The sequence below is a fragment of the Eschscholzia californica genome, unplaced genomic scaffold, assembly GCF_041429995.1.
Source record: "Eschscholzia californica isolate CP2 unplaced genomic scaffold, dmEscCali1.0.p SCAF_4, whole genome shotgun sequence".
NCBI classification, from domain to species: Eukaryota; Viridiplantae; Streptophyta; class Magnoliopsida; order Ranunculales; family Papaveraceae; genus Eschscholzia; species Eschscholzia californica.
In genome coordinates, this window is record NW_028238461.1 from 15,709,301 (window position 1) to 15,839,338 (window position 130,038).

Consider the following 130,038-nt stretch of genomic DNA (forward strand, 5'->3'; position numbering starts at 1 on the left):
ACACATATATTTTTACAAATAAACTGTCCAAGACTACTTATCAAGGATGTCGATTCACTATAATCATGAGGGAGAAAATGCCAATTCAAATTAAAAGTTGAAATTGATCAAAGAAATTATTTTATTCCTTGATGGTTTACGAAAGAAATATAAAACTTTATTTATAGAGTTACAATACTACTAGTTTCTATATTTGCTAGCTTCTAATATCTATTATATTAAAACAGGTCAGTCGGTTATCCAGGGGATAAGTCTGACCGTCCATTTTATTTTAGAGATTTGGTTGGAACACATCCGACGGATGATATAATTTTTTTTTATGTAAATAGACTACAAAAAGAAGGGTATCTATGTAAATCAACTAAAATTAGTTAGAGTAACTACTACCCATATATTTCTCTCTTTTTTTTCTATTGAGTAGAAAAACGTGGGAGGATGAGAAATTAGTGGGGAGAAAATCTCTCTTCCACATTCTTGATCGGTTTTTTTTATGAAAAACTTCCCAAAATAACTGCTTCGAAAAATATATAAATATGACTCTTGCCAGACTGATATCTTTTCACTGTAAGAAAAAAACAATCTCTCACATCTATTTTATAGTTTAGGCTTCAATGAAATACTATTTTTCTTTTTTAAATGTAATTCTATTTTTTTTAAATGTACAATGAAATATTATTTTTCTTTTTTAAATGTAATTCTCTTTTTTTAAATGTAAATAGCTTAGTATTTGATTGCTCATCTTGGTTGTTTAATGTATAATTATTATTTTCTCTAAATGTAAAATGACTATTCAACTGTTACAATATTCTTAACACGACGGCGCAGCCAAAAGGGATCTACCGCGTCCGTAGGACGCGGTGGGAACCTAGTATTTACTAGTTCCTAATATCTTCCTAATATTTATTTCTTTGCGTAACTAATTTCTTACTTTTTCTTTTAAATTTGATATATATATATATATACACACACACACACTAGGTGTCCACCGCGTCCGTAGGACAATGAAACCAAATCCAAGTCTTCACTATAATCGAACTGACCGAGTCTTCATCCATAATTGAACATAGAAAATAATAATGAAAACATATCTAAATAGAAACTTCGAGTGTCCTGAATTTCTCTGCATTCATGATACAGTACCCATCAAAATCTTTAAAATATCTCTCTGTTTCCAGAAACTGAGATTAATAAAGAATCTTTTTAACACACAGGAAGTACTTTTCCCATACAAATCTTGAGTCGTTTTCTTGAACAAATTTGGAGTTTTTTCATTGATTTGTATTATTACCGTCTTGTAAAATTCTCTATGTTTTTTGTGTGCTTTCTATTTGATATGAAAATATTAGGTGTGATTTTAGTTGCCTACCATTTTTGAGTGATTTTTTTTTGATGAAATTTGAGTCATTTCTTTGTTAAAATTAATTTGATTTTTTAACACAAAATAGGACACATTTTCATTTCTTGTAATTGTTTTAGAGATATTTTAGTTTGGGTTAGTATTGTGCTGATGATGATGGTATGAATCTTATTCTTTTCCTCTAGTCTAATATAATCTTTAGTTGCTTGTAATTTTTTTTGTAAACTCTGACTATGTATCTTTCTTTTATGGTTGGTTGGGGATGATGAATAAAAAAATTGTATTATAGGAAATTGGGCCGGAGGCCCAATTTCTAGTATTTTTTTGTTAAAAAGACAACGCATCTTTTTAACTAGCTAGCCCCCAAGTAAGTTATCAAAATAGGCTTGAAGGACATTTTTAAAGGCACCAACTTTTTAAGAGTAAAAAATACCCTTCATTCAATTAGAAATACCTAGTAATAATCTAACTAATAAATCAGGAATTTGAGTTTTCTCATGAACGAACCGAGTTGGATTGTCGACGCCGATTAGAATTTCTGGGGTTTGAATCGATGTTGGCTATAAGATAGGTTGATGTTTTTAGGTTTTGGTGATTTAATCTATTTGCTTGTTGTTTGAAGAGGCTTTTAAGGGGTTTGATCTAGTTTTTGGTTCTAAATTCTAGAGAGAGAAAGTTTTATATACTTTCAATGAAAGGAGAATTTGATAGTGTTTCAAGGTATAATCCAACTTTTTCATTGCTTTATTTTCATTGAGTTATGAATGATGGGTGATAATTTATTGGTTTTGATGTTTATGTTTAAACTTATTTGTTGGATTTATATGGAAGTTGTGAAAGTATAGTTGATGCAAGCAATGTGTTTGATAAAATGCTTGAAAGAGATGTTGTTGCTTGGAATGCAACTTTAGTTGGTTATACAAGACTTAGGTTGGTTGAAATAGCTATAAAGTTGTTAGATGAAATGCCTATGAGAAATATTTTTTCTTGGACAATCATGATTGGTATTTATGTTCAAATTGAGAATTACATGAAAGCTTTGGAAGTTTTTCGAAGAAATGTAAAATGATGGTGCTAGAGCTTATAAAATGACTATTATGAATTTGTAGGGGTTTTAGCTAGTTTTTCGATACAACATTCTATTAGACAAAATATAATAATTTGTAACAAATTTTATGTTAAATCAATTCAAAAACTAATTTGAAAACCATTTGCATGGCATTGCAAGGTGTTTGCAAGGCTCTGCAAGGTGTTTGCAAGGCTCTGCAAGGTATTTGCAAAGCTTTGCAAGGCTCTGCAAGGTGTTCGCAAGGTTGTGCATGGTATTTGCAAAAGTCATGCAAAGTTTTTGCAAGGCTCTGCAAGGTGTTCGCAAGGCTTTGCAATTTGTTTGCAAGGCTCTGCAAGGTGTTTGCAAAAACCATGCAAGGTGTTTGCAAGGCTTTGCAAGGCAGTGCAAGGTGTTTGCAAGGCAGTGCAAAGTGTTTGCAAGGTATTTTCTTAGACTAGGGTTAGGTTGGTCTTTTTACTGAAATTGAAAATTACATAATTGCCATCAGGGAGGTGAAGCCTAAAAAACTTTGATGAATCCTTTTTAACCAAAGTCATAATTTCTTAGGGAGTTTTGGCCAAATTCCCCATCTTGGATAACTTAAATTGAAGCGTGCTAAAATCGCTTAGAATCGATGGAATTGCTTGAAGATTGACGAAATCGATTGAATATCGACGAAATTGCTTGAAGATTTCGATGAAATCGCTTGAAAATTTACGAAATTGCTTGAAGATTGATGAAACCAGGAAGCAAATTGAAATCTCTCTCTCTGTATTTGCCTAATCTGTTAAAACCTTTATCTCAATCTGTTAGAATTGGAAGAATCCCTAATTCACATGACCCTAAAATAGAAACAATACAAAGAGAGAACAAGAGAGGGAACTTGGAATGAGATGAAATTGGCAATGAGTCGATTATGAAAACATTTCAAAATATGAACTCTCTGATGTCAATTGCATTTGTAATCGTTTAAGTATTAATATAATTAATGAATATAAATATTTTGTTAATTACTCTGTTTGCAGAAAAAAAAAATTATTTAAGTATATAGATCCGCACCCCTATGTGAAAATCCTGGATCCGTCCCTGATCATCATCATCAATTTTTTTTTGCTCGAGTGTTGCATTGAAGATGCTACTTGTTAAGAAATATATAAGGACATAGATACCTTCATGTTCTTTTTGGAAACACAATATTTTTAATTAGAAAGTTATTTTTGTTCAATATCTCCAAAATGCAATTTCTTCAATAAACAATACCGAGTACATTTATTATTTAGATATTGGATATGTTGATTTCTAATTAAAAAATTGAACTAAAATAAGAAAATGAAATAAACAAATACATCTATTATTAGATAATTTGAACGAAAATACAATTAACTCACTCAAGTGTTGGTACAATCCATTGGTTTAAAAGAAATTACATAATTGTCAATATCATACCCAACATTGACATTTATCTGTTGTTGATTGCCTAAAATACTAACCAACTTGTTGGCCTTCATAGCTAAACACCATAACTGCGAAAAATATCCCGGACTCAATTCAACCCAAGCATTCTCATAAGTTATATCTAAATCCACCCCAGTGAAATGAAATGTTATATTAGGTACAGACTTCTTCAAATTATCAAACGAAGCCCAATAACATAGACTAAAAAGTCGATTATTATCGACTAAGGACAAGCCCCTAGTCTTATTTTTTATAGATTCCACTAATATATTATAAGCTACTTCTTCAAGAGATGTGATTGATGCACCTGAATCTATAAGGAAGCCTCCTCTACCTTGATCCGTTACGTTAAACGTACCGGGCGGAATAGGAAGCCTTTCATTACCGACACTAATACCTTCTAAGTTTACGAAATAACTCGGGAACTTAGGGTTATATATTATTGGAGTCTTACCCCCAATGATCTTCGCCTTTGATCCAAAATGCATTTTACTTGTTTCACTCTCTTTTGTCTTACCGACCGATAATAAGCAGTAAGAGAATTGAAACATTGTTAATTGAGATATAAACGACAATGGGCTTGGATCAAGCCCAAAAATTCCTGGTGGTTTAGTTCCAGGACCACTACCACTACCACCGAAGACATTATTGTGTCCACAACCAAAGGTAATATCAACTATTTTAGATGATCCTGGTGATCCATCATTATCAAAATAAAATGTCTCCGTACAAAGTTCGCCATCTGATCTCGATCCATCTAGGTAATGAATATTATACAAACAAGTATTATTGGTCGGGTTGCAACGTCCAATGTATGGGTACACGTCCGATGAACATCTTTGTATATTAGCGTCATCACATTTTAGTCTGGCAAAAGATTTTGAGTTTGCTGGATTAAATATGGGTGGTTGTTGAGAATAACACTTGTGACAAGGAATACATTGAAGCCAAGGTAGAGAACTACCTGTATCAATGACAGCAAAGGTCTCAATTGAAGGCGTACCGATCCTGAAAGTCGTGATATGCACGGCTGTATCATGCAATGGACTTATTGGAGCTTCAATATAATTGAAAACCGACGAAGAAGAGTTTGATTTCATCATGTAGTGGTGATATCTTGAACGGGTTTGGTTGATTGATAATTGGATTCGATCATTACGACTGAGGTTAGGGTTATAGATGGTGATCTTGGTGAATTTATTCTATCAATGAGAGGTATTGTGAAACCTTTATCTTTAGTTTGAGGAGTAATGGATTGGGAAAGATAGTTGGAGGATGAGAGAGAAAGGGAAGTAAAGAGAGACAGCAACAAAGTTGTGATGAACATAACTAGTTTTTGGATTGAGGTAATGGGTGTTGAGAAGATGAGAAGAGTTGGAGGAAGACATGCTTAGGACTTGAGAGGATTATGTAAAATTCTTGGTTACATATGAATTATAGAGAAACATTTCATTCATGATAGAATCTTTTAAATGTGGAAGAAAATACGTGACATGCAGAAATCAAATGCCATAGTTTAGAACAAAAAGAGGCAAGAACTTGTACCTTAATAGAACAGGATTTATTATGTACACTGCCTTTTTCATTCAAATTCCTTTTGTAGTGCAGAAATTTTATGTTGTATAGTACATTTTTTTAATGCACTGTGCATTATTCCTATTGTATAGTGCATTTCCGAATGTTCTGTACGTACACTACTTTTTACATTTTTCGGATGTTTTTTGTGCACCTTTATTATGTTTAGTGGTACTTATTAGAATATTTTGTACATATACTAATTTATTTGTTTTCTTAAATTTCATTTTGTAGTGTGCATTTTATATACTATAGGGTACATTTTGGAACGTACTTTGCATGGTAGGGTAGACAACAAAATTTTACAAGTTTAGTTGGTAGATATGTGTGTTGCATTTTTCAGTAACCCAAACTATCATCATCAAAATACTAACCCAAACTAAAATATCTTTAAGACAATTTTGCTTTTGTGTTAAAAAAATCAAATTTTTAACTAAAGATCTCAAAAATGGTACTCAACTAAAATCAAACCAGATATTCTCATATCAAACAGAAATCACACAAAAAAGTAAAGAAATTTACAAGATCTTAATATTACAAATCTATGAAAAAAAACTCCAAATTTGTTCAAGAAAACGACTCTAGATTTGTATGGGAAAAGTACTTCCCGTAAATTTGGATGTTGCATGGATCCTCCAACTATCTTAAAAAAAAAATTTATTTATCTCTGTTTCTGGAAACTGAGAGAAATTTAAAAGATCTTGATGGGTAATGTATCATGATAGCCCGAGAAATTAAGATATTCGAAGTTTGTACTTCGATATGTTTTCATTATTATTTTTTCTGTTTGATTATAGATGAAGACTCGGTCAGTTCGATTACAGTGAAGTTTGGATTTGTTTTCATTGTCCATTAACACGTGGTCATTAAGAAGAAGCTTCGTTGAAGAAGAATAAGCTTCTTCATATTTTAACAAGAAGCTTTCAATTATTTTTCGTTCCAGATTTGTGAACTGAGTTTGAGATTTTCATATTGAGTTCTTATTCTCCAAACAGTTTTTGCGAGATTTAAGTCTGATTTTCGTAATCAGCAAACCAAGTTTACATCTTGTGAACCGAGTTTGTAAGATGTGTAAATTGTGTTTGCATTCTGGGAACCAAGTTATCAACATTTACAAACTCAATTTGCATTTGCAAACCGTGTTTGTAAGACTTGCAGGCCGAAAACCGAATTTACAAGATTTGCAGCCTACATTGTATTGGCAAACCGAATTTGCAGGATTCGCACTCACTTTGTATTTGTAAACCAAATTTACGAGATTTGCAAACTCAATTTGCTTGCATCTGCAAATCGAGTTTGAAAGTTGTGCAAACCCAGTTTGCGAAAATATAAAAGGAAAAAAATGTCATTTTTCTAGTTTTTTTTTTAGAAAAATGTATTGAAAGTGGATTTTTGCTGAAAAGATAACGAAGAAACCTTTCTAAGTATACAAATTTTATCGAAATCCAACCTCTAAAGGAAAAAAGATATATATATATATATATATATTAATCTGAATATATTCGCACATATATATATATATATATATATATATATATATATATATATATATATATATATATATATATATATATATATATTAATCTGAATATATTCGCACATACATATATATATATGTGTGTGTGCGAATATAAAATTTAAAAGAAAAAGTAAGAAATTAGTTACACAAAATAAATCTAGTCTTTATAAGTATCTTAATCTGAATAATATTATAAAATGTTTATTATTTTGTTACTTGATTTGAATATATTTTTTATTCAAATAGCTAAAACTCATAACTACAAAGCTACCTTTTAATTACAAAAGTTCTTCAAGGACAATGAATTCTAGTGTTTGATCATTTCCATCTTCGTTTCGTGCTTGTTACATTATAAATCATAATGAAAGGTGGGTATTAGAATAGTTATATAGTCTCACACAGTACAATTGTTAAAACTTCTCTCTTGTAAAACTCTGTATAAAGATCTTATGTAATTGGTAGGAATATATGTGAAGAGGTTTTATCCTCTTGATAATGGTGAACCGAGAGAGAGAGAGAGTGAGAGAGTATAGAGATCGACAGAGAGTAGAAAACGAGAGAGAGAGAGTCAGTAAATTAGTTAGAATAACTAGGGTAGATAATTTCTCTCTTGTGTTTTATTGATTGAATGAGTTACATATATATATATATATATATATATATATATATATATATATATATATATAGATAAAAGATACATAAAAGATACATAAAATCAAGGTTGAGTCTATCTAATTACGCAACATTCGGTCGGGCCACTCATGTGGTCGAGTGGGCTCGGATTGGATCCGGGTGGATCTTAACACTCCCCCTCAAGTTGGAGCGGGAAGTGAACTGACGCCCAACTTGCCAAGTAGTTGGTGAAATGAATCAGCACCAAGAGGTTTAGTAAATATGTCAGCAAGTTGTTCTTCTGAAGGTGTGAAACGGGGCGCAATGGTGTTGTCTTTGATCTTCTCTCGTACTAGGTGGCAGTCAATTTCTATATGCTTCGTACGTTCATGGAAGACCGGGTTATCAGCAATGTGGAGAACAACTTTATTGTCACAGTGGACCGTCATTGGAGAAGAGTGATCGATTCCAAAATCGAGTAAAAGAAACTTAAGCCATTGAAGCTTGCATGTAAGAGTTGCCAAAGCACGATATTCGGCTTCAGCCGAGGAACGAGCAACAGTTGGTTGCTTTTTTGATTTCCATGAGAGGGACATGGTGAAATATCCAGTAGTCGAACGTCGAGTGGACGAACAACCAACCCAGTCAGAATCACAGTATCTTGTGAGATGAAGGGTACTATTAGCAGAGAGAAAGATTCCTTTACCTAGGGATCCTTTCAAATAATGTAAAACTCGGTGAGCCGCCTCTAGGAGAAGGTTAGAGGGGGTTTGAAGAAACTGACTCAAGTTATTTACAGCAAAAGTGATGTCAGGACGAGTGACGGTCAAGTACAACAGGCGACCGATGAGATGTCGACAGATCGTGGGATCAGAAAGTGGTTTGCCGTCCGTTTGTTTTCGGCGAAGTTTTTGTTCCATAGGAAAGGAAGATGGACGAGAGGCAGTGAGGCCTGAATCCTGGATAATATCCAAGGCATATTTTTGTTGGCATAGGAAAATGCCATGAGAAGAACGGGAAACCTCAATTCCAAGAAAGTATTGGAGGCGCCCGATATCTTTGAGAGAGAATGTACGATCCAAAAAGGATTTAAGATCGAAGATGGCAGAGGGATTGTTACCTGTGATGATGATATCATCAACGTATACTAGAACATAAATTGAGGTGTGAGAAGTGGTAAATGTAAACAGATAACAATCTAATTTGGATTGTATAATCCACGACAGAGGAGGACTGAAGAAAATTTCGAGAACCATTGGCGAGAGGCCTGTTTAAGGCCATAGAGAGATTTATTGAGTTTACAAACTTTAGGCTCCCCCTTATATGAAAAACCGGGTGGCAATTTCATGAACACTTCTTCATGGAGGTCGCCTTGGAGAAAGGCATTGTAAACGTCAAGTTGATGGAGAGACCATCCTTCGATAGCCGCAATTGAAAGTAACACACGGACTGTTACAAGTTTGGCAACAGGGGCAAAGGTGTCAGTATAATCGAGACCTTCGATTTGAGTGTTGTTCGATTCGAGGGCCTTAATTTCCTTGGCCATTGCATCGCGCCAATGAGCAAATTTCATTGCTTGAGTAAATGAAGTTGGTTCGGAGGTTGAAAGAACCGAAGATAGGAATTGTTGGTGAGAAGTGGAAAAGGAATTGATTGAGAAATAACGTTCAAGGGGGTATTTGACTGTTGGAGCAGTGGAACACACAAAATCGTCCAAGTAGGAGGGACGGTGACGTGAACGTACTGGTCTGGAAACGGTTGGAGTGCCTGTAAAGGGAGGTTCAGACTGGACAGTAGAGGGTGTAGCTGGACCGTGTGGAGTAGGTGTTTCTGTGCACGGTAACAGTGGATTGTCTGGAGGAACCACTAAGGACTCGGAAGAAGGGGGTGCCTCCAGGGAAGTCGTGATAGGAAGGGAGGTAGTTTCTAGAGCCACCATTGTTGGATCAGCGGGAGCTGAAGTGAAAATAGTAGGGTGCGTTGCTGGACCAGGTTTTGCCGGATATATGAAAGTGCCGTTATCGGAGATAGAAATTGAAGGAACCACCGGTGGATCCCGTGGGTCAGTAGGGGCGTTCATCGGGAAGCTTGACTCATGAAATGTGACATCCCGAGAGGTGAATATGCGTTGAGTTTTAATATCATAAACTTGGTAGCCTTTTTGTCACAAAGGATACCCGAGAAATAGACCGGGAGAGGCGCGTTGTTCCATTTTGTTTGAAACTAGTGGAACACGTGCAAAACAAAGACACCCGAATACTCGTAAGTGAGATAGGTCGGGTGGAGAACCTAGTAAAATCTCGTGAGGAGATAAACCCCGAAAAATAGGAGTCGAAAGGGGTAAGTTTGTGTTAGAAGTAACCCAAATATGGACTTGTATCGAACCCGGTTTAACCTACCGAAGCTTGGACCCATTAGCGGAGCTGATTACTGAGACAGAACTGGTATGCGAAGCAGGGTTGTGAGGCAGAGTTGGACTCCGAGACAGAGCTGGAATGCGGAAGATAGGCTTATGTCGGTGATTAGTGATGCACCCGAAAAGGTTGCACACCCAAGCGGAGGTATCAAGTAGTAACCGGTAAAACCGGAGTCGATCTAAGGATAGGAAGGCGGTTCGGATAACGAAGGGTCTTATCTGTAGGTCTAGATATTAAATGCTAACTTAGACTAAAAAGGAAGGGAAATAACAAAGATAAATGGGGGTTTTGATCGAATAAGAAACGAAGAAAGATAACAAGTTAAGCTACTAAATAATATAAGTAAACGGGCGAGAGAGATTCGAGAGAAGAGTTCGGAGGAACAAGAGTCGGAGAACAAGAGTCGGAAGATAAATAAGTGAGAGAGTTGTCAGAGTCTGGGAATGCATAATGATAAACCTACGACTACGTATGATCCAATCTAATGTGTCGAAGTATAATCAATGTTCGACTCCTAAAGTAGATGTTTCTAAGCACTACGTATATCCGGAGATCATACTTAGTCAAACAAACGCCTAATTCGGTTAATCCCGAGTTATCGAAAGTGTCGTCTAGTCGCCTAACTATGTTAAGTGCATAACAAGACACATGAAATTTGACTTGACTACGATCGATATCGAATACTTCGTTTCGTTTATTAACTATGCGAAGTGCTTGACAAGACACATGAAAATACGATCAAAACGATAATCGAAATTAATGAACATTAATTTATAATCAAAACATCAAATCATATTAAACATAATCACGAATTCATCACATTTCATCTCATATAATCGACACATTAAAGTTAGCTAAATATGGCGATTGAATAAGAAATGGAAAGAAAATGATGAGAGAATCCCCCTTTTTCGATGTGGTTCGAGGCTAAGATCGCCGGAAAATATGAGCCTTTAAGGTGCAGCCGATCTCCCCTTAGCAAATTCTGGGTTCCCCATAGCGACCACCATCATCTTCTCCATTTATCACAAGCCTCCATTAAAGCTAAACCCTAACTTTCTCTCTCTAGCAATTTCTAGCTCAAAACCAAATCAAACCACATGGGTAGCTAGCCAAAGACATGGGGAATAAAAGCCCTAAGGTTTCGGATCAAGAAGGTTGCCGGAACACCCTTAAAAATCCGGCCAAAGTTGGAAAAAATCCGGCCAAAAGCAAATCCGGCCAAGAAAGCTCCTTCCCGGACCTTGTGCATCCGGCCGGTGCTGTCCCGTGCATGTGCACTGCTCATGAATGCGTCCCGAGTGCCGTCCCGAGCTGCAGCCGTGCATCCCGTGCCAGCCTGTTGAAGACCCGAGTTGCTGCCCTTGCAGCCGTGCCGGAGCAGCTGTGCGTCCATGAAAACTGCAGTAGTAGCTCCCATGCATCCTTCCCGCGCCGGCCAGCTGCTGTTGCAGCTCTCCCGAGCATCCTTCCCGAGCAGCCCGAGCTGCTGCTCGGTCGGCCAAAGCTAGGCTGGCCTAGTGTGCTGGCCGGCCTATGCTTTGGCCGGATCCTCCTTCTTCTCTCTTGTCTTTCTCTTCAAACCCTCTCTTTCAAACTCTTAAATCCTCAAACTCAAGAACCCTCTTGCCTCTTTTCTCTCTCTTCCTTCTTGCCTCCTTTCCAAGATAGAAGATGATGAATAGTAAACTCTAACTTGTGTTTACTACTCAAACCCTAGGGTCCCTTGATTTAGTCAACTTCTTTAGACTTTGTTGACTTGGATCCATAAAGAGAGGGTGCCCAGATAATTCTTCCTTGTCATTCTTCATTGGGCTCTTGGGCTTTGATTTAGAAACCAAGAGGTGCCTCCATCCTTGTCTCTACATCTTCAAATTGTCACAAAGGACTAAAATACCCTCGGACTCCTTTCTTTCATAACTTCCCCGTCTGAACTCGGAATTGACTTCCGTTTTCACCGTCGGACTTGTCATTGCCTCCACTTGTAATTTGATTTGCTTGAAGTCGTTTTCTCTCGTTTTTGGCACATGAAATGATAGTGATAATTCGTTCCTTTTATTCCAAATATCATGTTTAACTCCAAAATAGGTACCTAACATTGTTCATGCTTTATAGTGAGATATTTCATGCTTTTGTTAAGTTATTAGATGGGGTATGCTTATTAGATGATGAATGATTGTTAAGGAATATAGCCTTTATATGATGATCAATTAAAATTACTTGATTTTGAAATGTGTTATTAAAGAATATCTTCCGAAATCTAAATAGTTTATTATGTTAGATTTTGAGTTATATATGAAAAATAGAATTGTTGGTTGAATGCATGTTTTAGATAGTCCGTTTATGTGGTAGAATCAAGAACCCTAGATTTCTTTCCCACATTGATTTCATTCTTCTTTAGTCTATTAGTATTGTTTTCTTTTTAAAATAGTTTTCAAACACCAACCAAAATTAATGAATGGAGTGTCAATTTAAGATTTAATGTGAAGTTACCTATCCCGTGGAACGATATTCGGATTTACAACTTACTGTAACTTGATCCCTACGCTTGGGGAAAAGATCTATTTTAGGCCTATCATTCATTCATAATGACAGAGCTCTATTTATAAATGATAAGACTTCTACTATCACTGTCAGGAATGCTGAAGAAAGCGAAATTATATCTATTCTCTTGGAAATCAGGTGGGTCGCTAACCTAAAGATCAAATTCCTTCATGTGAAAAGTGATAATATTGCGATCATCAATCATCTCAATTACACAAGCAAATCAATTAACTGGCAGTCTAAGGTCCATGCTACATCGATCAAGAATTTTCTCCAGCAATTTCAAGGCATCATTTTCTCTCATATCCCTCGCAAAAGAAATGAGTTAGCAGATATTCTCGCTAAATGGGCAAGGATTCATATTAGTAATTCTAGTTGGACTGTTATTCCATGTGTAATTAGTCATAAATACTGTAATAACTCTTTTATGTACTATTAATTTACGACACTTGAACAAAAAAAAAGTTGATTTCCTAATTGAAAAATAAATTGAATTTTTCTTCCCGAAAATTAGCACTTGGTCTAAAAGGTAACCCCTTTAATAAGAAAAAATCTACATCAGAACGTAAAATCAATCCATAATGTCAGGTTTGGGACAGAAATGTCAGGTTCAGAATGGTTAAAATTGAGTTTGGATGTGATGATGTCACAGGATGAAAATGTGAACTAAATTGATTTGTCAAGGGTTCACATGGGTGATGTCAGGCAGTTATGTTTTCCCGATTCGTTATGTACTATAAAATACAATTTTTTCTGCGCAAATGTTTCCGGTCCACAATTTTAGTATTAGTCCAAACCTGACATTTTAGACCTCATTTTTTTTAATTTAGACCTATCTTTTTGGACCATCTGTCCAATCACTTCTTTTTGCTCGAGTGTTGCATTGAAGATGCTACTTTTTTTTTTTTTTGTTGAAGTATTGAAGATGCTACTTGTTAAGAAATATACAAGGACATAGATACCTTCGTGCTCTTTTTGGAAACGGAATATTTTTAATTAAAAAGTTATTTTTGATCAATATCTCCAAAATGCAATTTGTTCAATAAACAATACCGAGTACATTTATTATTTAGATAGTGGATATGTTGATTTCTTAATTAAAAAATTGAACTAAAATAAAAGAAAAACGAAATAAACAAATACATCTATTATTAGATAATTTAAACTAAAATACAACTAACTCGCTCAAGTGTTGGTACAATCCATTGGTTGAAAAGAAATTACATAATTGTCAATATCATACCCAACATTGACATTTCTCTGTTGATGATTGCCAAAAATACTAATAAACTTAATGGGCATCATAGCTAAACACCATAACTGTGAAAACAATCCAGAATCAACTTTAACCCAAGCATTCTCATAACTTATATCTAAATCAACCCCAGTGAAATGAAATGTTATATTAGGTACATCCTTCTTCAAATTATCAAACGAAGCCCAATAACATAGACTAAACGGTGGATTATCATCGACTAAGGATAAGCCTCTAGTCTTATTTTTTATCGAATCTACTAATATATTATAAGCTACTTCTTCAAGCGATGTGACTGATGTACCTGAATCTATAAGGAAGCCTCCCCTACCTCGATCTGTTCGGTTGAACGTGCCGGGTGGAATAGGAAGCCTCTCATTACCAACACTAATACCTTCTAAGTTTACGAAATAACCCGGGAACTTAGGGTTGTATATTATTGGAGTCTTACCCCCAACAATCTTCGCTTTTGATCCAAAATGCATATTACTTGTTTCACTCTCTTTTGTGTTACCGATCGGTAATAAGCAGTAAGAGAATTGAAACATAGTTAATTGAGATATAAACGACAATGGGCTTGGATCAAGCCCAATAATTCCTGGTGGTTTATTTCCAGTACCACGACCACCTAAGTCATTATTGTGTCCACAACCAAACGTAATATCAACTACTTTAGATGATCCTGGTGATCCATCATTATCAAAATAAAATGTTTCTGTAGAGAGTTCACCCTCTGATTTCGATCCACATAGGTAATTAATATTATACAAACAAGTATTATTCGTCGGGTTGCAACGTCCATTGTACGGGTACACGTCGGATGAACATCTTTGTATATTAGCGTCATCACATTTTAGTCTAGCAAAAGATTTTGAGTTTGCTGGATTAAATATGGGTGGTTGTTGAGAATAACACTTGTGACAAGGAATACATTGAAGCCAAGGTATAGAACTACCTGTATCAATGACAGCAAAGGTCTCAATTGAAGGCGTACCGATCTTGAAAGTCGCAAGATACAGGGCTATATCATGTGATGGACTTATTGGAGCTGCAATATAATTGAAAACCGACGAAGAAGAGTTTGATTTCATCATGTAGTGGTGATATCTTGAATGTGTTTGGTTGATTGATAATTGGATTCGGTCGTTACGAGTGAGGTTAGGGTTATAGAATGGTGATCTTGGTGAATTTATTCTATCAATGAGAGGTATTGTGAAACCATTATCTTTACTTTGAGGAGTAATGGTTTGGTAAGGATAGTTGGAGGATGAGAGAGTAAGAGAAGTAAAGAGAGAAAGCAACAGAGTTGTGATGAACATAACTAGTTTTTGGATTGAGGGAAGGAGGTAATGGGGTTTGAGAAGATGAGAAGAGTTGGAGGAAGACATGCTTAGGACTTGAGAGGAGTATGTGAAATTCTTGGTTACATATATATCTATTATAGAGGAAAATTTCATTCATGATAAAATCTTTTAGATGTGGAAGAAAATAATTGACATGCAGAAGAGGAAGGGTGCCAATATCATAAATAGAAATAGAAATCAAATGCCATAGTTTAGAACAAAAAGAGGCAAGAACTTATACCTTAATAGAACAAGATTTTGTGAAAAGGAGGAATGGTTTTTGTATAATATGAAAACAAAACTGTGTTTACTTTCCTTGATATTGCAGAAATGATATTACTAAAATCATACCCAAATCACATACCCACATTCTTTTTTTTTTTTGTGGGTGAAACGTATTCTCTCTCTATATATATATTATATATACACATAATAGGGTATAACCCGTGTCCTAGGGCACGGACAATTGAGAGATTGATTTTAATTAGTTATTATTTATTTGTTTATTTTCTCTTAAAGTAGTTATTATTTTATTGAGAGGGAGAAATTTTAATTTCTTTTTTTAACCCTTGAAATTTATTTTGTTTCTTTTTTTCTTAAATTAGAATTTTTATTTCTAGGAAGGAAAGGATTATTATTTTTTAAATAGCTTTTAAATATATAGTCTAATTGTTACCAGAAATTTCATAGCGTTTAATTAGACTCACCAGAAGGTCCAGAAATTTCATAGTGTTTCAAAATTCAATTAGACTCACCAGAACTATAAATAAATAATGAACATCTAAAATAGCATAAGGTTCTTTTCAAATTCAATTTGGCTCACCACAAATCTTTGTAAATAACAAATATAAATTTCATAGTGTTTAATTAACGACCGAGATGATAATTTAACCAACTTAACAATGGAGATTTACAAAGATTTGGTGAGTAGGAAATGTATTGATAAAAATATTTCTCTAGTTAAATCAAACAACATATGCAACCACAACAAAATAAACAGAAAATTAATCAAACAAACAACTAAAAAAAACTAAAGTTTATGATAATTCAAACTACATATGTGCCTACAACAAACAACTTAACAATGGATTTACAACAATGATAGTAAAAAAACTTTATGTTAATTTACCAAAATCTTATTGGAGAACAATGATAGTTAATTAACAACAATGATAGTAAATTTATGTGTCTGCATATGTGTTGCATGTGGGCCTACCAGAACTTTCTCTAGTTTTCTTAAACTCAATCTGCATATGTGTTGTTCCGTAATAGTTGTTTCATTATTAACCAACCTAACTATGAAAATTTTATAGGCTCTCTAGCAATCTTTGTAATTTACAATGAAGACGATAATTTAAGATAAATATGCATAAGAAGAATAATAATTAGAAGACATGGTTGAGTACTCACCAGAAATCATAATAGAATTGAAGTTCAATGAAGAGAAAGTGAAGATTAAAACCCTAAAGTCTAAAGTGAAGTTCAATTAAAATTTGAGTAACCTCCTCTTATTTTCACCATAAATACTTGAGGATTGAGTAGAAACTTTCCCCAAATCTGAGTAGAGACGTTCCCAAATATATGTAGAACTCCTCTTATGGAAATCTGAGTAGAAACTTTCTTACCCTAAATTAATTATTTTATTTCTAATAAGGACGCGGTTATTTTTTTAAATAGATTATTTTATATCCCGTGCCCTAGGGCACGAATATTTGTATCAATCAAATGTTACGAAATTTATTGTTATATTTTATTGAGAGAGAGAGATTTTTATTAGTTATTATTTTTTTGTATTACTTTTTTGTTCATTTTCTCTTAAATTAATTATTATTTTATTAAGAGAGAGTTTAATTTCTATTTTTAACCCTTGAAATTTATTTTGTTTCTTTTTTTCTAAAATTAGTTATTTTATTTCTAAGGAGGAAACGATTAGTTATTTCTAGGGTATATCCCATGTCCTAGGGCACAGACACTTATATCAATCAAATGTTACGAAATTTATTTTATATTTTACTGAGAGAGAGAGAGAGAGATTTTTGTTAGTTATTATTTTTTGGTATTATTTTTTTGTTTCTTTTCTCTTAAATTAGTTATTATTTTATGGAGAGAGAGAGAATTTAATTTCTTTCTTTAACTCTTAAAATTTATTTTGTTTCTTTTTTTTTTCTTAAATTAGTTATTTTATTTCTAAGAAGAAAAGGATTATTGTTTTTTAAATAGGTAACTTTATTTCTACGAAGGACTATATTTTAAATTTTGAGAAGGGCTTCCAGACAATATCCTTTATTAAAGAAGGATGTTTGTCCCAGTCATCGTTTTCCCTTCTGTTTTATATAAGAGATATATATATAATATATATCCACATTATCTATTTTTGTTCTTATAAATTTTCTCTACTTTCTCTCTTCCTCTCCGTATCTTCTTTCTCTCAGCAATCTCAATTACTCAAGATTGTTTCTATAAAAAAGTTCTCCCTAGAATTTCCTTTTAGATTTTTTTTTCTTTACAATTGTTAGTTCTGACTTCTGAGTGCATTATATGTACACTATGTTTATGTTGTGCACAATGTTTATGTTGTATAGTACATTTTTTTAATGTACTGTACACAATTACTTTTAATTTTATTTATTTTTCTTTCGCAGTGCGAAAGTATTTCTATTGTACGGTGCATTTGCAAATGTTGTGTGCTTACATTACTTTTTACATTTCTCAAATGTTTTCATCTGCGCTTTATTATGTTAAGTCGTACTTATTAGAATGTTTTGTACATACACTAAATTTTGTTTTTATATTAAATTTCATTTTGTAATGTGCATTTTTTTATATTATATGGTACATTATCGAACATATTGTGCATAGTATGATTATATTATATGGTGCAACCGGACCTCCTGGGTCCACCCGAAAAAATCAATTCTAACTACCCTGAGGTTGTGGACAAGTGAACCTGAGGTTGTGGGTTTGATTCTCACTTCATACATTTTTAAGTGTTTTAATTTTATTTTTTGAAATTATTTAACTATCTTAAATTCATATAAAATCAATTCTAACTACCCTAAAATCTATGAAATTCAATTCATCTGCCTTAAACCCCTACAAACTTCAATTCAGCTGCCATAAACTCCTACAAACTTTCTTTTTCATTTAGTCGGACAAATGATTAATGTTATTGGAGGATCGTGCAAGCGGCAAAGTATGCTTAACATTATACAAAAAATAAAAAAACAAAAAACAGAACCAAATGAATTTTGAGAGCTTATAACTGGACAAGGTTTAAATCAAGAAACAAGTCTTAGGCAATCTGGAGCTAGTCATTGGGGTTCACACTATAACAGTTTGACATCTGTTATCCAAGATGCAAATTTTTTATCCAAGATGCAAATTTTTGAGTTCGCATTTTGTTTACATTTGATGAAGCTATTGGTGGAAATAACAAATGAATTGTCACAAGTACTACAAAGAAAATATTACTGAGTTGCTCCATTGTATGTCATGTTTGAGTCCATCTAGAGATTTTTCCCTTTTCGACAAAAGTAAGTTGACGCCTCTTGTTAAATTTTATCCGTCAGATTTCAATAGTCTTGACACTATGCTACTTAGTTCTCAACTTCATAATTACATTTATAATATGAGGCAGAATGATGATTTCTCAAATTTAGATGAGACTGAAGCTCTTGATACAACATTGGTGGAAACTAAGAGAGATAAAATATATCATTTAGTTTATTTGCTCATAACTTTAGCGCTAACTTTGCCGGTTGCAACTGCCTCCGTTGAAAAAGCTTTTTCAGCTAGTTAAAACATGTTTAAGAAACAAGATGAGTGGTCTGTGGCTTAGTGATAGTTTAGTAGTCTTTATTGAAAAAAAAAATTTAGTGAAATTGACAATAAATCGATTATGTGAACAATTCAAAATATGAACTCTCGTAGAGGTCAATTGCATTTGTAATGGTTGATGTATTAATATAATTAATGAATATAAGTATTTTGTTAATTTCAAAATATGAACTCTCGTAGAGGTCAATTGCGTTTGTAATCATTGATGTATTAATATAATTAATGAATATAAGTATTTTGTTAATTACTGCGTTTGGAAAAAAAAATAGGTATATATAAATCTACACCCGCTAAGTGAAATCCTGGATTCTTCCTTGCTTACAAGTGTAGTTGGTAGATATTGTGTGTTGCATGTTTTCACTAGAATATGGCTCCCGTTGAAATCTGGATCGGCCTTTAAATTGCATCATATCATATACGAGAAGTTTACAAATGCATTATGCATAATACAATGGGGAATTTGGCCAAAACTCCCTAAGAAATTATGACTTTGGTTAAAAAGGATTCATCACAGTTTTTTAGGCTTCACCTCCCTGATGGCAATTATGTAATTTTCAATTTCAGTAAAAAGACCAACCTAACCCTAGTCTAAGAAAATACCTTGCAAACACTTTGCACTGCCTTGCAAACACCTTGCACTGCCTTGCAAAGCCTTACAAACACCTTTCAGAGCCTTGCAAACACCTTGCATGGTTTTTGCAAACACCTTGCAGAGCCTTGCAAAAACTTTGCATGACTTTTGCAAATACCATGCACAACCTTGCGAACACCTTGCAGAGCCTTGCAAAGCTTTGCAAATACCTTGCAGAGCCTTGCAAACACCTTGCAGAGCCTTGCAAACACCTTGCAATGCCATGCAAATGATTTTCAAATTAGTTTTTGAATTGATTTAACATAAAATTTGTTACAAATTATTATATTTTGTCTAATAGAATGTTGTATCGAAAAACTAGCTAAAACCCCTACAAATTCATAATAGTCATTTTATAAACTCTAGCACCATCATTTTACATTTCTTCGAAAAACTTCCAAAGCTTTCATGTAATTCTCAATTTGAACATAAATACCAATCATGATTGTCCAAGAAAAAATATTTCTCATAGGCATTTCATCTAACAACTTTATAGCTATTTCAACCAACCTAAGTCTTGTATAACCAACTAAAGTTGCATTCCAAGCAACAACATTTCTTTCAAGCATTTTATCAAACACATTGCTTGCATTAACTATACTTTCACAACTTCCATATAAATCCAACAAATAAGTTTGAACATAAACATCAAAACCAATAAATTATCATCCATCATTCATAAGTCAATGAAAATAAAGCAATGAAGAAGTTGGATTATACCTTGAAACACTATCAAATTCTCCTTTCATTGAAAGTATATAAAACTCTCTCTCTCTAGAATTTAGAACCAAAAACTAGATCAAACCCCTTAAAAGCCTCTTCAAACAACAAGCAAATAGATTAAATCACCAAAACCTAAAAACATCAACCTATATTATAGCCAACATCGATTCAAACCCCAGAAATTCTAATCGGCGTCGACAATCCAACTCGGTTCGTTCATGAGAAAACTCAAATTCCTGATTTATTAGTTAGATTATTACTAGGTATTTCTAATTGAATGAAGGGTATTTTTTACTCTTAAAAAGTTGGTGCCTTTAAAAATGTCCTTCAAGCCTATTTTGATAACTTACTTGGGGGCTAGCTAGTTAAAAAGATGCGTTGTCTTTTTAACAAAAAAATACTAGAATTTCCTGATCCAAGATTTATGTTTTCAGTTTACCATCTAAAAGGTGGCAAAAGAATTGGACTATTTCACACCTTTTATTCTCGTACGAACTCGATTTTGAGACTCGAACCCAATACCTAACGCTCCCGCTCACTGCAAATTTAAAGCCTTCACCATTGAACCAATTACTACTTGATGACATCTATAAACACAATTGGGTATATATAGTTTAGACACATAAATGTGAAAAAAAAACACTTTAAATGCTTGCTAAAGGATTTATACCCACGTCCTCACAATCCCTCTATCAACTTAACCACACTTTAACCACTAAGCCAAGGATTTCTTTGTATCACCTTATTGCTATCAGAAATTACAAATATACTTACATATATATTAAAAAGAAGTCTACTACTACTAAATTTCTTTTTCGGGAGGATCCACGGGGTGCGGCCGCACCCCCTCGCACCCCCATGGATCCACCCCTGATGATGATGGAATGAATCTCATTCTTTTCCCTCAGTCTAATATAATCTTTAGTTGCATGTAATTTTTTTTTTTTTTTTGTAAACTTTGACTATGTATTTTTCTTTTATGGTTGGTTGGGGATGATAATGATGATGACAAGAAAAGTGTGTTTTGTTGCAACGATGATGAATAAAAAAAATTGTGGAGGGGCCTCTCAAATTGACTGTAGGGGCCTCCCTAGAGGGTTTGATCACGGTCAAATCCCGACAACTGTAGGTGCCCCCTGTTAGGAGTTAGGACTGACCAGTCCGAGACCAAAAGTGATGCAGCGCGTAGTAGGCAAGAGAGTAAAAGTATAGAGATCGCTCCTTTGTGATTTATTAAATCAAACGAAATCTTATTCAATAAACTAAGCTCCCTTAACAATTAACATAAAAGGCCTATTTATAAGCTTCAAACCCTAAAATAATAGAAGTCTAAAATTACTAAACTCTAAAATATCTAGAATCTAGAAACTACTAAAAACTAGGAAAACAACCAAAATTGGGAAACGGCTACAAACTAAGAAAATAATCAAAACTGGAAAACTGCTAAAAACTAGGTAATCTTCTCTAAAGCAACTAATATTCTGGAACTACTAAAACTAAGAAAATATAGAATTAGGAAACTACTAAAGATAGAAAATCTTCCTCTAAGTCATCCAATCCCTGACTTGTTACGACCCCACTTAACATAAAATTCTAATGCTATTTTGTCAGCTGCATCATCCTCCCCGGGTTGGACAGAATTCGACCTCGAATTTGAATTGTCCTCGTTCGAATCCTCTCCAGAATATGGTAATAAGTCTTTGACATGAAAACATCTGAGGAGTGCACATGCCTTAGCAATTCCAGACGATAAGCATTCAAATTAATTTTTTGAAGTATCTCTAGCGGTCCGATTTTCCTTTTTGATAACTTGTTATTTTCGCCCACTAGGAATTTTCTTTGATTAAAACGACCGAAACATACTCACCCTCCTCATAATTTACGTGTTCCACTGGGTTCATCCTATAATGAACTATATTCGGTAAAGTCGCACTAGGAAATTGATCTATTTGATGTTGAACATTTTTTAGCGGTGGTAAACCGTCAAATAGATCTGTAGGGAAAACATTCACGATTTTTTCTAATGTTGGGGAAACAGAATATGAAATCACGTCATCCATAATACGACTTTCCTTACCAATCATCATATATTCAACATCAGTTTGTTCAACCTCCTCAATGAACAACCCATGAGATAACAAATCCGAAGTGTCACTTTTGTTAGTTGTAGGAACATAAATTTGTTCAACCTCCTCAATGAACAACTCACGAGATAACAAATTTGGAGTGTCACCTTTGTTAGTTGTAGGAGGAATCTCTCTACTAGGTAGCAACACAATTTTCTTCTTGTCGAATTGAAAACTATAAGTGTTTCTTCTTTGCTTCACTTGTTATGATTTTTGATACATTAACTTGGTGTAGTTATGTGGAAGAAAAGTTGCACGCGTATATTTCTTCATCTTCTCCCACGAAGTTACCTTTGATTTCCCTGTTCTGGACCGCACCTAAGTTGCTGCACCATGCAGCAACCCTATCATGAAGTTTAGTAGCCATAAGAGGAACCTGTCTATCCTGAGGTATCCCCTTAAACTCTAGAATATCGTTAACCGCAGTTAGCCAGTCGAGGAATTCTTCAAGTTGACCACGCCCTCTGAATTTCGGGATATCAATCCTCAATCCCGCTTCCCATCTCCGAGAATTGTGATTGGTTTGGTTCCTTCTTCCCCAAATATCTCTAGCAAAAGGATTTTCAAAATCATCTTGAGTAGATTCATCATCCCTTACCGAGTGACGATTTGGTGAAGTCAGTTCCTTTTGATGAACAATGTAGGCATCTAACCGATGCGTAAGTTCTTTCATCATTCGAGTCATCTGTTGCCGTCATTCGTTAACACCGTCTAATCGTTGATTTATAGCTTAAGCTCTTTCATCAACCATATCCATGGGATCCTCCCTACCTCTAGAAGGTTGTCTTCTCGGTGACATTGTTAAAGATCGACGCAAGCTCTGATACCAACTGATGCAGCGCATAGTAGGCAAGAGATTAAAAGTATAGAGATCGCTCCTCTGTGATTGATAAAATCAAACGAAATTTTATTTAATAAACTAAGCTCCCTTAACAACGAACATAAAAGGCCTATTTATAGGCTTCAAACCCTAAAATCATAGAAGTCTAAAATTACTAAACTCTAAAATATCTAGAATCTAGAAACTACTAAAAACTAGGAAAACAACCAAAATTGGGAAACTGCTAAAAACTAAGAAAATAACCAAAACTGGAAAACTCACAAATCTAGGGTTGTTTTTCATCCAAAATTGGGCTTCAGATTGATTAGTCCGATGGCGTCGGACATGGTCGATTTTCCCAAAATCTCACAAAACTCTAGAGTTTCTTCTTTGTTGGTTCCTTCATCTAGAACTTCTTCATCTCCAAATCTAGGGTTGTTTTTTCATCCATCTAAGGTATCTTTATTCTCTCAACAAAACAAAACCTAGAGACCTTTAAATTTGAAGATTAAAGGGTTTTTGATGTCCTAAGCTTGAATACCTTAAAGTAAATCTAGGTTTTTGATTTCCTTCATGATGTTTAATGATAATATGTGTTGATATATTAATGGTTTTGTTGATTTAACGTTTGATTAATTTTGAGATCGGAAAATTGAAAGGGAAAGTAGAGAGAGAAAGAACAGTAACGAACAAGAGAAGAAGAAGACGGGGGGTGGGTTCTCGGAGGCGCCTACAGTAATTTTGAGGAGGCCTCTAAAGAGAAGATGCACCTAAGCAAGTTCGGGGAGGCGCCTATAGACGCACTCAAAAATTGTATTATGCATAATGCAGTTGTAAACGTCTCGTACAGGCCCGTGTAAGGCCCAGTGCGGGCAGGGCGCCCGCACTGGGCCCCTCAACGGATGGGGCCTACAAAAAAAATTGTTTACTTTAATGTAAACGGAACGGTCCCCTTTGCGTTTCTATTAAAAGCAACATGCATGGTAATAAATGAGAGAGAGAAAGCGGGATAATCAATGGAGAAGTTTGTGTAATCAATGGGGCCCACAATAGTACACATTCCCTTCAATTGAATTTGAAATTGGTCAAAGTTTTTGTTTCTTACATTTAAAACCTACCATTAATAGTAAAGAAATTTATGCTTTTCAATGTTAAATTCTCTCTCCTCCTTTCTGATTGCTAAATTTCCCTTCAATTTTCCATTAACCACCATACCAATCCTTTTCTCTCTCTACTTTGGTAACTTTCTTTATATTTATTTTCATCCTAATCTCTCCAACATATATTGTTTCCAAAATCTAAATCTCTTTTATTAAATTCTTAATTTAGTTCTTTTAGATTAGAAAAAGGACTGATATACTCTATAAATATGGGTTTTTACGACTTTGAGATTCAATAGTCTTTTTCTCCATTCTTCAATTTTACTTGTAGTTATATACATGGCACCAAAAAAATATAAATCTGGAAATTTGAAAAGGCAGGAGAAAAAAGAAAAAGAAAAATTGATTCAATCACAAAGAGGAGCTCTTGATAAATTCATTATTAGAGAACAACCGATTCCGTCTGAAGTGTTAGTAGTTGAAGAAAATAATGAAGCATCAACTGAAGTCCGTGTAGAGAACGAAAGTAACAATGATCATGATATGATTCATGGGGACAATTATGAAAATATCGTTGTTGATGAAGAGAGTGATGGCGATATTCCAACTGAAGAATTAGTAGTTGAGGAAAATAATGAAGAATCAACTAAAGTTCGCGGAGAAAACGAAAGTAATGATGATGATATTCCTAATCATGATTTCAATGACTTCGTTGATAAACCAACTGATGAAATTCCGGATAATATCTATGATCCAAGAATTTGGGATAGTCTTGATGGGAAATTGAGAGATCTGCTAGCTGAAAAAAGTCCTGTTAGAGACCTATCAATCAAGAAAGGTCCTTAAGATAAGGCAAATAGACGTTTTTCATCAAAATTTTACACAAGGCAATTATCAAACGGAGAGAAAAACGATAGAGTTTGGCTTGTGTACTCAAAAGATATTGATAGAGTGTTCTGCTTTTGTTGCAAATTGTTTAAGAAAAAATTGTCAAAAAACCAGTTAGCAAATGATGGTTATGGAGACTGGAGACATCTTACTGAGAGGCTTAAAGAACATGAACTTAGTAGTGACCACATAGCTAACATGGCCACCTGGATTGGATTGCAGCTTAGATTTCAAAAAAATCGTACTATTGATCAAGTTGTACAAGACTCAATTCAGAAAGAAAAAGAACATTGGAGATTATTGTTACAAAGGTTGATTTCAATAGTAAAGTACCTTTCAAAATATAATCTTGCATTTCGTGGAACCAACCACAAAATTGGTCAAGAGTCTAACGGAAATTTTGTGGGTCTTGTTGAGATGTTGGCAGAACATGATCCATTGATGAAAGAACATCTTCGTCGAATTCAAAATAGTGAAATTCGAAATCATTATCTTAGTAATGTTATTCAAAATGAGTTAATAGAACTACTATCTTCTAAAGTTAGAGGTGCAATCCTTAAAAAGATTAGAGAAGCTAAGTATTTTTCTGTTATACTCGATTGTACACCTGATATCAATCACCAAGAACAAATGACTTTGATTTTGAGGTGTGTCGATATGTCTGCTAGCCCAGTAAAAGTAGAAGAATATTTTGTACAATTTTTAGTTGTTAATGATACATCTGGATATGGACTCTTCGAAGAATTACTATCAACGTTAAAGAGTTTTGATCTTGAGATTGATGATGTAAGAGGTCAAGGATATGACAATGGATCAAATATGAAAGGGTGCAAACAAGGTGTACAAAAAAGACTTTTAAATATAAATCCGCGAGCATTCTACACTGTGTGTGGTTGTCATAGTTTGAACTTAACTCTGTGCGATATAGCAAGTTGTCACGGTAAAGCTAAAGATCTATTTGGAGTAGTGCAACGAATTTATTCTTTGTTCGCGAATTCCACAAAGCGTTGGCAAATTTTAAAAGATAATTTGAAAGGAGTTACTCTAAAACCGTTGTTGACTACACGGTGGGAGAGTCGTGTTGATAGTATTAAGGCAATCGTAACGCAACCTCTACAAATCAGAGAAGCTTTACTTCAATTAGGAGAAAGTGAGAATGACCCAAAAACAAGTAGTGAACCAAAATCAATTGCAAGATTTGAACTTGGTAATTTCGAATTCTTACTAAGTCTTACTATTTGGTACAAGTTATTAGTAGCAGTTAATAAGGTTAGCAAGCGCTTGCAGGCAAAGGACATACATATTGACGTTGCTATAGAATTAATAAAAGGATTGATTGTGTATCTGAAGATGTATAGAGAAACTGGATTTGTAGAGGCCATGGTTGATGCTGAGAAAATGGCTATTGAAGTGCAAATTGACCCAGTTTTTTCTGAGAGGCGTGAAATTCGTCGAAAAAGACATTTTGATGATACTGGCGACGGATCATCGCAATTGGTTCCGCAATCAGGTAAAGAAAATTTTAGAATTCATTATTTCACTTTATTAGTAGATCAAGCTATTGGCTCATTGGAGAAGAGATTCGAGCAATATCAAGACTATGAGAAAAATTTTGGCTTTTTGTTGAGACCTGAAAAGCTACGCGAGTATCATGTAGATGACTTAAAAGCTTGTTGTCATAATCTTTCAAATAGTTTGAAGAACGGAGAACATTCTGATGTTGAAGCAGATGACTTATTTGTGGAGCTGAAACTCTTACAAGCAATTTTGCAGAAGAAATTACCAAAGCTAATGAATTATTAAATTTTTTGAAGAAGATGAATTGTTTTCCAGCTAGTAGCATCGCTTACAGAATTTTATTAACTATACCCGTTACAGTTGCATCGGCAGAAAGGAGTTTCTCAAAGTTAAAGCTTTTAAAGTCATACTTGAGATCAAGCATGTTGCAAGACAGACTTAATGGATTAGCTTTGCTTAGCATTGAAAGTGGCTTCCTAGACACAATTGATTACGAAGGTTTAATCGATGATTTCGGTTCAAAAAATGCAAGGAGAAAAATTTTCAAGTGAAAATTGTTCTTTTAAATGCTTTGAAAAATACATTGAAATTCGATTAATAAACAATTCATTATCTTATTATGGTCAAATTATTTTGAATTTATTTGTTATATGTTTTTTATAAAAAAAGAAAAAATACGTTTCGTTATACAAGGGGCCCCAACAAAAATTTGGCACTGGGCCCCGAAATTCTCAGCCACGGCCCTGGTCTCGTATATGATATGATGCAATTTAAGGGTCGGCCAAATTTCAACGGTGGCCTCTTCTACTGAAAACATGCAACACACAATATCTACCAACTACACTTGTAAGAAGTTCAACAAAAAAAAACTACACTTGTAAGACTTTGTTGTCTATCTATGTAGCGTTCACAATTAGTTAGATGCAGTCACCCCAAATTTAAAAGAAAATATCGAAAAAATAAACCCTTTGTGGTGGTGGTGGTGGTGGGGGGAGCACTCTTATCATACGATCGTCACACAACATACAATTCAAAAATATATCATACAATAATAAACAATCGTACTTATTACATCTTCATGATGCATTAATGCCTTGTAACGACTAACGTATATCATAGTCGAGTTCTCAAAAAAAAAAATCGTACTATGCACAATACGTTCGAAAATGTACCATATAATATACAAAATGCACACTACAAAATGAAATTTAATAAAATAAAAACAAAGTTTAGTGAATGTACAAAACATTCTAATAAGTACAACAACATAATAAAGGCGCAGAAGAAAATATTTGAGAAATGTAAAAAGTAATGTATGTACAAAACATTTGCAAATGCACCGTACAATAGAAACAATGCGCACTACAAAAGAAAAAAAAATTAAGTAATGTGTGTACAATACATTATAAAAATGTACTATACAACATAAACATTGTGCACTACAAAAGAATTTTTTTTTGTTGAAATACTACAAAAGGATTTTTTTTTTTTTTTTTGTTGAAGAGCTACAAAAGGAATTTGAATAAAAAAAAAAGTTGTACATACATTGCACTCGGAATTAAAAATTGTAAAGAAAAAAATCTAAAAGGAAATTTGAGGGATAATAAAATTTATAGAAAAAATCTCAATTGAGATTGCTGAGAGAAAGAAGATAGGGATAGTAAACACAGTTTTGTTTTCATATTATACAATAACCATTCCCCCTTTTCACAAAATCTTTGTTCTATTAAGGTATAAGTTCTTGCTCTTTTTGTTCTAAACTATGGCATTTGATTTCTATTTATATTTATGATATTGGCACCCTTCCTCTTATGCACCTCACTTATTTTCTTCCACATTTCAAAGATTCTATCATAAATGAAATGTTTCTCTATATTTAACATGTAACCAAGAATTTCAGATACTCCTCTCAAGTCCTGAGCATATCTTCCTCCAACTCTTCTCATCTTCTTAAAACCCATTACCTCCTTCCCTGAATCCAAAAACTAGTTATGTTCATCACAACTGTGTTCCTTTCTCTCTTTACTTCTCTTACTCTCTCATCCTCCAACTATCCTTACCAAACCATTACTCCTCAAAGTAAAGATAATGGTTTCACAATACCTCTCATTGATAGAATAAATTCACCAAGATCACCATTCTATAACCCTAACCTCACTCGTAGTGACCGAATCCAATTATCAATCAAACAAACACATTCAAGATATCACCACTACATGATGAAATCAAACTCTTCTTCCTCGGTTTTCAATTATGTTGCTGCTCCGATAAGTCCATTACATGATGTACCCCAGTATATTACGACTTTCAAGATCGGTACGCCTTCAATTGAGACCTTTGCTGTCATTGATACAGGTAGTAGTCTACCTTGGCTTCAATGTATTCCTTGTCACAAGTGTTATTCTCAACAACCACCCATATTTAATCCAGCAAACTCAAAATCTTTTGCTAGACTAAAATGTGACGACGCTAATATACAAAGATGTTCATCGGACGTGTACCCATACATTGGACGTTGCAACCCGACCAATAATACTTGTTTGTATAATATTCATTACCTAGATGGGTCGAAATCAGATGGCGAACTCTCTACGGAAACATTTTATTTTGATAATGATGGATCACCAGGATCATCTAAAATAGTTGATATTACCTTTGGTTGTGCACACAATAGTGTCTTGGGTGGTAGTAATGCTGAAACTAAACCACCAGGAGTTTTTGGGCTCGATCCAACCCCATTGTCGTTTATATCTCAATTAACTATGTTTCAATTCTCTTACTGCTTATTACCGATCGGTAACACAAAAGAGAGTGAAACAAGTAAAATGCATTTTGGATCAAAAGCGAAGATTGTTGGGGGTAAGACTCCAATAATATACAACCCTAAGTTCCCGGGTTATTTCGTAAACTTAGAAGGTATTAGTGTTGGTAATGAAAGGCTTCCTATTCCACCCGGTACGTTTAACCTAACAGAGCAAGGTAGAGGAGGCTTCATTATAGATTCAGGTACATCATTCACATCGCTTGAAGAAGTAGCTTATAATATATTAGTGGAATCGATAAAAAATAAGACTAGGGGTTTATCTCTAGTCGATAATAATCGACTTTTTAGTCTATGTTATTGGGCTTCGTTTGATAATTTGAAGAAGTCTGTACCTGATATAACATTTCATTTCACTGGGGTGGATTTAGATATAAGTTATGAGAATGCTTGGATTAAAGTTGAGCCTGGATATTTTTCGCAGTTATGGTGTTTAGCTATGGACCCCATTAAGTTTATTAGTATTTTTGGCAATCAACAACAGAGAAATGTCAATGTTGGGTATGATACTGACAATTATGTAATTTCTTTTAAACCAATGGATTGTACCAACACTTGAAGTGAATAAGTTGTTATTTAGTTCAAATTATGTACTAATAAATGTATTTGTTTATTTCGTTTTTCTTTTATTTTATTTCAATTTTTCATTTAAGAAATCAACAGATCCACTACTACAGCAAGAAAACAAATAAATCTTTGTATAGAGGTTCAACTACAAATTTTGTTTCAAGAAAATCTTATTGAACAAATTGCATTTAGGAGATATCAAACAAAAATAAACTTCTAATTAAAAATATTCCGTTTCCAAAAAGAACATGAAGGTATGTGTGTCCATATATTTCTTTAACAAATAGTATCTCCAACTAAAACTCAAGTAAAAAAAGTGATTGGACAAGAGGTCGAAAAAGTTATCGTTAATAGAGAATAAGTCTAAATTAGAAAAAAATAAAATGATAAAATGCAGGTCCAAATTGTCAGATTTTGGACTGACAAAAAAAATTGTGAACGTTAGCGAACTTTTGCCCAAAAAAAGTTGTGGACGTTAGGGAACTTTTGCCCAAAAAAAAATTTGTATTTTATAGTACCTAACAAAGAGGGAAAACATAATTGCTCTCATATAACCTGTGACCCATGTGAACCATAGACAAATCCATATATAGTACATTTAGGGGGTAGTGGATTAGGACCTTGGGTACACTCAGACACAAAATGTTCCGTAGACATTTTAAGACATTTTGAGACATTTGTCCGTAGATAAAATGTCTTTATGGACATTTCAAGACATTTGATTCATAGACAAAATGTCTTGGAGGCATTTCAAGACATTTGGTTCATGCACAAAATGTTTTGAGAGACATTTCAACATATTGAATCCATGAACAAAATGTGTAGTGGATATTATTATTTTTATTATTATTATTATTATTATTATTATTATTATTATTATTATTATTATTATTATTGAAAGACAATTGGTAAACATTTATTATTTTAATATTATCATTATTGTCTAACTATATGAAGTAATATATTTGTACTCATATTTCAAGAATATATTTTTCGACTTTCATAGACATCTCTAAATATCTGTGGACATTGATAGATATTTAGTTGATATTTATTATTTAAATATTATTACTGTCTTGCCATATGAAATAAAAAATTAATTAATCTTTTAAATATATATTTTTCAATTTTCGTAGACATCCCGAAATATCTGTGCGCATTGCTAGACAATTGGTAAATATTTATTATTTAATATAGTATAATAATATATTAATATAATAATAATATAATATAATAATAATACAATAATATAATAATATAATAATAATATAATAATAATATAATAATATAATAATATAATAATATAATAATATAATAATATAATATAGTAATAATATCATTATTACTATAATAGAGTATTATAATAAATAATATTTTTATATGTTATTTATTATATATTATTAATCTAATTTGATAATAATAATTATTTTTTATTATCTTCCTTATTGAAATGTCCCCAAGCGTCCTCAAATGTCTTTCATATTTTGAGAAACATTTTATCTCCAAAAGCTCTCCAAATTTACACTAAAATGTCTCCATATGTCCCTAAAACCAATTTGTCTTGAAATGTCCATATTTCCGTGTCCCAAACGAATAACACAGACATTTTAGGACATCCCCCCCCCCCCCCCCCCCCTTGTTCACATTTTTATCCCTGTAGATGTGATACCCAACTTAATTTTAGCCCATCCGAACTTTACATTTCCGCCCTAAACCTGACATGGGTGCTTCTAAAGACACCAGACTAACCTGTTAATATCCATCTCTATTAGCAACATGCCCAACCACTCATTTCTCTATTAGCACCAACCAACTATGTATGCACTAGATTATCCAAGATCATATGCATGAACTAAAGATGAACTAGAAGGAAAGAAGAATACCTTATTCGTTTTTCCACGAACTAAATCTCGACCAGTATTCAGAAGATAAGAGCTTCAAGTGTAGCTCCTCTACTTGAGACACTGAATGGTTAACTTGAACTCTTTTCTTTTAGTCAGCTAGGACCTTCTTGAAGGTTGAGATGAAGAACTCCTTCTTCTAGACTAGATAGATAGAATGGGAACCTTTTCTCTAAAATCCTTCTATCTCTCTAAGATGTCTGAGACAGATGATTTCCCTGAGAAAATTGCACACCTTTTCTGTTCTCTAACTTGGTCCTTATAAAGGCAATCCGTAATTAGAGTTTCACTCAAACTAGGATTCCTTAAGTCCCACAGAAAACATAACCTTGTCAGAACTTCTTTCTGACTAGGAATCCCTGTTAGGAACAAATTTCTATTATGGTTTCCCTAAGTGTGTGGTCAGCCAGACTAGCCCCTTAATGGGCTTAGTATGTCCGGCCCACTACCCTCTTATGGCCGGCTGTGGTCAACCCTTTAAAGGGCTTGACCTAGTTGGCCCAAAAACGGGTTTTACACTTTTTCGGGCTTCCCTTTCGAGCCTAATTCTCTTCTAGTTTTTTAACACTATGAGAGTGGATCGTATCCAAGTAAGGCAAGTTCCCACTAGTCTATTCTCTTAGTTCAAGTCACTACTCTTATGTGTAACCCGTTGTAGGATGCGGTCTATGTTAGCCGCGGATAACCGAAGTGATTCGACAGTCGTAAGCGGCTTCTAGCTAAGCATTACGACTCCTAATTGGACCAGACTGGATGATCTTCCGAATAAGGTCATTTTGATCCTATGAGTCCAATCGTACGCATTGATTTCGTCTCGCTTAAAGGTTGATCTCCGCTTAATTGTCTCTTCCCCCATCTTCTTCGACTTACTGTTATCCCAATTTCGACTTAATTACCAAGATTAGTACTCCAAACCAGATTAGAAATCAATGTATAGAAGGATCCTCAGATCATAATCAGATCACACGATGTGCTCACAATCATAGAAAATCAGATCACACGATGTGCTCATCAAGAAACGAATCAATCAACTCATTTCCTTCAGTATAATGACCATGTTCATCACAGATCATTTTCCAGAACTTAGCTCCGATCTGGTTTCCACATTGTCCTCCTTGAACATGTAGAAAGAGATAAAGAGATTTTTTGCAGAGAGAGGGAGAGAGAGAGAGAGAGAGAGAGATAGGGGGGAGAGAAAGAGATAAATTTTCAAAAGAGATAGAGATTTTACAAAGAGAGAGAAAGAGAGATTTTTGAGAGAAAGGGAAAGTTTGTTTGGGGAGAGAGAAACAATACGTTTTTTTTATAGAGAGAAAGAGAGTGAGAGATTTTTAGGGAGAGTTTATGTATACATAGTTAAAAAGGAGGGTATTTTAAGAAAATCAAAAGAAAAGTTAACAGTCAAATGGACGGTAACCGTCAAAGGAGATCATCTGGGTATTTTCGGAAGAAGTGTTAACTAATAATGAGCCCCTAGTGAGGTGAGGTATGACTTTTTTTTTTGAGACTAGGTGATGTTGTTGCAATAGAGATAAAGAATATGTTAATGTTATTCGGCAAAGGTAATTTGAAATTATTTTGCATCTTTCTTTGGTGAGTTCGGTAAGAATGGTCACTCATTGATTCAATTTTTGAGGACCTGGAAAATTTACAAGTCGAAAACTACGGAGGGATTTCACATTATCGCTCTACCTTTTGCGATTTGGTAAACTATTTGGAGAGAGCGTAATTATCGAGCTTGAAGCGGTATTGAGGCGCCTCTTATTTAGATTATCGAATGAGTGAACGTTTTTCTTTAGAGTTAGGGAGCTTCTTCTCCTTTTAGGGAGGCCCTTAGTGAAAATAGGAACAAAAGAGTTGATTAGTTGGGAAACTCAAGTGTGAGACAAATATACGAACGGAAAGATACTAATAAATAGTTTTTTAGACTGCTAGTGATAATGTTAATTTTTCCATTATATGCGTCTGGCGATTATAAAGCGTGTCACTACAAATCCCTTAAAAGGGGGCACTACAACTTTACCTACAACCAATTTTACTAATTGTAAATAATGATTAATTACTAGAAAAAACATAGTATTGCACATTGAAACATTAAAAATTTATTAACATTGAAGAACAAAGAAGATAAAACCCTATTTGATTAACTTGCATATAGTAGGTTCCAAAGATAATACTTTTTCATCAGTCATACTATAACCAACATTGACATTCCTTTGTTGAAAGTTACCAAAAACTGAGCGTTGGTAACTAGCAGGAAGTATAGCCAAGCACCACATTGGCAAATAAAACGACCCACTACTTACCACATTTTCCCATATATTTTCTTTTCTAATCTCTAAATCCACCCCATCAAAATGGAACTTTAAGGTGGGTGTACTATCCATCAAATCAGATTCCTTAGCAAAATAACATAGATGATATTTTCCCAAAACAGGATAACTACCTGTGTCAGTAATATCTGTTTTCTTCTTTATGTCATTCACCATTATATAATAAGCTTCCGATTTGAGAAACGTATGTGGCGAACCAACATCCACGATCATACCGCCATGCCCATTTTCCTTCAAGTGGAAAGTCCCTGGTGGAATCGGTAGCTTTTCATTTCCAACACTAATACCTTCTAAGTTTATATAATATAAGTCTGGGCGATACTTATTCTTTATTAACGGAGTCCTTCCCCCTTTTATTTTCGCCGCACTCCCTAATGACATTTTGTTAATTTCTCGGATGGGGTCCTCATTTTCGGGCATTAAGCAATAAGAAAACGAATAAAATCCGGCTCGATAAGGAAAAGCTAATACACTTCTACTAAAATCCAAAATTCCTCCTGGAATATTGGGCCGATTTTCATCTCCAATTCTATTATCATGACCACAACCAATAGGAATATTCTTAAATATAACCCTTTCAGAAGTTTTACTGGAACGAAAAGTTAATGTTTCAGTGACATAATCGCCTTTTGTATACGATACCTGATCGACATATCTGACGGCATATAGACATGTATTACTTTCAGACTCACATCCGGAGGCCCCTTTTGGTATAGCCTGACAGAAAGCGTCGTTACAACCGAGGCGAGCATAAGAGGATGATTTCGTCGGGTCGAAAATAACTCCATTTTGGGGGTAACAATCTTGGCAGGGAGTACATTGAAGCCAAGTTAGACTACTAGCAGTGTCAACAAAAGCAAACGTGCGAACAGTTGGTGTACCTATTTGGTAGGAAGTAATATACATACCATATTTATTTGGACGGATTAGAGGCTCAGGTTCATTAGAATTAGTGATATTATTGTCCATATTATAGAGTTGATATCGGAAATCAGAAAGACTTAGTTGCTCTTTTATTCGATCTAAACGGGTATGGTTGGGGTTGTAGAATAGTGAATCTGGTGAATTGATTACTCATTACGTCAATGAGAGGTAATGTAAAACCAATGCTATTAGTATCATTTGAAGTAGTAATACTACTAGCATGGTAGGAATGGTGGAATGACGATGATGATGAGGAGGAGGAGGAGGAGGAAAAGGAGGAAAAGGAGGTGGTGGAGGAGGATGAGGGAGGAGCTTGAGCAAGAATAAAGATTGAAATGAAAATCATAAGTTGCAAGAGAAGATGGATAGAGAGAGGAGCCCTCAAGGAAGCCATGGTTATGAAAAATTAGCTATTGAGATTTTAATTTATAATTGAGTTGGGTCATTGGTGAGGTTGTAAATGTCATATAAATATGGATTTTCCTGACATATGTCATGTACCTTCTTTCTATTTTAAATAAGAAATGTCAACTATTCAAAAATGGTCATTCTTGAGAAATTTTAGTATAATATGTGATCATTAAGGACTGTCATTTAATTCTTTCAATTTAGTATATTCTTGATTTCATATTTAATTCTCAAATCAAGTCAACAATTACTTTATGAGCGGTTGAAATAAATGTCTTTTTAAAATCTGCAAGGTATTAAATTCTTCCCAGGTTTAACAAGTCGAAATTCAACTCTCTTCAATAATTATACTCCCTCTGTTCCATTTTGTTTGGTTGTTATTCCTTTTATGGATGCCCCAAAATGTTTGGTCACTTTCCTTTTATAACATTCATTTAATTTTTAAAATATTGAAACTTTCTAGACTACCCTTTAGTTTGAATACCATTCAAAGGCTCTAATTGGTTCTACTCTTCTACCAATGTTGTATTTAAAGAAATACTCTATATTAAATGAGGGTAGTTTAGGAAAAGAATTTATATATGTCAACAATAAATAATATTCCTTAATAAGTTGGATTCCCCAAAACTACAAACAAAATGAGACGGAGGGAGTATCTAATATTCATATTCCCTTTTTTTAATAATATTTTGAGTTAATTCCTATATGGCCCCCTACTTTGTGACCAGCTTCCTTTATGGGCCCCAAATTTCTGTAAATTCAAATATGGCCCCCTATTTTCATGGAAATGTCATAACTACCCTTCCCATTAATATATTTTCAAAATAAAATAAAAAACAAAAACCTAAATTCCACCTCACTTCCTTCTCCACCACTCATCTCTCTCCACGTCACCTCTCTCTCCAACTCACCTCTCTCTCTCTCTCCAAGTCAGCACTCTCTTCTCCGATGAAGGTTGTCGACCGGAAAATTTTCCGGCCGGCGACCTTCAAACTTAAAATTTTTTTTTTCACTCATCTCTCTCTTTCCGGCGAAGGAAAACCCCCTTCGCCGGAATTTTTAAAGAGAGAGAGAGGAAGAGAGTGCTGACTTGGAGAGAGAGAGGAAGAGAGTGCTGACTTGGAGAGAGAGAGATGAGTGGTGGGGAAGGAAGTGAGGTGGAATTTAGGTTTTAATTTTATTTTGAAAATATATTAATGGGAAGGGTAGTTATGACATTTCCATGAAAATAGGGGGCTATATTTGAATTTACAGAAATTTGGGGTCCATAAAGGAAGCTGGTCACAAAGTAGGGGGCCATATAGGAATTAACTCTAATATTTTATATTCTAACATGTATCCCACATAATAAGAAAACCATTTTAGCAATTGAGGTTTTCCAAATATGTAAGCACATGGTAAGCCATAATCTTCAATATTGCTTTTGAACATAGGAACATCACAATTGTATTGAACTTTGATTTGTTGAAGGTGGAAAAAGTTTATATAAAAGAAACCCTGTCTTGGTTGAAGTTGAAATTTGAGGTGTCCCTTATATGTGTGTGCATGATGAGCAATATATTCCTAATTTTAACTAAGAAACACTAGACAAGTATAATTAATGGGAAAAATTGAACTTTGATCCAATCTTTAGTTTAAGTCCTCAAAACCAAAGTTTTCCTACAAAAATCAATTTTCCGCCGTTGGGTTACGCTGCAAAAGTTTGAAAGTCGAATTCTCGTGGGGAAAAAAGTAGGAAAAAACTCTAAAAACATATTTACTACACAAAATGTGAGAAAATTTTAGAGGTATTTTGCGAATTGGGAAACCATAACTACCGGATGGTGAATTTGAGACATGATGATGTTATTTTTGAGTTTAGGGGACAGACTAACTTGATCATCCAGAAATGAAGACGTCCAACAAACTTAAACGTGAGTTAACTCTGGTAAAAAAACAAGAGATGCCATAAACACTTGGTTGTTTTTTTTAACTTTTCATACCCCAAACACTAATTTCTTAAATTTCAATCTCCTAACACTTGTTTTACAAAATAAAAACAGAAATAGTCAAGAGAAAAATAAAAAAACTTATTCACGTCCAAAAAATATATTTACAAAAATCGGCGAGTGGAACTCCCTTCCTCGCAAACAAAGGGAAAATATTTCAAAGCGAACGCCTCGTAAATATTTCGCTTGAAGCTATAAACCCCTCAAGGGCTCTGAGAGGAAAGAGAGAAAATGGTGGTGGGCATCCAAAAATTTTCTTACCCAAAATCTTGATTCCCGTGAAATAAAACGTCATTATCTAAAGTCGCATCCTATATTTTAATTCTTTCGTTATATTTGAACAATACTAAGTTACCTGAATATTGATATATATTATTTTTGGACATTAACACACGTTAATGTTTATGAACACATGAGTATTTACATATTTTTATTTTTGAATTCAATAAATGGATGAATCTATACTATCAAATTTTCTGGTTATGGTTTTTGTGATACATACATTTGCCACGAACTTTATGAATTTATGTGAGTATGCAACTTTATATGTATATGTGTTTACGAATGTAAATAGATTTTTCTTTTGTTTGTTTTTATTTTTCGAGAATTGGTTTTTAATTTTTGTTTTGAGTATTTATGGGAAAAAATGCAAGACTAGTGTGTTTGCATCTCAATATAAGAAATTAGGGTGAGGCATCAAAAAGTTCAAAGAAATTAGTATTTGGGGCATCAACGAATTTTACTAACAAAAGAGTTAACAATAGTTAACAATTGTTAGACGCCGTTACTTTTTGGATGGTAAGTTAGTTAAACTTAGTCAATGCTCCAAACTAAAAAAAAAATAAGAATTTTGAGCCCCAAACTCATCACGCGATACTTATGTTTGTCTTATTCGAAAAAAAACTCAAATTTTTACTATTAATGACACCTAGACAAGCTGAATTTCATATATCAGATGTGCCTCTAATACGGCTATCTATGATCCAAGTATTGGAGAAGTGGAGATTAATGATGTTGGGATTGACTCAACTACAACAACTCCTCACTCAGATTCTCTTGCTTCTCAAGTTCAAGTCGGGGAGAAAAGAAAAGGAAACACACTAGACAATCTTGAAAAAGAATTATCGATGATAAAATTGACAACTTCTTTCAAGGCTATCACCAACCATATATTTGAAAGGTATAAGAAACCTGACCTCGAGGTGTTATTAACATACCTACGCAAGTTTTCACATATAATTGCTAGTTTACTTGTGAAACTAGTTGAAGTTATAGATGAGGTAGAACATTGCAAGACACAATTTGGATCATAGATACTTACTGAATATCTAGGAATACCAGGTATGAGATACTTTTTGTACCAGTTTGTAGTAGAAATGCAAGATACTTTTTGCAGCTTTTCGTGTATAGGATCATATCATATGATCGAATACATGTGAAAATACAAAGTATTGTGCATGTTTGTATCATTTAGTGCATTTATGTCATATGATGTGTGTTATCTGTACAGCATTAGCCTGAAAAACTACTTGGACATGAATACTTAATATTTCATCTAAATGTCTATATTTTTGTTATATCTAATTTTTACTTTGGTACATTACCTGTTAAAAAACTACACCTCAAACTCATGGATGCAAGTAGTTACATCAACGACTAACTTCCCTTGCTCATCTCGGGTTTTCAGTCATCGCTGGGTCTTCCAAATCTAGATCTTCTCCTTAGTCTTGAAAATCAAGTTAATTTAAGTTCTTAATGGAGATTGACGTCTTGGTCAACCATAAGTTCGTGACAAACGTTTGTCAAGTTTGGAACTTATTTGTATTTGGAAACCTAGATAGAAATTTTATTTAGGTTTGCTAGCAAAGTCCTAATTTGGGTTGTTGAAGCACTGAAATCACGTCAAAAAGGTTTCCCGGATTTCATTATTACTAGGTTTCCATCGCGTCCTACGGACGCGACAGATTCCTCTTGGCTAACGCCAGAGATGGCTTTTAAATCGTGGGTAGGAGATTAACTAACTCATTAACAAGTTGAAAATCATGGGTAGGGAGAGAAATACGTGGGTAGTAGTTATTGTAGGGAATAAAGAAACTTTGGGGTTGGAATTGAACTTTTTAGGTTGAGCTGGGACTGAAAATTTTGGATGAAAATGTGATTTTTTTCCGGCCTAAGACAGGCTAGGGTTGATGTTGCTCTTAAGATTTAGTTCTAGTTGTTCTAAAGATGGATTCTGAAGAGATTCATAAGGTGGCAGAGATGTTGAATCAGGTGGTGGTTTTTGTTTATTGGGCGAGTACAATGGCCTAGCCTTGTTTATATTGTAGCCATCTGGTAACAATTATATCATGCTCCAGCCTCTCTCTTCTCTAACAAACTTTCTACGTGGGATTAAATGAAAAGAGTCGACACTCATAGTAAGAAGATGAGTATAGTCCCACATAAGAATTTGATAAAGATGGAAGAAGTTTTAGCTTCTATAAGTACCATCAAGGACCTCTAACACTCTCAATTCAATTAGCTGTTAGAATAAGCTTTGTGCCTAATACATAGGCGTAATCCTTAAAACTAGGCTTACGGGTTAGTATTGGGCCTAATGCCTAGCGTTAGCACTGGGCTTAACACTTGCCTCTTTCTAGGGGCACATTGGAGTACAACAGGTCCAACAAAGACATAATTTGGCCAGAGTAGATTTGCATGTCAGCATGATGTCATCAGGACATCAACAATGTGGCCTAATCAAACCATATTTTGTCAACCCCAGCAGCATTTTCGAATGGGTACCAAAAGCAATCGCTTTAAACTTTAGACAGGTGGCAGTTTGTAATTCAACAGCCACATCTAATAAAATTCTAGGGTTTCAACTCAGGGACCCATGTCCACAAAAATTAACTCAGGGGCCAATGTTAGCAGGCTAAAGTATCAAAGAGATGAGACAAAAGCAGGGGACTTGTGTAATTAGAACCCTTTAACAAGAGATTCTTCCAAATGGTATTGTTTTTGGTTTATTTATTTTATTTTATTTTATTTTTTTGTTGAACTATTTTGGTTTAGTTGATGATGACAAGAAAACCCATTAGATAAACACCTTTTGGTTCTTTTCTATTTAATAGACACTCTTGCACCTCTTGGTTGATCTGTCCATCTCCACAATAATTGAAAGGATCCAAATTACTTAATTGGGAAAACTATAAAATATTAACAACACTAATTCTTTTTCAACAAAAATAAAATAAAACATTTGTTCTTCTTTTGAAATAACAATTTAATTAAAACTGGTAAATATTTCTAGTATCTCTTGGTTAAAAATAATTAGTTTTCCGCCGGCAGTGGCGGATTTACATGGTGCCTAGGGGGTTTATAGCCCCCCCCCCCCATCTCAAATGTTTAAATGTATGGCATGGCATAATAATTTTAAATAATAAAAGTCCGCAATATATGCTAGTGTCTGTTGTACTTTAACCACTGCTTGGTTGTAGCGCAACGGTTCAAGTTCTATAGAAATACTACCAGCGACCTAACTTCAGATCCTACTGTCTACATTTTTATTGATTTATACTCAAAATCATCATAAAATGAGGCCAGCGCTTTGGGGAAAGCAAAATAGGTTCCGGAGTGTCAAGACTTGGTATGACAATTTTATTTTGTAAGTTATTAGAGGAAAATAAAAATAAAAATAACCTCCACCTCACCTCACTCTCTCTCCACCTCACCTCTCTCTCTCTCTCCACCTCACCTCTCTCTCTTCTCCGGCTAGGTCACCGGCCGGCGACCATGAAAAAAAAACAAAAAAGTTTTCACTCACTCTCTCTCTCTCTCTAGAAACTCCGGCGAAGGGGTTTCCCTTCGCTGGAGTTCCGGTCTGTTGAAGAAAAGACCAGATCTAGTATGTGAAGGATTTATCCGTTCGGTCTGAAGGAGATGTCCTTCCGAAGGAGTGTCCTTCGACCAAGGTGGCAATGCGATCAATTTGTCAGTTAGGATAACGATGACCACACGTAAAGATCATCCAGTCCGGTCCAATTAGGGGTCGTAATGCTTTGCTAGAAGCCAACTACGATCATCGGATCAAGGAGTTGATTCGAGGCTAACATAGACCGGATCCTACAACGGGTTACACATAAGAGTGGTAACTTGATCGGAGAGATTTGACTAGACGGGAACTGGCTAAAGTTGGATGGGATTCAACTGGAAAGGCCGAAAGGGTCCGAATGGAGATTCGGGACAAGATAGAAAGGAGGCTCTTTGGGCCGGCCATGAGATGGCCGACCAGAGTAAGTGGGCCGGCCATATAAGGCCCATAGTGGGCTGCCCTGGCCGGCCACACTTAAGGGGATTATCAAAATACCCCAAAAAGGGTATTTTGGTAATTATCTTTTCTGTGACCCAGAAATAGAAAACCTAATCTGAATGAGATTCTAATTAGGGTTTGTCTATATATTGGGTCAGTTGAGAACAGAAAAGGTGTGGATTTTTCTCTAAGGAAAATTATACAGCTCTCTCTCTCTCTGAATATACAGCTATTGGAAAGAGAGGAATATAGAGAGAAAGTTCCCATTCTATCAATCTAGTCAAGAAGAAGAGTTCTTCTCAACCTTCTACTAAGTCCTAGCAGTCTGAAAGGAAGGGAGATCAAGTCTATTCACTCGGTGTCTCAAGTAGAGGAGCTACAGTTGGAGCTCTCGATCTTTGCATGCGATTGGAATGGTTCGAGGGAAAAACGCGTTAAGGTATTTATCCCTCTCTAGTTCATTGATTAGTTTATGCATATAGATCCTGGGCAATCTAGTGTTAAACATGAGATGTTTGAGATTCCGCTTACAACACTAGGTAGTGTATGAGATACACCAAAACCCAACAGTGGCATCACGAGCCGGTTGCATGAAACTATCTCTGACTAGTCGAATTAGATTCGAGCTTGATTGATTAGATGATTTTATGTTTAAATAGGGATTTAGACATGAAATTGATTAGTTTAAATTAGATTTAGACTTAATCGGATAGAAAATTGAAAGAGTTTCAATGGGAAATCTTTAAAATTTGGTGTTTTTGAAAAGAGTTTTCAAAATAAAATTTTAAAGTGGATGGTTTTTTGAAAAAGAGTTTTCAAATTGCTGAGTTTTGGATGAAGAATCATCAAAACAGCAGCAAAAAGTTGGATTTTTTCGAAAAGTAGAGGAAAACAGGGTGCTGTCCAGAGACCGGACTGACCAGGACGCGTCCCAGGACGCGTCTGGCCAGTCGCGGACACTGAGGACGCGTCCCAGTCCTTCCCGGACTGGGAATCCGAGAGCGTCTCGGATTAGGACGCGTCCGAGCATCTCGGACAGGGATCCCGATGGATCCGCGTCCAGCACCTGAGGTCGCGTCTTCCAGACGCGACCACAGAGACTAGTCCGGACGCGTCTCGGATTGGGAATCCGGACGCGACCAGGACAGAACCTTCCAGAGCGCGTCTGGGACGCGTCTGGTGAGACCAGAAGCTGTCTCGGACTGGAGTCCGAGAAGCTCGGACTTGGGCAGAGCGTCTAGGACGCGTCTGCAAGGTCAGGAAGCGTCTGGCCTAGGGCCAGGACGCGACCACCCGAGGGACTTGGCACGGTCTGGAACGTGCCAATCCGGGTCCGACCTTGGTTCAGACCTTGACCGAGACTTGACTAGGTCTAGTCAAAGGGTCCCTTGACCAAGTTTGACTTAAGTCTTTTGAGTTAGACTCGGGTCTTTTGGGCCTTGACTTAAGTGGGAGGGTTCGGTTTTCTTCTTCCGACTTTGACCATATTTTTTTCCGAAAGTGACCCGGGCCCACCAAAGCCTGAATCGGAGTTTTTCCAAAACGATTTCAAAATCTTTTAGGATAAAACCAAAGCGAGCCATTAGTCAGAATTATGAGATAATTAGACTTAAGGCACGTTAGACATAGAGATGTCAGTAGTATCTCCCGAATAGCTATCTAGAACATAGCAAACCTAGATTCGACCTGAGTAAGCGAATCTCATACATACTTGGGTGTTTTATGAATGTCATATTATTATGTATGTATGGATGTGAATGCGGGTTCTAGTATGGCCATAGAATCGTTCTATCTTGTTTTTAAGCACGGATGGGTGCCCGATGTAATTAATTTAATTTCAAGTTTTATACGATCTGCGAATCGTTGAGTCTTGTAATTAGAGTTTAGGGTACAATTGAGTCCATTGAAGAGCCAAAGGATGAGATCGTGGTTCGAGTGGGAGAATTCAATGGATGTTCGAGGATGGAGATCCAGGCGAACGGAGGTTAAACAAGCAAAGAACCTAAGAAGATTAGATCTTTTAGGTTAGGGGTCATACTAGGATCATATCTGCTTGATTTATTTTCTCGCGCGCATTTACTTATTTACGTTTTATGTGGTGTATGATTATGTTAGAGTTCACAGTAATGCATGCAAACAAAAACGTAAGAGTCCCCAAAAAGAATTTTGAGTAATGCCTACCCAGATTAAGACACCTGTTGCGCCCTTGTTCATCGATGGTGGGTCATGCCAAAGCAGGGTGCCATCTTTTACCTCGGGACAATACGGGTAGACCTATGAAGAGGTCTACATGTCTAAATGGTTATTCTCAAACGAGTCAGCAAAAGAGTTTTGGATTTCGAGGCAAAAGGATGAATTGAACACATAAGTGTTATTCATCAACCAAGAGTCATATGAGATATGATCAGTAAGGAGTTACTCACCCAGGAGGGTGAAGTTAAGGGCAGTGCCAAAGTACGCTTAACTTCACAGGAATGGAGTCTTGGAATCGTATTATTCAGAGGGGGACGGTTTTCACTGAATAATATGGCAAAAAGTGTTTTTGCAATGATACTAAGTTTTAGGATTTTGTTTTATTTTCTTTTAAAAGTAGAGGATATATGACTATTAGAAAAGAGTTTTCCAACCTTCGTTCATTCCTTTAGAAGGAATTAAACGAAAATTATTTTCATGATTGGAAAGGAATCCGAGAAGCGTTCTCGAATTCGAAATAAAGAAAACGTCCGAGAATATATCATTCCTAATGTTCATTGTTTCTTCAGACGACTGAGGATATGATTATCCAAAGTCTTTTGTGAGCATCCATAAAATTCTTCTCTCATGTAGAGATTAATGATATGGATGCATACACAACCATTCGACAACTAAAGGAAGAGTTCCACTAGAAGTCGTGAATGGAGAGGATGGTGCCTCTAAGAAAGTCGTCTTGAAAAGAACATTGAGGAAAAGTGAATCTAAGAAACGTTCTTAAGATTCAGTTACCGAAAGAATATAAGAAGAGTTCTTATGATTCAAAAGGTTAAAGGGTCGACGTAAAAGTTTGGCTAGGCCATTCAAGGAAACTGCCCTGAGTACCTGGAAGAGAAAGAAAAGGAATTATGAATTCCGATTCTTGTATCTTTGTTGACTAAGTTAGTTTAGCAAGTTTTGTAGATTCCCTTTGTGGGAATTACATGCTTGACTAAAAGAAGAAAGGATCCAAGAGGGAGCAGAAGCAAGAGTTGCTAAGGATGCTGAAAGGGATCAAAGTCTTCTTTTAGACACTAATCTAGGTAGAACTTAATAAAAGTTATTATGTTCTTCTAGAAACATCAGATGTTTTAAAATAGTGCTAAATTAACGAAAGGTTCTTAGAGAACCAAGAGCGTTAACAATGATACGATAGGCTATAATCAAAGGATTCGGAGAGGTCAACTCATGTTTTGTCATTGGTCAAATTGACATAAAACACATGAAGAAGATCCAATGGTATGGATTTCTAAGTCTAATGATTTTGAATCATACGACACATGTGAATTGTGTTCAACGTGGCCATTTGACAAAGTCACCTTTTAGAAAGGGAGAAAGGACTAGTAAACTAATAGTTTTTGTACATACAGATGTACGTAAAACTATTGGTACACTAACTAGAGTCAACCTGAATCCACTTGACGAAAATATAAGTCATTCGATTGGATCGAGATGATGAATATTTGAATCAGAAATTTGATGACCATCAAAAGAAGTTGAGAAATAGTTTCTCACCTTACTCCACAAACACATCATATGGATGATGAGTCTAGTGGGAGTAATCGAACATGTGAGACATGTGTCGATCAGTGATGGGTTAAGGCCAATCTTCCGAACACTTTCTAGGATATATTCTCAAACACGGTCGTTCTTCCTAGCTAACCATATTCCGTCAAAAGCTGAAAAGACACCATAAGAGTATGGGTTTGGAAGGGTTCCAAAAGTGGTCTTTTCTGAAGGTCTATAGATATGAAACGTAAATGGTTTCCGAGAACCAAGTTTGCATATCAAGAAAGAATATTTATTTATGGGATAAATAAATATTGGGGATTCTTCCACAAGCAATCAGAGAACAAGGTGGTTGTTGCTCGTGGTGGTGTCTTCTTTGGAATAAGAGTTATTTCAAGAAGACAAGTGGGAGAAATATTAGATATCGAAGAAATTCGATCTGAGCAACAAACTGACACCGTTGTACCGATGTCAGAAGTCGCGATTCCTAACTATTCTGAGCCGATAGAAAAGGAAAGAGAGGAAGAGATGGTAGATCTCGGAGATCCTCCCGCGCAGGGCGAATGTGATTCGCAAGAGAACCCTCAAGGAGTTGAGAGTGTCTCGAAGTTGTTCAAACCCCTTATAGACCTTGAAAGCTCATAAATCTGTCCCAGAGGATGGGGATCCGGCTGAAGAAGAAAATGAGCTAGCTGTGACGGAATCGCTCCGAAACATGGCTTGGAGCCATATGATCAGAATGGTATCCATGTCTGAAATCAAGTTTGGAACTTGGTCTATTTTGCTTAAAGGAAGGGTTCCTGTTAAGTCGAAATAGGTTTTTCAAAGTGAAAAACAGACATGGATGGAAACATTGGTGTTTCCCAGAGCATGACCATAATGATCTATTACTAGCAAAGGAATGTGTACATGACACATTCAGGAGGAAGTTAACTCTTCTAAAGCTAGTAAGAATGCAAGCTTCAAAATCCATAAAGGGATTAAAGTAAGCAAGTAGGAGTTGAAATCTTCGATTCAGCAAAGAATACAAGAGTTGTTTTCTTTGGGAATGAAGAGAAATCTTGAATTTAAGAAGTTCAAGAAGGTTAGTGGGAGTGACCCAGTTTTCTTTGGTCCGGTATGTAGATGACATACTAGAGATTGAGAACAACATTCTGATGTTGAAAACAGTTTAGAACTGACTCAATAAAAGGACCACATAAAGGTGAAATGCTTTTGGGCACCAAAGATCTATGGAGATAGATCGAGAAGGTGATAAGACTTGTTCAAGAAAAGGTCTTGAAAAGTCCAATGTGAAACACTCAAACGGAGTATTTCTCCCCAGGTCTCATGGCACACAGCTTAGCAAGATTTTGAATCTGAAGGATTCTGATGAGCAAGCACGCATGAGAAAGATGGTTATGCAAAAGGCATAAAATCGGTCATGTGGGACATGATTAGCATTCGCCTCGACGTCGCAAAATACTTGGAGTATTTATGGTCGTCACCAATCAAATCCAGATGAGCTAATCTGGATCACACAATGTACTTGAGAAGAACTTGTGTGATCTCGGTATGAAAATAAAAGGTTGAAAAGTCATATGTTGCAAACTTCCAAAATAAGATGACAATCTTGACTTGGAAGAACAGTAAGTTGGAAGGGTTCCAGGCGGAGACTGTTGCAAACTTTACAAATAAAAGAAAATAGTTAAAACTTGGGAAGTTTTAATTCGGTATGGCGATACTGAAGATTATCATCGGATGATAACAAGCAAAATCCATATAGATTTGATCTATTAACTAAACTGTCACCTTGACTAAGTATGGTGGTAATACTAAGGTCATAGGCATTAAGCTTTCCTGAAAAGCTTAGACTAGTAAACTTGGGGGTGTAAGGAGTTACACGGGTAGGCTCAAGATTTACAAACTCTTATTATCAGAAATAAGTTAATTATTTCGTCGTTAAATCATGGTTTAGTGTTTAATGACAGTCCAAAAATAATGAGGAATTCCAGGTAGGTTTATCAGATACGTGATCTGGTAAATGGAACCCTACTAAGTGAACATGGAATAGATTCATTATAGAGTCCCTAGTCCAGGTCATTGCATGGACAACAATGACTTAAGAAGACTAGCATGGGAATTGACTGATAGCGCAGTTCCATGGGCTATAGGAATATGGTATTTAAGTCAATTACATGGATGTAGATTGGGGAATCTACATTGGATTAACCCAAAGATGAGAGTTTTTTCAAGAAGTTGAAAAAGGCGTCACAAACTCTCATAGGCAAGATTGGAGAGATTCCGTAAACATGAGTGCTCCACTCATCTTATGTAAGGAATGTCGAACTTTGGTACTGTCAAACGCCGCGCCGTAAAAGGAGGTTATAAAGGCAGCATACTGGGGGAGACAGGATAGACATGAAGTTAAGTGGGAGCACAAGACTGGATGATGTCCTCCTATTAAGTTAGGAATAAGTATCTCCGGGCCACTTGAGGAGAAGCAACTGTGAAATGTGTGGCCACACTCAAATGGATTAAGAGTTAATCATTTGAATTGACAGTTGTTCTCTGGATCAAGAAAGTCTGAAACGTGTGACGTATCAGATGGGATACTAAGCGCCATGGGAATCGAGCATTGCACTTGTTCTAAGTACAAGTGGGAGACTGAAGGATTTATCCGTTCGGTCTGAAGGAGATGTCCTTCCGAAGGAGTGTCCTTCGACCAAGGTGGCAATGCGATCAATTTGTCAGTTAGGATAACGATGACCACACGTAAAGATCATCCAGTCCGGTCCAATTAGGGGTCGTAATGCTTTGCTAGAAGCCAACTACGATCATCGGATCAAGGAGTTGATTCGAGGCTAACATAGACCGGATCCTACAACGGGTTACACATAAGAGTGGTAACTTGATCGGAGAGATTTGACTAGACGGGAACTGGCTAAAGTTGGATGGGATTCAACTGGAAAGGCCGAAAGGGTCCGAATGGAGATTCGGGACAAGATAGAAAGGAGGCTCTTTGGGCCGACCATGAGATGGCCGACCAGAGTAAGTGGGCCGGCCATATAAGGCCCATAGTGGGCTGCCCTGGCCGGCCACACTTAAGGGGATTATCAAAATACCCCAAAAAGGGTATTTTGGTAATTATCTTTTCTGTGACCCAGAAATAGAAAACCTAATCTGAATGAGATTCTAATTAGGGTTTGTCTATATATTGGGTCAGTTGAGAACAGAAAAGGTGTGGATTTTTCTCTAAGGAAAATTATACAGCTCTCTCTCTCTTTGAATATACAGCTATTGGAGAGAGAGGAATATAGAGAGAAAGTTCCCATTCTATCAATCTAGTCAAGAAGAAGAGTTCTTCTCAACCTTCTACTAAGTCCTAGCAGTCTGAAAGGAAGGGAGATCAAGTCTATTCACTCGGTGTCTCAAGTAGAGGAGCTACAGTTGGAGCTCTCGATCTTTGCATGCGATTGGAATGGTTCGAGGGAAAAACGCGTTAAGGTATTTATCCCTCTCTAGTTCATTGATTAGTTTATGCATATAGATCCTGGGCAATCTAGTGTTAAACATGAGATGTTTGAGATTCCGCTTACAACACTAGGTAGTGTATGAGATACACCAAAACCCAACAGTATGTTCTTCAACAGACCAGTTCTGATCTGTTGAAGAACAAACCGGAACTCCGACGAAGGGAAACCCCTTCGCCGGAGTTTCTAGAGAGAGAGAGAGAGAGTGAGTGAGTGAAATTTTTTTTTTCATGGTCGCCGACGGGAAAATTTTCTGGTCGCGACCTAGTCGGAGAAGAGAGATAAGTGAGGTGGAGAGAGAGAGGTGAGGTGGAGCGTTTTTTTTATTGAACCATATTCCTCATAAAATATGTTTCCTCGAAAACTTTATAAAATTTTGCATATTCCCTTTAAAATTTCACACCCCGGAAACTATTTAGCTTTCCTCAAAGCGCTGGCCTAAAATAACTTGTTCATTGACCGAGTGGTTATATTTTTATTTGAATTGTCAGCGGGTTGAAGGGACCCTACCCTAAACAAAAAACTGAATCAAAAAAATAAACAAATGCTCTAAACAAAAAACTAACTATGACTGTCGAACTCTAATTACACCCCTTTTATCATCGTTCACGATCTTCTTAAGTTCCTCTGGTAATTCAGTTTGTAACATTTCCAAATACCCTCCAATTGGTCGCATCTTTGATAGGAAGTCTGCAGGCTGATTAATCTCTCTAAACACATGATTGATCGAGCATTCTTCAAACTGTTCCCATAAAGTCCGAATCTCTTTAACTAATCGTGTTGCCTGCCATGGAGGTGATTTCTCGCTATTGGTCAGGATGGAAACAACCAGTGCCGAGTCAGTTGCCAACTGGACTCGTTTCCTGCCAAATTTATGGGCTAGCTGGAGACCTAATCGGATTCCTTGAAGTTCATGAGTTAGCACCGATACCCTATTCGTCGTAAAGGTAGCTGGAGACCGAGTGGTTATAGCTATTGCATAAGGATGGAATTGGCCGTGTGATCATAGGTTCAATCCCCTCAACCCTCTTTTGCGTGGTAACTAATGGTGCGTTTGGTTGTAGGATTCCTAAGTAGGATTCCTATCAAAAGTGGGATTTGGTAGGGATCAAGAATCCTTGGTCTATTTGGCTACGAAGAATCTTAGGACTCTTGAATCCTAAGGATTCTTAATTCCAAAATCTGAATTGGACCAAAATCCCACCCTACTCCCTAGGATTTGCTAGGATTTTGGATCAATAAACCTAGATTTCAAACTTAAAATCAACAAAAATATATTTCATTCTATAAAATAATAAAAAAAATTTCCCAAAAATCATTTTTTCTTCAAAAACTCATTTTTTTCCTCAAAATCCGATTTCTCAGCCAATTATTTTTTCTTCCGGAAACCAATTCTTCCCCAAATATTTTTTTTCTCGAAATTCGATTTTTTCTTGAAAACAAAATTTTCCTTGAAAATTGTTTTCCAAACCCCTTTTTTTTTACCGGAAAGTCATTTTTTTCTCGAAAATCGTTTTTTCCGATAACTGAAATTTCCTAAAAATATTTTTGCTTCATGAAGACCGTTTTTCTGAAGTTTTTTTTTCCAGAAAAAAATGATTTTCGTGAAAAAAAATTCATGAAATCTCGGTTACCGAAAAAAATAAAAAAAAAAAATTTAGAAAAAAAAATTATGAAGAAAACGGAAAGTTCTCGAATGAAATGATATTTGAAAAAACGAGTTGCGAGAACAAAATTTCTTTAATATTTTTTTATGTAAGTGTTTAAAAATACTCAAGTAATAATAAATTATAGAATTCTTATTAGTTGCCAAACAAACCAAAAAGTATTACTTGGATTCTTGAATCTGTGGAATCATGAATCCAAAGGACCAATGAATCTGCGGATTCATGATTACGTCAACCAAACACACTATAAGTGTTTTTTAGACATTTAAATAAAACTTCCTAGATATTTTCAGTCGAAATTTTTGAATTTAAAAGAAAAGTCATAGAGGTTGATGATGAATGTATGAATTATAAAAATATGAAATTAGTCTAAATCGTTAGAATGAACATTTAAATAAAGTTTCCTAGAGTAATCTTTTAGACTCCCCTTAAAGTATATTTTAGCTTTATACTTTAGATACGCCACTGTCCACTGCGCTCGTATAAGTCTTTCTTGGCTAACGTTGTTGTAGTAGATCACATTTAATTTTGGTTCACATTAAAGAAAGAAGATGAAAAAGAATATAAGAAATAAAAGACTAAATCATCTAATTGTAGATGTAACTACTCAAAATTTTAAAACGGTTTTTTAAAGTGTCTCCCGCATAACCATTTGACTTGTTCTTATATATAGACTAGTCCAAGTTAATATTTATTTTCGTTGCATTTTTATAAACTGAATCAATGTTGTCATGATTATTCTATAATTGAATTAATGTGATTGGGTGTTACAAAGAAAACATATATACTATGGAAGTTTGTATATAGCTCAGTTAGTAGTACATATACAAGCATATAACTTTTGATTTTCCAATGTTTGTTTTGTTCTATAAATCCTAATAGTAGTTACCTAGAGGACACATTGATTTATTTATTTATTTATTTTGGTGAATTAAAAAAGGTTAATTGAACTGTCTCTTTTAATTATCTTTTTCTTTTTACAAGTTAAAAAGTTAGCAAATGGATTGATTTATTAATAAAGGATTTTTTTTTTCTCTGGAAAGGAAAATCAAATCAATATGTCTATCGATATCCATGGCCTTCTTAAGATGAGGATTTAGATAGAGAAAGAGAGATACAATCAGTGACAGAGAGAGAAAGAAAGAGAGATGAATTCCTTTTCATTGACCTTAGATTTCAATGACTTCGAAAACTCCCTAATCGCCTTGTTTGTGGAGAGCTTTCACTTATTTCATCTGTGACCTCAATATAACCTCATAGATATAAAAAATCTGCCCTTTTTATTTGCTTGGGTTTCTGAACCCCAGATCAGTTTTATCAATCCAGGTATCCCTTTCCTTCAAGATTTCAATTTTGATATCTTCTTTTATCAGTTTTGATTGTTTTTTAAGATACCCAAGTGAGAATTTAGGTTTTAACTGTTGGGATTTCATTATTTTTCATTAAAATTTGTTTCTCTGATCTTTATAGAGGATTGAAATTTGTGGGTAGTTGTTTATTTCATGTGATTCAAAATATTCGGATGATTTCAATACAGAAACCCTCTTTTGATGTCTCAATAGCTCATGTTCTGATTCTTTTTTTGGTTTTTAGCAGATAACTGATCTAGGATTTTGGTTGAACATCACTACTTGCTGATTATCAGTTGTCAATATTTTGGGGGAAAACTCTGGTTTTTAGTAGAAGACTTCTTTTATTGAATTTGGGTGAAAGTCATAGTAAAGATTTTGGGTTGGTTGATTCAAAAGGTTAAGAAAGCAAATAAGATGTCTAAGACACAAGATCAGCTAGAAATCAAGTTTCGGTTGACGGATGGATCAGATATTGGCCCTAAAAGCTTTCCTGCTGCTACTAGTGTTGCTAATCTCAAGGAAACTGTCATTGCTCAATGGCCTAAAGGTTGATTTTCTTCACTCACCTCTAACATACATAGTTTATGGGTGAATATATTCAAATTATTTCGCTCTTTTACTATTATAAAGTTCTATATTTCATTACACGTCTATTGGATGTATCTTACGTCGTTTATAGTTTTGCTATGCTCAAGGAAGTATTTTTCTATGCCGTGGAATTTGACTAGCTTTTATATATTTTAGATAACTCATTTACCTTGGTTCAGAGGCTTTTCACGAGAAGAGTTTTGGCTTGGTGTTTCTGTCGTTGTCATAGTTGTGGCAGTAAGCGGGCATCTGAGCCATAGGATTCACTATGTTTTAAGTAGATGGATTCCCATATTATTCTCTTGTTTTTTGCTCCCGAACTAGTAATATTACTAGTCCTGTGAATAGTAATTGGTGTGATATGTGTTTTTCTGCCGTAATATGAAGTAGTGTACCCTCACATAACTTTTACTGTCTTTGAATTTGTTGTTCTTACCTCAATAGGATTATCTTGTTTCTTTAATCGTTTCCTCTTGTTGTCTGATCGTGAAAATCCTTTATGTCATCCATTGCAAAAGAGATGCACGGAACCAGTTGATTAGTGAATGTTTTGATGAATAGGAAGATTTCGAGATCTTTGTGTTTCAAATGTGAGGAATTAGCTTGATTACCTCGAGGGTGACACCTTAGTGATTAGAAGTTAAAGATGACAAACTACTTAAATTGGTCAAGAGATAAAACACAAATGGTGCTCCAAAGGGATAGGCTGCTCCAATGTTGGTGCTTCCTTTCATCAGCCAGGATGAAGTTTATTCTGCTAAAACCTGGAAGGAAAATCCCCAAGATAGAAACATTTATATGTATATATATATATGTAAGAGCTCTAAACCTAGTGGTAAATTTCCCGTCACGTTTTCAGTTGGTTAGTGAGACATAACCCAAAGACTTCTAATCCGGAGTTAATGTTGCAAAATCTTTCTTTTGTTCAAAGCCAAAGCTTCCTTTTGGAAGTAGGAAAAGTACCCTGGAGAAGATCCTGAATTTGGACATGCATGAGAAAGTAAGATTTACTCTGAAGATCAGAGGTGGAAGTGTCTAACTACTTGCTTCTCTTTTCCCCATGGTGGAATAGATATAAATTCTATTCATACATCATTTGGGTTGCTTCGGATAATTCCATTTGCAGATTCGAGCCCAATGAAAGGTTGAAGCTCTTGATCAGTAGATTCTGAAGACGAAGGAAAATAGTTGAAGTATTGAATCACGGTGGCATCATGGGAACAAACTTTACGAAACATGATTAGTTTTGCTTAGTGCTTGTTATTTGAGCATTTTGAGAGTATTCTCTTCGTTCGTGTCAAATTGTTGGTATCGTCTTCGTAATATACTGATGTAATTCTTCTGTCTGTTTTTATATTTATTGTTGTATCAGTCTGGTTGTTAACATATTAGTATTTTATACATTTCCGAATGAATTACCCTAGTTTAGTTGCTATATGCGCATATAAATCATACTTTAAGCATTATTAAATTGTTAACGTTATCATAAACGAACTGATAATTATTTTAAACCAGAAAAGCAGAATGGACCAAAGACTGTGAAAGACGTCAAGATAATCAGTGCTGGAAGAATATTGGAGAACAATAGAACCTTGGGAGAGTGCCGAAATCCTTTATGCGTTCTTCCTGAAGGAGTTACAACAATGCACGTTATCATTCAAACTCCTTCCTCGGAGAAGAAAACAGGTATAGTCTCATTCTTATAAGATATTTTTGTTACTATTTATATGAAATGATGATTCAATCAAATCATTTTTAACTATGAAACAGATAAGCGAACACCAAAACAACCGACAGAGAACAATTGTGGTTGTGTCATCTTATAATTAACAGCTTCTGGGGGTAAAAGAAAATTCTTAGTACTTCGACACTGGTTAAGTCGCCGTTCTTGAATCTCTAAAGATATGTCGGTTGTTGGTCGTTGATTTTGTTGGCGACGACGTTGAAGTTAAATATACAAAGATCATTTCGCTTGCACGATTCAGTTCTTTTCAAAAAGGTTTGTTTGTTGTACATCATTGTTCATTTGATTACGATTTATGCATTTACGTGTTAAATCTTATCGCGTTGAATTCGTTTGTTATTTGTCTTCATTTTTTTGTTATACTTTTGAACATCTTAAAGTGTTGGAAAAGAAACACGAAGAAAAAAAATGAAGATTATATTTTACGACAGTAGGATCAATTCCATATATATATAGAATCATAGATCAAGTACTTTCTATTAGCAAGTAAACTTGTATTAAATTGCTAAAATGTAAATATAACTAGCATGAGCTTACACCTCTGCCATAGAACACACACACACATCTAGGTACATAAAATGGCTAAACAAATTTTAGGGTATAAGATAACTCATACACAAGCTCGAGCCTCAAATGTCGGAAAAGAAATAAATGCCATGGATAAAGGAGCAATAGATACAGGTGAATTTATATCGACGAGAACAGAGTCCAACCTTGGGATATCTCCAGCCTCAGTAAGCTTTAACGGGGACCCGTTTAGAAGCATAGTTTGGCTTCTCAGGTTCCCACCCATCGGAGTTAAATGGTATTCGTCTCTTGTTATACGTTCATCTGATGTTTTCCTTCCTACCCATGAAACTGTTTTCTTAAGACTATCCGTGTAAGTACTTTCTTCTTTTCCCTGGTTTCCTAAATCTTCGTTGAAGTTCATGCTGTTCCGGGCTCTAACTTTGAAGTCGGTCTTGTTGCTTAGATTGATCATAAGTAAGGTTATGCCTTTCTGTAACAAGACAACAATGAAGCATAAGGTTTGAAGTAAAATACAATAATGCTGATTTTCAATCTTATCTGATAGTATTTCAGAACAAAACTAAGGAAATAAGATAGTAAGACCCTTACTTTTCCTTTAGAACAATGGGCATAAACTCGTAAAAAGGGTGATGCATTGCTATAGACAGCTAGAACTCCTTTTCCCATGAGTCGATGCCAAAGAAGTGCACTATATCGTAGGAAATGGATCCAATAAGAAGAAATTGAATCAGATTAAGACGATTTTCGAACAAAAAAACACCACATTTATTCAGATTTTCATGGAAAGATGAGCATGTATTCCAACCTGTAGTAATCGGGGTTTGGAACAAATGTTGTTGTGTTCAGAAGACCGTAGTTTCCACCGATCAAAGTCTGTCTGCAGTAGACCTTTGTTTTGTACTTCGATGCCATCCCGAGCTGATCTAAGTACCTAATTGACATAGACAAACATTTTGAAACTTTTAACATATTTTAAACAAGATAAGAAAACTATTATCAGTAGATAACATTAAAGAAATTTGACAGAACTAACCAAAAGCTGTCTACAAATGTATTAGAGACATGACGGCCACCATTGTTATAGGCTCCACCAGCTTCTCCAACCCAAGCAGAAGCCCACGGGCCGTGTCGTTGTATGGTTTGTTGAATATTGCTAAAAGTTCCAGATATGAGACTTAAATGATGAGGATCAAGTATTCTACTCACCAGACGAGGATCATCACCTGAAAATAGAGTTCGGTTTAGTATGTAACATCTGATTTTGTTATAGAACATTTTCGCCAACTATCTCTACAATAAAGCAATAATAACTAATAAAGCAAGGCACAAGAAAGTGAAGCTCACTTTAGTTGGGTAGTAGCATGCGTGTTTCTCCATTGGAGAGACCAGGGTTTGAAGCTTACAACTTCCAAAAAGAGTAAGCGGCAAGTAAGGCACAAAGCATGCACACCTTACCAAACTTGCCTCCTCCGAGAGGCTTGGAGGCACACTACTAGGGTATCACCTCAAGTGACCCTAGCGTGCTTTCCACGCCTCGCCTTGACTAAGTTGACGGTCACATTGCCAGTAAAACCATTTTATCCATGTCTATTTTCGAGAAAATACCTTTCTAAAATGCAAACTTCAATACTGGTTATGTCTCTTACCTTCCTCTATGATTAGAATATTCATGGCTGCAAATGTTAATGGAAGACTTTTTACAAGTGTGCTTAGCCCGATTTATAGAGGAGACGGTCAAATTCCAGTCTCGACAGTGAGCTGCTGGGGCACCTCTTGTGCTTATATTTTCGACACGAGATGTTATGAGAAACTTATTTGCAGTAAACTTCATACTAGTTTCGCCTACCTGCACCCAAATTGTAAATGTGATGTGTCATGGCATTGATTGTGTTTCGTCCCGAGACATCGAGAGCCCTAGCATACCATTGCTGATCAAAGAACCCTCCCGGTGCTAAAATCAATGGTTTTGGGTTGGTATTCTTGTATAAGTCATCGACAACAGCTTTAAGTTTGATCAAATCGTGACCATATTGTGTGGCACCAACGCTTGCACCAATCCCATTTCCACTCAACTCGTTTCCTACATCATGTAAACGATATAGTAGATGTAAGTCAATTGCTTGAAGAAAACAACATTGAAATTTTAACTAACAAATAACACACTTTACCGAATTCCCATCCATCGATTTGATATCCTTTGGAAATGGTATATTTTATGAAGTCGCGTGCGTTAGTCGAGTTCCATGCACCTCCCCAAACACCTTTTCTGATTTTGTGCCTCCCATAAAGAGCATTCAGACCGAACGTTACTATCCCCCTATAACCACAAGATTCAAATGTCGAAGTTATATAACCACTACCTATGATCGATGCCTTTTAACCACTACCTATGATCGATGCCTTTTTATGGTATATGATCGTTGAGATATATGAACTATTCTATGGATCCATAGAATTGGATTCATATAGTTGTCTCAATATCAATCAGGTTTCTTCTAGTAAGTGTTACTTAGAAAGACAACTTGTTGAATATCTTACCCCGTCTTACGAAATAACTCATTAAGCTCATCCCACTTATTCATTTCTAAACAACCCTTGGAAAATCCGAATAACCCATCCGCCATCTTTCTAAATGGATGACATGGATAGCTCAAACTTCCAACATCATAAATGACTTGGTCTTGCAGAGATCCTCCAACTCTTATTCTTAAACGATCGAAAGCTATTACATGCAAACAGAAGAAAGGGAAATGAACAAGAAGCCTCAAACAACCAATTCATAAAGCACCTATTAACAAGCAATGTCTTATATTATCTACCGATCGATAAAACTCAATCAAAGAACACAAACCTTTGATTGCCTTGGCAAGGAGAGGATTCGACAAGTCCTAAGTAGACCATCAAAACAAGAACACAGATATCAACATTTTTTGTACTTTATAATGGGTGTTGTTATTTACTGAGAGAAGATTAAATCGTAGCAAAACATAGAACGTTGGTGAATTCTTACCAGAAACAGAGCAGTGGATCTTCCCCACGGGCATCGGTTATAATTACACTTTTCTGGAGGCCACCAATCAATGGTAGCACAAATGAAATTATCCTCAGTCTCAGCAACCTTTGTGGCGCCATTAACAACTACTGTTGCATATGCAGCATCTTGAGCAAAACTAGCAGGGATAAAGGCAACCAAGAGAAGTATAGGGACCAGAGAAACCATCGATCTATAAACTTAGTTGCTTCAACTTGTGCAACTCAATCAAAATAGCTGCAGAGATTACCGAGTTAAACAAGAATAAGAAATTTTTAAATCAGCATACCCAGAGGCCGAACCATGATTTAATATAGAGACGGATCTAGTTTATATAGGCGACTCCATAGACGGAATGACATTGACTAATTAGTGTATATCCGTCAATACTTAACCTATTCGATTACCGCTAACAATAACCATTAGTAGGCTAACTTTGGTGGTTCCAACTTCCAACCCTGGCTATAAACAATATTACCTATATCGACAAGATTTGTTTCTTTTCTCGTATATCTATATGAGTTTGTTTGATATTGCTTATTTGTTACTATATCCAAAAGCTTAAGCTCAAAGTACACAAATATTCTACTTCTACCAATCTTGTGGCCAATAATGAAAACTAGTGCTCATAGTCTTTGAAACACATACAAATATGGATCGAATTTCGACTCTAAATGATAAAAAAAAACATGGGGTTTTCTCTACTTTTTGAAGAACAGATGAAATGTATATACTTAGTAACATAATCTATTCTACCATGAGTGAAGAAAAATGCACCCAGAATGAGTTATTTTTTTCTATCTTTGAAGCAGATCTGATAAGTAGTCTAACCATATAAAAACCAACAACTAATCCTAATTGAACAAGTTTTCCTTTAAAAGGAATAAGATTAGCAGGAAATTTGCAATAAACTTTTGATAGATCAAATTAAGATATAGTATCATCTCTAATCCATGACTAATAAGTAACATATATCAGTTATGGTTCCAATTCTAGGATTACTGCAATTTAAAGATGAAAATCACAAAATTAAGAACAACCCAAACTAACAATTACCTTAGAAATTGAAAATATTCACCATTAATGTCTCAAAATTGATGTTGATAGAGTTTCCAAAATCTGAAGATGAATCACTTTTCAGAGAGAGATGGGTATTCTTCTTCTCAAATTGGAGATGTCCTTCTGGCTTCTGTTTTTCACTCTCTCTCTTACTTTATCTCTCTCTCTCTCTAGTCTCTTGAAACTCCTTTGGGTTGTCTTTTATTCCTTCAACTACAAGTCCAAAAAAGACCCATGTCAGAAAGAAGAAAATGGTTCTTCCTTTTTAGATTTGTCGGATGATAATAGATAGAGTAAGAATTTTGCAACATTTTGGTATAAATTTCACCACTAAAACCCCACTTTGTATTAATTGCTTCATAACAGAAGTTTTATTTTCTTTTTCTTTGAAATGACAAGAGATTCAAAGGAAACAGTTGGTGTTTACAATATTAAAACTTTATCTTAAAACAGTAACTGGTGTCCGATTCATCCATGGACCATGGTTGTTGCCTTCACCACATAATAATAATAATATAGTAGGTGGACTGACATTTTGACTATGGGAAGAGAATATTTTGTGAACAATAAGGGCAATTTAGAGGACCTCACTCGTAAGTGTTAAACACGCTTTGCAACAAAATAAAGTGTTAAACACGCCTCCTTCTCAAAATTTTCCTTAAATTTGGTTTGAGGGAGGTTCATTAAACACATATAAGAGGTCGCCTTAACAATTCCCAAGTGATAATCTATCTGAAAAGTGGTTCGGAGTCTGGCTGAAAGCTATGTCCACCTCGGATTTCAACCTGATTTTGACCCATTATTTGGAGAGTATCGTGTTTGTTCCTTAAGTCGTTTGTTGTGCCTCATATGTTATCTTTATTATGGTATGATCTAATGACCAGCTCCCATGAAAAGAGATATAGCGAGGAGAAGTTAGTCCTTACCTTGTTGATGAGCCTCCCATAAATTTGTGCTAGACAGTTCATAGTCGAAGTCTACTGTAGAAGAGTAGCCGACAGTTGGAGTGGCAAGAGAGAGGATTTTTGTTCAAAATACAACTCTTCGACGTGAAAAAAGAAAAATTACGATACTCACACCAAATCCTTTTCGTATGTTCTAATGACTGGGCGCAATCTCTCATTTACGATAAAAGAAATTGTTAAATTGTTGAAGTGATTAAATATTAAATGAATAAATTTGTAAAGAAGCCTCTTTATATTACATAGAGGTTTCTAAATCTAACCAATACCTAAATAAACTAAAGTAGAAAATTTCTAGAACAATATATAATTGCTAATTAAAATATTTTTCTACTAATTTGTAATAATAAAAAAAGTTACTACAGTAAATTTGATCTAAGTAAGGGCATTTTGGAGATGCAATGTGGGTTTGAAATGTTATAACACAGGATTTCATGTGTGTTTTGTTAGATCCGAAGAAACTTATTGTATTGTTTAGGACCAAAGTCAGAATAAAGTGTTCAAGCATTGTTTTGTACTAATATTCTTTTTAAATCAATTTGAGCAGTCAATTATTCTTTTTCTTATCTTAACAAAAAAAAAATTTCTGACACTAAAGTACTTATATTTTATTGCTACATAATTAATTACATAAATGGAAAAGAATAACAAAATTTGTTCACCTAACTTTATTAGCTTCAATTCTCATAAAAAAAACTTTATTAGCTTCAAAGTTAGGACATTACTTTCTTATCTCTTCCACCAAATACTACAACCCCTATCCCTTTCTTTATCCAATAAACCACACCCACTGGGATATATTGAACCCCATTTTTCATCAAGAATACTTTGAATTTCAGAGTTTCCTATAGAAGCTCTACGAAATAAATGTCTCCACATCATTATTTAGTTCCAAATGAAGTTTTCATTCGGAGATAATTTTATAGCAAAAGCTCTACAAATTCGGTGGCTATAAAAGTTTTGAAGATTGAGTCTCTCCCATTAATATGACCTACAAGTTTTTTGGGGTATGTAATAAGACTCCAACTCTTTTCTTTGTAAATTAAAAATGAGTTAATTCCTATATGGCCCCCTACTTTGTGACCAGCTTCCTTTATGACCCCTTTTTTTTTGTAAATTCAAATCTGGCCCCCAATTTTCAGACAAATGTCATCACTACCCCTCTGATTAATGTATTTTCAAAATAAAATAAAAAACAAAACCTAAATTCCACCTCACTTCCTTCTCCACCACTCATCTCTCTCCACGTCACCTCTCTCTCCAACTCACCTCTCTCTCTCCAATTCATCTCTCTCTCTAACTCACCTCTCTCTCTCTCCAACTCATCTCTCTCTCTAACTCACCTCTCTCTCTCTCTCTCCAAGTCACTCCTTCTTCTCCGACGAAGGTCGCCGGCCGGAAAATTTTCCGGCCGGCGACCATAAAAAAAAAAAAAATTACCCTCATCTCTCTCTCTCTCTAGAAACTCCGGCGAAGGGGTTTCCCCTTCGCCGGAGAACAGACCTTGAAGGTCTGTTCGCGAACAGATCTGGTCTGTTCGCGAACAGATCTGGTCTGTTCTTGAACAGACCTTCTCCGGCGAAGGGGTTTCCCCTTCGCCGGAGTTTCTAGAGAGAGAGAGAGAAGAGGTAAAATTTTTTTTTTTTTTTTAAGGTCGCCGGGCGGAAAATTTTCCGGCCGACGACCTTCGTCGGAGAAGAAGGAGTGACTTGGAGAGAGAGAGAGAGGTGAGTTAGAGAGAGAGGTGAGTTAGAGAGAGAGGTGAGATGGAGAGAGAGAGATGATGTGGAGAGATATGTGTGGGGGAGTAGGAAGTGAGGTGGAATTCAAGTTTTTTTTTTTTTATGTTGAAAAAATATTAATAAGAAGGGTAATCAGGACATTTACCTCAAAAAGGGGGCCATATTTGAATTTACGAAAAAAAGGGGGCCATAGAGGAAGTTGGTCACAAAGTAGGGGGCCATATAGGAATTAACTCATTAAAAATCAGTGACGAGAGTTAAACTTTGACTCATTAGAATTATAATGAATTAATAAGTTATCATCTGTCCTACTTGCACATAGTAAAAAGGCCTAAAGCGGGGGAACCTCAGTTAAACAAACTAGTAATCTGACCAGTTATCTAATCTTAGGCTTCGTTACCTGATGTAGATAAACGACATCAAGAGTTGCTTCAGCCCAGTAGCTGCAAGGTACATGAGATGCCATCCTTATTTAATTAGATAGGGTAGATTAAGATGAGATACGAAAATAATTGATTGCTGAGTCGTATGAAGTAGGAAACTCGTAAGTACAGTTTAAGGAAAGGAATTGGGTCACCTATTCTGGCCGAGGAGAACAGGCCATTCGACAGAGAGATTCGTAAATTGCCGAAGCTTGGTTTGATCAAGTTGTTGAGTATTGCAAACAAGATATAGCGCGTTTGTACTTTTTTTGGTTAATAGAAACCAAGGTAAGGACAAGACTCGAAGGGCCATTGATGGTAGTTGGAAGGTCCTGTGCAATTATGACTCCTCCCTGAATGGAAGAATCTAGGTTTATTGGAATCCAGATGAAGTTGATGTAACTGTTATGAATCAAAGCGACCCGATCATGCATTGTCAAGAGTTTGGTAATGGTTGGAGCAGCAAACTCGGATTCGGCAAGAATCTCATTTTTGGGTAGTACGAAGGGGGAAGTGGCCCAAAAATTGGATAAGGGTCAAGACTCAGCTGGACGTCGTCGGCTGACTCAAGTGCCCCCGAACCGCGCGACATGGTAACCTATCAGTTCGACTCTCTTTCATTTTGGTTATGGATCCAAGAAAGGGTATGCGCGTGCCGCTTACTAATATTATATAATTATGGGCTATCTTTTAGTATGGGGTTTTCGCGTCTTTGAGAGTAGTATGATTAGGCGAGCCTTTGATTAGATTAATAGGAGTCAAGGGCTAAGCTCAGGAGTTCCTTATTCGTTTCGTTTGGTACGAGATCGCTTCACACCTCGCGGTGCTTACACCTCTGGCCTATCAAAGTTCTGTTCAAAAACCTCCTACAAGAACTTGAATAGAGAAGGATTTCTCATAGCAAAAGGTTAGACTCATCGTATGCCAGCTTTTCTCCTACAATTTGTGATAAGCGAATAAGTAAAGTGCCTTCTCATCAAAAAAAAAAAAAAGTAAAGTGCCTACCGGAAATACCCACTAATTGATAGTGGGGACCACTTTCACTTTAAGATACGGCGGCCTTAACTAAGATAGGGGAAGGCCCGTGAGGTCTACTACGAAGAAAGGGGGTCAGCAAGAGTCAGTCTTTGTGGAAGTATCAACATAATTTCATAGTCATTCGGTCTCAATGCTACATGAAGAACATAAGCCAAATGATTCCTCAAAGGCCATGGGTGGCTTACCCTCTTGAATTATTGTATGCAATTGTAATGAAATAAAAGTAGTGTTGACTGCCTTCAGAGCCCCTTATAAGATGGTCTTCAAAGATTTTTCTAGGTCTTTAGAGAGCCCAAGAGTCAATGTTATGCCTGTTTATATACTCCTCTCAAAGAAGTACTATTTGTTACCACTTAACCAATATAAACTCATTAGACTAAACTTATCCAACAGAACAAAGAACAAAATAAAAGAGTACAAGAAAAGGATCACATTAGTATTGGAGGGTTCCAACACCTCTCCTACAAACATGTCAACCTTTACAGAAAAAGATAAACTCCATGTTCATAACTAGAACATAGATCTCTTTATTTACTTACAAAGCTAAACCTAGGAAGCCAGTTTCACTCAAATGTCACCTTCAAAAGCTTAGGTTACTGTCAAACTATGAATTCTCTACAAGATCAGTGCATGTGTATGAAAGAAAGAGAGAGAAACTTATCTCTAAGAACTTAAATTAGCACTAGTAGTAGAAGGTTTACTCTCTTGAAGGGAGATAACAGTTTCGAAAGCACCCACCAAAGCTTTCACCTTACTCTTCCTTTTCTCAACAAGCTTACTCGCAGTTTCTTCAATAACATTATTTAGCAAACCTTGAGTCTCTTTCTTCCCTTGCACATCCTGGTGCCTTAGAACGACATTTTCAGGTTCAGGCAGACTAGTGTTTGTGTCACTGATGTCATTCACTTCCTTTCTTCTAAACTGTCTCCTACTGTCGCTTTCACTACTTTGGTTGTTTTCTAACTCTCTTCCTCTCCTAAAGTTCAACTTCTGAGCTAGTTCTAAATCTTCATGAACTGTTTTTCTCGAAACCTTCTTGTAGTCCGGATTTGAAGTTGCAATTAGGTTTTGGTTCTCAGTTACATCGCCCCCAAGCGAGTCTCATTTTCCACATCCATTTTATAATTGAAGTCTACAGATTCTTCTTGTCCTTCTGCTCCATGATGATCTTCTTCTAGTTCTCCTTCAGGCGATGAAAATGTCGGAGAGGCTAAAGGCAATGAAGAGTTTGATGAAGATGGAGATGATAAATCAAGTTCAAAACTTCCAGTGTCAAGTTTCGGTTCGATCACATACAAAGTCTTCTCGCTTACTTTTTCTTGATTCGGCACTACAGACTCATCTTTAGTAACCTTCTTTTGAATCTTTCGAGGAGAGGATGCAGCTTTTGGGGCCTTATTTTTCGCACTTAAACTTGTTCTCGCAAAAGGTTTAGGGGATAATGAAGATCTCGGGAGCAATAAAGCTTTCTTCTGACCAGTTTTTGGAGACCCGGACATATTTAGCGCCTTAAGATCGCTATTTCTTCTCCCCGTGATACCCGAAGGACTCAATGGAGATGAAGATGATTTTACAGCCACTGGCTTTAGTTTCAAACCAGTTGAAGGCTTTGCAGAAACATCAACTTTCTTCAAAGAAGTTGTCTCTTTCTTGATGGTTTTCAATGTGTCAAGTTCCTTCACTTTTTTATCAGGAGATATCTTCGGCTTGAACTGTGATTTGTTTTTCTTATCAACCATAATCAAATTCTTCTCTGGTTTTTCGTTCTCAACCATTTTTTCTGCAACTCCTTTTGAGAAGGTATTCTTGCCCACTTCTGCAAAAGTATGTTCCCTTCCATATTTGCAGAATTCATGGCAGGAATTGGTAGAAGCTCTGAGATAATGAGGAAGTACCTTTTTTCCACTGTCTGAAGTGCTTGTTCTTCCTGTCGAATTTCTCCTCACATTACGATCTTTGGGGTCATTTCTCTCTAGGGTTGTTGAATTCAAAAGCATGTTTCCTTCAGCCATTAATAACAATAACGAAGAATAACCAACCAAATTATCTACTCACAACCTGCAGGAAATTAAACCATTACAAACTTAAGAGTCAGAAAACATATCAGTATAATTAAGAGCAAAACTAAATATTTGATTCAAAAACCGTTGAAATCTTGTTTGATACAGAGAACATGCAATCCAAACGACTATATTTGAAACTTTGGGTGGTGTTGCTTTCCCTCATTGTCTGAATCTGTCTCGTCTGAGTCATCTGACCCGCCTGACTCGTCTGACCCGTCTGACTCATCCAACTCAAATAGGCCATTCAGACAATTAAGGCAAAAAAAAACATTCTGAATCTGACTCAGGCCAATCACACCTCGAGTCCGATTTCATATTTGACTTGGAAAAAACCAATAACCACCCTTGGTGATAATAAAAATTGGGTGGATCACAACAAAGAACCGGACCCCTCTTCTATCTCGATAGGGTTAATAATGGTGATCTGCAAGGTGATGGGACCATCCTCACCAAATACCTCTGAGCTCCATATAAATCCTATGAATTATGATTTCTAAGTGGTAACTCGGAAAAGAATGGGGAAGAACATACTACTTGCGAGCCATCGGAAACCATGAATATCACATCATAGAAATTCACAAATAACAAGGATTAAATGGCGCAATGATAAAAACAAGAAAAAAGACAAGTAAATAATCAAGAAAGAATACAAAAATGAATAAGACTTCAAAATTGTCTTCATTGGTTTGATGTTCTCTACTTCTCCAACTACTTAAAATCGTATGATACTTCTAATCGTATAACTTTTTGATTATTGGGCAACTAAAGAGCGAAATGATACTCAATACACCTAATAAAAACGCAAGAGAACCTTACATTACCATTCGGGAGATACCCAAATCCTTGTAGTTATCGATAAATCGAAAACAATATCAATATCATATAATCATATGGATCTACCAATGTACATGGTCAAATACAAAAATTTGTTTCTACAACTTCTAAAGAAGATCTAACCTTTTAAGAATTTCATTATTCTTACTTGAAACTTACCAAAAAAAAAAGACAATATCTTTCCATAATCAAAAAATATCTTGTCATTGAACTTCAATAGGCAATCAAATCAAACTTGAGTATAAGGAAATAATCAATAAATCCATCTTTGTACTTAGTAAGACAAGGAAGAAGAGAAAATCATGAAAAGGGAACTTTCAAAAACAACATGAAAAATATATGGTTCATATAAAAGAAGCCACACTCTTCTTCACAATCTGATAACAACAACAAAACAAATTGGGTGATCCTATTGATGTTTATGAATTTCAAAGGCTAAAGGGTATCACATTAACATACCTTTTTGCAATTCCAGGCTCCAAAACTTGGGACAAAACAGAAACCCTAGAAATTCCTTCAACAAGACTAACTGAATCAGAAATCCTGAAAGAAAACAAAACAAACCATAACCAAAACGGATGTGAAATCTAGAGGAAAAGAAAAAGAAAACCCTTTTTGATTTGGGTGGTTAATTTAATCTTAACGAAAATTTGGAAAGAAATATGTCAAGTTAATACTACCTTTCTGTAACTTTCTTCACTAGAAGAATGAAGAATGATAAGAGAAAAAGATAGTAAATGAGATCCTCTGAAAATAAACCCAAAAAGAAACCAGACTTTATTAATTATGAAGGGTAATCTTAGGAGATTGTGTAAGAAACAATTTGAAAGGTGGGATTCTACTTGAAATTGATGAAGATTGCGTGTTTTTCGCTATAATCAATATATTTTAGAGAGAGAAAGTAGAGAGAGAGAGAGAGAAGAGGGAGAAGGAGAGCGCGTGATGAAGAGTTTTTCAGTTCCCACAATTTCCCACTGCCCCACATGAGAAAACGGTCCTTATAATAAACGGAATCTGAAAATGATTTTCTCGTTTATACGATAAATTGAAATTTGGGTAGATTTTGTGAGACCGACGTAAATTTGAATCCCATGCTTTGATGGACGGTGATGATTAACTGAGGGGGACTTTGGGGCATCAAGAAAATTGTGGATCATATTGATTTTTAACAGCAAACACACCAGATTCCTTGATCGCCCTTACGCGACATCTTCATTTTGGATTCAAAAATTGGAATTTTTGTCTTTTGCTGTCTAATCTTTATCTCGTCAAGTCTTGATCTACAACGAGAGATTGAGATTCACGAACAGAGAGATTAAAATCTAGAGAGAGAGAGAAAATTATCTACAACGAGAGAGATTGAGATCTACAGAGAGAACAACAAATATAGAAATCTATAGAGAGATACAAAAAATAATGAGATAGATAGTAAGAGATAGAAAGAGTGTGTCTGAGGTGTTCAGAATGGTGGTGGTGGTCGGAAGTTGTGGTGGTGGAGGAGATGTGAAGATGGAGATAAAGATTAGGGGGAATCAAGTGAATTTTGGGGTTAAAAAATAAATGTGCGTCCTAAGTCAATCTTGATTGACTAGGAGCATCTCCCATTAAAAACTAAAAAAAACAACTTTATTCGTCTTATGTGTTACTCTCAATTGAGATTGTCATTTCTGGGGTGGCGTTAACAGAGATCTCGATTCTTTTATATCTCCAACACAAATCTCTAAAATTGTTGTGTTTACCCGTATGCCAATACTGTCATAGTTATTTTTGTAAATAAAATAATATGTTATTCTGAAGAAATATGAAATAAAGTGTCCATTTGAGATATCTATATTTAACCGCCTCCACGTCATCTCATAGATCCAAATTGAGTTTTGCATTGGAGAGAGTTGTAAGAAAAAAACTCTAAATATCTTATATGACACTGAAAGTTTCTAAGATTGATCATTCGAGATGCTCTGTAATTCAATGCAATACTCAAACTCTAAAACTTAGAGTGTCATCATAAAAATTTTTTAGACTCTCTCTTTATTAACCATCTCTAAGAGCATTTCCAATGGGACACTCAAACACTGAAATTTAAATTGTCACTTGGAATATTTAGAGATATTGTTAAAAAAACCTTCTCCAGTTGACGTTTTACTTGACACTTTATGATGATGTAGAGGCATTTAATATAGAGACTTTCAAGAGAGACACTCCAAAATTAAAGTGCCTTCTTGAGACTCTCTAAGTGTCACTCTAAACTTTAAACCAATAGAAAATTTCGCTTTTTAACTATTTTTTCCTAATTAATTCAAGAGACATGTGTATGAAGTAGAGTTATTTTAGAGATCTCCATTGGAAACAAACAAAGTTTAGAGTGTTGTTGTTTTGACACTTAGGAAATAGAATATTTTTCAATTGACAATGAAGATTTCTAGAGTTTTTCTTATAGTGTCCTATTAGAGATGCTCTAATGCAAAACTTGTCTTGGATGTCTAAAATGAGGTGACAGCAGTTTTATAGTCAAAATATAAGCTTTAGAGGTTCCCCCACGTGTTGCGTTTGGAGAATGTTTTTATAGAGTATCTCGAAATGTCTCTAAATGTCCAAGTAGGAAGTAGAAAATTTAGAGATCCACATTTCACACATAAGATTTTTAGATTTTTCCATTTTTTTTTTTGTTGAGAGAAAAACTAAACAAAATCCACAGAGCCTAACTAAAATACGAAAGTAAAGATTCAGGAAGATCCGATAGAGCCCGCCATATCCAGGTACCCATATTCCTGCGACTCCATTTAGCTAAAATATCAGCTTTCGCATTTCCTTCCCTATTGATGTGAGTGTATATAACTTTGATGAAATTTTCTTCTAGCTGACGCACTTTGTAAATGAGCTTGCCTGCTTGCCAACCAATATCTGTCTGTTCCCTGTTGAGAGTTAGGACAATATTACTATTGTCACTTTCAATATGAAGATAATCAATATTCTTTGATGTCGACCATTGGAGAGCTTTGACAATTGCCCAGCATTCACATTCTTCTGCATTTTGGCCTCTATAATTACATGCCGAGGCAGCGAGAAAGTTGGCTTGGTCATCGTACATGATACATCCAATCCCAGCTATTTCCTTTCCGTCCATAAAAGAGGCGTCTACGTTGATCTTAATGTAAGGAGCTTTCGGAGGAGACCATCGGATATTTCTTTCAAGTGGTTGAGATGGCAAAGGGTGCTTGAGAAGGTTCGGTGTGCTATTTACTTGATCAATAACCATCATGGGTAGAATCTTAGCATTAGAGAAGCATCTATCACACCTCGCTTTCCAAATCTGCCAAAGTATATTTGCGAAAAGACCGCTTATCTGCTCATCAATATCTTTCCATGAAATAATCCAGTCAATAAGACTATTAATGTTGCCTGATATAATATTAAAATGAAACCATACCACTGTAGCCAAATCACAATGTAAAAGTGCGTGAATCAATGTTTCAGGAGCCCGACAGAAAACACAGTCAAAGTTATGGCCAATAAACTGCCCAATTTTACCGCGGACCGGTAAGCTGTTCGTACAACATTTCCAAAGGAATAGTTTGATTTTTGGTTGAATAGGTAGATTCCAAATGAAGATCCATTCCTTAGTCTCATAGTCATAATGTTCAGTACGTAAATAATAATACATGGATTTAATGGTAAATTTACCTGATTTGGTAAGCGTCCATCGTGCAATATCATCCATTTGTTCCTGTAAGTTTATGCTCAAAATAGAGTTACATATATCATCATTAAAGCATTGAGTTATTATAGTCGTATTCCAATGATTATTGATAATAAGTTGAGAAACCTTTGTGAGGTTACTATTAGTGGTGTTACATATAGGAGGAGGATGATTAGGGATCCAATAATCATACCATATGTTAATATTGGTACCTTTATTAATATCCCAAAACGTTAAATTGGTAACTTTGTCAACATGTTTGGAGATGGATTTCCAGAACCACGAGTGATGATTCTTAGCCTCTTTGGGTTTATGATCTTTGGTGAAGTATTTTGCTTTAAGAATATTAGCCCAAGGAGAGCCAGGATCTTTGATAAGGCGCCAAACTAACTTGCTCAGAAAAGCTTGGTTGTCAAGAACCGGAAAACGAAATCCAAGACCTCCCAATTTTTTGGGAAGACAAATAGCAGACCAGTTAATGGTATGAATCGAATTAGATTTTCCCCACCAGAAAGTTCTTTGAAGAACTTCAATGCGATTGCTTATACCCTTAGGGAGGGCAAAGCATTGTATTTGGTATCGGGGAACAGCCGCTGCTATTGTGTTGATAACAATAGAGCGGCCAGCTGGAGAGAGGAGAGAAGCCTGCCATTTGGAGAGTTTGTTCTGAATCTGAGTAGTGAGGGAAGAGAACAATTTTCTTTTATTCGCTCCTATAAAAAGATGAGTTCTGAGATATTTGTCCAGATTGGAGGATTGATGAACTTTAAAGTTACGGATGATCATACGTTTGAATTTAGGATGAGTGTTTTTCGAAAAGAAGATAGTAGACTTGGTGAAGTTAATCATCTGGCCCGAAGCTAAACAGAAGGTATCGAGGATATGCTGAAGAGAATTGATATTAACTAGGGAGTTCTGCCCAAAAATGATGCAGTCATCTGCAAAAAGAATATGTTTAATATTGATATTGGTATTGGGGATAGGAAAGCCTTGGAAAGGCGTGGCCACCCCATTGGTCTCAAGAAGACGACTGATACCTTCCATGGCAAGAGTAAACAGAAAAGGAGAGAGAGGGTCACCTTGCCTAATTCTCCTACTAACATTAAAGGTAGGGCCAGGACGACAGTTAATCAGAACAGCCATAGTCGAAGTAGATATGCAAGTGTGAATGAGGCTAATCCACTTGGAGTGAAACCCCATTCGTTGCATAATGGTCTCTAAAAAACTCCATTCAATCCGATCGAACGCTTTCGACATATCTAGCTTCAGCGCAAAATAACTCTTCGATCCTTTGATTATCTTAAAAGAATGAACAATCTCTTGGCTGATGATGATGTTATCCGTAATCTGTCTTCCGGGAACGTAAGCCGCTTGAAAAGGCGAAATGATTTCAGGAAGCACAAGTTTGAGGCGATTAGCCATGATCTTGGTAATGATTTTATAGGTGGTATTCATAAGACTGATGGGACGATAGTCAGAAGTGGTCTGAGGGGTTTTGGTTTTGGGGATGAGACAGATATGAGTATGGTTGACCTGCTCAGGAAGAAGAGTATGAGTAAAGAAATCCGAAACTAGTTTGATGATATCAGCTTTCACCGTATTCCAATTAGTTTGATAGAATAGAGGAGGAAAACCATCCGGCCCAGGGGCCGAATCAGCTTTAAAAGACATGACGGAAGCATAAATCTCCTGATCCGAAGGAACACTAGTAAGGGCAAGATTAAAAGAGTCTGTAATTTGAACAAAGAAAAGATCTAGTAACTCATCAGAGATAATCGAATCAGAAGTAGTGGAGATACTACAGAGATTGGTAGAAAAGATGTTAGCAATATCTAAGTCCTCCTGAACCCAAGTACCATTGTTGTCCTTAATTGCCGTAATGCGGTTCTTCCGATTCCGATTAATAACTTTGGCATGGAAAAACTTGGTATTTTGATCACCAAGTTTGATATTGTCGTTTCTAGATTTCTCTTTCCAAAGACTTTCCAGCTGATTATAGGCTTCCTCAAGTTGTTGATTTAAATCGTGAAGATTCTTACAGTTGTCCGCATGCTGAATGGCCTCAGTAAGATTGCGAATCCTGGTATCGAGGTGACCAAACACATGTTTGTTCCACCTAGCAAGATTAATCGCTAAGTGGTTAAGCTTCGGTTGGATTGACTGGAGATTGGGAGGCCAGTGATCTCTGATGAAGTCGCCACAATCCGGATGGGACATCCAAGTTCTAATGAATTTAAAAGGGCGCTTACCAAGATTAGCATTAGCCGAGGTAGTCAGAAGAATAGGAATATGATCTGAACCAACTCCCGGCAGGTGAGTAACAAGAGAAGAAGGAAAGTCCATAAGCCAGGAGTGATTCGTGAGGGCTCTGTCTAATCTTTCTTTAATGAGAGTGCCTTTAAATTGTCTATTGGTCCAAGTAAAGGTGGTGCCCTTATAACCCGCATCCCTGAGACCTAGGTCATTAATCACCTGGTTGATTTTAGTGACTTAACTAGAAATCTCATTTCGTCCTCCTTCCTTTTCCGACGGGTGTAAAATGGTGTTGAGGTCACCCATGACAACCCATGGGACCGTGGTCTTATCCTCTGATTACTAAGGGTAATCCAGGGGGTCATACGGTTTTTCCGATAAGGGCTTCCATAGAAGCCTGTCAGAACAAAACTGTTACCATTATCGTTGTGGGTACATCTAGTGTGAATCATATTATCATTAACATAAATGGTATTGACATCATATTCATTGGTCCAAAACAGAGCAAGACCCCCCGCTTTATTTTTAGGCTCTACCACTACCAGATTATAATTGGCATGTAATTTGAGAATTTGATTAAGGTGATTAGTGGTGCTTTTGGTCTCAGAGAGAAAGATAAAGTCGGGTTTGTGGGTCCTAATAAGCCTATAAAGATGCTTTCTGTTTAAGAATTGCCCACAACCACGAATGTTCCAAGCTAAAATGGACAGGTCGTGTTTAGGTTGATCCATAACACAAACTAAAGGCACCCCACTAAAAGAACAAAGAACAGAACAGGAAAAGGGAGAAGAGGCACGAACAAGGAAGAAAAAAAACGGAGGAGAAGAAAACAAGGAAGAAAAAAGGAAAACAAAAAACAGAAACAAACAAGGAAAACAGAGTCTAGGAGAAGACTAAGGAAACAGAACAGAAACAAATAGACTATGAAATTAAACATACAAGAACACCAAATAAGATAAGTATTAACAATAAACAAGATAGACAATAAAATTAACACTAGATAAACCATAACATTAGACTAATGTCCCTGCCTTGAACTTGAAACAAATAGACTATGAAATTACCACATGCAAATAAAAATCACCATAGGGTAAAGAGAATAATCATTAAGTTACTCCCAAGGCCAAAGAAGATAAATCACGGGGTAGATTACATTTACCTGGCCGAAGGAGAAGAGTTCAAATCCAAAGAAAGAGTGATGAAGTGTGCCTTTCCCAGTAGCTGAGATATGCCGTAGTGGTGCGGCTAAACCCTAGGAGTGACAATACTCTTTTTGTTTAGACCAACCACTCCTGACTTGCAAACCCTCTTTTAGATCTATATACTTCCTAGAGTTGATTTGTTGAAACAAATATCAATAGATGGTGGCCATGTAAGAGGATGATTGCCTATAAGGAAATTTGGGTGAAGTTGAATGTCGGCTAGGGTGGTTGAGTATCTAAACTAGGGTTTCTACAATTGGGTGTTAGAGGAGCTTCCTTCAACTAATGAGGTGCATGTTATCAATTGGTGGTTTGGGTCTTCAAATCTTCATGGATTTGGAGAAAGTAGTTAAAAGATTTAAGAGTGGAAGATTAGAGATTGATAGTGAATCAGGTAGGGTGGAAAGGGGGAGAAGTTTTGGGACTTTCTCTCACCTCAAAAAATCCCTTTTCGTTGGTTACCCATTAAGTGTTGCAATTAAGATGCTCTAAGAGCAACTCCAGTCTCTAGGGGCTGAGGTCCAAAATTTAAATTTTGGACCTACTAAGCCTCAACTTAGCCCCAAGAAGGTGCTCAGTCGACTCTACATATAGAGTACTGAAAGTGAGCGCCTCCCCCACATGACTGTTGGGCTCCCGACGGTCATGTGGGGGTCGGCCCTTAGCTGTTGGATTTGCCCAAACTGTCAGATCTTGTAAATAAGGACCGTTGGGACTAATCCAACGGTTCAAATTAGGTTTGTTCCCTGTAAATAGGGAACCAACCCATACTTCACTCTCACATTTAATTTCTCTCTATAATTGTTCTCATTTTCTTTATATCTCTTATATAGTTTTCTCATTCTCTGTAACTTTATCTATTTGTTTATATAATGGATCCTTAAGATGTGCACTAAATATCCGCCGAAAGGTTTACAGAATTGATGTCTCCTAGTTATTGTTGTTTAGTCGTACTTAAGTAAATTTATATTTTCAATAAAATATATTTAACTAATTAGTATATTAAGATTAAACTCTTTCAAATCTACTCACTGTCACACTAGGTTTCAAATTCCACAAGTGTTCAACAAGATATACGTTCAATCGAATATGAATTTCCTGGTTTCTTACATGACCAAGATATGAAAATTTTGAAATTATATTTTTCAAAAGTAGTTCACACACGTGTTTCGCACATGCACAATATTACACACGTTGTTCACACACTTACACAGTACAACATACGTGTTTGACACATGCATAATTTTAGGCATAAACCCCTTCAAGATTGGAGTTGATTTTGAGGTAGACCGCTATTTGACTTAATTATATTAAAGCGTCTCTGTAGCCTGTAAGTGCCCCCAATTATTGTGTTTTGGTATCTTTGTACATATTTTTTTCGAGTGGACTACCATCTACGTTGATCATTACATGATATTGATACATTATCAAGATGTGATAAATACGATAACCGCCTATGTTAGTAGTAATCAAAGGGGCCTAATGCCCAAAGACATATGAAAGAATCCAAAGTCCAATAAATTTATTATTTATACATTTAATAACTCAAATTCAATAACCATTGATTCCACCTCTTTTGATACTCCAGAATTTTAGAGTTTCTGTCCACACTATCAATCAATTGGGCACCGCCCAAGTGTTGAGTTTGTGGAGATAAATTGAAGAAGCCTTTATATATAATTGGGCACAAAAAATAATTATATTAAATACTTTGTTTGGTAATAATGGAAACAAATAATTATATTACTTTATTTGGTAAGAGGGTCAAATTTGAATTTTCAAAATCTCTTTTATAAACAAGGGTAATAATGGAAATAAAAACATTAACAATAAAAGTTTACTTTCGGTGTTAAGAAAAGGGGGCCATATTTAAATTTACGACAAAAAGAGAGCCATAAAGAAAGCTGGTCACAAAGTAGGGGGCCAAATAAGAATTAACTCATTTAATTTTATGCAATTTAGTTTGTTTTGTGTAAAAAATAAAGTTGTTCCTACAAATATCTACACCTTCACTACAAAATTAAAACATCACTCATACATTTGTGTACTTGCATAAAGAGAAAATGAGAGATTCCAAACCATGGACTTACTATCTATTTTTTTATTAAATTTGATACTTGAATTAATTATATTTTTTTATTTTGGCCTTATCCTACCGACCCTTTAATGCTTTAAAATATAGCCTGATTGGCGAGGTCCCAAAATCTTCTTTCGTCCTGACTCCTCGCCCAACTTTGTCAAGGTCAAACAATGCAAGATGACCTTGTTCTTTTTATTTTTGTTTAAAGAAAGATGACCTTGTTCCTGATAGAATTAATGTTAATAAAGAATATTATGCTAACGATTTTTTCCTTTTTCTTTACGCTTTATGTGTTTTTAATGAAAAAAAATTCTAACCAGCATCTAATAAATCCAAATATTTCGAAAGAATTCTAAGCGGCACAGTCCAAACATTTGGGAACGACAAGAGGCACCAATTTCGCCAGAGGACACGAGAACTCTTAAATCATTTTGTAAATTTATAATCAGACTATTTGAATTACCTCTAATGTAAAAGGAAAAGAATTTATATTTATCATGTACCCTAAAACCCTTCTCTGATTTTGTATTAACTAAAGGGTCATTGAAGTTTGTTACTACATACAAAAGACTAAATGGAGAGAAGGTTGGGGCCTTTCTTTCTTAACTTTCACCTGTCTTTATGACAACTTTGGTCTAGGTAGACCCCAAAAATCAACCACTTACATACTTACAATATATTCTGTCTCTACTTGACATAATAGTGTAGTTGGATATTTAATCAAATATCAACCAAGTTTTCTTGCTTTTGATTTTTTTTTTCTTAGCTTTTGTAGCAAAGAAACACTACAAGCTAAACTACATATTTATAACAAAATTTATTAACCAAAACAAGGAAACAAAGAATAGAAAAAGGTGCGGCTATAGGAGCGCCAACATTTTACTCTTGGGCCTCTCTTCTCTTCGCGCCCTACGGTTAGAGCCTAATCTGTATTTGGCTTGAACAACTTAGATTAGGGTCAGTCTAAGTGCCCTTTGACTGCCCTAATCTGTAGGCCTTGGACAAAGCAGTCCGAGGCCAACAGGGAGTGCCAAGAAAGGGTTGGGCTAAGAGCAAAAGGATGGGGCAGGCAGCCATAGAAAAAAAAAGGTTCATTGGATTCTCTTTCAAGAAAGGAAGTTTGATGAAGTTAGGTAGAATTTAAAAGTGAAGATAAGGAGAGTGGCCCTTCCAACTACATTCATTTCTTGTCTCTCTCAGTGGCCCTTATAATTTTCTTTCAGTTGGAATATTAATGCTTATAGTCCTTCCCCTAATTAAGGAAAGAATAACTACACTTTGTTCATACTTACCTAATCTTAAACAATGGAGCAGTATACAACAATATTTACTTGACATCAAAGTGAACCTAAAGTCCAAACTCTTGCCTAAACTTGGTCCAACGAGTCCGATCTTCATTTTGTCTGTTTTTCATTTCTAAGTAAGTTTTGTGGTCATAGAGTTACGAGGTTCATGACAATCAATCGATAAGCGTTACTTATAGAGTCATCTCAAGGACTTGTCGGCATATACGCTACTCTTAAAGATAAAACCATAAGAATTGACTAACTAACCAACAAGGACAACAAATAATGAGTCAAATAAAACATGGATAGACAATACTAATAACTCATTGGAAAAGCAAACCATAAGTTGGTGAGAAAAGATAAGATTATAATTCCATTCTACTCACTAAAAATGAGGCAAATCAAAATGTTAATGTCAAAAACATAATGATATAATTTCCAAATTCCAATCTCATAAACTTATGAAACTATTAGAAAGAGATCATCGGTGTTAATTCTCTTCATATCTAGTAAGAATATTGACCAAAGTTATAACACATATTAGTACAACTTCTGTGTACCTAAGTAACACTATAGAGAATCATATAAACATTTTTAACAAGAGAAAGAAGCATATAACTTATGATGTATGAACGAGACTTATAAAGTTGTTGTGTTACTTTTTCTACCCGATACGGTTTTTTTCACAGCTCCAATTGAGACTAAGAACTCATCAAGTGATGATAATGTCTTCATATCATCTGGGGGAAAGTAACTTGCTGCTTTGCCCATAATGGATGTAAAGAGAAGAGAAATAGAAGGGCGAGTGATATAACGTTCTTCTAAAAGGTCATCGAGGAAAGCAAATGCAGCTAAGAAGTCTGATCTGCTTGCGTTTATTGGAGCTGAAAAATGTGCAGGAATTATTCTTTTGAATGCCCAGTCTCTTGTTATCCTGTCAATCCAATCTTTCACCTGCAATTTATCGCAATTTATCAACACACAAGTTTCCGACATTCAAAATGAGTCATAACTCTTAAGCGAAAAAACATGGTTACTTTGTATCTATACACAGATATTGGGCTAAATCGGGTATATAACTTCGTAATATAGAATCAGCAGGGGTATTAGTATCCAACACTGGACGAGGTTTTGATTAAGGCGAGTATAGAAAAGAAATACTAGGGTATCAATATATTTTATATATGTATATAATATATAATCTATTATATAAAACAGAAGGGAAAACGATGACTGGGACAAACATCCTTTTTTAATAAAGGATATTTTCTAGAAGCCCTTCTCAAAATTTAAAATATAGTCCTTCGTAGAAATAAAGTTACCTATTTAAAAAACAACAATCCTTTCCTTCTTAGAAATAAAATAACTAATTTAAGAAATAAAAATAAATTTCAAGGGTTAAAAAAAAGAAATTGAAATCTCTCTCTCAATAGAATAATAACTAATTTAAGAGAAAAGAAACAAAAAAGTAATACAAAGAATAATAACTAATAAAATCTCTCACTCTCTCAATAAAATATAACAATAAATTTTGTAACATTTAATTGATACAAGTGTCCGTGCCCTAAGGCACGGGATATACCCTAGTGTATATAAAGACATGAGCATACCTTCTCAGGAACCTTGCTGAAAACCAGTGTCTTAATGATAGGTGAGACTATCAATCTTTGTGACATCTGAGCAAAGCTAGCATTGGGCTCCAAGAGATTTGACGGGCCAAGAAACAAGATTTGTAGAACCATTCTCTCCCATCCTGTACCAAATGATATTGCAGTTAGACTCGAACACTTCAGTAAAATAGGTAACTTGGAGCTCACGATATGCTTCTAAGCAAACTTCAGTTAACATTGAAATTTTTTGAACCATCAACAGTAAAAGGTACCAAATTAAAGATGCATCAAGTACAGAAAAATTTAATATCGTGATGGAATTTTAGAGAACTGACCTTTTTGACGGTTCATCATATTGTCAATAACGGGTCCTTCAGGAACATCCTTTCCTTTGCTAAGTATCTTTACAGCTAAACCGTTCTTTGCCGATGCTAACAAAGACTCTTTGCTAATACATACTGGCGGTTGATTAGGTACAAATATTACAGCATCGGTTACCAGTAGAGTTCTTGTTCGCTTGTGATAAAATGATACCTCCACATAAGGCCCAATTCCTGAAATATAGCATGTCCAAATTGATTAATATGATCGATAAACTAAGACAATTGAAAATTACGACCAAAATGAACTGCTAAGCTTACCAACTTCTGGGGAGCTAAGAACTTTTTGCTCGATCTCAGTGCCCCAAGGAGTTGACAAATCTTCATCTATCAAGATTTTGGAACGAAAGATCCCAAAAAACTCAAGCGGTAAATTTAGAGGCCAACTCCATTGTCTTGGTGCCACCCATACTTGAGCTCTGGGGAACTTTCTAGAAAATGGACCAACAAAGATTTTGTGCTCGTAAGCAAATGTTGGTAGCACAATATATTCCACGGGTGCCCCTAGCTCCTTCACAAGCTGGTAACAGACCAAAAGGACGTCAAATTACCAAATTTAAGGATAAAGAACTCGAGTTGTACAGGTAAAAGTTTAGTGTATGAAATGTAAGAAGAAGAGACCTGAATGCACTCCTTGGTTGGAGCAATAGGAGCATGAATCCATAAGCCTCCAGACTTTAACTTGATGACCGTCATTCGGATATTTGTAGATACGCTGCTGAATCCCAGAGCTTGTTCTTGTTCGAAAAGCCATATACAATCTTTAACAACCTTTGGAGGACATAATTACAAAGTGAGTTAGCAAGTTAACGTACCACTGTCGATGACTGCGATAATGTTAATAGTCTTTCTCTTCCTAGTAATTCAAAGACATTTACAAATTTGAAAGAGTAAACCCCAAAGAACACAATTTTACTTACTCAAATTCGACTTATCGTGAAATCGACATTATGGGTTAAAATGCTGAAAACCACATGGGTAGGAACCCAACATATACCATGATCTTAGTTACCTAGATTTGATTCAACTGCTAAACGATTAGCTCTACAGGAGACTCAATTACCATATCCTATTAGCAGCTGAAGATAGAAGCAGATCTCCCAAAAATATGAATAGCAAAATCAACCTGTTAAGTTTGTGGTTATCCAACTAAAAGGCAATTGGCAATGATTGGAGAGGACCCATACAATATATTCTTAGTTACTAGATCACCCTTCTCCCATATTGGACTATTCCGACACGCCCCCTCACGTGTGGCATCCTCTGAGCCTAACCCATGTTTTTTTCTTCTCAAGTGATGTGGAGCAACACGTGTGGGCGTAGCTCTGATTACATGTTAAGTTTGTGTACCAATCGCCTATTCCAGACTACCAACCATAAAATAGGGCGTATTTAATATCGTCATCAGTCTAACTAAAGATCCTTAATCTAAGTGCCCTAAAAAGGTAAATGGGTCAAACTTCATTAACAACATCTAAACAATTATTCAAAGGAATGATCTTCAAATAGACCAGTTACCAACACAAATCTACTCATGTCTTAAATAGCAAAAGAACAGGAAACCAATCAAACCATCAAATTATATTACATAGATAAACCTAAGTCATACCACACAAAGTCCAACTCTTGATTATCAAATTAGACAACTTTTCTCTTTAGGGTTAAGGTGAACAAACATAGAAATCTAAGCGTAGGGGATCAATAAAACAAATTTAACTACCCAAGTTCAATAAACAAAACCAACCAAAATAAGCAGAGAATACCCTAAACTTAACTTCTCTTATTGTGAGTTATTCAACAAAATTTCAAGAAATTACAACAACCCAAAGTTTAAAAACAAGAATCTGAAAATGGGGTAGTAGCTAACCTCAGTTCTTATTGTGCTTCTATTGAGGAAAGGGCCAAGAGGAAAAGGAAACCCAGTGAAATTTAGATAAAACCTGCCATTACTACTACTACTACTAGTACTGTTATTGTTATTAGCTGAAGCAACAATCAAACTGGTCTGAGTTCTTCTCTTGTTTAATTGTTGAGAAAAAACACTCAAATAGGATCCGCTTAGAAAAGAAGAATTTGGGTTTCTTATTAATTGATGAGAGCTGTGCAAAAGACTAGATTTTGGAAGATAAACATCAAAGGTTGCCACCATTTTTCAGAGTTTCTGTGTGTTCCCATATGAATGACTGAACAGAGCCCAAGTTAGTGAAATCCAAACATTTATAATTGAAGGTTAAAATCTTGACACGTGGAGTGTCTGGTATGGATGGATTATTGAGAAATTTATAAAACTTTTTGTGGTTCCTCCAAAATATGGGAAGAAAACAATGTCTAGTTGTCCATTGTCTGTGCAAAAAAAAAAAAAAAAAAAACATGCTAAATACTTTTGATTGACACGCTGGTAACCTCATCAAATCTATGGATATCAGATACCATGGGCAAGACAACATTTGGTGGACCCTCACTCAATCCGTGAAACTTCACGGTAGGATTTATGTATCGTCATTTAACCTCGACTCAACATTTTCAACATGAAACTGATATTAATTGGCTATTTAAACAGACTATTAAAATTATACTGCGTATTTCAATTTTTCTTTGTAAATGTTGTTCTGGAGCGCTCCCAGTTCATCAAAGAATTTAAAAATATATAGACAATCATTTTGAATGTCCAAATTGTATCCTTAATGAAACCACTGAGCATGTACCCCCTGAACATGCTCTTCTTCACTTTCAATTTACTAAAAATATTTGGTTCTCTTTCAATATTATATCCACTAACATTGAATCGGTTTCGGATTAGATTTTATCTAGGGAGGATGTAGATAATATCTCATGTATGCCGACTAATTACATTTTGCTACTATCTTATGGTACATTTGGAAAACACGATGTGATCAATGTTTTGAGAATACCATTAGTCGATCCTCTCAAGTTATTAATCAGATTTATCTTTTCCTCGCACCCCTGGTGTAGTTAAAACTACTAAACAATTATGTTCTCAACACTGGACTCCACAAGTTTATCAATACTATAAAATTAATACATATGCTTCGTTTACTGACATTGACAGCTGTATTGGAATTGGCTTTATTGTTCATGATTCCCAGGCCAAATTCATTGAAGCAAAAGTAAAAACTCATCTAGCTTGTTCGAGCGAAGAAAGTGAAGCCAAAGCCATTTCATCTGGAGTCCGATGGGCGATTACTCATAACTACAAGTACATCATTATTAAAGCAACAACCAAAGTCTAATCCAACATTTGCATGTTCCAGAAAAAACGATACACTGGCATTCTGCAGTTCACATCCAACAAGTCAAAGCACTCATTCCCAAGTTCAACAATATTCACTTCTCTTACATAACCAGGAAGCATAATATTCCTGCAGATAAGCTAAGCCAAACGGGCTAGGAAAACTCAAGGCAATTGATTTTGGAAATACATTCCAAACGTAATTCTAATATTTATTGTAATCGCACTCTTACATTTTAAGTATATAAGCTATCTTTCAACAAAAAAAAAAAAATATAGGAATAGGAGCAATATGGGACGGGCTTGAAGCCAAAGTAATGGAAACATGTTCTATGGCCTAATTTTGGACACATATTAAATGAAATCTTCTTAATGGGTTATCAATTTTGCCCCTTTTTTACATGTGGAAGGATGGTCATTTTTTTTTGTAATAGACCTGAATGCCGGTTGTAACTTCAGTGTCCTTTTCTGCAATTTCTTCTGTAATAGGTCATGCTTTGAGAATTAATGAAATTAATTTTCGCCTCTGTAATAGGTTCTGCTTTGAGAATTAATGAAATCAACTGATGTACTGAAGTTTGTTCTAAATGGTCAAAATGTGTCAATGACAAATGTGTAAATAATAAGGTGATGTTCAAGATGAAGCTAAATGTAAAGTACAAACATGTTTGTTGATGACGAAAAGCTATGAAGTAGATTAGTATAGAGAGAAAGTTTGTTTCCAGTTTGAAGAAAGTTTGAAAGGATGAAAACAAATGAAGATGAAGATGAAATGAAGAAAACATCTTTTAGTTGGCCGAGAGATTGATGAAGATCAAAGAAGATATCATTAATTAGGGTTGAGAAGATGAACAAGGACATACCTGTAGATGAGACCAAAATAATCTGCCCTCGCGAAAAATTCTGACCTACTTCGATACGAAATGTTTTCCGATAGAGAGAGAGAGAGAATGGAGGAAAACAAAATAAGATAGATAAATATGAGGAAGGTTGAGAGGGAAAGGAGATTTATACAAAGAAGGGCAGAAGAGGTATTACTAGAAAATTAAGTTCTTCGAGATTAGAAAATGTGCTCCGAAATTCGTAGTTGAGTTTCACGTTAGGATATGTTTTAAAATTAGTTTTTTTTAAAAATTTTTGCAGATAGTGGGCCAAATTTCCTATTTGCGTCCATTTTGTGGATTTTCACAAAAAAAAAGGGTTATTTTCCAAATAGCCCCCACTTTGTAACCGGCTTCTTGCCTAGCCCCCTACTGTATCAAAAATATCCAGATGACCCCCTTTTTCAGTTACCATTGTAACTCCGTTAACCAGTCATCATCTCTCTCTCCTCCATCTCATTGCCTCTCTCTGTCACCTCATCTTCTCGCCACCTCATCGTCTTAACCGGCGAAAGTCGCCTGGCAACCTTCTGACAAATATTTTTATTTCCTCTCTCTCTCTCATTTTTTTTCTTCTCTCCTCTCTCTAAAAACTATCCAAATTTACTTACTACAAATTTGTCATTAACTATCTTCTTTTTGTAAAGGAATTATCAATCCATCCATGTATCATGTACGTATGTATTAGCCTGCTTTTTATTTATCAAGCAGGCTATACTTCAAGACCTCAATGAAATGGACACATAAGATAGTTTCTCAAGCACCTAAATGAACTCCATCGATATTATGATGATATAAACGTTCTAACTACTTCTGTTGCTTAGTGAGCTAAACTCAAGGTATGCAAATGAAAGGGAACAAGTAATCAACATACGCATATCAGATGAAAACAAAACCGAAAGAGCAAATGCTAATATATACTTTAGGAAATTTTATTTATTGAAAAAATAAAGAAGCTGAACCCCCAAGAAGAGCAAGGGGCTGCCTACGTACCGATGAATTAGAACATTAATCCTCTAACTCAACGGATCAAGCCTTTACGTAGTTCTCTTTACATTAATGTTACTTCTGTACCAATATCTAATGTGCTTGTAAGAAATTCTAAGAACTCTATTTTATTTCCAATCAATGAATTATATCTAGTTTATTACAAGTTTATTTATACTAATGAAAAACAAAGAAGAAGAGAAAGGAAAGATTAGAAAGTTAGTTAGACAACTAAACAGAATTAGTTGTAACTAACTTTAGTTGTTTATTCTTGTTGCAGGTTGACTGGTCAGAGGACTTCTTGGACTTTGCTTGACTCGGCTTGACCAAAGAGTTTCTTGGTCTTCACTTGACTTGACTTTGACTAGAGTCTTGGTCAGAATATAACCTAGATATAAAAAGGCAAAGTTTGCCCAAATCTCTTATTTCGACTTCTCTCGATTTCTCTGTAAAACCCTAGTTTCACATCCCCCCTCAAACTCATGGGGAAGAGCTGCGACGAAGCATGAGTTTGCTTCGAAAATAGGTGAACAGATCAAGTGAAACCCCTTTGGTAAAGATATATGCGATTTGTTCCTTCGTTGGGAGATGGTGAATCACCAAAGTTCCATTCAAAACTAGATCTCTGACATAGTGAAAATCGACCTCTATATGTTTCGTCCTGGCATGAAATATCGGATTTGAGGCTAAATATTTCGCACTAATGTTATCACAGTAGAGAAGCAATGGTTTCTTCAGAGAACAACCAAGTTCATCCATGGTACGTAATCCATACCATTTCTGTAGCAGTGTTAGATAAAGCTTTATATTCTGCTTCCGTTGAGGATTTTGCTACTGTTGCCTGCTTTTTCGAGCACCAAGAAAATTAGGGTTTTACCAAGAAACACACAGTAGCCTCCTGTTGACTTGCGTGAATCAGGGCAACCAGCCCAATCCGAGTCTGAATAGGCTGTTAATGTTGTTAAATCTGAAGGAGAGATTAAAAGACCTGAACCCAAAGTCCCTTTTACATATCGCAAGATCTTCTTAACCAATACTAAATTTGTATTTGTTGGTTTGTGCATGAACTGAGCGGCGTAATTGACTGCAAAGGAAAGATCAGGACGGGTCAAAGTAAGGTATTGTAAAGCCCCTACAAAACTCCTGTATTCTGTTGGACTTGGAAGCTCATCACCATCTGTAAGTGAGACTCTTTGACCATCTGATACTGGTAATTTTGATGGTTTTGAATTCAATAATTCTGCTTTTTGAAGTAACTGAAGTGCATATTTATTCTGTGTGAGAATGATAGACCCTTGTTGTTGAGTATGAGTTACTTCAATACCCAGAAAATAAGCTAATGACCCCAAGTCCTTCATTTTAAAAACCATACTTAACTCCTTTATTAGGCAATTGATTTGGGAGTCAGAGCTGCCTGTAAGGATGATATCATCCACATATAGTAATAATATCATGATGCCTGCACTAGAGTGATATACAAACATGGAGTGGTCTGTCTTGCTCTTGTGAAAACCATAGGAGTATAGAAAAGTAGCAAATTTGTTGAACCATGCCCTTGGTGCTTGCTTTAGCCCATATAGGGCTTTGTGTAAATGACACACATAAGATTCTTTTCCAGACTGAATAAAACCAGATGGTTGGACCATAAAAACATCTTCATCAAGAGTTCCATGAAGGAAAGCATTTGAGACATCTAACTGCTTGATGTGCCATGATTTAGTAACAGCAATTGTGAGCACTATTCTAATGGTATTTGATTTGACCACTGGGCTGAAAGTTTCTGCATAATCAACTCCTTCCTGTTGATGAAAGCCTTTTGCCACAAGTCTGGCTTTATATCTTTCTATAGTACCACCACTCTTTTGTTTGAGTTTAAAGACCCATTTGCAGCCCAGAACATTCATACTTTTATGATATGGTACTAGTGACCAAGTTTTATTGTCAAAAAGTGCTTGATATTCATCTTGCATAACTTTTGTCCATTTGATGAGACATGAAAATGTCCCATCTGAATCTCTTAACTATGGCTAGTTAGTCCAATTCAAGCAGTTACTCTGATGATTTGCTTGTTCAGGTGTTTTCGAAGAAGTTGAGCGCAAAAACGGATAAAATCGAGAGAAAGCACTCCTGAGGTGGTCATTTGGAAATTATGGTGGTGTCGCTAATTGGTCAACTTCGGTGCTCGAATGAAATGCAGGGTCCAAGACGAATTCGACGACGAAAACGGGAGTCCAGTCGGAGTCCGGACTGGAAAATTATAGCAGGTCAAAGATTGGGTCCAACATTGATGACCAGTGGGATGACTTAGGGAAACTTTTAGTCAAGCGGGCAGAGAAGAGGTACGTGGCACTTGCATAGCCGAGAACAGTACCATATTTGTGTGGCCACTATCCACGGAATCTTGGTTTTCAGAGACTGATCCCATGTGATACTCCATAAAATCTTCCCATGCAACCGATTCCCTCTAATTCAGATCCAACGGATTGCGTCATCTCCCGCACACATGGCTACATCTGAAAATACGTTACATGCTTTTAAATTGATCTGCAATGCGTGGAATCAAGCCCACAACCAACACATCTACACCAGCCTTCACGGATTGGATTAATTCCAAGGGAAATTTGGCCAAAACTCCCTAAAAACTTTGGCCTTTGGTTAAAAAGGATTGGACAATTTTTTATGGGCTTCAGCTCCCTGTGGCATTTTTGTAAATTATCTAATATAGGGAAAAGACAAAACTGACCTTATTGCAAACTAGTTTGCAAACCAGTTTGCAAACCAATTTGCAAAGCAGTGCAAACTAGTTTGCAAGGCAAACCAGATTGCAAACTAGTGCAAACCAGTTTGCAAACCAGTTTGCAAATCAGTTTGCAAAGCTTTGCAAGGCAAACCAGATTGCAAACCAGATTGCAAATCAGTTTGCAAATCAGTTTGCAAAGCTCTGCAAGGCAAACCAGATTGCAAACCAATTTGCAAAGTAGTGCAAACCAGTTTGCAAATCAGTTTGCAAACTAGTTTGCAAAGCTTCGCAAAATCAAACCCTAACAAAATAAGTAACTAAGAAGTAAGATTATATAAAATGTGAGGGTTTTTGGAAAATCTGAGGGTGTTTCTAAAATTTTCCTTTATACAAAGGTCAATTCAGGTATACAAAATTAAGGGATTTTTAGAATTGTCCTTCAAGCCTATTTCCAAACTTTTCATGGTGCCTAGAAGGAAAAAAAGATAACTTGTCTTTTTGACAAAAAAAAACAAAAAATTGGGTCTCCAGCCCAATTTCCTCTATCGGATCTTTTCTCTATCCACTTTCTCTCACACCTAACAAGCTTAATATATTGTTTACAATAGAAAGAAATAGGAGGGCATGGGATCATCATAGAAAGAGAGTTCTTTGTCTTCAAAACAGGGAGAACCGAAACTTGGATATTTTAAGGAGCCGGGATTCGATTAGTTGGGATTTGGTATATTGCTCTTAACTGAAGAGATTGTGAAAGGAAAGATTGGAAGGATTTCATGAGAAATTTAGAAAGAGATAGCTGGATGATTTTCTTAGAGATGATATTGCTTTCCATTTTTATTCAAAAAATGAAGAAAATGAGGAATCATGAAGATGATATTATTAATAGAAAGAGAGAGTTTGATTTTGGTCTTTTCGGTTGAAGATCAGAGAAGGTGAGAGAGATAGAAAGAGATATTTGAATAATATATTATGGTGGGATTTGATTGAAGGATTGATTTTAGAAGCAAAAATCAGAGAAGAAAAGGAAAGAAAGAGATATTCTCTGGAAGGACAGAGAGATTATCATTCGGCTATTTAGAGAACAGAGAGAGGGGAATGAAGACATCTCATCTTTGGGGAGAACAAAAACAAGGGGGTTGGAATAATCTTTGAGGCTCTGTCTTCTTCATCTTCTCTAGAGCTTCAAGGACATAATTTTTAGAGAGAGATAGATAGAATTCATAGATTTATTTTCTTCTTCTTTTACTGTTTTATTAGAGTTGAGAGATTACATGACAGAGAGCTTTATAGAGAAAGCAGAGCACTCATCATCACTTTTCTTCATCATTTTCTTTTCTTTGTGAGAGAGAAGAGAGAGTGTTAGTAGAAATAAAGTGAGAGAAAGAGCTTAAACAGAGAGAGTGTTGTAGTTGCTATCAACATAAACATATATTCATCTTCAACATCTTGGAGCATCTTCTAAAGGCATTACTACTCCTTTGTGATCTTCTTTTGCTTGTCTTGATTTATATTCTTTTCTGAAATTTCTGACAAGATAATAATGAAGATCATGTTTGTATTTATGGCCACGTGCAGCTAGAATTCCAATCTAGGGTTAGATGAAACCTTGATCAAGTTCAACATATTTAGCCTTTTCATCAAAATATTGTTGTTTAGACTCGTATCATAATTTTAGTGATTTTCTTTCATTGTTTATGCTTCTAGACTTGATCTATCATTATTAGGTTAAGTTCTTTTATGATTGATACTTGTTAGTTGATAAGCAATAGTTAGTATCCGTAATATGGTGAATGAGTTCGATGTTGATAATATAGTTTTCATGGTTATTCCTCCGATTTGATCCACCATCATTAGATTAAATTCTTTTATGGTCGATGCTTATTAGTTGTATTTCATTAATTGACTTATTATCATTTGAGAAATCAAACTTTGTAATGTCATTGATGATTAGGTTATGAACGTATCATGACAAGGCGGATTCGAAACCCTAGCTTTCTCCCCCATTTGAGTTCATCTCTTTTATTTTCGTTAATCGTTTTAATATTTTATCATCACCAAAACAATTCTCAAAAACAAAAACCGTCTTACTTCCAAGTCTTAGAATAGGTTTCACTTAGTCTCTGAGGAACGAACCGGACTTACCGGAACTATAACTTGACGCCCGTGCACTTGCGGGTGTAGACCTATTTAGGGAACTTTCTAGGCCCATCACCATTCAATGTGTTTTGCTGCCTCTTTGTAAGTGGTTGGCTCAGTGGGTAATTGTAGAATAGACAAATATGCAACATTGATAATGTGAGGTGATGTAAAATGTGCCACAAAATCAGAAGGAAGATTTTTACTTTTGATTATACCATTCATTCCTCTAGTAGTGACCTGTCTAGTCTGCTGCTTTGGAACTAAACCAAGCTGAGATGCTGGTGTACTAGTTCTAGGATTAGCAATGCCCATCTCACTTGGAGATTGAGTTCTAGTTACTGAATTAGCTGGTGTACGAGTAGATGTACTAGGTGTCCCTAATTCAGTAGAAGACTGGTTAGGAAACATAGAGGGAAGAGGTAATGATATATGTGGTGATGTTTGCTGATCACTACTAGGCTGTGTTTGAGAGATGAGAATGAAAGGAAAACTATTCTCATAAAAAACTACATGCCTAGATATATAAAGTGTTGTAACTAAAAGTCGCGGAAGCTATCGAACCTATCCTAGAAATTGATCCGATTATGAAGATTAATCGAAAAACTAAGCCAAAATCAAATATGCGAACAGAATTTAACGAGGTTCGGCTTTAAAGTCTACGTCCTCGGGCGAACAAGAAATCTTTATTGAAGGATAGATGAAGACGACTAACACAACCCGCAAGTTCGTCCCAAGATGGTACCGTATAGAATTTAACCTTCTATACTAGATCTTCGACGACCGAGAAATTTAACACCGCTCAAAACTATGAACAAAAAATTTCTCTCTCACTTGCTCTCTCTCTTTAGCTCTCTCTAAAGAAGAGTTGTTGTTGCTTGTGTTGATGTGATTATTACAAAGCATTCAACCCCTATTTATATATAATATAAGCCGGTTAACTTAGTGTCAATTTATAGAAACCAACCAATTTGAAACTTGCCAAATTGAAAAACCACAATTTGGATTTCACAAACCGCCTCATCTTGATTTCCAAACCGCCTCATCATGTTAAACCGCCTCCCACAATTCTCCACCTCGTACACAATTTGATACTCTTCAAATTTTGGACGAACACCAGGATACTCCTTGTATATATCTGCTTCTTGTAACTTCCTCCGACTGCGCCATATGACCATGGCTGCCTACGTACCCTTTTACAGGATCAAGCCTACCGTAGTTCTACCAACCCTTCACATAAAGATTACCTTGTCGCCATTACGCCCTTTCGGGCAACTTAACACGAGCCGATTTGTAGCAATTCCAGGCAATGCTGAAACTTGCTACATGTCACCACTTTAGTCAACATGTCTGCGGGATTCTCATCTGTGTGTACCTTCATGAGAGAAACATCACCTTCCTCTATGACATCTCGTACAAAGTGATATCTGACATCGATATGCTTAGTGCGAGCATGATGAACCTGATTCTTCGCCAAGTGGATCGCACTTTGACTATCACACCATACCTCTACGCACTCCTGTTTAATCCCTAGATCATCCAGAAGACCCCACAACCACAATGCTTCCTTCACACCCTCGGCCATAGCCATATACTCGGCCTCCGTAGTAGATAACGCAACTGTAGATTGTAACATCGATCGCCAACTAACTGGAGCACCATGTACCTTAAATACATAACCAGTAGTAGATCGTCTTCTATCTAGATCGCCAGCATAATCTGAGTCAACATAACCGCTTACCTGACATGTGTCTCCACCAAAGCACAAACCCGTATCAACAGTACCCTTCAAGTACCTCAAGACCCACTTCACAGCTTCCCAATGTGTCTTCCCCGGATTTACCATAAACCTGCTAACCACACTGACCGCCTGTGAAATATCTGGACGAGTACACACCATAGCGTACATCAAACTGCCAACTGCACTAGCATACGGTATACGATCCATATGATCCTTCTCCACCGTAGTAGTAGGAAATTATTTTCCCGAGAGCCTGAAGTGTGGTGCCAAAGGTGTTGACACCGCCTTCGCAGTCTGCATCCCGAACCGAGAAACTACTCGTTCGATGTAACCTTTCTGATTCAAGTACAGTTTCTTACTTGACCGCTCTCTCTTAATCTCCATTCCCAGTATCTTCTTTGCAGCGCCCATGTCTTTCATCTCAAACTCTTGACTGAGTTGAGATTTCAACTTATCTATCTCCACCATGCTTCGAGAAGCAATAAGCATGTCATCCACATACAAAAGGAGATAAATAAAGTCACCTTCGCGAAGCTTCTTGATGTATACACAACAATCATAGTCACTTCTGCGAAAACCATGCTTTAGCATGAAAAAATCAAATCGTTTGTACCATTGGCGAGGGGATTGTTTCAATCCGTAAAGAGACTTCCTCAAACGACATACTTGATTTTCTTTACCCTCAACCTTGTATCCCTCAGGTTGAGCCATATAAATTTCTTCTTCCAAATCACCGTGCAAGAAGGCGGTTTTAACATCGAGTTGTTCCAGCTCAAGATCACTGTGAGCAACAATACTCAATAGCACCCGAATAGAAGTATGTTTCACGACCGGGGAGAAAATCTCATTGTAGTCGACCCCTTCTTTCTGTGCATAACCCTTGGCCACTAGTCTTGCCTTATACCTTGTACCCTTGATTTCGGAAGAATCCTCTTTCTTCTTGTACACTCATTTACAACCAATAACAGACTTACCTTCGGGCAATGGGACAACCTCCCATGTCTTGTTCTTGTGAAGAGACTCCATCTCTTCTTGCATAGCAACCAACCAACTCTCTCTTTCCGCCGCGGTGATAGCTTGTTTGAAGGTGACCGGCTCGTCGTCTTCCACCGAGAGTGCATATTCAACCACATTTGCCTGCCCGTAATGCCTAAGAGGTTTGTCTGACCCTAACCTCTGTACCGGCTTATATAACTGTTTCGGCCTAGTGTGTACCGAAACATCCTGCTGTTGTTGTTGTAAAACTTGTGTACCTTCCCCTTGAACCTCCTCATGATCGGGTTCATCAATTTCCTCATCCTGAGTATTATCCTGATTCTCCACCTGATCATGATTCCTAGAAACCCGTTGGTCTTCGATTTCTACTTCCACTACTTGAGCTTTAGTAGACCCAACATCACCACAACTAGGCACCGTAGCTTTCGCCATAGCTACAATAGATGACTCATCAAACACCACATCTCTATTGATTACAAACTTCTTGTCTTCCGTACACCATAGCCGATAACCCTTGACTCCTGTAGCATATCCTAAGAAAATTGCCTTCTTTGCTCTATTGTCAAGTTTGTTACCTTTAACATGGTAATAGGTCGTACAACCGAAAACCTTAAGTCTCCCGTAATCTGCATGTTCACCTGACCACACCTCGTAAGGTATCCCGCCATCTAAAGAAGAATGTGGAGACCTGTTCACAATATAACAAGCTGTAGCAACAGATTCTGCCCACCATTCTACGCCTAATCCCGAATTGGAGCGCATACATCTAGCCTTCTCAAGTAGTGTACGGTTCAATCTCTCTGCGACTCCATTCTGCTGAGGTGTGTTTACTACTGTCCAGTGCCTCACAATGCCTTCCTGATTACAAAACTCCTTGAATGCCCCATCCGTGTACTCGGTCCCATTATCCGACCTTAACGTCTTCAGCTTTCGACCAGTTTTGTTCTCAACCATTGCTTTCCACACCAGGAATGTGTTGAATACCTCATTCTTATGCTTCAGAAAATAAAGCCAGACAAATCTCGAATGATCATCAACGAATGTAACAAAATACCTGGAACCACCCTTGGAAGGTAACTTTGCCGGTCCACAGACATCGGTGTGTACGTAGTCTAACACCTCTTTGCTCCTGTGCTTGCTTGTAGAGAACGTCACCCTGTGTGCCTTCCCGAACACACAATGCTCACAAAACTCCATGCAAGGCTTCTTCATGTCCTTCAACAAGCCTTTCCCGCACATCAAAGATAGACCCTTTTCTGACATATGCCCAAGGCGCATATGCCAAAGCCTCGTACTAGCCGTTGGATCCCTTCCACTGATTCCTACTGCTACATCTCCCGTAATTGTTGTCCCCAAAAGTTTGTATAAATTACCGTAACGAGTACCTCTCATTACCACCAAAGAACCCTTAACGACTTTTATGGAGCCATTCTCTATAATTATCTTACAGCCGTTCCGCTCCAACACACCAAGGGAAATTAGATTTTTCCGCAAATCGGGTATGTGTCTTACGTCCGTCAATGTTCTCACCACTCCATCGTGCATCTTGATACGTATTGTTCCGAGTCCCACAGTTTTACATATACTATCATCACCCAGTATAACTGTACCACCATCTATACTCCTATAGGTAGTAAACAACTCCCTATTTGGACACATATGGTGTGACGCCCCTGAATCAAGCATCCACTTATCGAAGATTTTCTCAGACACCTCTGTCACCGAGAAACATTCATCCGCCTCTTCTGACACATATCCCGCCTCTTGCATCTCTTGTTTCTCCTTGTAGCCTTCGTTCTTTTGCTTCAACTTTCTCTTTGGACAAGCCGCTTTAAAGTGGCCAAGCTCACCACAACTAAAGCACGTTTTCTTGAAAGAGCCTCTAGATTTGGATCTAGATTTCCCACCCTTTCCCTTTCCCCTTTCATTACTCCTCTCCCTCGTTACAAACAACCCTTGTGCTTGTTCTTTGTCTACTCCACCCGACGCCATACTGCTAGTAGCAACCTTACGAAGGTCATCCGCTAATAGCGAATTTCTTGTCTCTTCCATGCTTAGACTATCACCAACAAGCATCAAAGTTTGAACAAGGTTCTCATAGGATTTAGGCAATGAAAGTAACAATATGAGGGCTTGGTCCTCATCCTCAACCTTAACATCAATATCCTTCAAATCTGAGATAATCCTGTCAAACCTATTCACATATTCCTGAATAGAAGAACCCTCTTCCATTCTACATGTGAATAATTTGGATTTTAAGTAGACCCGATTCGTTAAAGTTTTCGTCATGAAACTGCTTTCTAGTTTTAACCACACACCCGCCGCCGTTGTTTCTTCGTCTACTAGGAACGCCACGTCCCTCTCAAGACACAACATAATGGTAGCCCGTGCTTCGAGATCTAACTCTTGCCAATCCTCATCTGACATATCTCCTGGTTTCTTTCCCGTCAACGTCTTGTGTAATTTCTGCGAGATTAACAGATTCTTCATCTGCATCCGCCAATAAGAAAAATCGTTTTTCCCATTGAACTTCTCTATCTCATATTTCCCTGCTTTGACCGTACCACTTCTCGATCCCATCTTCTCTTCGTTCAATCTCAACAAGGCTCTGGTATCAATTGTTGTAACTAAAAGTTGCGGAAGCTATCGAACCTATCCTAGAAATTGATCCGATTATGAAGATTAATCGAAAAACTAAGCCAAAATCAAATATGCGAACAGAATTTAACGAGGTTCGGCTTTAAAGCCTACGTCCTCGGGCGAACAAGAAATCTTTATTAAAGGATAGATGAAGACGACTAACACAACCCGCAAGTTCGTCCTTGATGGTACCATATAGAATTTAACCTTCTATACTAGATCTTCGACGACCGAGAAATTTAACACCGCTCAAAACTATGAACAAAAAATTTCTCTCTCACTTGCTCTCTCTCTTTAGCTCTCTCTAAAAAAGAGTTGTTGTTGCTTGTGTTGATGTGATTATTACAAAGCATTCAACCCCTATTTATATATAATATAAGCCGGTTAACTTAGTGTCAATTTAGAAACCAACCAATTTGAAACTTGCCAAATTGAAAAACCGCCATTCTCAATTTGGATTTCACAAACCGCCTCATCTTGATTTCCAAACCGCCTCATCATGTTAAACCGCCTCCCACATAAAGTCTCTTACTAGAAGGATCATAACATCTATAGCCCTTGTGCTCATTACTATAACCAAGAAATACACAAGAGACACTCTTTGGACTGAGTTTATCTTGTCTAAGTATTCCTAGGTTGGGAAAACAGACACATCCAAAGACTCTAAATTGAGTATAATCAGGGGACACATGAAATAGTGACTCATAAGGGAAAATACCCTGAAGTGTTTTTGTGGGTATTCTATTGATGATATAAACTACAGTATTATAAGCATTAAACCAAAGAAATTTTGGTAAATGGCAGTGAAAAGACATAGTGTTACCTAATTCAGTGATATGTCTGTGCTTTCTCTCTGCCTTTCCATTCTGTTGTGGAGTATATGGACAAGAACACCTGAATATTATCCCATTTGTGTCAAAAAACTTTCTGAATTCTCCATGTTTTAATTCAGGAGCCCCATCAGATTGAAAATACACTATCTTTTCCTTCAATAAATTTTCAGCTGCAGCCTTGAAATGAATGAAACACTTTGTGATATCAGATCTAGCTTTCATGGCATATATCCAACTGTACTTGCTGAAATCATCTAGAAAGAGAATATAGTACTTTGCCCCATTTGGGGTTGCAACAGGGGCTGGTCCCCATATATCACAGTGAACCAAGTATAAAGGAGTAGTAGTGGTAGTAGTGGACTCCTCAAAAGGCAGACATTTGCTCTTGCCTAAAGCACAAGATTTGCACAAAATCTTCTCATTAGTAGTTGATAATGCTATCTTCTGTTTATTATGTAGTTGAGTAATTATACCATTGTGAGAATGACCCAATCTTGCATGCCATATGTCATATTGAACTGCAGTAAGAGCCATATGAGCTGAGAATAGTCTATCTTTTAATATCTTGTTATGAACTTCAATAGGATATAGATTTTGTTTCATAGGACCCTCAGCCAATATCTTTTTGGTGCATAAGTCTTTTATAGTATAACCCCAAGGTAGAAACTCAATGAGCATGAATTATCTCTTGTAAACTTTGACACAGATAAGAGATTCCTTTTGAGGTTTGGAATACATAATACCTTGTTTAGTTCAAATGAATGAGTGGCAGTAGATAAATCAGAAGACCCAGTGTCAGTAATAGGTAGAAATTTGCCACTACCCACCATGACTGCCTCTGTCCCTTTATAGGATTGAATTGATTTCAATATAGAAGCACTATGAGTCATATGACTACTTGCTCCTGTATCTGCTAGCCATGCTGTATTTTGATCAGTTGTAGTTTTAGTGACAACATGACACTCTTCTGCTGTAATGTTAGATGATTCACAGTCAAAGAATACATCTTCTGCCATATTTTGAACAATTGCAGTGTGACATTCTTGAAATACCTCATCATCATTTGAATTATGATAACTTTGAATCATATTAGAATCATATAATTCAGCATTATTACATTCTAATAAGACTTCATCTTCATAAAGGTAGGACTGTGAATCTGGCATATGTGTAGAATTTTCTAAGGAAGGATCTTGCATATCTTGAGATTCAGAGTGGTAGCCCATATGATTTTTATTTTGTTGATATCTAAAGTAACAGACACCTGCCGAATGCCCCCACCTTTTACAAATTCCACAAGGAACTTTTGAGAAATCAAAATCATCTGCCCTTTTTCCTTTATAGTGTTGATTTGAACCTCCTGACACTTGAGAAGATGATATATTCTCATCTTTTTTTACTAAGGGTTGATTCTTATAATAAGAAGGAGAGGGTTTATAACTTTGTCTAGATTGTTGTTGTTGGTTATATCTCCTTACATAATGTGCTTCATGATCTACTTCTCTTGATAATAACCATTGTTCATGTTGAATTAACCTAGATTTTAGTTGAACAAATGTTAAATGCTCATTGTTTGCTCTCACAGCAATAGTAAATTGATCATAATCAACATTTAACCCTTGAATAGCAATTCTTACTAGTTCTGATTCATTTACTTTGTCATTAACAGATAGTAAAGAATCAGAAATCTGCTTTAATTCCCTGAGATAGACAGAAATAGTAGAATTTCCCTTTTTTATATTTTGCAATTTCTTTCTCAATTGATCTTTTTGAGACTCAAGGCCTTCATTGTTTGTGAGAACCAGATAATCCCATATTTCTTTAGCAGTTTGAAGGCCATAGGTATCATAATAAACAGATTTGGAGAGAGTACTTTTGAGATATGATTTCACAAAATTCTCTTTACTCCTCCACTGTTGGAAGTCTGGTTTTATTTGTTCAACTCCATGAATGAAAGTAAGTTGTGGAGGTGCTTCAATTGTGCCAGTGACAAACCCTAGTAACTCATAAGTACTAAGAAGGGTTTCTATTTGGTCTTTCCACATGAGAAAGTTAGAATCATCTAACTTTTCAGTAATGAAACTAGTAACTGATGAAATTGGGGGCAGATTACCTGTATTTGAAGTCATTTGAAGAAAGCTTGAAGAAAAGCCTGAAAAAAAACAGTAAGTAGTGTTGTATTTTGTTGTAGTTTTGATGATAATCTTTGAAATCTTGATTATAATGTTGAATCTTCTGAATTTTGATGTTGAATATTCTGAATTTTGATATTGAATGTTGAATTTTCTGAATGTTGAATGTTTTCTTTGATTGCGAGATGATGATGATTGTTATTGAGCTCGAAGAACCTTAGCTTTTGGATCACAAAAGACCTAGACTGATACCATGTAAGAAATTCTAAGAACTCTATTTTATTTCCAATCAATGAATTATATCTAGTTTATTACAAGTTTATTTATACTAATGAAAAACAAAGAAGAAGAGAAAGGAAAGATTAGAAAGTTAGTTAGACAACTAAACAGAATTAGTTGTAACTAACTTTAGTTGTTTATTCTTGTTGCAGGTTGACTGGTCAGAGGACTTCTTGGACTTTGCTTGACTCGGCTTGACCAAAAAGTTTCTTGGTCTTCACTTGACTTGACTTTGACTAGAGTCTTGGTCAGAATATAACCTAGATATAAAAAGGCAAAGTTTGCCCTAATCTCTTATTTCGACTTCTCTCGATTTCTCTGTAAAACCCTAGTTTCACAGTGCTAATGATGCTGCAGCAGCTACTGGCTTGTGGTGATCCATCCTAATGGAATGATGTTGTCGAGGCAGCTCCGATGGTTGTTCTACTCCGTTATTATTATTGTTATTCAAGTAGTGATCCGTGTTTTCTTCTATAGTCATTGATGGTGGCATTGTATTATCAGTTTCTTTCCCCAAAGCAGAAGAATCACTTGGTTGTGCTGGTGCATTAATCGGATAGTCAAGCTCCAGACGTGCGAATACTATGTCAACAGTTTCTTTCCACGAAGCAAAAGAATCACTTGGTAGTGCTGGTGCATTGTTCGGATAGTCAAGCTCATCAAAATTCACTACCGCTAATAATTGATGATCCATATCAGGATCTTCTGCAAATGAAGAATAATCATGCTCAACAGCATATTCACTTGGTCGTGCTGGTGCATTGTTCGGATAGTCAAGCTCGTCCAAATTCACTACCGCTAATAATCGACGATCCATATCAGCATCTTCTGCCAATGAAGAATAATCATGCTCGACAACATATTCTGGTTGCACTGTTGTTTTGTATATCATGTGATTACTCTTCAATAGACATCTTGGTGCATCTGTTAAGAGTTGGTTATCTTGAATCTGCTGATTTTCAGTTGATAATGGTAATTCTTCTACCGTACTACCCCCCTTCACTTTTTTTCGTATTTTACACAATACATATCCATCATTGTTGGGGAATGTATCGGGTAAGGAAACTCATGCATAATCCATGCAAACTGTGTTTTCCTCTTTTTCGGTGCAGACTCTGTTGATAACTTATTACTCGGCACCTCAAACGCAAAACTCTTCTTCGTTCCAATTTCCCTATCTTGACTGTTGAGAATAGTTTTACCTTTACTTTGTCCTTTCCATGTACCTGTCCCAGCTTTTCGTGATACTCTGACCGTCTTCTCTGACTTCTTCTTAAGCTTAGTGAAGAAATATCGAATTTCTCCGCTGTCTTCATCATCAGTGTCACATTCGTAATTGTAGTTATGGCAACCACGACTAGTTAAATCCTCGAATATATTCCACGGTTCTGTTACATAAATATCTTCTTCGAAGATGAAAAAATCAGTAAAAGGTGGCAGTGCTTCTCCTACCACTTTTTTCTTCAGATACTCAGTGATAAGTTGGTCATCTTCCGGATAAAAGTGATACCCGATTGGTAGAATTATTTGATTACCCTCTTCCATTGATTTATGTTGAAGACATTTTCTTGTTTAACTTCTTCTTAATGAACTTCTTGAATAAAATCCAAATTTCTTAACTTTTTCTCTCTCTGTCAAAGTTGGAATGAAGTTATAAACAACAAATATGAGACAGACTAGGTGGAATTTGGAAACACTACTAGAATTAGAGTGATCTTGTTGACTTTCTAAAACACCTTAATGAACTCTAAACGTATGATGAAGATGATGATACAAACTTTCTTACTTCACTTTCCCTCTCTCTCTCTCTCTCTCTCTCACTTAATTGAATGATCTTTGGAATTGCATTGGACATATATATAGGTATTTGTTAGGGTTTATTTACAACAAGTACAAATAGGAAACCTTTGTAATAAAACTTACAAGTTTCTATTTATAAAAATAGAAACCGAGAGAAAATAGGGGCAAATAGCCAATAGAGAGAGAGAGGGAAGATAGATGGAAAAACAAAATAGATATAATTGAGAAATACAATTTTTTTGCAACAAACTTTCTAAAATAGAAGTTTCACTAGACAAGATTTACAAGAATCACTCACTGTTTCATGAACAAGCCTAAAGAACTGTACAGTCTCCTCAAGTTGTAAAAAAGGTCCACAATTTCTTCCCTATTCCTTCACCTGAATGTTCAAACTCGACCCCGCAGTCTTCCTTACACAGAACTGCCCCGCTAATTTCACTTCCGATCTCATCTTCGTATACATATTCAATCTCCTCTACCGAACACGTATTGCCACTATCATTCTCTTCTGCCGTTTCGGTCTGTTGCAAGAAATGAACAATAGCTTGTTGACGTGAATCATGGAAACGTGCATCACCCAATATTATCATATAGGAAATAATATTATTATATAGGAAATAATATTATCTGTAAATATATAGTTACCAGTTTTAGGAAATTGTAACATATACCCATATTTCTATTTCTATTTTTGTCTACCATGTAACATTATATATACTCCTCATGTGAGATGAATAAAGTATCATTCAAATCAATCTTGCTCTATTAAACATGGCATCAGTGCAGGTTATTTAAAAGTTTTCGCTTCCACTACGTCGACTATCGGATAATACATCACCGACGGTCGCTTTTATTATCATAACATCAAGGTTTGGTTGTGTCCAGATCTAGAGTATTTTTGGATCTGGGTTGTATTAATCTTGATTAGGTACGAAGTTTTTATTCTTTTTTGGCATCTTCAATTTCTTTTGGTGTCGTTGACAGTGCTTGTCATCCATTTTCTCTACTATTAAGGTTAGTTGTGTTATATATGTTGATTATGTGGATGATGTCTGCATAGAAAAAGGGTTAGCAGTAGCAGGGTCATCTCATGTTACCGAAGATTAGATTTGGTTATGGCACAAGCGGTTAGGTCATGCTTTATTTGGTTACTTGCAACATTTATTTCCTCGTCTATTTTCGGGTTGTGATATTTCAAATTTTAGTTGTGAGACTTGCATTTTAGCAAAAAACCATCGTGCTTCTTATTACTCTAGTAAAAATAAAACTTTTTTACCCTTTGAGTTAGTTCATTCTGATGCTTGGGGGCCTGCTCTGGTATCTACCGTATCTGGTTATCGTTGGTTTCTAATATTTGTTGATGATTGTACCTGTATGACATGGTTATATCTTATGAAACACAAAAATGGCGTTCAAGAATACTTTCGAATTTTTCATAAGATGATACAAACACAATTTTCTACTACGGTTAAGATTCTTCGTTCGGATAACGAGGGTGAATATGTTAATCATGAGTAAAAAAAATATTCTCAAGAGCATGCCATTATTCACATGGCCGTGCCTGAGAATTCGGGGGGTCTTGTGCGAATTTTTTTGTGGCCCTTTTGTATAATAAAAAATTATAAACGAAAATTGAAAAAATGCAAAGTAATATGTTAGTACATAGTATCAGGGTCGTGGCTGAGAATCTAGGAGCCCCGTGCGAGATTTGAATTTGACTTTTTTTGAAAAATTAAAAAAATTACACATAAAAATTGAACATGGTATAATTTCTTCGTAAAAGTATCGTATAGAATCTTAAGACGAGCTTTTGAATTTTGTATCATGATTTCTACATATGTAATTACATATTTTTTAACTGATTTTACAATTTCAAGAATTTTATTTATGAAAAACATTTCAAAAGAGTATAGAAATTTACCAAAAATAATAAAATGAGCAAGAAAAAGTGTAGCGAAGCAGAACTAAGGATTTATTTAGCAATGGTACCAACAACATATTTTTGCTTATGTTTCTATGCTTATATATCACGTTAGCTTCAACCTTGAGACCACTATTAAAAATGGGCCCTTAGTGGCAGGGGGCCCTGTGCGGTCTCCCTGCCCCCACGGGCCCAAACACGGCCCTGATTATTCATGAAACAACATGTCCACGTACCCCTCAATAGAATGGTGTAGCAGAACGGAAAAATCGCCAATTACTTGAAGTGACACGTGCAAGTCTCATTGGTGGTAGTATGCAACCAACTTACTGGGAGAACGCTATAACATCTGCAGTTTTTTTAACTAATCGTGTCCCAAGTAAAGTGTTGGATTTCGAAACACCACTAGAGAAACTTTCTCAATATGTGTCTATACCTTCTCAATTGACTTTGGTACCTAGAGTGTTTGCATGTGTAGCATTTGTTCACATTCCTAAACATCAACATACAAAGCTAGCTCCGTGTGGCTTGAAGTGTGTGTTTAATTGTCGGTTATTTTCCTCATCAGAAAGGGTAGGAGAGTTATCACCCACCTACTCGTAAATCGTTTGTCACTTTGAATGTGATATTCCCTGAACATGAGATGCATTTTTCTCGTCGATATCCAATTCTTCTCTTCCGGGAGAGACTATTGTTGTCCAAGAGATTAATTGGAGGAAAATACTTCCAGATTTCATTGAAGAACCACAACAATCAAATAAAGATATTAATATTGCGGTAACAGATTTATTAGCATCGAACCTTGCAGAAGAAGTTATGATTGTTCAGTCAGAACCAACTACTCCTATATCTACTACTAATACTACTCCCTTCTTTACGGTACCATCTAATGATTTTCCTTTTGTTCCTAAAACTGAGGTATGTACTGAACCGAGTCTTAATACTAACAGTTTAACTAACAATGAAATATCAGTTGCTCTAAGTAATGGCAGGTATAATTTGTCACCTAGAAGCACGAGAGGTAAGCCTCCAGATAGATATTCACCTAAAAACTCAAAGAGTATGAGGTATCCAGCTAATTATGTGTCAACAAATCATCTACCTACTTTAGTCAAGGCCTTCGTAAATCAAATGAGTGATATTATCATTCCAACTAAAGTTCAGGATGCTTTGGCAAATCCAACTTGGAGAAAGGCAATGACTGAAGAAGTGTGTGCCATTGACAGGAATGAAACTTGGGATTTAGTACCACTTCCAGAAAGAAGGAAGCCAATTGACTGTAAATGGATTTTTACTATCAAGCATAAACCTGATGGAACCATAGATAGATATAAAGCGAGACTAGTTGCTCGGGGTTTCACTCAAATATATGGTGTTGATTATCAGGAAACTTTTGCTCCAATAGCAAAGATTAATACAGTTCGAGTATTGTTGTCACTTACTGCGGATTTTAACTGGCCTTTACAACAATATGATGTGAAGAATGCTTTCATACATGGAGACTTACATGAAGAAGTGTATATGAGTCTCCTACTCGGTTGTAGTTCTACTGAAGATGCTAATTTAGTATGTAAGTTCAAGAAAGCATTGTATGGTTTGAAACAGTCACCCAGAGCTTGGTTTGGCCGATTTCGGCTAGCTATGAAAAACTATGGATATGTTCAGAGAAATGCGTATCACATGTTATGCCCAATCGGGGTTAATGTGAACAATATGAGTAATCCAAGACAAGCAATAGGAATAGTAAAGAACAATCAAGAACAAAACACAGAGATTTACGTGGTTCGGTTGGTGAGACCTACTCCACGGAGACAAGGGCGCGATGATTTCCACTATGATAAGCAAACAAGTTTACACAAGAGATTCGTGAGATTGTGTCTTACTGATATTTCCTTAGGGTTTAGCTTATATAAGCACTAAACCCTAATCCCACCGCTTCACAGACTCTCTATTTACAACCGACATTATACAGGGATACGCTAATTCTAATAACCGACGTAAGCCTAGTTCGCATTCCAGCTTTGTCTCGGATTTCCAGCTTTGCCTCGGAGCACTGCTTCGCATACCAGCTCTGTCTCAGTAATCAGCTCCGCTAATGGGTCCAAGCTTCGGTAGGTTGTATCGGGTTTGATACCAATCCATATTCGAGTCACTTCTAACAATTCTCCACCTTGACTTGAATATGCTCCTCTTGACTTAGATCTGCCACCATCATAGCTCAACGCCTCTGAGCCATCGTCGCTCCAGCCCTGGTGAGGCTAACATCTCGAAATCCCAATCAAGTCTAAGTAATGCTTAAACTTGAAAGTTGTAACTGCCTTGGTCAACATATCCGCTGGATTCTCTGCTGTAGAAACCTTCTTCATCGTGATCTTTCCTTGTTCAATCACGTCCTTGATAAAGTAATACCTGACGTCAATGTGTTTAGTTCTCTCGTGATACATTTGATTTTTGGTCAAATGAATAGCACTTTGGTTGTCACAGTAGACCTCTGTCACCTCCTGCTTCAGGCCCAAATCCCGAACTAAACCACTCAGCCATATTGCCTCCTTCACTGACTCTGTTGCTGCCATGTACTCAGTTTCCGTTGTAGACAGCGCTACCACCGATTACAGCACTGCTCTTCAACTAATGGCACTCCCGTAGAGTGTGAACGTATAGCCCGTCAGCGACCTCTTCCTATCAAGATCTCTCGAAAAATCCGAATCTGCAAATCCAACTACCGAACCAGAAGTGTCAGCCCTTCTGTCGTAAACCAGACCAAACTCCGCAGTTCCTCCCAGATACCGCAGTATCCATTTCACAACCTGCCAATGACCTCTCCCAGGTCTGCCCATGTATCTGCTTACTACACTAACAACATGTGAAATATCAGGCCTTGTGCACACCATAGCATACATAATGCTACCTACTTCATTTGCATAAGGCAGCCGAGACATGTACTCTGTCTCGTCATCAGTTGTTGGTGACAGTTCCCCCGAAAGCTTGAAGTGTGCTGCTAATGGAGTACTGACAGGTTTTGCCTCAGTCATACCAAAACGTTCCAACACCTTCTCGATGTACGTTTTATGAGACAAGAACAGTTTCCCAGCAGATCTGTCTCTCCGTATCTCCATACCCAATATCTTCCTTGAGGCACTGATGCACCCGAAAAGGTTGCACACCCAAGCGGAGGTATCAAGTAGTAACCGGTAAAACCGGAGTCGATCCAAGGATAGGAAGGTGATTTGGATAACGAAGGAGTCTCGTTCGCCGACCTAGGTATCACTAGCTAACTAAGACTAAAAAGGAAGGGAAACAAAGATAAATGGGGGGTTTTGATTGTAAGAGTAACAAAAAGAATAAAGCAAGTAAACTAACTAAATAATAAAAGTAAACGGTCGAGAGAAGAGTCGGAGGAACAAGAGTCGGGAGGCAACAAGACTCGATTCGGGCAACAAATAAGCGAGAGAGGTGTCGAAGTCCGGGAATCCATAATGATAAACCTACGACTACGTATGATCCAATCTAATGTATCGAAGTATAACCGATGTTCGACTCCTAAAGTAGATGTTTCTAAGTACTACGTATATCCGGAGATCATACTTAGTCAAACAAACTCCTAATTCGGTTAATCCCGAGTCACCGAAAGTGTCGTCTAGTCGCCTAACTATGTGAAGTGCATGACAAGACACATGAAAATATGACTTAGACTACGATCGATATCGAATACTTCGTTTCGTCTATTAACTATGCGAAGTGCTTGACAAGACACATGAAAATACGATCAAAACGATAATCGAATCTAGTTTAGGTTGATCAAGGTCAGATGACAATGGTCGAGGGAGTAAGCAACATGGGTCATCGGTCTGTTCAATCTCAAAAGGTCTATCAGGAGCTTCTTCGACATTTAACTTAAGACTAGAGTTAGGTGTATTACCCTCACCATCATTCATAGTCTCCTCTTGAGTTTGGGGTGCGCAAACCCCTTCCTCGTCGATGATAGGCTCCGACTCAATTCTATCAACAATATTGAGAATCCATTACGTGATCTCTTTGATTTCTCGATTGAATCTAGTTTGGTACTCTAAAATTGCTTGGAGAGTATCTTCTGACATCTCCTCGTAATAAGGCACATGAGTATAACTAGACGAAGACTCTCGCGGAACACGGATCATGGGGCAATACTCATATAAGTCCGGCCAAAATATGAAGAAATCCGGTCAAAATCCATGGAATCCGGCCAAAAGGCCACTGTCCCGAGCTGTGAGCTTCTTGTCCTTGCACGTCCGAGCCGTGAGCAGCTACCCCTTGCACGTCCCGAGCTATGAAGCATCAAGACCGGCCAGATGCAACAGCTACCTTGCATCCGGCCAGGAGCAGCAGCTACCCGAGCTGCTTGCACGCGTCCTATGCTGCTGGTCGCAACTAGCAAGTGCTGCTCCGGCCTGGTCTGAAGCTCTCCCGAGCTGTGCTGCTTAGCAGCTTCTCTCGAGCAGCTCGAGCTGCTGCCGGCCTAGCCTTGGCCGGCACTCCTCCTTCTCCTTCTTCTCTTTTTCTCTCTCTCAAACTCTACTAAGTGATGAAGAACCCTAGCCCCTTGCCTCCTTCTCTCTCTCTGCTCCTCATTGTTGAATGATCAATGAGGAAGAAGATGAATAGTGTATTTGACTCAAACCCTAGACTTAGTCAACCTTGACTTTGACTCAAACTTGGGTCCATTGGGTGCCTCCAAAATCTCTTCCTTATTTCATCTTCTTTGGGCTTGGGTTTTATTCCTTCATATCTAGGCTCTTGGGTTTTAGACTTAGGCTTTAATCTACACTTGGAAATCAAGGGGGGTGCCTTCATAGAATCTTTGTTTTAAGACCGAATCTCGACTTCTTTCTTTCACAACTTCCCCGTCCGAACTCGGAATGGACTTCCGTTTTCATCGTTGGACTCGTCTTTGACTCCTCTTCTCATTTGATTTGTTTGAAGTCTTTTTCTCTCGTTTTGGGTACATGAAATGATAGTGATAATTCGCTCCCTTTATTCCGAATTAAGTTCTTTATTTCAAATATGGTACCTAACATGAAAAACACATAAAATATTATTGATAACACTCGAAAAGGAATAATTAGTCTAAGTTAGGCTCTCCAAATGTGACATTTTCATGTCACATCAAGATCCCCAAACTTAAGCATTGCTAGTCCTCGAGCAAGTAAAACAAAATAAAAGCCTAACTCACTTTCGGAGGCATCCCGGTTGCATTTAGCGTATGCAACAAGCCTTTAAACCTCTAGGTTACCCCTAGAGGACGAGTGTCGTCTCGTGAGGGTTTCCATAGATGACACCCACAAACATCGTGGTTTCAAATACACAAGGGTCCAAAATCCAAATCATAGATAAACATGGTTCATATAGTAAAGGGTTTAAGCATGTCAATGCATAATGAATCAAGTGAATGAGCTCTTGTAAAAGCTAAAGGCCCCTTCACTAATGATCTTACCCAAAAGTGCTAGTGTCATACCATAACGAGCAACATCTATGTTCCGAAGTCACAAAACCTTGATTCCTAAGTTAGTACATTTCGCCTCGACTTCGGCCTCACAGACATACACTCCAAATATGAAATCACTCAAGAATGGTTCGCTCGTATGTGTGAGTGTGATCACTAACATGGACTCAACACATAAAAAGGGGTGAGGACAACATTTTGGAACGAATGATCTTCGAAAAGGAAGTAGACACTAAATAGAGTGGGGAAGCTCACTCGCCCTTCTCACCCATTCTACCCTCTAAGAATGCCTTCTAAAGGTTAACGGATACTAGAAATGGATGATGGTGGTGGATTCCCGAGAATGTCGAACTTTTCATGATAGAACCTCTTAAGCATTTCCACATTCGTTTCTTGCTTCGAATACTTATTCATGAACATACACACAAACACACATATATACAATCACATCACTCACACAAAAGAGCTAACATGCTCAAAACATAACATAAACAACTTTATTCATCATTCATTTTTTTTTTCTTTTTGTCTTTCTTTCTTTCTTTTTTTTTCACTTTTTCACTTTTTTTTTCACTTTTTTTTTTCACTTTTTTTTTTCACAACACAACATCACATAAAACAAACATAACTCGCACAATACTATATTCGTGTAATCAACTTTTTTTTTTTTCCTTTCATACTTGCTTTTGACATTCTTCGTTCTTTTCTTCTCATGTCTTCATTCTCGGGATATAAGATGATGATGGTAATGGAGTATCCGCCTCCCTCTAGTTGGCATTCTCATCGGGTTTCATAGACTACAAGGACAAGGTTAATTCGCTATCCTAATGTCACTCCTAGTGTCTAAGGAAGTTGAGCACACGAGATCAAATGAGCTCTTTTAATAGGTACGAGGTTGAGTAGCTCTTCATTCTACTCGGAGTTAGCGCGGAAGAGTACACTCGAAGGGCAATTTAGGCTTTAAGCTCTCACATGGGTTAAGTCTCCACTAATGACTACTCTAGGTCTCTTAGAGATGTTTCTTCTTCACTAAGATGTTACTCCCATAGTATAACACAAACACTCAAAGACTCGACTTTCATGCAAAGACCATTAGCAATCACAAAACCCATCAACTCGATACATATGCATCAACATTCTTAAAACTATCACTATAACCACATGCAAATCTACTCAAAATGTTCAAAATTTTTCAAATTTTGGCTAATTTGAACCCTTTTGTCTTTGAAACCCATGGTCATGCATTGGTTATGGTCATATCCCGCATCCCCAAACTTAAAACTAACATTGTCCTCAATGTTCTAAGCATACACTCACCAAAAGATAAAGAGGCACATCAATTTAAAGAGAAGAGTGGAGAGATATTACCATAACCGAAGGAGATAAAAGACGATACTACCAAGACTCATGTATAACGAGGTTCCAAGTTGATGCCAAGCTCGCGCCATCCCCAAACTTGGAACAAACCACGTCTTAGAAGTAAAACATATAAGAACTTCTCCTAAAATATCCAAAACATAATGAGAATGAAGCACATAAAAGACATGACCATATAAAATGACCACTCACGCGGGATCACTCGATTGCATTAAGCTATGCAATTAGCCTTTGATTCTCTTGTTTTCACACAAGAGCACGAGTTATGTCTCGCGGAGGGTTTCCAGAGATGTTACCCACAAACATCAAGGCCCATCTTAATCGGCTAACGATCATATAGTAAAAGCCGGAAGATTTGGGGGTCAACCCAAAGAAAGCTATATACAAAAACTAAAAGTCTCACAAGAATATTAAACGCAAGAAGTGCAAGTGAGACTAAAAGCGAAAAGAAGCCATCCCCAAACTTAGTGGATGCACGGTCCACTAAGTACGCGTAAATGCTAGGGGCGACGACTAAAAAGTCGTCAAAAGGGTCGACATATAAGGGAAGTGGGAGGAGGTCGGTCGAAGGTAAAAAGTCAAACTCAAGCTTAGTGGATAAAACATCCACTAAGTCCCTAGATATGCTAGGAAAGACGTCTGAAGTGTCCCATAAGGGGTCAACGACCGAGTCTGAGATCATGTGGAAGGTCGAACTAGACTCTAAGGGTAAGGCAATAGGCTCGGGGACCAAGTCAAGGTCCGTAATTTCCTTAGGTAAATGGTCCGATAAACTATCCATTATGTCTTTAACTACTATGTTATCGACATCCTTAAAGGCATCGGGATCCTCAAAGTTAGGCATAACACCTTCCATTCTACATAACCCATCCAAATAATCACAAGTGTTAAAGATTGGAAAGTTCAACATTGTGTGATTCCCAAGTTTGCTCGTAGAGCTATCATCCTGAACATCAAAATCTAGTTTAGGTTGATCAAGGTCAGATGACAATGTTCGAGGGAGTGAGCAACATGGGTCATCGGTCTGTTCAATCTCAAAAGGTCTATCAGGAGCTTCTTCGACATTTAACTTAAGACTAGAGTTAGGTGTATTACCCTCACCATCATTCATAGTCTCCTCTTGAGTTTGGGGTGCGCAAACCTCTTCCTCATCGATGATAGGCTCCGACTCAATTCTATCAACAATATTGAAAATCCATAGTGATCTCTTTGATTTCTCGATTGAATCTAGTTTGGTACTCTAAAATTGCTTGGAGAGTATCTTCTGACATCTCCTCGTAATAAGGCACATGAGTATAACTAGACAAAGACTCTCGCGGAACACGGATCATGGGGCAATACTCGGTCAAATGGTCTAAGCTCGCACAAATAGCACAAACCGGCCTAATGGTCTCCATGGTCCTTTCTTCACTACCTTCATGTAGATACCTAGACTCGACTCTTTGAGTGGAATCATAGAGTCGGGAATTGTAATCACTAAATGAACCGTTTATATATGTTTGTTGATAGTCACGAAGACTTCGACGTGGTCGATCAATACTAATAGAACTACGGTTATCATCAAATGACAAATCCATACATGAAGGTGTGGTCATCCCAAATTCTTGTCGATAGTCTTGAAGACTCTTACGGGGTTGATTACCCTCATGCTCATAATTCCTAAAACCATGTTTTTTGACGAGTCTGACCGACTCCATACATCCGTCGATATTCACCCATGGTTATCCTAGGTCGGTCAGGCTCAACTCGCCTATTCCTATCACTAGTCGGAACATTCTTATGTAAATTTGAGTAGTCCTGATGACTTGTAGATGGTCGACTAGTGTTGGAAAGGGTTCGCATAAGGTCATTCTCATCAAATGGCCAACTTGCCATGATCTCACAATATTCAAGGATACTAACACACAATCGCAAAATGGGAACAAACACTTATAGACTAACAATCACACACAAGTAAAAAGGAAGAGATAGGATGTGATACTATCGAGTGCTCCTCTCGTTTCGTTCGTCTTTCTTCTTAAGCTTCTCGATTCCTTCCTTTTCCTTCGCCTTTATGTCACTTTTGGCTCTTTTCTATAAACCGGTACCTAAAAAAAAAAGTGAAATTAAGAAAGTACAAAATAAAATAAAGACGTCTAAGAAGCAAATAACACTAAACTAATGAACAAAACAACTAACGCTATCCTAACTACTAAACCTATCCCCGGCAGCGGCGCCAAAAACTTGATGCACCCGAAAAGGTTGCACACCCAAGCTGAGGTATCAAGTAGTAACCGGTAAAACCGGAGTCGATCCAAGGATAGGAAGGTGATTTGGATAACGAAGGAGTCTCGTTCGCCGGCCTAGGTATCACTAGCTAACTTAGACTAAAAAGGAAGGGAAACAAAGATAAATGGGGGGTTTTGATTGTAAGAGTAACAAAAAGAATAAAGCAAGTAAACTAACTAAATAATAAAAGTAAACGGTCGAGAGAGAGTCGAGAGAAGAGTCGGAGGAACAAGAGTCGGGAGGCAACAAGACTCGATTCGGGCAACAAATAAGCGAGAGAGGTGTCGAAGTCTGGGAATCCATAATGATAAACCTACGACTACCTATGATCCAATCTAATGTATCGAAGTATAACCGATGTTCGACTCCTAAAGTAGATGTTTCTAAGTACTACGTATATCCGGAGATCATACTTAGTCAAACAAACTCCTAATTCGGTTAATCCCGAGTCACCGAAAGTGTCATCTAGTCGCCTAACTATGTGAAGTGCATTACAAGACACATGAAAATATGACTTAGACTACGATCGATATCGAATACTTCGTTTCGTCTATTAACTATGCGAAGTGCTTGACAAGACACATGAAAATACGATCAAAACGATAATCGAATCAAATGAACATCAATTCATAATCAAAACATCAAATCATATTAAACATAATCACAAATTCATCACATTTCATCTCATATAATCGACACACTTGATTTAACTAACATGGTGAATAAGTAATAAATGAAAAGAAATGATAAGAGAAATCCCCCTTTTTCGATGTGGCTCGAGGCTAGGTTCGTCGAGAAAAATGAGTCTCTAAGTGTAGTCGATCTCCCCGTAGCAATTTTCTGGATTTCCCTTTAAAAATGCAATTTGGGTGTCCCCGAGTAAAAATCAGATTTCCCCATAGCACTCATCATCATCTTCTCCATCTCAAGAACATCCACCATTAAAGCTTCATCAAGCTTTCTCTCTCTAGAAATTTCTTGTCCAAAATCAAATCAAACTACATGGGAAGCTAGCCAAGATGATGGGGAGCAAAAGCCCTAAGGTTTCGAACCAAGAAGGTTGCCGGAAAACTCATTTAAGTCCGGCTAAAATATGAAGAAATCCGGTCAAAATCCATGGAATCCGGCCAAAAGGCCACTGTCCCGAGCCGTGAGCTTCTTGTCCTTGCACGTCCGAGCCGTGAGCAGCTACCCCTTGCACGTCCCGAGCTATGAAGCATCAAGACCGGCCAGATGCAACAGCTACCTTGCATCCGGCCAGGAGCAGCAGCTACCCGAGCTGCTTGCACGCGTCCTATGCTGCTGGTCGCGACTAGCAAGTGCTGCTCCGGCCTGGTCTGAAGCTCTCCCGCCAAAAACTTGATGCACCCGAAAAGGTTACACACCCAAGCGGAGGTATCAAGTAGTAATCCGGCAAAGCCGGGATCGATCCAAGGATAGGAAGGCAATTTGGATATCGAAGGGTCTTATCCCTCGGTCTAGATATTAAAAGCTAACTTAGACTAAAAGGAGAAAAACAAAGGTAAACGAGGGTTTTGATTGAATAAGCAATAAAGGAAACAATTAAAGCAAGTAAAACTAAACAATAAAGTAAACGGGCGAGAGAGATTCGAGAGAAGAGTTCGGAGGAACAAGAGTCGGGAGACGGTAAGAGTTGATTCGGGTAAAAGTTAATTGAGACGGTTACTTCGATCCACAAGATCGACAGTGACAAATACTATGTATCTATTCACATGAAAGTGTAATTAACTTCACCCACATTGACAATCCTAAGCATCATGTGTCTAACTAAGCATAACCGATCAAACGTCACTAAGCATCGATTATCAAACTAAGTACGCATTATCAAAGTTCGTGTCAATAGACGATTACGATCAAGGCTTCTAGTTTATAAAACTAGACGAAGACAATTAAACTCACATGTAAACAAATAATAAGTCAATCATCACATTCAAATCATGCTTCAAGAGTATCCGAATACGAGAGTTCATGTATCGAAGTCCGGGAATCTATAATGATAATCTACAACTATGTATTGTCCGATTTAATGTGTCAAATGCAATCGATGTTTGACTCCTAAGGTGGTGTCTATAAGGACTACGTATATCCGGAGGTCATACTTAGTCAAACAAACGTCCTAAATCGGTTAATCCCGAGTCGTCGAAAATGTCGTCTAGTCTCCTAACTATGCGAAGTGCTTGACAAGACACATGAAATACGATCAAAACGATAATCGAATCAAATGAACATCAATTCATAATCGAAACATGAAATCATATTAAACATAATCACGAATTCATCACATTTCATCCCATATATTCGACACACTTGATTTAGCTAAACATGTTGAATGAATAATAAATGAAAAGAAGATGATGAGAAATCCCCCTTTTTCGATGTGGCTCGAGGCTAGGTTCGTCGAGAAAAATGAGTCTCTAAGTGTAGTCGATCTCCCCGTAGCAATTTTCTGGATTTCCCTTTAATAGTGAACTTTGGGTGTCCCCGAGTAAAAATCAGATTCCCCATAGCACCCACCATCATCTTCTCCATTTAGAACACAAACTCCATTAAAGCTTCATCAAGCTTTCTCTCTCTAAAGATTTCTTACCCAAAATCAAATCAAATCACATGGGAAGTTAGCCAAGGACATGGGGAGTAAAAGCCCCAAGGTTTCCGGCCAAGAAAGTGGCCGGAAACCCTAGAAAATTCCGGCCAAAAAAGGTGAGGAAATCCGGCCAAAACCCAAGAAGGTCCGGCCAGCAGCTCCCGTGCACGTTCCTGCCGTCCCGAGCTGTTGGTGCGCTTGCGCAGCTGCCGTCCGTGCGTCCCCTTGGAATCCCGAGCAGCAGCTCCATGAGAGCTTCAAAAACCGAGCTGCTGCTGCAACTCCACGAGAGCTCGGGCTGCTGTTGCGTCCCGTGCGTGCTGTCCCGTGCTGGAGCAGACGCATCCCGTGCACAGCAGCTGTCCCGAGCTTGCTTCCTTGCCCGTGCTTGCTGCCTCCGGCTGCTTCCGGCCAAGACTAGGCAGGCCCTAGTGTTGGCCGGCCTAGCTTGGCCGCCCTCCTCCTTCTTCTCTCTTTTTCCCTCTCTTTCACACTCTTGAACCCTTCAAACCCTAGAACTCCTTTAGCCTCTCTCTCTCCTCCAAAGTTGTGTAGTTCAATGATTGAAGAAGAAGATGAATAGTGTATTTGACTCAAACCCTAGACTTAGTCAACCTTGACTTTGACTCAAACTTGAGTCCATTGGGTGCCTCCAAAATCTCTTCCTTCTTTCATCTTCTTTGGGCTTGGGTTTTAGACTTGGGGTTTAATCTTCACTTGGAAATCAAGAGGGTGTCTTCTAGAATTATAACCAAAGGAGGGTGCCTTCATAGCATCTTTGTTTTAAGACCGAACCTCGACTTCTTTCTTTCACAACTTCCCCGTCCGAACTCGGAATTGACTTCCGTTTTCACCGTTGGACTCGTCTTTGACTCCTCTTCTCATTTGATTTGTTTGAAGTCTTTTTCTCTCGTTTTGGGTACATGAAATGATAGTGATAATTCGCTCCCTTTATTCCGAATTAAGTTCTTTATTCCAAATATGGTACCTAAACAAGAAAAACACATAAAATGTTATTGATAACACTCGAAAAGGACTAATTAGTCTATGTTAGGCTCCTTAAATGTGACATTTTCGTGTCACATCAGCTGCTTAGCAGCTTCTCTCGAGCAGCTCAAGCTGCTGCCGGCCTAGCCTTGGCCGGCACTCCTCCTTCTCCTTCTTCTCTTTTTCTCTCTCTCAAACTCTACTAAGTGATGAAGAACCCTAGCCCCTTGCCTCCTTCTCTCTCTCTCCTCCTCATTGTCGAATGATCAATGAGGAAGAAGATGAATAGTGTATTTGACTCAAACCCTAGACTTAGTCAACCTTGACTTTGACTCAAACTTGGGTCCATTGGGTGCCTCCAAAATCTCTTCCTTATTTCATCTTCTTTGGGCTTGGGTTTTATTCCTTCATATCTAGGCTCTTGGGTTTTAGACTTAGGCTTTAATCTACACTTGGAAATCAAGGGGGGTGCCTTCATAGAATCTTTGTTTTAAGACCTAATCTCGACTTCTTTCTTTCACAACTTCCCCGCCCGAACTCGGAATGGACTTCCGTTTTCACCGTTGGACTCGTCTTTGACTCCTCTTCTCATTTGATTTGTTTGAAGTCTTTTTCTCTCGTTTTAGGTACATGAAATGATAGTGATAATTCGCTCCCTTTATTCCGAATTAAGTTCTTTATTTCAAATATGGTACCTAACATGAAAAACACATAAAATATTATTGATAACACTCGAAAAGGAATAATTAGTCTAAGTTAGGCTCTCCAAATGTGACATTTTCATGTCACATCAGGCACCCAAGTCTTTCATCTCAAACTCACCCTTTAACTGATCCTTTAACATGTGGATTTCAGACATATCCTTGCAAGCTATCAGCATGTCATCCACATACATGAGTAGATACACATAAGAACCATCCGATAGTTTCCTGTGGTACACACCACTACCATACCTACTTCTGTCATAGCCGTTTTTAAACATAAACGTGTCAAAACGCTTATACCACTACCTAGGAGACTGTTTCAGTCCATACAAAGACTTCTTCAGCAAACAGACCTAGTCTTCTTTCCTGAGAATCTCAAACCCCTCTGACTGACGCATATAGATTTGTACTCCAGCTCTCCATGTAAGAACGCAGTCTTAACATCAAGCTGCTCCAATTCCATATCATACAAAGCAACCATAGCAAGTATCACTCTAATAGATCTATGTTTAACAACAAGAGAAAATACTTCATTGAAGTTTATCCCTTCTCGCTGTGTAAACCCTTTAGCTACTAACCGTGCTTTGTAATGTGCATCTTCCACCTCTGGGATTCCTTCCTTCTTTTTGAAAACCCATTTGCTACCAACAATCTTCTGATCCTTAGGCAGCTCGGCTAATTTCCAGACCTGGTTCTTCCGAAGAGACCCAATCTCTTCATTCATGGCAAGAGACCACTGCCGTGAATCATCGCTCCTCATAGCTTCTTTATAGGTGCATGGCTCACCTCCATCTATGCTTTCTCCCACACTAAGTACAAATGCAACCATATCTGCCATCCCATACCTTTCCGGTGCCCGGATGTCTCTCCTTCCTCTGTTCCTCACAACACTGTACTGAACCAGCTCTGGTTCAACTTCCTCAGCTTGCTCATCTACCTGAGGTCGAACCTCTTCCGGAGTGTCTATCTCAAACTCCACCTGCTCTCCATGATCGTCCCGCTCCACCTGTTTACCAACACCCTCTCGAGCATCTACAGGCGTTACCTTCTGAGTTACCATGGCTAACTCATCAAAAGTAACATCTCTACTTATGAGAAACTTCTTCGATTTTCCATCCGGATTCCACAACTGATAACCGTTAACTCCAGGCTCACACCCAAGAAATACACATTTCTTAGCCCTCATATCAAGTTTACCTTCTTTAACATGTGCATAAGCCGAACAACCAAAGATCCTCAGGTTCTCATAATTACCAAGATAACCAGACCTTACCTCATTAGGAGTTTTACACTCAATAGATGTACAGGGTGAAATATTTACCAGATACGCTGCCATGTTCACTACTTCAGCCAGAACACATTCGGCATCCCTGCATTCGAAAGCATACAACGAGCTCGTTTCAATAGAGTTATGTTCATACGTTTCGCCACCCCATTTTACTATGGGGTTTTTCTGACCGTATGGTGTCTCACTATCCCTTCGTCTACACAGAACCTATTAAACTCGTTTCCGCAAAATTCCATGCCATTGTCAGTCCTCAAGCGTTTGATCGATTTTCCAGTCTGCTTCTCGATCAAGGACTTCCACTGCTTGAACTTGATGAATGCCTCATCTTTGCGTTTCAGTATGTAGACTCATACTTTCCTGGAAAAATCATCTATCAAGGTTAACATGTATCTACCCCTTCTATGTGAGCTGACCCGAGAGGGATCCCAAAGATCTGAATGGATGTAATCCAGAGTTCCTTTGGTATTGTGAGCCGCTGTACTAAACTTTACCCGACATTGCTTCCCGAAGACACAATGTTCACAGAATTCCAGTTTTCCAACCTTCTGCCCACAGTATAGTCATCTCCCTTTCACTCATATGCCCTAACCGCATATGCCATAGCTTGGTAGTTTCAACTTCCTTGTCTGATGATGATACCGCTACAGATCCGGTAACTATGTTACCCTATAGAACATATAGACCATTTTTTTTGCAACCCCTTCATAACTGTAAGAATCCCCTTATAAACCCGAAGAACACCACCTTCACCAACATATTTGCAACCATTATCATCCAGAGTTCACAAAGAGATTAGATTCCTCTTCAAATCTGGAACATGTCTGATGTCTGTTATAGTCCTCACAACACCATCGTGCATCTTGATCTGAATAGTACTTATTCCAACCACCTTACAAGGAGCATCGTTTCCTATTAACACCTTATCGTCATTAATGACTGTGTAAGTGGAAAACCATTCCTAATGAGGACATACATGGAATGTACAACCAGTATTCAAAATCCACCTATCTTCTACGAAGCAGGCATTGATCGCCAGAACCATAGCTTCATCACATTCTTCAATGATTGCCAAGACACTACCATCATCTTCTTCGATGACTGCTGCCTCTGCTGGCTTCTTCCTAAGCTCAGGACAATTCCTTTTGAAATGCCCCTCCTTCTTACAGTTAAAGCATCTTTACTTCTTAGGTTTCGATTTAGACCGTGAACGACCCTTCCCATCGACTACATGCTGCGACCTTCCCCTTACTACCAAACTATCACCTGAATTGCTTTCTTCCATTGACCTCCGTCTCAACTCCTTCGAGTTCAATGCTGCTTTAACATCCTCAAAGGTTGTAGTTGTTTTTCCAAACATAAAAGAATCAACAACGCTTTCATATGATGGTGGCAGGGATGCAAGCAATAGTACTGCCTTATCTTCTTCTTCGAATTTGACATCTATGTTTACCAAACCTAAGAAACACTCGGTTGAGTTCATCCATATGGTCTTTCAACGATTCCCCTTCTAACATCTGTAAACTAAATAATTTCTTCTTTAGATACAAACGATTAGTTAGAGATTTCGTCATATACCTTGTCTCCAGCTTACTCCATAGTCCATCGGTTGTAGTTTTCGTCGCTACTTCCCGCAAGACCTCATTGCTCAAACAGAGTAGAATCTGACCATGAGCTCTCTCCATGAGATCTTCCTTTTCTGCTTCTGAAAGTGATTCAACGAGTGCAGCCTTCTCATTCAGCGTCTTCAGCAGACCCTGTTGAACTAATACTGCTCGTATCTTAATCTTCCAAAGATTAAAATCGTTACTTCCATCGAACTTCTCTATCTCGTATTTCGCCAACACAGAAACCTCAAAACCTCAGCTCTGATACCAGTTTGTTATGCCCAATCGGGGTTAATGTGAACAATACGAGTAATCCAAGACAAGCAATAGGAATAGTAAAGTACAATCAAGAACAGAACACAGAGATCTACGTGGTTCGGTTGGTGAGACCTACTCCACGGCGACAACGGCGCGATGATTTCCACTATGATAAGCAATTAAGTTTACACAAGAGATTTGTTAGATTGTGTCTTACTGATATCTCCTTAGGGTTTAGTTTATATAGGCACTAAACCCTAATCCCACCGCCTCACCGACTCTCTATTTATAACCGACAGTATACACGGATACGCTAATTCTAATAACCGACATAAGCCTAGCTTCGCATTCCAGCTCTGTGTCGGAGTCCAGCTTTGCCTCAGAGCACTACTTCGCATACCAGCTCTGTCTCAGTAATCAGCTCCGCTAATGGGTCCAAGCTTCGGTAGGTTGTACCGGGTTCGATACCAATCCATATTCGAGTCACTTCTAACATCACACATTGTTACTAAAAAGACAAGATGGTATACTAACTGCGTTGATTATTTATGTTGATGATATGATTGGGACAGGTGACGATTATGAAGAAATAGGGAAGCTAATAGACTACTTGTTTTCTGAGTTTGATATGAAAGACCTCTGAGTTTGATTGTCGACCGATAAGTACACCCATGGAACAAAATCATGGGATGGAAGAGTACCCTGATCAAATACCAGCTGACGAAGGGAAATATCAAAGGCTAGTTGGTCGTTTGATTTATTCATCTCACACTAGGCCTGACATTGCATATGCAGCTAGTGTTGTTAGCCGGTTTATGCACAATCCTAGTGAAATTCATATGGAGGCAGTTGTAAGAATCTTAAGATATTTAAAATCAGCTCAAGAAAAGGGTGTTCTGTTTTCCAACCATGGACGCGCGAATATTATAGGATATACAGACTCAGATTGGGGTGGCAAAGGTGAAAGAAGACATTCTACTTCTGGTTATTTCACATTTGTTGGTGGTAACTTAGTCACTTGGAAGAGTAAGAAACAAAAGGTCGTATTTATGTCAAGTGCAGAAGCCAAGTTGATGAGTCATGAAGATGCCTCATTTGAATCTCTTAATTTGGGCTTGTTAGTCTATTTCGAGCAGTTACTCTCATGAATTACTTGTTTCTCTTTTCCAGGTGTCTTTTACGGAGTTCGGTGCGAAAAATTGCTAAAATCGGGAGAAAGACACAATTGAGGGGCATTTTGGTCATTTGTTGGTTATGCTAATCCTGGTCGAATTTAATACTCAGATGTAAGTAGAGTTCAAAACGAATCCAACGGCGAAAACGGAAGTCAAATCGGAGTCCGGATATGAAAACTAGGACGAGTCAAAGTTTGTTCCAAATCCGTTCACCAAATATCCATACAGATGTTATGGTGACACTTGGCGCAACTTTAGAGGAGGGAATTCAAATTTCGGTATCTTGTTGGACTTTCGGGAACTTGAACCAGTTAAAAATCTGGTGTAACTGGAAGCAGGTTATTACGGTAGCCCTAAAGATCGGACGGTTTTCGAAACGCACACGCGAGATCGGCCATTTGAGTACGCGAGACACGGTGCTTATGTTGCTTCTGTTACACCGGATCAGTCACCTTAACGCCAGCTGTGATTCACGGGATTCTAAGGATTTCCGATACAGTGCGGACGGAGGCAAGATAGAACGATGGTTTCATGCGATCTGACCCTCCTTATACCCGGCCTCCTTGATCTGACGGTGTCTATACCACCAGCAAATTAAGTGTGAGCGTCTCACCTGCTTATGCTGCTCCGTGATGCAGTGAATTAGTCCTTTGACAGTCAGTTCACGTCCACCAAATCCACGCTGATTGGCGCCAATCTCTTAGGTGAATAAATCCTTCCTTTTCTCTCATCTCTAGCATCTATACTCACTGTTGAGAATAAAAGATGGAAAGAAAAGTTGTTTTATTTAGAGAAGAGAGAAGTTGAGTTGTTTACAGAGGATATATTTACTATTGGAAATTTTGAAAATCCATAAGATGGAAACCCTTTGATAGAGCTTGAAAGGAAAAGATTGGATATCTCTGTTCTCTCTTATCTTACTCTCTCTTCAAAAAGACAATTAACAAAAGAGCAAGAAACAGAGAGAGAAAGATAGTTGGAGAAGACGAAAAAACCATTTTCCCACAGAGAATCCATTTCCAGGAAGACGAGAAAATCGTTTTCCCTTAGGATGTGTTTGGCTGCCAGGGGAAAATCAGAAGGAAATTGTTTCCAGCTAGAAAAAGTTATGTTTTCTCTATTCACTTCTTACTTAATTTTCCGAATTTTATCATAATTGCCATGAGTAAACAACTCTTTTATCTAGGGTCTTAGATGAAGTTCTTCATAATCATTTTCTCGATACAATTTATTAATAAGTTTTACTGTTTTTAATGATAAAATATTCCGGGGTTTTAGACCGTTCATGGACTAGAATCTGAGTTATATAAAGAATTGCTAATTAAATCCAAATAAATTGTCGTTAGAATCGTTAGGGGGACGGATTCAGAAAACTCTAGGCTCTACCCCTTTTGAGTTCCTTGTATCATTTGTAATTATTTTCTTTTCGTAATTTTACTTTAATATTTTATTCATTTCAAAACCAAAACCAAATCATTTTGAAAATCTTATTACTTCCTAGTGTTAGAATAGATTCAACTAGTCTCTGAGGAACGAACCGGTCTTACCGGAATTTATTACAACTTGACACCCGTGCACTTGCGGGTGTAGACCTATTTAGGGTAACCTTTTAGGCCCATCACAAGTACATGGCAATGATTAAATGTATCTGTGCAATGTTATGGTTGAAAATACTTATATGGGGGAGCTTGACTTTCTTCCTGACAAAGTTACGCAATTATATTGTGATAACCAGGTTGCTGCTAATATTGTTGAAAATCCAGTGCAGCATGATCGAACTAAACATGTTGAAATTGATCGGAATTTCATATATGAGAAGATGGAGGAATAAATTATTGAAATTTCTTATGTTAAGTCAACAGAACAGTTAGCTGATATTCTAACGAAGGCGTTACCCAGTAAAAATTTCACTGATTCACTTGTCAAGTTGGGCATGGGTGATATCTATGCACCACCTTGAGGGGGGGGGGGGGGGGGTGTTGGCGTGAATCGTGCAAACGTGAATCACCCAATATTATCATATAGAAAATAATATTATTATATAGAAAATAATATTATCTGTAAATATATAGTTACCAGTGTTAGGAAATTGTAACATATACCTAACGAAAATGCTACTTTGACATTCCGGGTTACCTAACCAATGACAAATCCAGTCAGCAAGGTGACGTGGATTCGTTGAATATTTGACTAGAGGATCTGGAGCGTTGAAAAGGAACGGTGCAGATCAAACCCCTTAAAAGTCCAATTCCCTTTAGTTAGAAATTTCTCTCTCTAGGGTTTTCACTCGGCTCCAAATTTCTCACCGAAAAATCTCTCAGATCGGAATCTCTCTCGCTCTGTTCATCTTGTCGGAGATATCTTGCCATCTCGTCGGTTTTCTCTTGAGGTAATTTACTAATCTCGTTCTTCTTCGTCTTTTACATATCCCAATTTTTGAGTTTCTGCCCTTAAATTATTTCCTAGGTTTTCTTCTTCTCAATTTTAAGCTTCATATGCACCTTTATTTGTCAATGATGAAGGAATCATCCATTGCCTTATTTAATCCTATCTTTTTTTGTTATAGATTGGAGATTTTAATTCATCATCAATACTTGTCTTTCTCTATATTTGATCAAATTTAGGGTTAGTGTGATATCGATTTCATTATGGTATCAATCTAATTGGTTAAAGTTTGTACCTTTGATCCTCTAATGCATGATGAATATTTTCAATTAGGGGTTCCACTTCTGAATAACCACTTTTTCATGTATAATGTTTATGTGTTGATTGAATAAGCTAGTGTTATGAAAATTTGATTAAGATATACAGTATTTAGGGTTTGATTAGATTACCCTTCTATTGATTTTGTTAATTTTCTATTGATTTTGTTAATTTTCTATTTATTTTGTTAATTTTCTATTAATTTTATTAATCTTCTATTGATTTTGTTAATTTTCTATTGATTTTGTTAATTTTCTATTGATTTGTGTCTAAGTTGTGTTCATCTCAAAGTTACATATCTCTTTAGGATTCAGATTTTTTTAGTTTGTTTTCTAGAAGTTAGCCTCTTAGAAAACGCCTTGAAAATGGAAGAATTTCAAGGTGAAACCAACCTGAACTATTCAGAGTTTGAGAGTCAGTATGGATGTGGACCTGAAGCAGATTTATCTCTCGGATGCGAAACCCAAAATCAGTCCGCTGAATCTGAAAGTAAGTAAACAAAAATTTCCTTTTAACCATTGTAGTTCGTAAAATTGTAGATTATAATGTGCTTTCCCTAATAAATTTATTGTAGCCGAAGGAGAGTCAGTCGATGAACAAAATGTAGGACAACCTGCCACAAATAAAGAAGAATTAGTTGAGCCTAATGTAGGCATGAAATTTAGTACAAACAAATATGTTTTTGATTTTTTGAAGAACTACGCTAAGAAAAAAGGTTTTCCTGTTAGGAAAAGAACAAAGGATACATACTTAGATGGAAATGCACGTTATGTAATATTTCTGTGTTCTAGGGCAGGAAAAAATGCTTCTCGGAGTAAATCTTTGAGACCAAGACCAAGTTGTCGGACTGGTTGTCTGGTTAGGATACGTGCAAAACTTGAATTAGATGGACAATGGATGATTTCAAAGGTTCACCTCGACCACAACCATGACATTAGTCCTACAAGGTCCCGCCTCTTTCGATGTAATAGGGTTATAAGTAAACCTATGAGGAGAGAACTCGAGTTATGTGATAAAGCAGGTATCAGGGTGAATAAGATTTTTAATAGACTAATCATTGATGCTGGTGGATATGAAAAAAGTATCTTTTACGGAAAAGGATTGTCGTAATTACTTAGATGAGTCAAGAAGGCTGCGATTAGGAAAAGGAGATGCTGAAGCATTAAATAGTTATTTTTTGGAAATGAATGAACAAAACAACGGGTTCATCTTTAAAACTGAATTGGATAAAGATAATCGTCTGTCAAAAGTGTTTTGGACAGATGGTCGAAGTAGAAAAGCCTACACAGAATTTGGTGAGTTTGTCACATTTGACACCACTTACTTAACAAATAGATATGAGATGCCATTTGCACAATTTGTAGGGGTTAATCACCATGGTCAATTAATGCTCTTTGGTTTTGGTTTGGTATCTGGTGAAGATACTCAGTCATTTGTTTGGTTATTTCAAGCTTTTCTTGAATGCATGGATAATGTAGCCCCTAAAGGTATAATTACAGATCAAGATCAAGCAATGGCAAATGCGATTGTAGAAGTATTCCCCAATACTAGACATCGTTTGTGTTTGTGGCATGTTATGAAAACAATACCTCAAAAGCTAGGTAGTCAAACCCATTGTGAAAAAATACGTACTACTTTGCAAAAATTGGTAAAAATTGGTATATGACACACAAAATGAGTTAGATTTTGAGAACAATTGGTATGGAATGATTGAAACTTATGACTTGCGTGAACATGAATGGTTGAGTGGGTTATACTTAAATAGACATTGATGGGTTCCATACTTTGTAAAACCATACTTTTGGACCGGTATGTCTAGTACTTAACATAGTGAGGGTATTAATGCTTTTTTTTATGGGTACGTAAATTTAAAGACGACTTTGAAACAATTTGTGGAGCAATGTGAGAATGCTTCAAAGAAAAAAATTGAAAACGAAGTAATAGCTGATTTTAAGTCTTTCTCACAGATGGTTCCATGCATCACTCGTTTAGCGATGGAGGAACAAATTCAAAGGGTATACACCATATCAAAATTTCAAGAGTTTCAAGCAGAGTTGACTGGCCAATTATATTGTCGTTTGATTTCAGCTAGAAATACATACATTGGGGTGGAGCATGTTGTAGAAGAGACAGTTAAGGTCGGAGAACACGAAAAAACTTATAAAATCTAAAGTTTTGTCCATGAAAGCTACAACTGAAGTCCGATGTAGTTGTTGTTTGTTTGAGTTCAAAGGGATTGTATGTAAACATGCCATTTTTGTGTTGTGTCAGAATGGGATATCATTATTGCCGGAAATGTATATTCTTAGAAGATAGAGGAAAGATGTACGTAGATGTCACACAAAGATGACCATTGGAGTCGATCGTTCAACTGAGACTGCAGATCAATTACGATATAAAATGTTATCCCGTAAATTTAACGAACTTGCTGACTTGGCTTCCGGGAACGAGGAGTATTTCTCAAGATATACTCAATGGGTTGATAATGAGATAGAGATTCTAAAGATGATGCAAACCACTGCTTCTAGTGCTTGTACAAAGACCAACAACACAGTTGAAGAAAGCAACGAAGAAGTTAACATCCATGACCCATTGGTAATTACTCGGAAAGGGCGTCCACGGACGAATAGGTTGAAGCCAACTAAGTGGACGGGCAAGAAAAAACATAAAAGTACACCAACAGTTTGAAGTATGCATTTAATTTATTTGTATGTGGTGATGCTCTTTGAACTTGTTTTGTTTTGTTAATGATGTTTCTAAACTTTACGTTTTATGAATGCAGGTTCCAAGATGGAGCTTGAGGTTTTCGAATGGAGCTGAAATTTAAAGTGGCTGAAATTAGATTAGTTTATTGTCTTTTGATTTTTTTATTATTATTCCGATTAGAACAACAATTTGAAACTGATTGTCGTATTCAAATTTGAATACGATGGTCTTTTGATTTGATTTTACATATTCGGAGTTGCAATATTGCAGCAAATGTCCCTAAAATTATTGCAATCGAGTGATCCTGCGTGAGTGGTCATTTTTATTTGGTCATGCTTATGCTTCATTCTTATGTTATTTACTGATATGTTAGGAGCGTTTCTCACATTGTATACTTTTGGGACGTGGTTCATTCCAAGTTTGGGGATGGAGATAGGCTTATCATCAACTTGGAACTCGAGTACATAAGTCTTGGTAGTATCACTTTTTATCTCCTTCGGCTATGGTAATATCCTTCCACTATTCTCTTTAACTTATTGTACCTCTTATATTTTAGTGAACATATGCTTAAAACATTGAGGACAATGAGAATTTTAAGTTTGGGGATGGGGATACGACCTTTTGGTCGCATGACATCATGACCTTAGATTTCAAAAGACAAGAGGGTTTAACAAATTCGACCAAATTTGAAATTTTTTTGGGTAGATTGGGTATGATTCTAGTGGTATTCTTAAGTATGTTGATGCATATGGCTCTTTCTCGATAAATCTTATGCATGTTCTTAGTCTCTTCATGAATGTTAAGTCCTTTAGTGTTCGCGTGCTATCATGTGAGTATCATCTTAAGGAAGAAGGAACACTGCTAAGTGACCTAAAATAGTCATTAGTGGAGACTTAAACCCATGTGAGATATCTGAGCCTTTTTATTGCCTTTGAGTGTAGTCTTCCGGGCTAACTCCGAGTAGAATGAAGAGCTACTCAACTTTGCAACTTTCAATAGAGCTTAGACGATGTCATGAGCTCAACTTCCTTAGCCACTAGGAGTGACATCAGGATAGCGAATAAACCTTACTCTTGTAGTCCATGAAACCCGATAATGGTGTCAACTTTAGGGAAACGGATACTCCACCATTCATTCATCATACTACTTCCGAGAATGAAGGAATGAAACGTAAAGAAGAAAGAATGTGAAAGCAAAGTGTGAACATAAAAGTGATTTGTTGAGAATACTAGTTTGTATTTTTGTTTTTGGTGTTTGGTTATGTGTTCAAAAAAAAAAGAAAAAAAAAAGTGAAAAAGAAAGAAAAAAAGAAAAAGAGAAAAGAGAAGAAAAAGAAAAAGAAAATGTTTGTTTATATGTGTTACTTTGTGTTTGTGTAAATGTTATGAAAATAAAGTATTCAATGCAAGAAGTTAAGTTTAAAGGTTGTTTGAGTGTTCTTTTTCATTGAAGGCGTCGACATTCTCGGCATTTTATCATCTTCCATTCCATCACTTGTATCCGTTTACCTTTAGGAGGCACTATTAGAGGGTAGAGTGGGTGAGAAGAGTGAGTGAGCTTCCCCATTCCGTTAGTGGCTATTTCCATTCCAAAGAGATCATTTCGTTTTATAACTTGTTATCCTCATTTAATTTTGTATGTGTTGAGTTTACTTTATTCCATGCTCACACATGAGAGTGAACCATTACGATTCGATTTTGAGTGATTTCATGTTTAAGAGCGTATGACCGTGAGGCTAAAGTCGAGGCGAAATGTGCTATGATAGGAAACAAGGTTTTGTTACTTTAGCCTTGGATGATACTCATGATGATGGGATACTTGCGTTTGAGTATAAAACTAATAGTGAGGAGACTCTTAGCATGCGTTTGTGTTTATCTGTTTGATTCATATGTTTGACATATTTAAGTCACTCACTTGTTGATCATCACCTTATTTGCATCGATAGTTGAACTCTTATATCTCTTGGAAATCTTGAACTTTGTGGGTGTATTCACTGGAAACCCTCACGAGACAAAACTCGTCCTTTAAGGGTAACCTAAGGGTTTAAAGGCTTGTTGCATACGCTAAATGCAACCGGGAGTCCTCCGAAAGTGAGTTAGGGTTACTTTATTGTATTGTTTTGTTTGTTTGCTCGAGGACTAGCAAATTTTAAGTTTGGGGATGTTGATGTGGCGTGAAGGTTGGGTTCTTCCCTCGTAGTCATCCCACCATCAGCTTTTCCCCTTCTCTTTTTTTCCGCCGGTTGGATGAAGGTTGGGTTCCTACAACTTTACAAACACTGAAAACCATTTAAGTAAGACATTTTAAATCTATGAACTACCTACTTGCTTTAGAGAAAAATATTGGATCATGTCGTCGTAGCTAATTATATAGTAGCACGTACCAACTCAAAATACACAGAAGCAGGAAGAACTCACGGTTTTTTCCTAAGATTGTATCGTTTTTGTCCTGGACTTTGCGGTGCTAGTACAACAGTTTGCTGTCTCTTTCGGCTACTTCCTTCGGTAATATAATCAGAATGAGTTTCACTATTATAAGCATCTTGTTAACTCAAAGTTGGTCTGGAGGCATTAACAAAACTCCTCTTTCTTCCACTTGCTGCTCCTTTTTCTGTAACACTAGTAAATCCTTGGTTTACCCAAGTTTCATCGATTATACATGCCTTCATGTATTCTTTAATGCAAGCCTTTACCGACCATCATTTTCTCACTCGAGGCTTTCATTTTGGGCCTGGCTTGCTTCTGCCACTATTTAATTCTGATAGCGGGGAATCTTCTAGACGTTCTTCTGGCTTAGTGCAAATAATGCTATATGCGTCAACAGATGATGTTGCTTCATTATGAATGCCCTGACACCGTTATTTAATTGAACCCTCTAGATATCAAATGAATCACTCGCAATCCAAGTCGACAACTCTGCTTCATTCAAATTTGCACCTAATCCTGTTGATGATTCTATGTTAACTTGGACAGGAGATTCCTCTTAGGAACAACAAATTCACTTCTCTTGAGAGGAGACAAGTTGAAAACCATTGAGGTGCATTTGAGAAGCCAAAAAATGTTTTCGCTCGCTCGAACAAGTCCTGAACCAGCTCCACTAGGAGATATTTCTGTATTCTTCACCTCACATTCTTCGACAACCCTTGGCAGAGAAAGAGTACTAAAATCTTTATCTATTTCCTGAAAAAATTGGAGACCAGAAAGAACGGACTCATTCATTACTTCACAATCCTCACAAGTTTTCAGCTTTGCGATTAATAAGTTAAATTGTTGTCTTTGATCCTTCAGCTTATTGACTGAAATGTCAAGCTTCTTTATGCACTTTCGCATATGAAGTTGTTGATCTTCAAAATGCTTCTTCTTAGTAGCAATTTCCAGTTTTTCTTTCTTCATCCTAACCATTTCCTCTTTCATTTCCTCTTTTTCTTTTCCAACTAATTCTGTGATATACGTTATTTAATTCTCTGTCCTTTACCTCCTCGAACACCTTTTCTTTCTTCCTAAGTTGTTTCTCCATTTCGTGCTGCCTATTTTTCATACCAACCTAAATTCCCTTTTCAGCCGTTCAAAATCACGAAGCATGTTCTCGTGCTCCATTCGCACATTTTCCGCTAATAAAGGGCCGATCTAGCTCCAAGTGTGCTTCATATGTTCCTTTCTCCATCTTGAGAGTTTCCAACTCACTTTGATCATAATTTCGATGGACCAGCTTGGCAGCTTCTCACTCTTCGATGATTCCTATTTGGGGTTCTTCAATTTTTCTATCTCTTCATGGACTTGTTTTAGCTCTTTTTCAGCCTCGACTCTTTTCTCATCCAACAACTCCCATTCTTGCATTTGTCTCTCTCCTCTTTCAGTTCTTATTTCAAGAACTCAAGTTTGCCCCTCTCATCTTCAGCCAATTTAAGATTTTCTATCGTTATATGCAACTGAAGTTGCTTCTTGTCAAGCTTCGCCCTTTCCTCATCAAGCTCAGAACTAAAAATCCGCAATCTTTCTTGCTCAGAATTCATTTTTTTCTTCTCCCTTTCCAAGTTTTTCTCCATTGCCTTGATGCACTTCTCCCTCTCTCTCAATGATTTAATTTGATCGAAATTCTTTTTCTTTCGCCATCGATTTCTCCAATTTCGGTTCCAATGACTGGTCGAATTTACCGAGTTTCTCCTACTTGTGCATGATATCTATTTCATTTTGTTCTGCAGCGACAACCTTGCTTTTCAACTTCTTCTCGATGGTTGGTTTGTTTTGATCCATTTCAAGCTTCCTTGAATCTATAATGTTGTCGTGCTCAGCTATGAGCTTTGGATATTAGCGAAGCAGCTACGTCATTTTTCTGTTGTTTTAGGTGTTCTTCTTCAACCCTTATTTGTAGAATCAAGTACTGCATGTCAATGTATTTTTTTTTTCTTATGTCTAAGTTTCTTCTTATACTCGTTCCAGCTAGGAGGAAATTTTTCAATGACTGCAACAACCTTGAAAGCTTCATCTCTAACCATTCCCTCTGTTATAATTTCATATAAGATAATCCATAGTTCCTGAAATGGGTTACAACAGACTTATCATCTTGCATCTTGAAATCTAGAAATCGTCTTACTACGAATTTCTTTATACCAGCATCTTCTGAAATTATTTGAGAGACCCATAATTTTTTTGGCGGTCTTGGTTAAACAATAGATGTCGTATAAGGTATTGTCTAGGTAGTTAAGAATATAGTTCCTGCACACATAATCTGCCTTATTCCAGACATCTACTACTCCTGATCTATCTGGTCAATTTTCTCCCATAACAGTGGTTACTGGTTAAGTTAAAACAAAGTTGATGTTCAAGTTTGTTAAGAAAAACAACATTTTCTGTTGCCATCTTTTGAAATTTTGGCCATTAAATTTTATCTGGTTTTTCATTTCTCATTTTAAACTCCATTTTTTCCTTAAATCAGTTGAAAACGTTTTTGGACTATTTTGAAAGAGTTGCATGAAAAAAAAATTTAAGTCTTCAGATTGTTATCAAAATAGTAATGAAAAACAACAAAATAAAAGGCAATGTTAAATTGAGCAATGAACTGATAAAAAAGTGAAGAACTTATCTTTCTTAGGGTCTTATTATGAACCAACAAGCCAACCACTAGAGATAATGAACCCGCAATAGATGAAGAGACAAGGATGGTGGAACAGAGGCACGAGTATTACTCGTTGTCCTGAAGACTTAAAACACCCCTGCTACTAGTGAATTAGGTATTGCTTTGCAGTATCAAAGCGAAGTCCCCTAGGATTTAACTATTCTATATGAGGAACTGAAGAAGCAAACTTCATTCTTGATTTACTTATCTTGACAGAGTGATAGAAAGAGTGGAGAAGAGAAGTTGAGAGAAAAGGATTTTTCTATCTGTTTCTTCTGAGAATAAGAGTCCTATTTAAAGGCTCAAAATCTAAATGCCCATAGATCCAACGATTCTCAATCGTTTGAAACTGATGATCTAAAGGTTAACATTGGAATGAATAAACTAAATTTTAAATTTATTCTAGTCAAAATAGCCGGTAAAGCATATTCTCTAGACTATCCTCTTTTGTAGCCAATCCATTAAAGACAAAGATTAACTCAGAAATTGACCATTACAATTGTTGTAGAAAATTCAGATTTAAAACTCCATAAGCAAAGTTCTGTTGAAGAATTAGATTTAAAAGTCTGTGGTTGGAATAGGAATAAACTACTGTTGAAACATCAGATTTATAAGTTTGCACTTAAACAAAAAATAAG

General features: G+C 36.7%; 13 protein-coding genes and 1 pseudogene across 16 annotated transcripts; 6 read left to right on the forward strand and 8 right to left on the reverse strand.

Annotated features, from left to right (window-relative positions):
- Nucleotides 1-3,796: 3,796 nt before the first annotated feature.
- LOC147543152 (aspartic proteinase nepenthesin-2-like) lies at nt 3,797-4,963 on the reverse strand. The gene has a single exon (XM_086635380.1). The coding sequence runs from the start codon at nt 4,961-4,963 to the stop codon at nt 3,797-3,799; it is 1,167 nt and encodes a 388-aa protein (XP_086491506.1).
- Nucleotides 4,964-13,715: 8,752 nt separating this feature from the next.
- On the reverse strand, nt 13,716-14,876 carry LOC147543153 (aspartic proteinase nepenthesin-1-like). Its single transcript, XM_086635381.1, has one exon. It carries the CDS (start codon nt 14,874-14,876, stop codon nt 13,716-13,718), a length of 1,161 nt encoding a protein of 386 aa, XP_086491507.1.
- A 9,828-nt stretch (nt 14,877-24,704) lies between these two features.
- On the forward strand, nt 24,705-25,211 carry LOC147543154 (uncharacterized). Its single transcript, XM_086635382.1, has one exon. It carries the CDS (start codon nt 24,705-24,707, stop codon nt 25,209-25,211), a length of 507 nt encoding a protein of 168 aa, XP_086491508.1.
- Nucleotides 25,212-25,451: 240 nt separating this feature from the next.
- On the forward strand, nt 25,452-27,056 carry LOC147543155 (uncharacterized). Its single transcript, XM_086635383.1, has one exon. It carries the CDS (start codon nt 25,452-25,454, stop codon nt 27,054-27,056), a length of 1,605 nt encoding a protein of 534 aa, XP_086491509.1.
- Nucleotides 27,057-28,990: 1,934 nt separating this feature from the next.
- LOC147543156 (aspartic proteinase nepenthesin-1-like) lies at nt 28,991-30,151 on the forward strand. Its single transcript, XM_086635384.1, has one exon. The coding sequence runs from the start codon at nt 28,991-28,993 to the stop codon at nt 30,149-30,151; it is 1,161 nt and encodes a 386-aa protein (XP_086491510.1).
- Nucleotides 30,152-34,195: 4,044 nt separating this feature from the next.
- LOC147543157 (protein ASPARTIC PROTEASE IN GUARD CELL 1-like) lies at nt 34,196-35,429 on the reverse strand. The gene has a single exon (XM_086635385.1). It carries the CDS (start codon nt 35,360-35,362, stop codon nt 34,196-34,198), a length of 1,167 nt encoding a protein of 388 aa, XP_086491511.1. The 5' UTR covers nt 35,363-35,429.
- Nucleotides 35,430-51,789: 16,360 nt separating this feature from the next.
- LOC147543158 (membrane-anchored ubiquitin-fold protein 2-like) lies at nt 51,790-55,035 on the forward strand. 2 transcript variants are annotated; one of them, XM_086674073.1, is made up of 4 exons: nt 51,790-52,247; nt 52,518-52,820; nt 54,377-54,547; nt 54,632-55,035. In XM_086674073.1, exons 2-4 carry the CDS (start codon nt 52,688-52,690, stop codon nt 54,685-54,687), a joined length of 360 nt encoding a protein of 119 aa, XP_086530199.1. In that variant the 5' UTR covers nt 51,790-52,247; nt 52,518-52,687; the 3' UTR covers nt 54,688-55,035. The 2 variants fall into 2 exon arrangements, with proteins under 2 accessions (XP_086530199.1, XP_086530200.1); XM_086674074.1 differs by having other exon boundaries at nt 51,967-52,247; nt 52,515-52,820.
- A 43-nt stretch (nt 55,036-55,078) lies between these two features.
- On the reverse strand, nt 55,079-59,709 carry LOC147543159 (heparanase-like protein 1). Of its 2 annotated transcripts, none has more exons than XM_086674071.1 (11): nt 59,555-59,709; nt 59,224-59,439; nt 58,147-58,404; nt 57,988-58,024; nt 57,675-57,858; nt 57,305-57,453; nt 56,983-57,216; nt 56,170-56,359; nt 55,942-56,067; nt 55,725-55,824; nt 55,079-55,605 (listed from the first exon to the last, which is right to left on the reverse strand). In XM_086674071.1, the coding sequence occupies exons 3-11, from the start codon at nt 58,354-58,356 to the stop codon at nt 55,216-55,218; spliced, it is 1,620 nt and encodes a 539-aa protein (XP_086530197.1). In that variant the 5' UTR covers nt 58,357-58,404; nt 59,224-59,439; nt 59,555-59,709; the 3' UTR covers nt 55,079-55,215. The 2 variants fall into 2 exon arrangements, with proteins under 2 accessions (XP_086530197.1, XP_086530198.1); XM_086674072.1 differs by having other exon boundaries at nt 59,536-59,667.
- A 4,096-nt stretch (nt 59,710-63,805) lies between these two features.
- On the reverse strand, nt 63,806-67,270 carry LOC147543160 (uncharacterized; annotated as a pseudogene). The gene is made up of 3 exons (XR_015223735.1): nt 66,968-67,270; nt 66,747-66,830; nt 63,806-65,448 (listed from the first exon to the last, which is right to left on the reverse strand). The product of XR_015223735.1 is annotated as an uncharacterized LOC147543160 (transcript).
- On the reverse strand, nt 65,442-72,327 carry LOC147543161 (uncharacterized). The gene is made up of 4 exons (XM_086635386.1): nt 69,048-72,327; nt 66,968-67,034; nt 66,747-66,830; nt 65,442-65,448 (listed from the first exon to the last, which is right to left on the reverse strand). Exons 1-4 carry the CDS (start codon nt 72,325-72,327, stop codon nt 65,442-65,444), a joined length of 3,438 nt encoding a protein of 1,145 aa, XP_086491512.1.
- A 4,887-nt stretch (nt 72,328-77,214) lies between these two features.
- LOC147543162 (lysine-tRNA ligase) lies at nt 77,215-81,189 on the reverse strand. The gene is made up of 6 exons (XM_086635030.1): nt 80,663-81,189; nt 79,417-79,566; nt 79,057-79,315; nt 78,751-78,969; nt 78,416-78,558; nt 77,215-77,759 (listed from the first exon to the last, which is right to left on the reverse strand). Exons 1-6 carry the CDS (start codon nt 80,942-80,944, stop codon nt 77,445-77,447), a joined length of 1,368 nt encoding a protein of 455 aa, XP_086491156.1. The 5' UTR covers nt 80,945-81,189; the 3' UTR covers nt 77,215-77,444.
- A 17,220-nt stretch (nt 81,190-98,409) lies between these two features.
- Nucleotides 98,410-98,955, reverse strand: LOC147543163 (NAC domain-containing protein JA2-like). The gene has a single exon (XM_086635388.1). The coding sequence runs from the start codon at nt 98,953-98,955 to the stop codon at nt 98,410-98,412; it is 546 nt and encodes a 181-aa protein (XP_086491514.1).
- A 19,417-nt stretch (nt 98,956-118,372) lies between these two features.
- LOC147543164 (secreted RxLR effector protein 161-like) lies at nt 118,373-119,333 on the forward strand. The gene is made up of 2 exons (XM_086635389.1): nt 118,373-118,706; nt 119,215-119,333. The coding sequence occupies exons 1-2, from the start codon at nt 118,373-118,375 to the stop codon at nt 119,331-119,333; spliced, it is 453 nt and encodes a 150-aa protein (XP_086491515.1).
- Nucleotides 119,334-121,944: 2,611 nt separating this feature from the next.
- On the forward strand, nt 121,945-123,750 carry LOC147543165 (protein FAR1-RELATED SEQUENCE 5-like). The gene is made up of 4 exons (XM_086635390.1): nt 121,945-122,068; nt 122,154-122,600; nt 122,662-123,113; nt 123,454-123,750. The coding sequence occupies exons 1-4, from the start codon at nt 121,945-121,947 to the stop codon at nt 123,748-123,750; spliced, it is 1,320 nt and encodes a 439-aa protein (XP_086491516.1).
- Nucleotides 123,751-130,038: the final 6,288 nt, after the last annotated feature.

Excerpts from the sequence above, each read along its gene's own strand:
- LOC147543152 (XM_086635380.1), bottom strand. The coding sequence starts at position 4,963 with ATGAAATCAAACTCTTCTTCGTCGGTTTTCAATTATATTGAAGCTCCA.
- LOC147543153 (XM_086635381.1), bottom strand. The coding sequence starts at position 14,876 with ATGAAATCAAACTCTTCTTCGTCGGTTTTCAATTATATTGCAGCTCCA.
- LOC147543154 (XM_086635382.1), top strand. The coding sequence starts at position 24,705 with ATGGCACCAAAAAAATATAAATCTGGAAATTTGAAAAGGCAGGAGAAA.
- LOC147543155 (XM_086635383.1), top strand. The coding sequence starts at position 25,452 with ATGGCCACCTGGATTGGATTGCAGCTTAGATTTCAAAAAAATCGTACT.
- LOC147543156 (XM_086635384.1), top strand. The coding sequence starts at position 28,991 with ATGAAATCAAACTCTTCTTCCTCGGTTTTCAATTATGTTGCTGCTCCG.
- LOC147543157 (XM_086635385.1), bottom strand. The coding sequence starts at position 35,362 with ATGGACAATAATATCACTAATTCTAATGAACCTGAGCCTCTAATCCGT.
- LOC147543158 (XM_086674073.1), top strand. The coding sequence starts at position 52,688 with ATGTCTAAGACACAAGATCAGCTAGAAATCAAGTTTCGGTTGACGGAT. Across the intron at positions 52,821-54,376 it reads CATTGCTCAATGGCCTAAAG|AAAAGCAGAATGGACCAAAG; the intron begins GTTGATTTTCTT and ends ATTTTAAACCAG. Across the intron at positions 54,548-54,631 it reads TTCCTCGGAGAAGAAAACAG|ATAAGCGAACACCAAAACAA; the intron begins GTATAGTCTCAT and ends ACTATGAAACAG.
- LOC147543159 (XM_086674071.1), bottom strand. The coding sequence starts at position 58,356 with ATGGTTTCTCTGGTCCCTATACTTCTCTTGGTTGCCTTTATCCCTGCT. Across the intron at positions 57,217-57,304 it reads AATCGATGGATGGGAATTCG|GAAACGAGTTGAGTGGAAAT; the intron begins GTAAAGTGTGTT and ends TACATGATGTAG. Across the intron at positions 55,825-55,941 it reads CCAAACCCCGATTACTACAG|TGCACTTCTTTGGCATCGAC; the intron begins GTTGGAATACAT and ends CCTACGATATAG.
- LOC147543161 (XM_086635386.1), bottom strand. The coding sequence starts at position 72,327 with ATGGACTTTCCTTCTTCTCTTGTTACTCACCTGCCGGGAGTTGGTTCA. Across the intron at positions 67,035-69,047 it reads ATGGAGTCGCAGGAATATGG|AGGATCTCATTTACTATCTT; the intron begins GTACCTGGATAT and ends GTTTATTTTCAG. Across the intron at positions 66,831-66,967 it reads GTGAAGAAAGTTACAGAAAG|GATTTCTGATTCAGTTAGTC; the intron begins GTAGTATTAACT and ends GTTTTCTTTCAG.
- LOC147543162 (XM_086635030.1), bottom strand. The coding sequence starts at position 80,944 with ATGGTGGCAACCTTTGATGTTTATCTTCCAAAATCTAGTCTTTTGCAC. Across the intron at positions 79,316-79,416 it reads CAACCAAGGAGTGCATTCAG|CTTGTGAAGGAGCTAGGGGC; the intron begins GTCTCTTCTTCT and ends GTCTGTTACCAG. Across the intron at positions 78,970-79,056 it reads TCTTAGCTCCCCAGAAGTTG|GAATTGGGCCTTATGTGGAG; the intron begins GTAAGCTTAGCA and ends GCTATATTTCAG.
- LOC147543163 (XM_086635388.1), bottom strand. The coding sequence starts at position 98,955 with ATGGAAGAGGGTAATCAAATAATTCTACCAATCGGGTATCACTTTTAT.
- LOC147543164 (XM_086635389.1), top strand. The coding sequence starts at position 118,373 with ATGGAACAAAATCATGGGATGGAAGAGTACCCTGATCAAATACCAGCT. Across the intron at positions 118,707-119,214 it reads TTATTTCACATTTGTTGGTG|GTTATTACGGTAGCCCTAAA; the intron begins GTAACTTAGTCA and ends AACTGGAAGCAG.
- LOC147543165 (XM_086635390.1), top strand. The coding sequence starts at position 121,945 with ATGGAAGAATTTCAAGGTGAAACCAACCTGAACTATTCAGAGTTTGAG. Across the intron at positions 122,069-122,153 it reads TCAGTCCGCTGAATCTGAAA|CCGAAGGAGAGTCAGTCGAT; the intron begins GTAAGTAAACAA and ends AATTTATTGTAG. Across the intron at positions 123,114-123,453 it reads TGGCAAATGCGATTGTAGAA|ACGACTTTGAAACAATTTGT; the intron begins GTATTCCCCAAT and ends GTAAATTTAAAG.